At 40.7% G+C, this 121,896-nt stretch overlaps 2 protein-coding genes across 2 annotated transcripts; one reads left to right on the top strand and one right to left on the bottom strand.

Annotated features, from left to right (window-relative positions):
- Positions 1-1,741: 1,741 nt before the first annotated feature.
- Positions 1,742-115,741, top strand: syn3 (synapsin III). The gene is made up of 14 exons (XM_061029221.1): positions 1,742-1,856; positions 18,030-18,526; positions 29,526-29,583; positions 43,599-43,690; positions 57,082-57,238; positions 59,934-60,023; positions 98,273-98,335; positions 103,598-103,740; positions 104,796-104,870; positions 105,030-105,132; positions 110,731-110,862; positions 111,990-112,008; positions 112,099-112,255; positions 112,511-115,741. Exons 2-14 carry the CDS (start codon positions 18,090-18,092, stop codon positions 112,632-112,634), a joined length of 1,650 nt encoding a protein of 549 aa, XP_060885204.1. The 5' UTR covers positions 1,742-1,856; positions 18,030-18,089; the 3' UTR covers positions 112,635-115,741.
- Positions 60,120-78,523, bottom strand: LOC132956067 (metalloproteinase inhibitor 3). The gene is made up of 5 exons (XM_061029220.1): positions 78,215-78,523; positions 68,974-69,056; positions 67,109-67,220; positions 65,024-65,145; positions 60,120-63,101 (listed from the first exon to the last, which is right to left on the bottom strand). The coding sequence occupies exons 1-5, from the start codon at positions 78,342-78,344 to the stop codon at positions 62,904-62,906; spliced, it is 645 nt and encodes a 214-aa protein (XP_060885203.1). The 5' UTR covers positions 78,345-78,523; the 3' UTR covers positions 60,120-62,903.
- Positions 115,742-121,896: the final 6,155 nt, after the last annotated feature.

The raw sequence follows: 121,896 nt of genomic DNA, 5'->3' as shown, positions 1-121,896 counted from the left end.
ACACGTACTGACTCCCCTTGAGTTTCAGGATGAAGGACCAGCATCCAAATGCAGAACCCTTATGTGACGTCTTAATGAAATGTGGATACATTACTGCAGTCAAATAGAGAGTGTATCCTCTGCAGTGTTACCCTCATCTTCTCGCCTAAGTAGCTATTTTTGCCCCGCTGCTGGATGCTGATACGTCTCGCTGTGATTTGATCACAACACTTTGGGTGCAGGCGGTGTCATCAGCTTGTCTCTTTCCTTTTTTTTTTTTTAACACTGACGGGTGCATCAGCTGGGGCAATAATGCATTCAGAGCAGAAACTTGTCAAAAAAAAGAAATTCATGCTGACACCAATAAACAACCAAACTGAGCCTCAGAACTGATTGAAGCAGCTTAAACACAACTAAAATACTTGATATGTACCCCAAATCCATATATTATTCCATCAATATGACCATTATGATGAAGGTTTACTCTGCAGTGTACCACTAAATGTGCAGATATTTAATTGCCATCTGTGAATAAGCTGTTTGCCTCCAGAGGGCTTGTAGCAGGACCGCAGCTTCTCATTAAAGAGTAATTAGCTCCATCACAATCCCTGGATTTGGACATACATCCACACTGCTATTCATGAATTAATTAAATATTTCTTAATCCAGCTTTGTGCTTATGATCCTGTGGTGTGTAGTGTTGACTGGAGACTGAGGTGCCATAAAAAGGCAGAGTATATTTTCATTGTTATTCAGACATTTGGTGCCCAATGATCCTCGAAATTAAATACATGTTTTGAAATATTTTGAAATGTCCTTGCTGAAAAAAAACCCCATACCCTTTATTGTTTCAAGCAGAAGTCACTTTTAAGAATTCAGCTTTTACCAAGTATAGTAAGACTAATGATATGGGCGGCAAACTCACGGAACAGACTGGAGCATGTCAGTGGTGTCATGTCTGCAGTCTGTGGGCGTGAACACATGGATAGTGATGTTTTTACAATCTGTTACATCAGAGTTACAGCTGTGGCTTGACTTGTACTCGAGAGTGCCACCATCGAATATTTACTGGTGCTGATATCAGCCTGAAAAAGATCTCAGTCGTTTAACTGACTGAAATAAAGTACAGTAAGTACCTTCTGGTACGACTGTAACCGTGGGGAAAAAGAAAGTTGTTATGGATCAAAAACAAAATGAGGCAGCGACATGAACAGCTCAAAGGAACGGTAAAAAAAAAGACAGATGGGTGATGTTCACAGGAAGATATGACTTTGGACTCATTAACTGTATTTTAATGTGAAATGAGACATTCAAAGATGCAGCAGTTGTGTTCTTTTTCCATCACTGTGACTACAGGGAGACGCTGCAGAGGTGTAACCATGGTGTGCCTTAAGGGACAAAATAGGATGAGATTCATCACGATTTAAATACAAAATGCACTAATTTAAGACCTTAATTAATCACAATTAAATAGCCATATTTGTATTAGGCTAAACATCAGAAGGTGAGGGTAAAAAATAAAAGATAGTATATTAATTTATTATTAATTCATGAATATATTTCCCATTTGATTTTATTCCCTTAAGCTTATTTACTGATAGAACCTCAATCAATTCTCCAATGAGCCTCATGGATTTACTGCGGTAATAATGAATGCACTACACCCCTCACGTTCCCGGCATGCATTGTGGAAAGAGAGAGAGAGAGAGAGAGAGAGGAAGGGAGGAGAGAGAGAGAGATCGAGGGTGGGGGGCTTGGCTTGGAGGCTGAGGAGGACCGTGGACCAGAGCGCAGAAGAAGAAGCAGCAGCATCAGAAGAAGAAGAAGAAGAAGAAGGGTCATAATCCGACACTTGCTCATTACTGACAACCGCTCAGGTAAATTCGCTTTTTTTTTTCTTTTTTTTTCATCAGCACCACGTTTTTTTTTTTCCTCCAAGCTTTTGTCTGCGTGTTTGTTTCCGGCTGCGGGCTTTCCTTTTGGATGAATCAGGTTCTTCTTTTACGCAACAAAAGCTCATCCTTTCCGGGTTTCTTTATCATCATTACACTTGGATTCAGACGTGTTATTGAGCATCGGGCGCAGCGTTGTGCTGTGTCACTGTGGTTTGAGTGCTTTGACAGCTTGCTCCTGCTCTACAGTAGGTTTGTGTGCAGGGATTCCCTCAGCCATGTCTCTGCAGCCTCCTGTCCAGTCACTCCTCCGCTCAGCGTTTCAGGAGGAGAGAGAGAGGGAGGAGAGGGAGGGGGCTTGATATCCATTTCATGATTGTGACCCGGGGAGACGGTGGATGAGAAAGTCATTGCACCCATATGTTGAAGCAGAGTAACAGAAATGGATCGTGTCCATTCGGTTTTAACATGTGCACACTGATAAAAGAAACCTTAATAATATTATTTCTCTGAACTCTGTTTTGAAATTTAGCCTCATGATAATTGCGTTTTCTTGTTTGTCATTTTATTACCCCTCCATTACTGTGTTCAAACAGAGCAACCCATGTTGAATATTCGACACGAAACCCTACTTATATGTTGTTTTGATCATTTTTAAAGACTTTAAATAGCCAAAGACAAAAGCTATTAGAAAATACTGACATATTGCAGCATATTCTTAGTGGATATTCTTGTCAAACATTTGTCTTTTTTTCCACAGCGAATGGATTATAAACATAACTTTTCATTCTGAATGTTTTTTTTCTGTCCTTCTTACCGTTTTAATTTAAATTTTAAGCCTTTCTCCTGAAAAAATCCTGTCCATTTTGTTACTACATGCATCAAGTTGTTCGCAAGCTAATATGCTTATTTGTTTATGTGTTTGGTTCTCAGCAGGGAATTTATAGCTGTTAGTAACATTTTCTAGATTCTATTGTGTGTCAGTAAGCTAGTTAAGCTGTTTTAGCTTTAATTAAATTTGAAGCAAACTATAAAATTGTGTGTCAAAGAAGAAATTGATATCAGGCTAAAATATGTCTACAGAGGGCTCAGTAGAGGCTAGCTTATATTGACCCATGCTGCTAATTACAGGTTAGCTTTAAATGCTATGAAGCTTTGAGAGGAAGCTAGCTTAAAATGTCCTGGGTACTGAGGATAGGATAGGCTAACTTAAAATGCTATGTAATGCATAAACAGGGCAAGCTTAATTGCTTTGTAACACAAAGAGTAGCTGCAGTGCTAGTTCATGCTCGTTACCGGTGCTCGACCGATATTGTTTTTTTCAGGGCCGATACTGATACTAGTGGTGGGCGATATAACGATCTTAGATCGTGAAGGATTTTAACTTGATGACGATCTGCCAAAGCAGAGAGATCGTAGAATCGGGCTAATGTGTTTATTCTATCATGCTGCAGTTTACGCTCCTACACAGACGCGTCTCCCCCTCTTTTGCTCCGCAGCGGTGAAAACGGAAACATAACTTAAAAGTAAAGTCCGCATATCTGCATAGTTTGCACAGTTAAGTTTACATCTCGGATAGCGACACAAGAAACCTTTTAACGAGCCCGAGAGATGTTAACAGTCTGCAGAGAGACAGACAGGGCGGAGCTCAGACAGACAGTGATGAGAGATATAACCCCGGTGTTTAAAATGTTGCTGTCGGTGTTTTCTGCTCTCTCTCAGTTTTTAAAAGTTACGATCAAGCTTCTTCACCCGAAGCTCACCTGTTGTGATAACTGAATTTATAGGGATTACACTAAACGACGTTACAAAGCAGCGGGCAGATGAGAGTGAGTAACCATGGTGACTGTCTGTCTGTCAATCAACAATGTCCCGCCCCCTCTATGAATTCAACTCTTCAGTCAGTAAAACTTACTTTGATCATGTGTCACAGAATGAACACATTCTGTATTATGTTTGATTATATATAAACTAAACTAAAGTTAGTCCAATGATGTCATAAAAAACAACAAAGGCTGCAGAGCCTGTATGAAGCCACAAATGTTGGAACTCTGCAGGTCTAAATAGAACAGAAACACAAGAACTTGAAGTCTACATGTTTTTAAATGAATGAATAACTGCGTGAAACTGTTCCTGATGAACATAAAAAGAGGACACATAACTAAATCATCATTTCAAAGTGGTGAGGAAAACCTTCAAATTGTTCATAAATATTGATCAAATTGAGGGAAAGACATTTCTGTTGCTAAAGATGTTCTGGGTGAGACCTCCAGACCTCCTACAAAGATGTTTTTTAAATAGATTAAACTTGTCAGCACAGTTTTTGTGTATTTAAAAACATTATACAGGTAAATAAGTTTGGTTGAACTGGTCAGTAACTTACAAATTTGTCTAAAGATCAGTATGAAAAAAATTGTGATAAAATCGTGATCGGGATTTTGCCAAAGAAAAATCGTGATATGATATTTTTCCCATATCGCCCACCTCTAACTGATACGATTATTAGTATTTCATGAGACCGATAAAAGACATTTGGAAACTGAAAAGCATTTACAGTCTTTCTGTAACATTTTAAAATTGTGATTATATAACAAACCCCAACACAAGAATTTCTTGAGATGCTAAAGGAGACTCTCCTCCTGTTCCAGGATGCTCTCGACTCTGCATGTCAGTGGCATCCAGGCTTTAATGTTGGTTGGCTATTACTTGTGTGACAGATAGTGTTGTGGGCGGGACATTAAGGTGAGTGAAAAGAGACCCAGAGGGAATTTAACTTAATTCATTGTATCTGCGATCTGAAACGCCGAATATTGGCCACTGATAATCGGCCAGGCAGATAATCAGTTGACTACTACTTGTTACCATGAAGTACTTTAACTTGTGCTATTTAACTTAGAAACATTAATACTAGCATTGTAAAAGATACTTTAAAAACTGAGAGAAGTTGTCACTTAATTATAATACATCAGACATGTTGCCAGTATAAGAAATTACAGGTTTAGATTGTTTCTCTTTGTTAAAGTAGATGTAGAGTGGGTAGGGCTCAACAAGTGATGTCACATATTTGAGTTTACCAATAAGAATTTAGTAAAATTTGACTCATAATATCTACCTACACAGCCCTGAAGTTGTAAGTCAAACAGTCAAAACACCCCCCTGTCATTTATCCTGCAATTGAGCAAAGAACCCCCAGCTACCCGACCCTCCATAACCCATGAATGTTTTGCTTTGTATATTTTCATTTTGTTTCAGTGCCATGGTCTGCATGTGGCCTGTAACCTTTGAGTCCTCTGTCTCCTCCTGCCTCTGCTGCCACCACTGAACCCCCCCCAACCTACAGATAGAAAAGGGCACAAGCCCTGAACTATCCCACCAGACTCCTGATCCTTTAACCTTAGTCTAGATGTAAGTCCATAACTCTTCCCTCAAGATGTGTTTTCTAAACGTTCATTTTGACAGTAAGGAAATACGGACACTACATGCTCTAGAGAAAGACTTCTCATAGAAACAAGAATGTACCGCAGCTTTAAGCATTCCCCACAAATAGACAAACATACTGTAGCTTCATTTTTTAGATAAAATTGACTCAGCATACTTCACAGTGGTAACGGTGGTATGGCCGCTCTCCCCTGAATATTGACGCCAGTGACATCATACTTTCAAATAAACACCATGAAATATTTATCAGGCAATAAGCAGGCGGACACAAGTGTTCCCACCATAACCAGCTATCTATTCTGTCTCCCAACAGATGCTCCTCAGCATGAAAGGCTGGCTGCAGCCACTAATGATCTCTGTTTTTTTTCTTCTCCCTCCGGTGAAATGATAAATCGCTAAAAGACGGTGACCTTTTTGTCCCTGATCATCTTGCTCGGTGCCTCTCGGTGTGCTCCAGACTTTACGGAGGAATGCTCCACTTGGTGACTGGAGGAGACTTTGGAGACACAAGTTGTAGTAATGTGGGGGCTGGCTTGTTATGAATGGAGCTTTGAAATCAATATGCTGCTGATGCTGTTTACATGGGAAATGATTCATCAAGAGCCTGTTAGTCATAACTAAAATGTGAATGGAATGGATGGAGTATTGTAATAAGCTGGACTGAGGGGGTTGCTCTGAAGGGCTGTCAATCAAACTTTGCTTGTTAGAAAAGAATTGTTGCACTTTTGCATGAAAGTGATAAACATTTCTACTTCACTGAGCTTGTAATCTTGTCTGGATTGTTGATCTGTTGGGAAATTAAATCAGTTAATTTAAGCTCCTCCCACTAACGATCGCCTTAAACGATTACATTTAGCCCCTTCCCTTTAGATTTCACTTTTAATCTACAGGTTTCTGAAATGTTTGGAGTGAACCTGTCCAAACTGTGGAGCCTGTAAATTCAGAAAAGAATGTCTGAAGTTGCTTTTACCTCCTGTCTCATCCCCTTGTTGGCTGCGTGTCTGTATGTGTGTGTCTGTGAAGATGCTAATGTGGCATCTGCACTGAGAGGTGCGATGAGGTCACTGCGTGGTGACTCGGCCGTGACTCCTCGCCCCACCGACTCGCCGCCTCTGCTGCTGCAGACACTTTTCCCAGAGAGCTGGGACTGTTGTGCCGCCGAGCACAATCTGTCACTGCAGCCGTCAGGGGTCACGGTTCAACGATGACTTTTCCCGTTCCCACCGGGCAGTTCTGCAAAGTGCCGAAGCAGCAAGACTTTCACTTTCCATTTGAAGCTCCATTGTTTTTAATCTGTAAAAGTCGGCCTGTGGTGGAGCATCGCAGTCCTACTTGTCTCCCTATTTTCTTATTCTGTCTTCTCTGGTTACGCTCCCCTTGTTTGAAAGTGGCCTATAAAGTCACTTCAAAATAGAGCTAGCGCACTGAAAGCATTTCACAGCCTGTTTGCAATTTCAAGCCCTGAAATCGACAGCCTAAGCCTAATAGTTTCCTCACAAACTGGCATTTTACACGGTTTGCTTTTGGCTTATTTAAATAAGCAGCAGGCTTCTAAACAACCTCCCATAACAACTAAAAGACATAATTTTCTCATGACAGCAGAGGTGACAACGGGCAGGAAGTTCAAGATTTAAGCTTTGAATACCAATAACTCTTAGTAAAGAATAAATATTAAAGATGAACATGATGGTGGACTCTCACAGATTAGATTTGTCCAACAGAAAATATGGAGTGTAACCATATTGTATAGAAGGTCTTGGTTCCAAAAAATAAATCCGATGAAGTAGTGCCCTAAACTTGCATTTCAACTAATGCCCAGCAGGGGGCCTTAAATCATTTGGATTACATAGAGGCGTGTTTGAAAAGTACTCTCCTCATTTGAGTTTTAACCCTGATAATTATCATTGAATGCAGTAATGGTCTCAGTCGCTAGTTTGAGTTCTTCTTCAACACAGCATCAGGCTTGGCATAGGCACGACAAATGTACAATTACATAGTTCAATATTGCAATAAAGGATATGACTGTGATAGACTGATACGAAAAAGTCAAAATAATATAAACATATAACTCCCTATTACTCTGTTTCTGTCTTTAAATAAAATATGTTTTTTTTTAAATCGCTTAATTAGGCAGTGAATTATCCAAAAAGCATGGAAATTATACTCAGACCTCCAGTGGATCGCTGGGTGAGAAATGATTGCTTGTTTTCATAAAATGTTTGTTCATATTCATTGTGATAAATTCAGACTCCTATTATTTGTTTATTGCAAACAATAAACGCATCATACTTGGCGGCTGCTATGTGTTGCGGGAAAGCTGCTACCAAGGTAACAACCAGGAAAGAGTCACTGCAAAGCGTATCGACTAGGGGCTTGGAATCTTTGAGTGTCTCACAATTCGATTCCATTTCGATTCTTTGGGTCACAGTTTGATTCAGAATCTATTTTCGATTCAAATCGATTCTGGATCCATGGATTCAAAGTCTGTTTTTGAATCAGTACATACTTCAGGATCTACTCCATCACTTGACCAAGATGGCAACTCCTCAAATGCCAAACCTGAGGATTGATAAGTTGTCTACATTGATGTGGATTGAGGCTGTGGATCAGTGGTAGAGATGGCCGTTTCTCAACAGGAAGACCAGGGGTTCGAATCCCAGCTCCTGCTGCCACATGTCGGTGTGTCCTTGGACAAGACACTTACCAAGTAGCTCCTGCTGCTTTGCGACGTATGAATGTGTATGAATAGCAGCCTCTGCCATCAGTGTATGAATGGTTGTGAGTGTGTGGTGGGAACACGCTTTGAGTAGTCAGAACTGGACTAGAAAAGCTCTTTACAAGCTCCATTCCATTTACCATTCAAGTCTTTGGAATAAAACAACAACTTTATTTTCCTTCACATATGTTATTGTTTTATTTTTGTCCCATAATTCCCTGACCAATAACCAGCTCTGGTGTTCATTAGCCATGAATAGCTGCCCAGTAAATAACGTCACAAGCCTGGGATTCAGAGATGTATTTAACTGGACCGTAAGACCGTCTGTTCTTTTTTGTCTTTTTTTGTCTTTTATTGATCGGCGAGCTGAAGATAGACAGGAAATGTGTGGAAGAGTGAGTGGGTGTAGACTTGCGCAAAGGTCATGGCCGGGACTCGAACCGTTAGACTGACGCGTTGAGGAACGAAGGGCTCTGTATATGGGGCACCTGCTCTACCAACTGAGCTAAACCAACCTCCATCCACCCTCTTTTTTTTTTTGAAACATTTTTTTAATTTAATGATTTATTTACTGGTCTTCAGCACATCTCCAGCTACCAGTACTAATTCCATACTTTTTTCATGCGGTATCCATCCTCTTCACGCAGTAGTAGAAACACTGAGAGGATGGCAGAGTGCTCGACACAAAGATGAGTCATGAGGTTACCACCACTGTTCCCTGAAAAGTAAGAGGAGTGTGTTACTTTGTTAGGCTTCTCCTGCACCACATGTAGGATCAGAAATAAAACAAGGAGTGGGTTGCTTAGCGACTGTAGGAACACTGTAGCTCATCTGGTTGCTGTGAAATGGGTCGTTTTAACATTTACAACTTGAATTCTTTCAGGCGCAAAGTTCATTCAATGTACAAGAATTTGACATTTGAACATTGCATGACAAACAACAATCAGCAGCATTGTTAAAGTTGGTGTACAAATGAGGATTTGGTGCCCAAAATATCACTTAAATCAACCTCTATTTACAGATATGTGGAGGCTTACAGAATCTGTAGGCAGATAACACTTTTCTGGTTTTGGAAGGGTTTCTGTTTGTAGTCAGAGTAGTGTTGTCTGTAAGTGTGGAGCGCGAAAGAGGTGTGACTCATCGTCTTTAATGCAATATAGAAACCTATTGGTGTCTATCTGACGGATAATGATTGAATTAATATCCATAAGAAGATATCTTCTTGCAAGTGCAACCAACAATTTGCGATCTTACGTATGGTACCCAACTAGTGCTCGCACAATTCATCGCATTGTTATCATTATCGTGATATGAGCCTTAGCAATAAACACATTGTGAAAGTCTGAATTAATGGTGATTAATCAAAAACAACAACATTTAATGTGGTCAAGCGATGCTTTCCCACTCATCATGTGTACACTTAACCACTTCTGATGCAGTCAGATGAAGCTAAATCTAACCATCTGCTAATCTGGGATTAATGAGTGCCAATTTGTGTTTATACGCACTCTTCACTTTTGTGTATTTATCCCAATTCATATCGTTATCCCATCACTGAATAATGTCATGGCACGTTGTTTATTATTCTCATATCCTGGAGGCCTATTCTCAACAGAAACAACAAAGGAAGGTCCGACAGAAACATTAACCAAATAATGATTTCATTATTGTAAGAGCCTGGAGCCACGATGGAGTCACAAAAAGAGGTCAAGGAACTAACCAATCCAGAAAGGGCCCTAAAAGCAGAAAAAGATGGACTAGGTCATACACATTTGGATGTATTCTTTTGTACATATTTCTATATATTTTAAGACCAATTGTTAAGCTAAATGTAGGTTTGTTATCCAAATAGGGTGAAACCTCTTGGGACCATGAATACTCATTTCATAAATAAAACAGACTATTCAAGATACCTTCAGAGTCTAAAGTGTTGGTCTAAGTCTAATTTTGGCCTGATGGTCGCGCTACAGGCCAGGACAGGAAGTCACTGAAGGTATCATCATCTGGGGACCATGAATATTTGATTTTATTATTATTCCAGTGAGGTCATTATTAAGATATTTTGCTCTGGAAGTGGCAGTGTTTGGTGGACTAAAAATTTCAACGAGGAATATAATTATAAATGATGGTTCCCATGACAACAACACTTATTTGCAAGGATTCTTTCACTGTTGAAAACTCCAGGATAACGACAGCCACGAACATCCATCTGGCAGTGAGTCCCACACGTTTATTTATAATCTCCCAGAATGCCTCAGGGCAGGTTAAATGCTTCCTCCTATCACAGCTTCGGTCCTCTCTGCTATCCCCCCTCTCGGAAATTTCATTTTTGCTCACTTTGAATCCGCGCTGACCCTCTACTCTAACCGGTTACGCCCCCGGCCCCCCAGCTCAGACTGTCATGAATCATTTAAGCCGTGTTTGAGGACTCCTAGTTGACAGGCCACATATCGGGGAGACACACGCTGATCCCTTTAAGCCTGTTACGGTTAACCAGTGTTGGACCATGAGCGAGTGCATTGATGTGGGTTGTGTGAAAAGTTTTAGGGTCTAGAAAAGGAAACAAAAACTAACAATGACTGTTTGTTGTATCAATAAGTCAGCTACCCAACAATTTAAGTTTACTTTAAAGGATCAATATGTAATAACAGGAAATATGGTGATTCGTTTCAGTTAATCATGGTGTAAATACATGCCGAACCACATTTAGCACAAACGTTTTGACGTTTTTTTGCTTCTCTTTTTCGACGTCTGTAGCTGAAGAAGAGAGGTGTACAAAAACGGCTGATGAATGACAACAAAGAGCAAATCCAACATGATGAAACATGTTAAACTGTCTTACTAACCTCAACAAAACTGACGCACTAATGACAAATTGTTGGCATTTAAAGAAATATATAAACTGGCTATACATGATGGTTACACACAACACATAAAAAAATAAATAGTTTGCTCCTGACATCGTTTTTACAATGTCAATATTGGCAAAATAACTTGGCATTCAACCCTCCCTTGGTGTGGCAGGTATTTGGCTTGGAGGTCAGATATCTGTTTACAGAGATAAATAAATGGTCGTCAAATGACCTCCAATGTGAGCTGGGATGTGAAGATGGTGGATTGTGGTCAGTCTGCTTTTGTATTCCATACAGACGATTTATACTGCATGAAGAGAATCGCTGTGACGATCTCCTCGCCATATGTTCCCAGACTCGCACAAAAACTAGAAAATTACACCAACCAAACAGAACTCAAGGCAACTAAACACATGTATTGGTCATTTGACATTTTGTTAAGCAAATACCGTTGGTTTTGAAATCAAATTAAACTTTCTTGTTTGAATATAAACAGCTAAAATTAGTAGAAATACCAAAATGCCATCACACAACGTCTGTGAATCGCTGCCAACTAAAAGTTTTTCCAAGTTTTAAGTAGTGACCCCCTGTGGGCATCCCCATCGTGGCCTCCAATTTCCCACGCTTCTTAAAATAAATACACATGGCCTACATTTCTATCCACACTGAGACAGAATTTACAGGAGGCAGGTTCATGAAGGGGTTACCTGAGGAACACATCTCTAATTCAGAGGTTTTGCACAAGTACGCCTCACTTTATCGTCGCTCATCCTCGTTAAAAATCAGCAAAAACAATTGGTTTGGGAATCAGAATTGTTACTTTATCACCGCAGACACTACTCTGTGTCCTTAACCAATTAGCCGTCAGTTCTAACGCGATGTGATGTGAAAAGTCACACAACAACACTCAGGGTATGTGATAGATTCAACGGCTTCACAGTCACAATGCCACAAAGACAAAAGGGAGAAACATGTAACAATCTGAGAGCAGCAGGAAGGAGAAGCTGCGTCCTCAAAAGCTGAATCTTTGTCAGTTACAAGATTTTCTTTAGAATGTAGAATAAGTTACACACGCTGTACATCGGCATCAGGGGTCTACTCTGGTATTATTCTGCTCCTTCCCCATCATTAAGGGACAAAACCTGTGATTACTGCTGAGCCAGAGTCCTGTTTGCTGTATACAGATGAGTTCAAGGCAAGAAGGAAGGAAAAGGAACTGGAGGATTGTGCCGATCGGCCAATATCCAGTGACCATCGGTATGGGATATTTTATCGCAGATATGCGCCGATATTACCAGATTTATTGACCAATCAAATATCATTTCATTTGAGTTTGAGTGTATTAAACTAGCAGTTCTCCGTCACCAGCAGAGGGCGCTATTTGGATTACAAGAAGCATTATCACTATCCAGAGCAAGGGATGGGCAAACTTTGGTCAAAGCAAGGGCCACATTCATTTAATTCTCACTGCCAGGGGGCCAAATTGTAGTTTCCAAAAAATGATTACAGTCAATCATGTCTCAAATTTAACTCAACATATACCAGTGATCAAATATTATTATGGACATATTCTTGTTTTCATGATTTCATGGCAGATTTGTCATGTTTTCTTCATGTTTCTAATTAATTGATGTGTAAAAATTGACCTGAGGGCCACGCTGAGGATTGATGATGGCCGCCAGTTGCCCTACCCCTGCTCCACAGTGTCAAGTGGTTATGCACGTACATGAGCAGTTACTCTCCAGTTGAGTGACCATCTTGTCTTCGTTGTACGGAAAATCTTTTCCACAAGTTTCTTAAAACTGCATATCGAGGGGTAAACGAAATAAATGTGTACATTTATATCCATCTATCTCTACAGATTTCAAAGATCTAAGAAAGAAATCAGCCGATAAATCAGTTTCAGATTTTTTCACTCCCCAATATCGGTATCGGCCCAGAAAATCCTGTATCGGTCGGGCCCTAGACAGCGTCATCCTTTTTATTGGTGTTAATAGCCTCAAACAAGAAACCTTTACCACACAAGAAAATCATAAATACTTTGATAACCCATCGTGTTCCTTTTTTTTTTTTTGCATGTCCTCTATTTGTGTCTCTTTATGCTATTCACCGTTACCTCCAAAATCTCTTATCACCAATGTAAGCCCAGTGGCAGTAACAGAGAGCGAGAGTCCCGCGGTCTCCTCTGTGGTGAAGAGAGAACCAGGAGCCGAAGCCTTAAAGGATTTAATGGCTTCTGATGTGCTCCGGAGAGCACAGCGAGAAAGCCGCTTAGAGCGTTGTTGAGAAGGTGGAGAATGTGCCAGTGGTGTGAAGATAGTGATTTTCAGCAGACAGCTCCTTATCTGTCCAATGGGATCAAGCGGTTACAAAGAGGGCTGAGCTGGCAGTCAGTGGCCCTGTGACTGTAATTTCCACTGCTTGTTGTGTGCCATTATTCTGTCCGTTATCTGGCAATTTTCTGTAATTTGACTTAAGCCCTGCTAGTTTTCTCTGTTAGAGCTTTGTGATGAGGGGTGGGCACATAAGCATATTACCCAGGGAGGGAATCCCGGACTCCCTAGCTCTTCAATCCTGTAGCCGGAAGGCATATTACATCACACATTATGGTGTTATTTCTCGAGACGAGAAGCATCTGCTGTGATAAAACGCCTTCAGGCAAAACACTGAAGCCTCTGACTCAAGTTTTCAAAGTTTTCTAGTTTACTGTCAACAAATCCCATGCAGAGAATCAAAGCAACTGTTAATTAATCCTCCCCAGTTCCCTTTTTTTAATTGAATTATTAATGAATTTTGTACTGAAAGTATAGCAATACTTTTTGAAAGCTGATTATTTGTATCTTCACTCTGCAGTTACTTTAGCTTCTTTAAGCTTATTGTTTTGGTTTTGAAGTCTTGCACTGTACAGTTTTGCTTCAATCTCATTGATCTCTTCCTTTTTTCCAGTAACAGATAAGAAAAAAAATGACCTGTCCCGCAGCAAAAAGCAGACTGGAAAAAGTTAGCGACTAGCTGGTGAATGTAATGTAGCATGAGCAGCTAACGAGCTACCTATTTCCCTAAAAAGAGTTTGTGTAAACATGGGCTGCGATTAATCATAAAGTTATTACATCACAATAAAATGTTGTTGTTATAAAGTACTTCAGTGGTTTTAAAATACACTGGCCTGAATATAGTGGGCATGCGCCATGTGTGTCTTGTGTTTCCGGTAGGTTTTGATTCCATCGTATTGCGCCACACTGAAACTTATTTTAAATGTTTATGCAACAATGTAAGCTGATGTAAAGTTCGCTATCAGCACTATTGTTGCAAAGGGGTGGACATTTCCAAAAGCTGGGGAATTTTGGAAATATTACAAATCGGGAACTCCATAATATCATCAAAACTTACTTCACTTTATGTAGTCCACGGGCTAAAATGTGTGGCTTCAACCGTCTTGTGCTCTGGGCTCAAAAGTGTGGTCCAGGGTTCTAGAAATAATCTGTGCATGTGATGGAGGAATAGCATACATATTCACATGTACTTGCATGAAATCTGGTGGTTTTAGTCAAGATTATGCTAAAACATATTTTACCCAGCTATATTGAAGTTCCCTGTTGAGGGCCAACCACAAATTCAGTAAATTCCCGGTTTATTCCCGTTCATTCCCATAAATTCCCGTTAATTCCCATGAACAGTTTCCAACCTGAAAAAATTCAATCCATTGCACGAATGGTTGTCTAGAAACTCCACTAACACACACGCAGACACACACACACAGACACACACACACACACACACAGATTCCTGGATTTAAAGATAGATACTGCTACGGCATCCCCGCTGATAACACCCTCTGGCTCCTCCAGAAGTCAGGTTCTTTGATCTGACTTCAGCTACTCTCCTGCAGATGCTCAGACAGAAGCTACAGCTTTAGCTCCACATAAAAACTTCCTGATGGTAAACGTCTCACTACATTAACTTGTCGAGAGAAAACATTTGCCCCACTTCCTCTTCCTCCTGCTGCCGGCCTTTTTTGAAGACCCTCCTTCTCTTACACTACAAGAGCACGAACATCAGGCACATCCGCCTGAGCGTTGACGCCTCACTAAGAAATGCACTTTTATCTCATCCCAGCTCCATTTACCAGGAGTGCAGCCTACTTTTAATCAGGTTTAAGGGTTTCTCTCCCCCCTCCCCCCCTCCCCCTCTCTGCTAGCATGTTGGCGTCATTGCAGTGTGATAGCTAATCTGTTTGAATGTCTCTCCTCTGCCACGCTGGGTTCCTCTTGTTATATAACTGTTTTCTTTCCTCCCAGCAGCCTCAATCTGCTTCACAAAGAAATGAGCTGTGAATCATTGCTCTGCAACTTTGCATCATCACTCCTGTGACACTGTAAAAAAAAAAAAAAAAAAAAAATTGCCAGAGGTTTCTTCAACCCCCCCCCCCCCCTGTGTGGGTAACCTAATCCTATGCTAATCAGGTTAAGCGGATTCAGAATGCATCAGAAATTAAATGTATGTGCGTCAAAGTAGAACTACACAAGTGAAGATTCTTTCAATTAACTCGATTTACGATCAGAAAGCTGCTGTTTGTTGCATTTTGACACATACCTGCTTGGATTCTTTTGGCAGCACAACAAGCGTCATCGACAACATTGAAGTTGTCTCTCAATTCAGCGGGAGCGTCCTTTCAAAGGACCCAGCCGTCGTAGCCACAGAGCGCTCAGGCAGAACTGAGCTGAGAGGATCTGGTCTCCATTTAAGTCACCGACTGTCCCCGCCCTCACACTTTTATTTCTAAGCACCGCCCCTGTCGCCTAGTAACCTCAACGGCATCACTGGAACTGGCCAACACAAGCTAACATCACATACATCTATAATTTGAAGTCGAAAGGACGCTTCTTTTTCAATGTTAGTATTGGTAGATATCCAAAAGTGTGTTACACGGCTACTTGAGAGTTGGCCCTGGGAAAAGAAGGACGCCTCTGTCGCAGCTTTGGAAAATGGGACAGCCTACGACTTGCCGCTGTGATGCAATCAGCCTTAGAATGTAGCCTTCAAAGGATGCCGCTCCTGGATCGGGGCACAGATACCCAGGAACAGAACACAGAGGCAGGTAACTGGTGCAATGAATAATTTCTTCACTGTACATGAAACGAGTAGATGAGCCTCCCGGTCTGGTGGATGCCGGGGAGTGGAGCAGAGCAGAGGAAGGGAGATGAGTTGGCGGGGGGGGGGGAGCGTGAGTCCAGAGGTTCATGTGAGTGCTGATTCAGGTGGAATCCCAAAAAGTACATGAGTGGAATGGAGAGGGAGTTTGGTTGAGCACAGGTGTAAGCAAAAGAGAGCAGGTTTGACCTAATCATACACAACAGGTACGAGATTTTGCTCTAATGGTTACTTGTCTATAATCTAGCAGCATGGTCGATTTGAAGCTCTGTATTTCTTTTTTTTTAGCAGAGTGATTGGAGATGGCTTGCAGCTGCAGGAAAACCTCTGCACACCTGACCCCACTCCTGTGATCAAGCACTCACACACACACACACACACACAAACTCACACACACACACACACACACACACACACACACACACACACACACACACACACACACACACACACACACACACACACACACACACACACACGCACACACACACACACGCACACACACACGCACAGAGCGAGTGGGAGCTTAAACCGTGCATGGATGAGGCAAAGGGCATCACTTTTTAGAGTTTGCACTCCATTATCCAGAAAAAAAAAGTTGTAACAGTAACTTTCTCAGATGTCCGGCCAAAATGTTCTCCTGTAGCTTTACTATTTGTTCCAACAAACCCCTGAGAAAAATGTCTTGACCCTTTAAATGTCAGCTTCTGTTGATTTTTTTTTGATTTTTTAACAACAATACTGTGATTTAAAAAGGTTGACAAAAGCTGTTAGCGTCAACCAGTAAATTGAAGCTGGGGGCCATACATTCAGAAAGACCCCATAAAGCTTTTTTTTTGTGCAGAGTGGAACTGCAGATTTGTGTGATAATTATCTGTGGGGTTTTGAGTAATGCAGGGTACACACGACAAGTTAATCTGCTGATTTTGCGCCTCCTTTTCCTCTTTTTTTGATGGTTTGAATGATTATCTTTCCAGATGTTCCTCTGGTTTCAGGTGTGTTAAGAGCATGGCTGTCAGGGTAAACAAGTTGACACATTCATTTAAAAAAAAGAAGCTATTTTGCCCCTTAAGGCGCACCGTAGCTGAGCCACAGCACTGACCGCAGCGTTTACCTGTTGCCATAGTGATGGAAGCTAATGGTTCATTTCACTTAAAAAAAGTCCCAGACAGCTCAGTTGACAAGTCAAAAGTAATATCCACCTGGGGACATCAAACATGTCACAATTTTTACAGTTACCTTTTGCTGTTTTCAATTACTTTTCAATCTGGAAGTTCCTTATTTTCTTTCAAAATAAAACCAAATTTGTATCCAAATAGGAAGTAAAGTACCCTATGCTCAAGACAGGACAAAAATACAAAATAAAAGCATCACAAAAACTATTTTAACATGCAAAATAATGGAATTTCAGACATGTGATTAGCTATTAAAATTCTTCAATTAATGTGTGTTTTTTTTTAAAAATTAATCCCTAGTTAAGGTTGATCCAATTGCTTGTAGAAACGTTGATGCTGCACCTGTGTTTTATGTTCATGATACCACATCCTGTTGTGTGATGGGAACCCAGAGGACAGCCAAGCATGCTAACAGTGTCATTGAATGAAACGATAGCCAATGATGAAGCAGACTGACTGAAGAAGGAAGCGCATCATCTGCAGCGAATCATTTTTTTCTGATCTCTAGCTTGCGCTGTACCATGTTAAGCCCATGTTCACGCCGTCTCCAGAACTTCATGCATAACTTTTTTCTTTTTTTCTTTTAATTTTCAGTCAGATTTCCAGTTTTGTGAGTCTGGACTCGGTTGTTGTTGCAAGGAATGTGTTAGTGTGTGTGTGTGTGGGGGGGGGGGGGGGGGGGCTGTTTTAGTCTCGTTGCTGTCCACATAATATAGACACATCACTGTTCAATCATAACATTATTATCTGTCATCTGAGGTCTCTTACTGTATATTTTCTACATCTTGTCTTTAGATTAAATCCAGAACCTTTGTTTCCTGTCTAGGATATCCAGCATTCTTCCCCCTCACCTCCTCTGGCCTGACTGACCCACCAGCCCACCACCATGAACTACCTCCGCCGGCGCCTGTCAGACAGCAGCTTTGTGGCCAACCTCCCCAACGGCTACATGATGGATCTGCAGAGGCCGACCCCTCCAGGTTCATCCACCTCCTCTCCCGCCTCCCCGGCCACAGAGAGACGGCAGCCCCCGAGCCTCCCGACTCAGACCCAGAGCTCTGCCTCGGCCCCGGCCCCGGCCCCTGCCCCGGCTCCGACCGCAGCCCCGACCCCGGCCCCGGCCCCGGCCTCCTCTGGGGGCGGAGGGGGCTTCCTCAGCTCCTTCTCCAGCGTGGTGAAGAGCGCTCAGATGGCCCAGAACGTTGCTGCCGCTGCGCACGCCAAAGCAGCTGCAGCGGCTGCCGAGGGGAACAGTCAGCCACCCAAACCTGTGGTACGCAAACCCAAGATCCTGCTGGTCATCGATGATCAGCACACAGACTGGTGAGTGGCACTTTGATGGTGTTACGGTGTGGGTGGGATGAAAAAAAGATGTATTTTAAACGTGTGCTGTAGCTTTTCCCAGAAGATAAATTCACTGATGTGCACTAGAATGACTTAAAATGAGTCTCAAACAGTTGTGGTTCATTTCATAAAAGGATGCAGTTCATTGAAATTGTACCTCCAATGACTAATACACAATGGATCAGTTCAACTAACGAGCTGATTTTACTGACTGGACATTATATGACTACAATTCTGCAACATGAAGAGGAGAACTATGCCAATTTGGTAAGGTATTGTGTTTTAAAGAGTGTTGCATTGCGTACTTTATAACTTGGGAATTTATTTTCAGATCAGTATCTAGAAAATATTTTCTACTTCATTCAAAGAAGAATTTCCAGTTTTTGAGAATCAGGGATATTTCTTTACTCTGAGAGTTAGATGTAGAGATGTAACCCAAACCCATGCACTCATGCGGGACAGCATATTAACCAGCAGAGGGCACTGTCTGCTTTTGTCTTTTTCTTGTTCGATGTCAGTAGCTGAAGAAGAGAGGCTGCAGACATGGAGGAGATTTTAGATAGTACTGATGAGACAGCTTTCTGTGTGCAGCACCGGAGTACAAGACCAATTTCCCTTAGGGGACAAAGTGTGCATCATATCATATCACGTTGAATCATAATGCGTGGTATTGAATCGTGTTGTATCGTATCATATAATATCGTTATTGTATTGTGTCATGTTGAGTCTTGTCGTATCGTAGGGTTAGGGTTGCCTCACCTTCAACACTGCGTTCTTTGCTCCTGGGTTTTTCCAGGCTCTTTTGAAATGAAACACCTGCTCTGGTTCAGTAGAAAAGGATGGGACATCTGCATGTTTATGATAGACTCTTTATTGGCCTCGAGGTTCACGGGTTATACTCTGTGCTGGGATTAAAAATTGCCATGGTAACAGGCGGAGGGTCTCTTGCTCTGGAGATGACAGAAAAATAAACGAGCGTTAACGAGAAGAGACGGGATCATGATTCAGGAGCAGCACACACGTGCGTGTTAGAGGCTGATATCTGCACACTGTGGGAGAATTGATTTCATGCAGGAGAGGCGTGCAGCGGCCAGTTTATCATGTTTGTCTTCCTGAATCAATAACCCATTCTTCCATTATATGAATTGTTATTCTGTTGCCTGACATTTGCTGGTAAATCGCCCTCAGTGAAGCTGTTATTAGCTGTTTCCAGCCCTTTGAATTGATGTGCACAATTAGCCAGGATCATTTTGCACCAGAGCATCTGTTTCTGAGGCTCTCCAGGGGTGGGGAAAAGGATGAGGTCTAAAAGTGATCTCTAAATTAAAGCCCTCCCGCTGTCAGCCGCCATGATTGCTCTCCATATTCTGAAAAGCAGGGCCGCCTCTTTTCTTTAATCCGTCTGGCTGAAATCCCAAAAATGCCTGTTCATCCTGACGTCCTGGTGGTTTCTGGAGTGAGTCTGTCAAGAGATTTATCCTCCCTCTGAGGCATCGAGGCCCACTGCCACTCTCAGAGGCACCATCCTCACTCTTAAGAGAACAGCAGTATTTATTATTCACCTAAACAAACTCGGTTACATATATACAGAGAGAGAATACAGGCGGCTTTGAAAAGGTAATGGAATTTTTGGGGCTGGTTTCGATATTGGGGAGTGAAAAAATCTGATCGATATATTGGCCGATATCTTTCTTAGATCTATGTTGGATCTGTAGAGATATGGAATCATATTTGTGCCAAAAAAAATCAAACAAAACTTCTTAAATTTCAAACAAAAAACAAGACTTTGAGAGAAATGTAATCTCACTCAAGCAAAAAAAATTTACTTGCAATTAAAATATTTGTGTAATGGTGTAAATAATACACCTTTTTTACTTTTCTTATCATCCGTCCTTTTGTTTACAGTTCCCTCTTTTTCTTTCTCACTGATCAGACTTTTGCTCTCACTGTCAGCTTTCTCGTTTGCGCTGCCTGACTATTTGTTTGCGATTCTGGCACAAACCTCTCGAGTGTGGGTCCCCATTGGCTAATGAGTTTTTGAGTGACAGGTCAATGCCCCGGACGTTCCAGGAAAAGGACTGATGATAAGAAAAGTAAAAGGCTGATTATTTACACAATTAAACAAATATTTTCATTGCAAGTATTTTTTGTTTTTTGCTTGAGTGAGATTACATTTCAAAGTCTTGTTTTTTGTTTGCAATTTAAGAAGTTTTGTTTGATTTTTTTGGTACAAATATGATTCCATATAGCGATTGATAGATATAGATAAACATTTATTGTGTTGATCCCTCAAAAGCAGTTATCGAACACTTGTGGAAAAGATATACAGCATGACTTAGACAAGATGGTCGCTAAACTGGAAAGTAACTGTGCATGTACGTGCATCACCGCTTGACACTCTGGAGGGCGATAATGCTTGATATCCATATAGCGCACTCTGCTGGTGACAGCCGGAAAGATAACTGCTAGTCTAATACAACGATACTCAAATTAAATGCTGTTTGACTGGTAAATAAATCTAGTAATATCGGTGCATATCTATGATAAAAGTAGCCGATACTGATAATCACTGGATATGCTAATATCGGCCGATATTATCGGCTGGTAGATTTATCGGTCGGGCTCTAGTTAAAAGAAGGTTATATTATCCAAAGGACTCTGATTATATGCAAGCTTGAAACTGAATACAGCAATACCTGCACTGTATAATCCAATCCACTGCAACAGCTCAGATATAAATGTCACCTTTGTGTTACTGTTCAGCCTTCTTTTCAAGCTGTGACTAAAATATGTTGTTTGATTAGATTCCGTCATTTCCACGGCCGTCTAGATTATGTAATAAGATTCATAATAGTGTTATTCATTTTCTTTTAGCTCACTATTGTGACCTAGTTAAATGACGGTAGATACGTGTCTATGTGAAGGAGAAGACAAATCTAAATACAGGGTCATACAACTTGTAAACACTACAAAGATCATAAGAGCATAGTGCATTTTTATTCAGTCTTTTATTCAATATGTTCAGTCTTTAAGAAGTCAATTCATATTTGTTACTGTGAGTTTGATAAACCACATTTGATTTATAAAACTCCTATTTCAATACTTTTATTGTTTTCAAAACTTGTTTAACGTGCAAGTCAACCTGTTCCTTTTCTGGCCACTGGGGGGCACTGTAGTTCAACTTCACAGGCCTCACACAGACCTGCTCATCAGTCGTCCTCTTGCTTTGATTTCTCTGAGCAGGATTGAAGGACTTGGGCCAGCAGATGGTGATGTTTCATAGGCTCTGAGGTTTATGTGGAACAGTCCTCCTGTGTCGAACAATTAGCATTGCACCGTTTGAGCTCGCAGATGTTCTGTTATCAACAGGGTCTCTTGTGAGAGAAAGCTAAATATAAGCCAAGAACACATTATGACATAACATATCTTCACACTGAAATGTCTAATATATTCAGTAAATGAATGTTAGGCTGCAGAAAGACCAAAGCTTTAGGGTTCTGGTAAAGTGTGACAATTCAAAATTAAGGAAAGAAAATGTCAGATCAAATCTTCACATCACACCGAAGGAGACCAATACCATCCCTCAAGTGAAAAATCTAACTCGGCACAGACCAGGACCCTGCTTTTAGTTTTTCTCATCATTTTGGTTTTTATTTACAGCCTAGTTTGTGACAAGTCTGGGATGTCATCCTTCAGGTGTTCACACCTTTGCCATTCATTAAAAGGCTGATAGAAGGATGGAATCAGTTAAAACACAGCTTATGGAGGTCATTTAGTTACTTACAGTGGAGATTGTAGAGTCTGTTGGGGACTTCGGCATAAATCAATTGGGGGCACTCTAATCAGCGTTCATCACCATCATGTCTGCCAATCTCCCAACGCTTACTCTTCTTCCTCTTGTTTCTTTTTTCTCTCCTATAGATGGATAATTCCTCTTCATTTTTCTTTGTTGACTGTCATTGACAAATTTTGGTTTTCACAGTAATACTGCATGCAATGCTCAGCAGGGCAACGAGACTGAGTGCTGTCAGATCGTACCCCCTTAGGGAGGTTTCCTACTGTCGTTGCAAAATTTGCAAATTTTTTCGGCCACTGCCTTGGTTTTTGGGCCCCCCTATTGGTCTGGGGCCCCAAGCAGTTGCCTGCCTAGCATGTTGACAAGCCGCACCTCTGGTCCCTTAGACTTTAGAGTTGTAACGATTTGCATTGAAAATGGCGCTTCTCCTCGAGAGGCCTTGAGGCCATGAGTTACGTTTTCTGATGATATATCGATTGCTGATATCCATCCAAGAAACATTATCACTCCTATTAAGTAATCCTATACTGATACTATGTATGTATGTATGTACTATAGTATGATACTGTGATACTTGTACATCCAGGGGAACATTAAATAATTCTGCTTTCTTTTTGTGATGTCACTGTTCCAGAATGAATGAATAATAACAATAATAATAATAATTATAATTATAAGCTTTATTTATAAAGCACTTTTCAAAACAGGGTTACAAAGTGCTTTACAAAAATGAAAATAAAATAGAGAAATGTAAGGAGGACAAGGATTCAAAATGTGAGAGATTAAACAACAGGAGTTCCACAAATGATAGAAATAAAAAGGAAATGAAACCATTTAAACCAGTAAGGCAATCAAAGACGAAAGGGGATTAAACATTGTAAAAGAATACATTAAAAAGATTAATAGATCAAAGATTCAAACAAAGGAAACAGATTCAAACTCTGAAAAGAAAAGAGAGACCTTTAGCGTCGGTGATGTCAACCAAAGTGGTAGGCTGAGATAGTCGGTCAGTCACTGAATCAAGAACTCTTTAATACAGAAATCTTTTACATGTAGAAGAACGTACTTGTTTGATAACATTATTCTTCACACAAAAAAATGTATTAAACTTTGGAGGTGTTTCCCATTCACTTCAGTTCAGGTCCAATCCTTATTAGGAATTACATTTACAATGACATCCCAATCTGTGCAAAGAGTGACTTTAAATCTGAGACATTTCTCTTAAACTTTAAGTGTTAAAGATAAAGAAGTCAGTGAGGTCTGACTCTGAAAGGTGCAGGTAGAGCATGAAGCAGCAGCTCCTCGGTTAAAGCTTAACCCCCGAGACAAGAACAACTCGTTAAAAAAAAAAAAAAGACCAAATATTTGGCTGCTGCTTTGGCAACCTGTCTGTGTGTGATGTTAAACCTGCCTTTAAGCAGCTGAGCCCTGTTGTTGATTCACGGATCTCGAGGAAAGACGGCGTAATGTATTCTGTTTGGCTGTGTAAATCTCTGCCATGACCAGATAAAAGTTTTTATCACCCTTTACGGCCTTGTAGTGGATTCACTGCACGGCCTGGAAAGCCCCCTAGTGGTGTTTCTTGAGTCTCCCAGCAGTTACTTTTCTAAACAGATGTGCTGTTCTTTTCATGCATTTCCATCAATCAACTTTGATTTCATCTTGTGGTCACTGGTTTTACTGGGGCCACAGAAGCCAACAAAACGATTCATCAGGAGGACAAACTCTGGCAGTCCGCTGAAGCCAAAGCACAACTTTACTTTATTGCTCTGGCAAATGTCCACCAGATGAGTACAATAAACTTTATATTCACCACTACATATTCTCTCTGTATCTGGAGCAACCGTGAAACAGCCTACCACGCTCAGTCAGGGAGTCATCCAGCTACGCAGCTTTAAAGGTCACATATTTTGCAAAATCCTCTTCACCATGTTTTTCTAACACTCATGTGTCCCTATAGTCTGTCTACAAACCCCACAATGATGAGAAAAGTCCATCCTCTCCGTCTTCTGCCTGCTCCACTTTTCAGAAAATGTGTGCTCAAACAGGCCGTTCGGAGAGTTTCCCTTCATGACATCACAAAGGGCAGTAACCCCTCCCCCAGGTGGGTGACACTCCCACAGCTAGGTGTTTGTTCTGCCCTCTGAGTCTGCCTTCTCACCGTAAACAATAGGACATGGAGCGAGAAAGACCGAGACACCCGAGCCCTTCCAGAGAGGGGGCGTGGTCAGACACAGCTCATTTACATATTTAAAGGTACAGACACAGAAACAGCCTGTTCTGAGCAGGGCTGAAATAGAGGGGTTTATAGACATGGTCAAATACAGGATCAGAGTGGATTTAGAACAAAAAACTTCACAGACATGTTTTGAGGAGCTCTGAGACTTATTTAAAATTAGGATAATATGTGACAGTTAAAGGGTCATCTGAAGATGCAGCTTTGAGACCATGATTTGTGACCATGTCTAACCATAGTGGGTACAAATATAAATCTATGTTTTCTAACACTGGTTGGTGTGAATAAACAACAAAAGAAGTCTAATGTTTGTTTTTATGGCAAATTACCAAATTATTTGTCAAATAAATCATACCATGATGTCCAAGGACAATGTCCTCATTGCAAACATAGTGACTGTGGAGGCAAATAGTTTGGTTATAATCAAGGAGCACAAAGCCACTTTAGCATCAACTCTTTTACCTCTGTTTTGGGCTCCACCATCTCATCAGGGCAAATGTTTACGTTTTTTCACCAGCTAGCTCTGAACTTTGTCTGACAAGTATTGTCTGGCATGTTGTATACAGTAATCTAAAGCTATAATATGCAACACTTTAAACAATTTAGCAGATATGAAATGTTTCCTTACTAAATATATCGTTGAGTAATGACTTGAAAAAAAAAAGTGAAACATCCTGTGGGTTTGTTGTTCTCAGCTCTGTGTCCACACTGATGGGATGCCACCTGTTTCAGCTTTTTGGATGTTTCTCTCAAAGGCTCAAACATGTTTCATACATTATTTTTGAATTGATGCTCTTCCTTCTCCCAACATTAGCCCTGTCGCCGCATAGGGGAACATATTCGGCCGCCCCAACTATGTAGCGGCACAATGACGGAGTTTTGTTGCAAGAGTAAATTCAAGAAGAATCGACTGACTTTAAAAATACTTTTTTTTTAAACTAAAATATTTCACAGGAGTCAGATCCAGAACAACTTGGGGCTGAATATCGGAATGGAGACCAGTCCTACAACCAGCTACACTTGGTGAGAACAGTGAGGGTGGGGTCGGGGGAGGAGGGGAGGCGGTGTGCTTTGTTTTGGTCTGAGAGGCCGGCGCTAAAGAGCGACATCTACTGGACATCTACTCTAAACGTCACAAACGATACCTTTTAATACGATTCTTTTGCTAAAACAAAATCAAAACAAGTTGTTGGCCAGTAATGCAAAAAGCTGTGACACAACAATAGTGTTAAGGTTTAAAAGAGTGACTAGAACTGTCCTGACTTGAAGGCACTGTGAAGGTATCCCAGTGTCCGTCCATCCACCGCTCCCTGCTTTGGGGCTGAATTTCCTCTTGGGCATTCCAGCTGAGAGGCTGAGGTCTCTGGGGAAACATTGCTCTGTCCTGACAAGCCTGGCCTCCGGCAAAGACTGATGCACAATAGCAGTACACAGCACTGAGGCAAAGTCTCCGAGAGCATCACCAACACCGTGGACAATCCCTCCGTCTCTGCCTCTATGTCTCTTGCTCTTCCTCTCTCTCTCTCTCTCTGCAGGCCGACATGTAAGAGGTTTTTGCCAAGAGGCTGTCAGTCTGTTTGCACTGTGTTCTGAATGATATGAGCCTCTGATTGCTCAATTCGGCGGCTCTTTGGCAAAGTGTTTACTTCTTCATGTACCTCACAGAGTATGATGAGATCCTTCGGTTGCCCTGAGCCATATGAAGTGGGTTTTAATTTCATGTTTTGTCATGCAGGGAGCCCACACACTGCTGTAACATCTCAAAGATTAAAAAGCAGGAGAAAATCTCTTTTTTGGCATTCATCAGTCCTGGCTGTACTTCACAAACGGGGCAAAAGTTCACAAAGTGCAAAGTGCAGAACACGATGCAGACAAACACCACATGGAACAAAAACTTAACAACGATAGAGGTAGTCAATTACCGTATGATCTTGTTTATGCTTGAAGAGCATATTGAGGGGAGGGTCTTCTTAAATAATAATATAAAGAGAACATGTAAAACTGCTCTCTGTGACAATTCCCATGGACAAATTGTGTTATGATGTGTCTCCAAATATAAATTGGCTTAACTTGAGGGTCGATTAATCTTCCTTTTCTTACAGTATTCTATTAGTGGGAGCCCTGCAACCTTCATAGAAGAAAACATGAGCTAAACCAACATATGTAGAATGTAACCATCATGTAAAAACATGTTTCACCCCCAAAGAATCTCTTGAATAAATATGGCAGAATTGGCTCGACATCAGGTTTAGCACAGTGGCTACATATAGAAGCAGCGATAACTGTAAAACACACACTGGAGGGCCGGTCGGGTTTGTCCACATGCATGACTCATATGCTTTCTATTAGAAGTACACAAAAGTAGGAACATATTCTCATGGCAAAAAAAAAGGAATTTAGCTCCATGTTTTTATAGTGGGTGTGTGCACATCGGGGAGAAGCAAAGCCCAGACCTCTTTAGCGGAGCTTAATGTTTACATTCAACGTTATAAAGCAGTTGCTCAAACCAGAGGCCCGTCAATTAAATTGATCACTCGGGGTGACGACATGTTTTGCAATACTTTGCAATGCATACCAGTCATTTTTGTAGGGTGAGCCTGCAGGACGGCCTCGTGCTCCGTGGTGGTGGTGGTCCCGGGTGACAGAGGGCATTGCATGTCTAGAATGTAGGTCAGTCACGCTGAAGATTCACGGCTCCCAGAATGACAAAGAACGAGACTAGCTAAGGGACCCACAACTTTAAAGTCCAACAGCTGGGACATGTTAAGATCAAGACCCCCCCCCCCCCCCTCCCCCCCCATCCCCTCAGCAGCCATAATGAACCTTAATGAATGGACTTAATAAGGACAGATGTAGGGAGATGAACAGCAACAGATGCAGACATGAAGATGACAAGTCGAGGAGTAAAGACGCTTTTTTTTGACGAGAGGCTCCAACAAAAAATGCTGTGAAAGGAAAATGTTTGTGTTTGGGTGTGAGGAGGTCGAGGGGCACGTTAAATCCCAAACAGCCTGTCCCAGTAACTGAAAGGCCTCTAGCATGTAGCCTAGATCCTCAGCTACATGCAGCTCCAGCCTGAAGCCTAAGACAGATTGTTAACCGTCCCATGCCTGTTAGGGGTGAGAGTTCAAAGCCAAGTCTTAGAGAGCACTGGGACATAATATGACCATAACTACTTAAAAAGACGAGAATGAGCTTCTCAAGTCAAGAAGGCTCCACATCTTAAAGCATTGTGCCTGTCTCTGATGGATTACAATCTAAAGGGACAGGGTAAACTACACCTGCTGGGATGCAGCTCATCTTTCCCAAACAGAACGATACATTGACAACAAGAAATTTAAAATCAAAATTATCAGCAAAACCCTGATTTCAGAGCAGCGTTGTTTTAATGTTGTTGTGTTTTTTGCCACAGTTGCTGCAAGAAGGACCACAGTCTTCATACTGTACACATAACTGTTTGGTTATCCATGTGATAGAACCTGTAGATTGGGCGTTGTGGGTGACCCTGATCAACGATACCCATCTGAAAGTGTTCTGTGTTTTAAATAAAGCATTTAGAATAATAGCCAAAAGGTGACCAATCACAAGAGGGAATTTTTTGTCTGTGGTTTCATCCAATGGGTCGTTGAGGGAGGCAAGCCAGACACCAGTGACAATCACATTCTTATTACAGCAATTTCCAGGTGAGAACCCCTCCCGTGCCCCCAGCCAACCCCTCACCCTAAACCCTGTGGGTACCTTCTCGACAATTATCGACACAACTTCATAATAAACTGCCATTAACCACGGGAAATCATTTACACGATCTGGTTTTTCATGCAGTGTTTCAATAAAAACTTTATTATCCAATAGCAGCACCAAGGGAACCAAGCACATATCACCAACGGTTGAGTTTTACTCATAACAGTGAGCACTTCGCTCAGTTCTGTGGCATCTTCCCCTAAAGGAAGGATGCAAACTTTGGAGAACATATTTTGGCATTGAGCTATGAGACAAAATCAAGCATTGTTTAGATAGAAGTATTGATATAAATGAGCTGAGCTGTATATGTTAGCTCAAGCCTTTTATTGGAGTTTCTTGCTATCCCCCTGACTTGAAGGTGCAAACGTATTTGTTACAGTTTCAGTTACACTGTTGAAAGATCTGAGAAGAGGAAGCATGTGAAGACAATCACGCCTGACTGTAGTTAATGACTTTGAATATAAGACATGAGAAAAATACATTAGCAAAACCAGCCAATGAATGTGTTTAATTTTGCAATATGTGTTAAGGTCCAGCTTTAAACTCGTCAGTACATCAGAGTGTTTCTTTCTTAATGCTGCAGCTCTGGTTGTTATGGTAATAAGTCAGAACCCTCACCGGTTCAGAGTACAAAAACAAGCATAAGTGCTTTGGGGCTCCTGTATATGTTCATGTGATTGTCATATGGCTCCCAGACGTTAGTGTGAGCAGTCTTTATAACTACAATGGATGGCTTCTTTGATACTCTCATTTAAAGATGTCTGCAAGGGTTTAGGGTTACCTTGACCACATCAAAAAAATATAGATAAATAGCCTGAAGAAAAAATCCCCCACTGGGACCGTCCTTCCTTCCTTCAGGGAGTTCTCTTTATTCTAAGCTCTGTACTTCACTAATAACTCTTTGCCAAGAGATCCTGTGTACTAAAAGTGCTGCAAGTTCACATTCTTTAATTATGGAAAGTCTGAGTCATTGTTGTGTCCGCTTGTGAGGTATTTTAGAAGGTCTGTTGAAATTTCAGCCCTCATTCAATGAAATAAACAAAGGATATTTTAAGGATGTTTTGACTGCAAGGAGTCGCTGTCTTTTGGTGCCAGGGCGGGGAATTCACAAGTTCATGCACGTAAATGAATTAAAAGGTTTCAACTGTCTTTAAAATCATTTGTCATGCTGTTCCTTGACATTTCTGTCTTCTGGTTCTCTGCAGGGCAAAGTATTTTCGAGGGAAGAAGCTGAACGGAGAGTATGAGATCCGGGTGGAGCAGGTATGGTGGATTTTCATGACAATACTGCCTACTTATTCAATGTCAATGAGAATGGTCACAGCTGTGAACGTTAAAGCTGCTTCGATTATTCAGTCAGCACTGCATTAAATGATAATATGGACAACATTTTGTTTGTAGCTATTTCACGAGTAAAGCTTAACGAGGCAACGTGAGCTAACTCCAGCAAACAGTAGAGCGCAATGATGTTGATGCCATGCAACAGAGTTTATCAATCCAAAAAAATAACTACCAACTCCTTCACCTGGTGCTGTAAACATGTTTATTTCTGCTGTGTTAATGGGCATTTTTTAATGGGGGTGTATGTGACTTCTGGGGCTTCTGCAGTCAGCCTCAAGTGGACACTTAAGGAACTTCAGGGTTTTGCACTTAGCACTGGCTTTTTTTTTTCAACACCAGTTTGCTGGTTGGTTAAAAAAAAATCCCAAATAGCTGCAGCTGGTGCATTATTCTTGGGAGGGGGGGGGGGGTCTTAATTTGATAGCTTGATGCTAACACATAAAATAATTTGTCGTTAACAGGTTTATAGAATTAGCATCACAACTGCAGTAATTTTAACTTAAACAACAAAATGAATGTCCGTCTCCTTTGTACAGTCTTTAATCCTGCAGTTGGTGGTCTGTTGATATGATGATCAAATCAAGTGGGTGTGCCATGACACCTGTCACTCATTTACCTTGGGGAAATGAATGGAAGAGGATGCTACAGTGCGAGGGCTGTAAAACATAAGCATTAAGACATGTTGTGTGTGTTACTATTAGGCTGCTACTCTAGGCTGCTAAAAAAATTCAAACAATCTGTTGGTATTTGAAGAATAATTCTCTTGTTTATATTGAATAACAAAAGGAGGGCCAGCTGACCCAGACAAACTACTATACACAACTTAAAAATTGGAGAAAGCTGGAGTAAAGAAGTTGTATTACGGCCACACCTTCATATCCACAAAGCTTATTTGAAATTGGTTATCATTTAAAACTTAACTTTAAGTATAGTTTAAGAAGAACACTTAGACACAAGACTGAGATAACAAGAATGATGCCCGTCTCCTTATTTGAAAAATGTGACTTATAGCCCAGAGGTGATTAGCTTAGCTTAGCATTACGCTTTGAGGCAGAAACAGGAAACCGTATACAAACCCAAACACTAACAGTCTGCTTATTAGCACTTCTAAAGCTCACTATTTAAAATGTTAAAATCTCATTTGTTGAGTATCTACTAAAAATAAAGTTGAAAGACTAAAATGTCCCCCCTTAATCCCATTGTTCATGCTAAGCTAGGCTTTTCTAACCACTTAATAGCATTAGCCAAATACCTTACTGAAAGACGTGTCAATCCTCTTTTCTTTGGAAGGAAACAGACGCTTTTTTAAATAACACAGATTTCAATTTAATATATCAGTAATATGTGTATGGAACTTCATTTGAAGTATAACTGTGTTTAGACTATTGGTTCCCAACCTGGGGTCCAGACTCTCTGGGGCAGGGGTTCCCAAACCTTTTGGCCTGCTAGCCGCAAAGTAACGATGCTACAGACTTGGGGATGCTACATCCCTGGATGTGATTAAGGCATTTATCATTTTAGCATTTTTTAACATATTACTATCATTTCAGCATAAATCTCCCTTTACAAATATGTTGGTTTCTTTTGGCGATTTTTTTTTGCCTACATTTGATAGGACAGCTGAAGAGAGACAGGAAGTGTTGGGAGTAGAGAGTGGGTGAAGACAGTTGGATTGAGATGATGACTATAGCCTCCATACATGGGGCGCTCGTCATAACCGCTAGGCTATCTGCGCCCTCACAAATGTTTTTTTATTTGAACCACTTGTTTGCATATATTATCACAGCAATGGGTTAAATATACACTCTATAATTAGTTTTTTTTAAATAGTTTTTTCTTTGAAGGTTTCTCGGGACCCCCCTCTCAGTGTGTCGTGACCCTCCAGGGGGTCCCAACCCGCACTTTGGGAACCACTGCCATAGGGACTGTTTTTCTAATAGTTAATTAAATTTCCACATACTAACTATAATCATGATGAAACTCTTTCAGTAAGAATAAGTACGTGTAAACCTATTCAGGTATGATTTTCACATTAAAAATGATTAAATTGAAGTTAATATGTGACAGCAGTGGGTCACTTTTTAAAATACAAGTAAGGGGGCCTCTAAGGAAAAACGACTACTGTTGTAGATTATGTCTGATATACCTCAAATAACCGTTGGGTTATACATCTGGGAGTCATTGTTGGGACTGGATCTTTGAAATGCAGAGGTGGGGTTTTATGAGAGAAGGATAAAGGGACCACAAAGAGCTGGACCGGTGATTTTACGGCCTGTTTGCTCAACTCTCGACTGTTGTGGTCACATCCTCTTGTTGGGACAGGATGTGGCTGGAATAAGAATCTATTAAATGTAAACTTTCATTATATTTGTTCTTGTTGTGTCTCAGATATTGAACACCCATAAAAACAGGAGCGGAGTAAATGAGGGCCCTCAAACTGATGCTGAGAGGGACCACATGAGCCCACCAAAGCTCAGCTAGAGCTCCAAATGACCTACTTAGATCTCCTTTGGACCCCGACACTATTTCCCAGAAGCCCTCTGCTTTGACTACAACAAGTCACTCACTAATTGTCTTCAGCAGCCAGACTCCACACATGCTGTTTGTGCACCTCGCTGCGAGCTTCAGGACAACAGAAACCCGATCTCTGTGAGAAAAGTTAGCGACATGCTGAGATGAATCCTTTTAGAGGACGACAATAAAATCAGCACCGCACTTTTTTCCCCTTCTCTGTCTTCAATCCCTCTTCCATGTCAGGTTTTAACATCTCTATACCCAGCTAATATTTGGGGGCTGGGGGTTTTAAAACCTTGATTTTAGGTATTTCTCATTTACCTGCCTTTGTAGATATATTTTAAAGTATTTTTTAACATCTAGCTTAAAGGCTGCATCTGTTTACTTTACCTTAGGATCATCAATTCTTTAAACTATCCAGTGAACCAATCAAGCTCACCAAAACTCACTAAAATCTTCGAAGGGGGGCGCCGGGTAGCCTAGTGGTTATGTCGAGTGCCCCATGTACAGAGGAACAAAGTCCTCGCCACAGTGGTCGTTGACCATCCGACCTCGGCCCTTCACTGCCCTTACTCTCTACTCCGTACATTTCCTGTCTAGTGGCTGGTGCGCACTCCATTGGCTGAGGCTTTGGTTCTTCAGGCGGACAGCCCGGGTTTGAGTCCGACCTGTGACCCCTTTCCATCATATCTGTCCCCACTCTCTGTTGTTTTATCTCTAGATAAAGGTATAACCCCCCCCAAAAAAGTGACCTAAGCATTGATCAAGTAGTCCTTCAAAATGAAATGTGCACTCGGATGGCCTTTGCCTGACATAAGCTCGCTGTCATGTCTCATACTCATGCAGTTAAAGCTCTCTGAACCAGAGCTGACAATCCTCAAACTAATAGAACTCGCCTCTGGCTTACTCGCTGCCATATAAGGATCCAATATCTTTAGACTGCAGCACAGACTGACCACAGCATGTGATGCTGCAGTGTGGAGGCCTGATGCCAACCTGTAAGAAGTAGAAAGAAAGCGGTTTTGACTCTTCTGTCATTAAGGACGCCCCATCCAAAGCCACGACCACACGGCTAATTTGGGAGCCCATTGTTGTGGATGTTTTCCCTCTCGTTTACATGACCCGCTTTGAAGTCACATGTTGGCAGGCGTCTGTGGCCCAGTGTCCACCTGGTAACTCCTTTTGATCACCTAACAGATCCTCATGGGAGCGCTGGTGGTTCGCTCCTGGAGCTCCTGAGCGTCTGATAGTAAAAACAAAAAAGGCTGTAAATGGAATGATGAAACGTGTCCAGTCGTAGTTTATGATGCTGCCAGAAAAACATTCCAAGAAATCCTCACTTAGATCAGTAAAACAGAAAACCTTTTTTGATTCCAAATTTTTAAAAAAAAACTGCCAGAGTTGTAAAAAAGAAGTCCCACTGATGCATCACTTTGGAGCCAAATATACAAAATGTTCTCCAGCACGTGTGGAGCTTGGAGTTACTCTCACTCAGTGTCAGTTAATCCCTTGTGGTTTCTAAAAGAGGGCTAATGTGTAGTTACATCAGGTCAGTGCTCGTTTTTCATGAGTCCGTGACTCACTTAGATCACATGTATCCAGGAAAAAGAAAGAGATAAAAACCAATGAAAAATAACGTCAACAAAAATCGTCTACTTTTCAATCTGGTAAGTTTTTCTCCTTCTAACCACACTGTCATAATCCTGCGGAAAGAAAGAACAAATTAAATACAGTCATGATGGCAGCTTTGAAAGGCAGTCCTTCATTCTGCTGGACGATGTTAAAATTTAGATTTTTAGCAAATGATGTAAACCATCATCATCATCATCATCATCATCATCATCATCATCATCATCATCATCATCTAAGTTTAGTGTGTTAAAGTTAAAGCACTAAACACAAAGAACAGCTCAGGCCCAAAACCCTCAAATGCTCATTTTCTTCTTAGCTATCAATTAGGTATCCTTAAACTCTCCGTACTAAGAGAAACATGTTCTTACATGCCACGAGGAAGACAATGTTGAGCTTGCAGTTTGTTTTTTCGATTTTTGATTTTGAAATACTTTATTAATCCCTCAGGGAAACTCTGGTTTATACTCTGTTATTGAGAGATATACAGGCCTGAATTACACACATGCACAAACAGGACCTGTGAAGAGATGTCAGAGTGGGGCTGCTGCACACTGCTACGCAGAGCAGTAGGGGTTTGGTGCCTTACTCAGTTCTATATGGATTACAACAAGCATTGCTTCAAACTGTGATTCACTTACATGCACAGTTATTTTTCAGTTGAGTGACCATCATGTTTTCATTAAATGTTATAAATATCTTTTCCACAAGTGTTTGAAAACTGAATTTGAGGGATCAACATAATGCATATATCTATCTCAATCTTTCTCTAAAGATCCAAATTGATCTAAGAAAGATATCGGCCAATATATATATATATATTGGTATTGGATTTTTTCTCTCCCCTATATCGATATCGGTATGTATCGGCCCCAAAAAGCCCATATCAGTCGGGCTCTAATTGTGACAAATATGAAAACAAAGGTTTGCCGGCTGCAATGGATGTTGATCACAGACATGATCACACCCAACAAAAAGTCTGCCAAACAAACTGCCTGTTTGCTACCCACAATCCCTGCAGAGTCATAAACACAGCAATTTACACAATTGGACAAATTAGCTGGTTTAACTTGAGGAGGTCTGTTGTTTGTGAAAGAACAAGGGAGCAGTTATTCAGGGTGACTTGACCATGTGTGGTTTTGAATGCTTGGGGCAACATCTGTTTGGCAGGCACATGACCTCAGCGCTGTCCATGCTACTTTGAGCTGCAGCAATGGCAGCTCACAGGCAGTTTGGCTGGATGTTATCTGTACCCATTCTTTGGCATTTGCCATTACGCAGGGCAAGATGGGTGATTTGGCTTTTCGCCTTCTGTTTCCCTGTAACATTTAGCATCTGTCTTGGATTTCAACATTTAGTGCCTCTATAGATTATCCCACTGCTCTGCTGTACAAGGTGGTAGTGATTAGAGGCAAATACTTCTGTGTGGTGCACATGAATGGACCACTGTACTCCAGACCTCTCAATTGCATCAGTATGTGATACGACAGAGCTTATCAAGAATTACTGAAAAGTAAGACAACAAAACAGGCTTGCCCTGCAACTACAAATCAAATCAGCACCGTTTGTTCTCGCTTGACATTTATACACAAAACTGAAAAGTCTTACCTAAACACAACTCTGGCGTTTTACATAATCGCTTTCAAGACCCATTTTTCTTTGCACCTTCCTATTAACTAAGAATGCATTATAAGCTGATGTGAATGAAACAGCTACTTCTTTAGTCGGCGTTGTGTTTGTTTTAGTCGGTCAAGGTTTTCTGGAAAGAAACCAAATGGGGGAAACAGAATAAGAGACACTTGGGTACACGGAAAAACATCTATTTTTAAATGAGAGGAAGCAACATGATTAGAGGCTCAATCCGGGTAAGGACATTTTTATTATTAGCTATTCCTGTTTGCTCGACAAGGTCAGTGTAAGAAGGGACATCATAGTTATGTGTGGAGACGAAAAAAGGAACGTTCAGTAAGTTTATTTATGTAATAGATCTGTGCAAACACATCTGGGTACATCTATTTTATTTTGACTTAATTGGCTCCTTGTGAAGCATTCCTCCATAACTTTAAGTATTCAATACCTTAAACCAACACGTGCTTATATAAATGAATCCAAACCTTTCTAGATCAGAAGGTATATAAAGGCCTTGGTCCATCAACAGCCTTTTGTTTTGCACCAGCAGTGCCCACGACAATCAATTGTTTCCCTCACTGTGAATCTGACACCTACCCTGCAGGGACTGTTAAACATTAAAAATAATTTTATAGAAATCATCAACCTTGTTGCTGATGGCCTTGTTTGCTGATGTAGATCATATGGAGGCATCAGTGTTGGTTTCAGTCTGTTTTCAAAACCAGTTAAAAACTCCTCACAAGAGCTTTAAAACTCCTGTGAGGATCTTATGGTTTTAATTGATTTTGGCGCCCCCCTGTGGACAAAGCAACATTTTCTGATTCTGTACATGGCTATTTAAAAAGCATACAGTTAACCATTTTGTCTGACACCTAACCTGCGACACTGGTTTCAGGCCTTAGAAATAACTTGAAACAATTAGCCTTGTTGCTTGGTCATAAAGAGGCGTCATTATACAGTTCAGTATGTTTCATATTGTTAAAAAGTCCTCACAGGAGCTTTAAGTGAAAGTGAGCTCTCACGTTTTCTTTGCAACATTAACCTTTTGTTGTCATTTGGCCGTAGTGAAATATTTCTGCAGCGAGATATCGGGGCAGATATTTCCACATTGTTGGTAAAGTTCAGCTTCCAAACTGTCCCAGCTATTTTTTGCTGAAGACAAAATAGCCTGTTTACAATTTGACTCATGGCCACATGAAAGGCACCTCAACCACCTGAATCTAAGGACACGGGTTAGTCCAAACCTAAAAATATCCACAAAGATTCCAGATGAGCTGCTGTCAAGTGGTGTTTACTCTACTGTCCACGGGGTCACATGGCTGGGTGGTCAGGACAGAGTGCAGGCGGACAAATGAGCCTTGCTTGTAAATTGCTGTGGCCTTCTGTGGCTAATTTCACATGTGCACTTCTGAACATTTCTAGAAAATGTCATGCAGGCAGCCCCCTGAAATCTTCCTGAGTAGATTACACGTGCACCTCACACGAGAGGCTTTCCATATGGGACAGAAAAAGGAGGACTCAGGAGGTGGGACATGATGTTACAAGACGGAAACGGAAAAGGTGGATGAAGAATCCGACGCTAAGATGAACATTTTAGATTTTATATGAATGCTACGTGTAGTCTATCATATCCAACATATCAACAAGAGAGCAGAGAAAAACCTACTGGCAGACAAAAAACTTCTAAGGATAGAAATTATATAACCCTGTTCCTATTGCTTGTGGTGAATGTTACTGGATATTTCCTTACCCAGACTTAATGCTTAAAATGTAGTTGAGAGCTGGCAGGAAAAATTCCAGGTAAAGATCGAGTGGAAAATTCGCTCATTTGCGTTCAAACAAGCAGCTCACCCCAAAAATTTTGTGCAACTTTCAGGATTTTTGGGTGTCTGTGACAGCTTAATCGGCTAAATCATTGCCTTAAGCTTCTATGCTTTCTGTCAGGTATGAGATATTTGTTAATCACAATCAAACCAGCTTTCATGATTCTGTTCTCTTTAATAGGTTGACTAAAATAAGGTTCTTAATTCAGCCTGAATGCAGGTCAACAGATGAGAAGAATCAGCTCTGGAGGCAGTAGTCCCTTGTATCAGTTCCTGTTTTCCTTTCCCAGGGCAAGAAGTGCTCTAAGACAAGTGTCTGAATGTGTTACCGTGATGGTTACCATGGTGCTGTGAAAAGACCTCCTGTCCTGGCTTCTGGGCCTGTGCCCTACACCAGCCACTTCATCCATTACCGCCCAATGACAGTCCTTGTTCGCACTCCTCTTACCCTGAACCAGCCAATCAGAAACGTTGTGGAATCCTCGACCCCTTGCCAAAAAGGTTGCCCACTCTCTGGCATTATCTGGCTGCAGCAAAAGTCAACGTAGGCCCCTGTGTTTGGGATGGGATTTGTTGAGGAGATGAAATGATGAAGTATATGCGCACATGTGAGCGAATGTGTGCTAGAGCATTTCAGAGTCTGTTTTAGGGAGGAATGCGCTGCCGAGCTCACAGATGTTTCTTTCAGAGGAGGGTATCAGAAGAAGGGAGCTGAGAAAAGGAAGGGAGCCAAGTGCATGTCCTTGAGGCACATAGTGTGTGAGTGGCGCCTTGTTGTCCCCTAAATAAGATTACGGCATTTACTCGCCCCCTGCTCTTCCTCTGAGAGTGCAACACAATAAATAAAAGAGGTGGGTGTTTTTTTTTTCTTCTCTCTCTTGGCAAAAAAAAGCCCCAGTTTCGTTATGTTGGTGCATTCTTTTCTAAACCAACTCACTCCCCCATGCAGAGTTTACACAGGCTCACAGCTCTGGATGAAAGGGAATTTTATCTCCGAGAGAGTATTGCTGATAATATTTCCGTTTTATGTAGATGAAAGCCCATGTAAAGCAGGCTTAAAGACTCAAAGGATGATCACAGTATGAGAATGTGTAGATAGCGGTTGACTTAACTTGCCATGCAAATTGGCAGGGGCTGGGTTGAGTAGAGGGTCATCTGGAGGATTTGCTTCCATCCCCATACATGTTGACGGTTGTATTAGGGCCCGACCGATTAGGCGTTTTGGGGCCGATACCGATATTGGGGAGATAAAAAAAAAAAAAACAGGTACTGATATATCGGACGATATCTTTCTTGATGTATCTCCAATCTTTAGTGATAGATATAGTTAAACACATTTCCTGCATTGAGCCCTCAAATGCAGTAATCATACACTTGTGGAAAATATATGTAATCAATAAAAGATAATCACTGAAATCGAAACAAACACACAAACTTGCACATGTATGTGCAGTGATAACGCATGTTGTAATCCATTTAGCGCCCTCTGCTGGTGCCTGAGAGAGAACTGTTAGTTTAATACCATGAAACTGAATAAATCTAGTAATATTGGCCCATATCTGGGATAAAATTAGCCGATACAAATATGGCTGAAATGGTTCTGAATTCATTTCTCAAAGTCGGACTAACACACCTAGATAATGCAGTTGATGATCTATTAAGTTTTGCATGTATACACTTTAATTCGACCACTACACAATCCCCATGCCTTATTTTCTGTTGGAAGTCCAACAACATTATAGACAGTATGTATTATAACAGAAGTTACATTTTTGCCTGCCTTTGGATATCACCAAAAGCGAGAGTAATAGGGTTGAATTTAATATCATAATCTGTAGCAGCAGGCCGTCAAAACCAACGATCTTAGGAGCTCCCAGGAAAATATGTGGTTTTTAACTTACATAGGACATGAAGGTTTATAGATAGTGACATGCAGTAATTTGATGTGAGTGCACAGAGAGAGAGAGAGAGAGATAGGAGTTCAAGGTGCCAGTTCCCCCAGTAGTCTAAGCCTATATTAGCATAACTAGGAGCTGGTCTACACCAGCACCAGCTTCAACTATAAGATTTATCAAAAAGGAAAGTTTTAAGTCCATTCTTAAAGTACAGAGTGTGTCTGCCTCACAGACTCTGACTGGTAGATGATTCCAAAGCAGAGGGGCCTGATAACTGAAGGCTCTACCTCCCATAGTACATTTAGAGACTGTAGGTACCACGAGCAGGCCTGCATTCTGGGAGCGTAATGTTCTCGAAGGGTAGTATGGCACAATTATCTCTATAAGATAAGATGGTGCCTGGTCGTTAAGAGCTTTGAAAGTGAGAAGAAGGATTTGAGATTCTATTCCAGATGTTGTGGGGAACCAGTGCAGAGTTACAGCCCTTTAATCTGACTTTAAAGAGTTAAATACTGTACAGTCAGGCTTTCACTTATTTATTTATGTAGCCAGTCCAGGATTTAATCCACTGACCCTCCAGTCACGAAACCATTTTCTTTGATTAGCAGACTACCATATGCTGTTAGCAATGTGCTGTACATGTGTGCAGGGCTTCAATCCAAAATGCAATGTGTCTTTTTGAGAAGGACTTTGTGTCTGAGTGTTTGAAAAATATTTGAATAACATCCAAAATACACTAAATCTCTTGAAGATCTATTTCACAGAGTCACTTCTATCAAACAAAAAGTTGTAGCCATGCTGTAAATTAAAACATTCTGTTTTTTTTTTGGGGGGGGGGGGCGAGGGGGGGGGAGGGGGGTATTGTCATTAATTTCTTCAGGCGTAGTTAGTTTAGAATGAAACACTTTGATGTGATAAGTATCATCTTGGGTGAGAATCTCTTGCCAAAGAGGCAATGACACAGTGTTTTCTGCAGCTGAGGTGTAAAAAAAACAAAGCTGAACTTTATTGTGCCTCAGTTTGGCACAGCTACGGTCAGCTTTTCATTTGATTTAATAAACATTTGATCATTGAACACAGCATTCCCTTTATACAGTGTGAAGAGGGAATAAATGACTGAATCTGGTCCATTGCAGGCTCAGAGTACTGGCGGACAATTGAAATGCAGCCATGTTGTTTTTGTTGTGTTGGGTTTGGTAGTCAAGGCTAATTGAGTTTTTTTCTTTTTCCACACAGAGTCAGCAGGCTGCTTGTTCAGGGCCCATTACATCCTCTACATCAATGTCACTTCCCATAATCAAAAGTGATCTGAAGACTAACAAATGGCCGCCATTTTTGTCAAGGTCAACTTGCTGTTGTTTAGCAACTCTCAAGGGGCTTTCTGTGTCTGGCGTTTACAGCGATGAAGCCTTGAGGTTGGATTCTGCCAGGAAACATTAGAGATGTGATCCAGCAGTGTTGACTGAAACCAGTTTTATATACTCCACCTCCTCCTACCACCTCCCTCTGAGGAAACAGAGTGCATGTTCAAATGAAACAGGGTTTCTAGTGGAAGACCACATTTTGTTCTTTTGAGGTTTCCTTTGGGCCAAAACCACCAGGTGAGAACAGCTTCTCGGCCAACTACTGTAAAACTGAAATACCACTTTACCATGTTTCTCTAACACTATATGTGTCCCTGGCCTGTCGACAAGCCCCCCAATCATGAGAAAAGTCCATCCTCTCCGTCTTTTGTTCACTCCACTTTTCAGAAAATGTGTGCTCAGAACAGGCTGTTTGGAGATTTTCCCATTGTGACATCACAAAGGGCAGTAACCCCTCCCCCAGGTGGGTGACACTCCCACAGCTAGTTTCTTGTTCTGCCCTCTGAGTCTGCCTTCTCACCGTAAACAACAGGGCATGGTGTTAAAAAGCCCAAGCCACTCAAAGCCTTCCAGAGAGGGGGCGTGGTCAGACACAGCTCATTTACATTTAAAGGTACAGACACAGAAACAGCCTGTTCTGAGCAGGGCTGAAATAGAGGGGTTTATAGACATGATCAAATACAGGATCAGAGTGGATTTAGAACAAGACACTTCACAGACATGTTTTGAGGAGCTCTGAGACTTATTTAAACTGGTTGAAAAAGAGGATTATACGTGACCTTTAAATCTCATCTTATTAGTGATCTAGGTTCAATGTAGTGGCAATTTATAATAGTTCAACATTTCCCTATTCATGACACTTCTCTTTAAAGCATTGGATTTATGCAGGGGTAATGTGAAGCGCCCAAATAAAGCTTGTCTTGTGTCATAACTATGTCTAATATTTGTGTGTGTAAACTGGGAGTGTAAATATAGGTTACCGTATATAAGACGCTTTCAGATTTTTGGCGGTCTCAAAGAGGGAAAAATAGGTTTAAATTGTCTTTCTGCATTTTTTTTTTCAATTGCAAAGCAAACAAACATTTCCACACCCACAACGTTTCTGTACAGCCTGGTCCACATCACTCATGTATACCAGCATGTGAAGCCACCGCCTGAAAAACACAATAAATGGAGGCCAATTTTCAATTGCGTTGGGTTATGTACAGTGGCTGCACTTGCAGTCATTGTAGTGCATGACTCTGAAATCTATGGTATAATGGTCGAGCAGGAATATAGGGACAATCCCGCTTTTTTTTTAGAGAAAAAGGGAATTCAAAGTGGGTCTTATGCATCAAATTGTGTGGTATTATGTGAGTCATCCAAGTCGGCTTAAATGCTTAAATGCTTCAACTTTTGCGACCAGTGCCAGTGAGAAGAATTGCCTTTGTCTGATAATACAGAGTACACGTTGTGGTCATTGTTCACACCATTCCTTTTATCACAGTGGTGTTGAGATAACGGCTAATTGCAGCATGCTACCATGTTCTTTTGACATTGTGCAAGTCCACAACAGCACTTTAACGAAGCTCCGCTCCGCTGTCAGTATGCACGTGTACTTTTACAATGAATCTGCAACAGTATTACAACGTTGTGGGAGCGTGAGAGGAAAATGTTTTCCCACCAAATCCCTTCAGGCTGAAAGTTCATTTCAGGAAATGTTAATTTGGTAAAAAGACATTCACATCCGTATAATTTACAGCAGCAGTGACTATAACAAGTGGGCAAATCAAATTATAACTCCCTTGCCCATTTAGGAAGTCCATTCCCAGAAGTCATCTGTCCCCCCTCCTCTCTAGTATCTCTGGGAGTTTCTTTGAGCCACTCGGCCGGGCTACAGCCTTTCACAAGGCTCTCACTGTCCTGGGGGCCAAAGACTGCGGATAACTCAATTTGCCTCCTCTCACCAACTCTGCACTGTCTCTCTGACTCTTGTCTTTTTCTCTCTGCTGTCCTAATTCAGAAAGTGTGAAATGAAGTCAACCTGATAGAGTCTGTTGTCTGTTTTGCTGGTAAGGTGTACCAAACCTTTGTCAGTCCGCCTGTTAATATCGTCATCTGATGACTTTCATCTGATGACTTTCATGATTTCATGAGTCAAATGAATGCTTTTACTTTCACTTCTGAAAATGAATGTACAGTTTTTATACATTTGAAAGACCTTTCATGTAATAACTGTTAACAAACCTGACCTTTTATGGAGTGCTGTGAAACAATCCCGGAAGCCGTCTGCAATCGCCTGACAGCAAAAACATTTTTTCCGGGTCTTCCTGGTGTAGCCAGCGCTTAGCAATGGGGCATCTGTGGCTCAGTGGTGGAGTCGGTCGACACTCAACCAGAAGCTCGGGGGTCCAATCTCCAGCTCCTGCAGCCATGTGTTGATGTAACCTTACGCTAGACGCTACCCCAAGTTGCTCCTGCTGCTTCAGCGGCAGTGTATGAATGGGATTAGTTAAAACTGATGGACACTTTACAGAGCAGCCTCTATCAGTGTGTGAATGGGTAGGTGTGACCTGCGGTGTAAAAGCACATTAAGTGGTCAGGAGACTAGAAAGGTGCTATCCAAGCTCAATTCCATGTACCATTTACTTCCAGTCATGACATCCTTTTCTGTGTATTGCCATTGTTTACATTCTTACTAGCAACTTGAGAAGCGAGAATGGAGTTGGTTTTGAGAAGCAACATTTTCCTGTAAGAGCACCATCATGCAGCTGCAGCTGTGCCGTGGTGTCGTTTCTTCCCATCGCTGCAAGATTCAATGACGCTGTCAGCACTAATTCATACTAAACATTTAATGCGGAAAACAACGTTTTTGGAATTTAGGAATAATGCTTGCTCCAACTTTATAAAATAGGTTCACAATCCATGTACAATAAATGTCTATTTTTAATCCAACTCAATAATTAGCTTTGTTGGCCACCATATTGGTCTTGAATATCAGTGAATGTTTGCCTTAAGAATGATTATTGTTATTGGCCTCACCAATACCATATCAGTGGGGATACACACTTAAACCTGTCTTTTTTTTCCTTTGTGCTCCCCAGGCCGAGTTCTCAGAGATCAACCTGGCCTCCTACGTAACCTCGGGATGTATGGTGGACATGCAGGTCAACAAAGGGGGCTCCAAAGTGGTCAGGTAAGATGCTTTGAGGAGCCAGAAGGAGAGCGAGTCCACTGACGCATTTTGCCTACGTAGTTGGTTATCTGCCTCATTGAGCCTGCATAAAGGCTCCAGTTCATTCTCTCTGTAGCATTGAGCATGGATGTGTGTGTGTATATAACACGCTTTGTACTCATGGCTGTAATGTGATTATGCCATGGGGGAGCTAAAAAAAAGACATTGCCCTTTTTTAACCTTGTTGTGATGGTAAAATAAGAAGGATTCAAAGTATTAAATCTTGTATGCTATTCCTGTGTGTGTGTGCTTTTAGCTCTCATTATGTCACCTTATGTTGTTCCATATAGCAAAACAAATGTTACACAACCAAGTGTATTAGCCAGACAGCATGAGCAGAGCTCCTACAATACTGATAACTCCCTCCAGGGCAATAGCTGCAAAGCCAGCTCTTATGGTAACCAGGGAGGCGGATGGTAAGACATTAGTCAAGGTAGTCTTTGTGCTAAATCACTCACTGTGTAAAAATCTGTTTTCTATAGTCTATATCAGCTATTCTGGGCTGACAACGCTGACACTGTGAACCTGGAATAAGAAAATAAAAGATTGGGGTGCCGGTAGCCTAATGGTTAGTATGCACGCCCCATGTGCGGAGGCTGTACTCCGTCAAGCAGGCGGCCTGGGTTCAAATCCAACCTGTGGCTCCTTTCCCTCATGTCATTCCCCTCTCTCTTGCTTACCGATTTCTGATATTCATCCACTGTCCTGTCTCTAAATAGAGGCATAAAAATCCCCAAAATAAACCTTTATAATAGAAAGAAAAGATCTTGCAGAGGCGGAGGTAGCCTCTGGTCAGCAACCCTCTCCTGTAGAAGCAGCAGGACGACACGGGAAGTTGGGTATTAAAATAGACAAGGAGAGCACTGATGATCAGCTGATCAGAGTGGAAAAGATGACTTCATGCTCCTGCCTCAAAACAACACTGTGAATGCTGCAAGTGTTTTATTGAAACAGCGACAAAACAAATATTTAAAATGTAAAGATCACAGCTGTAGAGCAGCCATGAACGTTTTATTCTATTTTCACAAAGTCACATAACTATGTGAAATGTAAAGGGGTCGCTTATGGTGACACACTTGCAGCATCTTAACCTGCAGAAGTTCTTCAGAGTTCTGCATCTTTCATCTAGTCATTTTTTGTCATGTGTCCTTGGGCAAGACACATCCACAACGTTTGATTGGGATTAGTTACTTTTGATGGACTCTTTACTCAGCAGCCTCTACCATCAGTGTGTGAATGTGTAGGTGGGACCTGAGGTGTAAAAGCACTTTGAGTAGTCAGAAGACTAGAAAAGCACTATACAAGCTCAAGTCGATTTACCATTTATCTGGGGGAGGGATTATCAATCAATCAATCAATCAATCAATCAATCAATCAATCAATCAATCAATCAATCAATCCATTTTTATTTGAATAGCACCAGTTTAAAACAAATGTTATCTTGAGACACTTTACAAAAAGCTAATAAAAGACCTTACTCATTGCTATATTTCAAAGACCCAACATTAATCCATCATGAGCACTTAGCAAAATTTAGCAAAAGTTACAGTGGCAAGAAAAAACATCCTTTTAAGAGGCAGAGATCTTGGGCAAAATCAGACTCATGATGAACAGACATCTACTGAAAAAGCGGCGAGCTTGAAAAATGGGATGGGGGAGATGGGATAAGAAGCAGGAAGGAGGGGCTACTGCCCTTTGTGATGTCATGAAGGAAGACAGAGAGGATGGACTTTTCTCATCTTGGGGGGTGGGGGGGGGGGGGGGGGGTTGTAGACAGACTAGGGACACATGTTAGAGTAAGAATACATGGTAGTGTATTTTGTGACTTAATACACTACATGCTGTACCAACTATCATAGGCAGTTTTAAATAACACACAAGGTGTCAGTTCAGAAACTTAGAAGTAAGAAACATCCATTGTTGTACCTGACTGTCTCAATACACTCATGATAGTCTTCTGCTTTGTAATCTGGAGTCTCCTGAACTCCTGCAACCCTATTGGTCTGTTCTATCAGCTGTCTGATTGCTCAGCGTCCGGTCAGTGTCAGCCAAGTTCCAGCCTTCTTGTGGAATTATCAAACCAATCTGTGCTTTTGGCCTCGACTCCACACAGTTTAGATTTTCTTTTTAAAAACACAACAACTTTCTTATCTGTGAAGCATTAATAGCCTGTAAGTGCAGTGCAGTTGAAACCAGGCGGGAATAAGAACAGAGTGGGAGCAGTAATGCAGCTTCTGTGACAATGCAACACTTGGTCAGACACAGAGGTCATTGTGTGGTTGGAATTTTTATTTTTTTGGGAGGCGTGAGGGGGTTGATATTACTGTAATGACGTTCAGTGCAAATTGGCTACAGATGGTCTGACATTCATTTGCCAAATAATCGTAGTTTAGCTCGTTGTTTACGACCCTGAAGTTGACTGCAGATCATTTAACGGTTGTTCATAGCTGACAGACACAAATTCAAAGCTGCTTTGAGTCAAACACTGGACGTTTCTTTAGATAAAAGATCAACAAGTGTGAACTGATTGACATCGACCTTGCTGCAGACTGAAGCCAATGTTAGTGTATTATTTATTTAAAGCAGTTGTGAATTGTGTGTGTGTGTGTGTGTGTGTGTGTGTGTGTGTGTGTGTGTGTGTGTGTGTGTGTGTGTGTGGGTGTTTGGGGTCATCCAAGGTCACCTCACATGCTGCATTTACACTCTACTGTATATTTAAAGCAGGGTCCTGCATATCCACGTGTCCTCAGTCTGTTGTGTTCTCAGCGCCGACCTCTGACCTCTGTCCACAGGCATGCTCTCTGAACATTTCTCCTCTGCTGGCTCCAGGCAGCGGCACACTTTCTCACACTTCTGAGGTTTCACTGCGGTTTATTCAGAAAGGTTTCTCTCACATTACAAAAATGTGAATCTACAGTACTGTACTGTATAGTTAAAGGTAAATGGTAAATGGACTTGTGATTGTATAGCACTTTTCTATTCTTTTGACGACTCAACACTTAAAACCACTGAGCCACAGTAGCCTCTGTGGAAAAAAACGCTCATGCATAGTGCAAGTTGACAAAATTGATTGGAAACGACATGCAGAATATCACCATGTTGACATCACAGCAGCTGTTAGATGGATACAAGTTTTAGGACTACTCCGTTTTACACAGGCCCTCAATTTGTATATCTTCATTGGAAATTGGTCAGATCAAGCTTCTCCACCAATTTCTCCCATTTGGAACAATCTTTAAGGAATCCTTGGACGAAGATAGAGACATGCTTGGGTGATAGGCCAAGAACAGTTATAATACAAACAACGCAACCAGTTAGACAACACAAAAAAAAGAAAAACATTCAAATACTGTCATCACAACAACATTCTTACCATGCAAGAGAATACAGACAATTCTGCCAAATATCTACAGTGCAATTTTAATACAGACTACACAACAGGATAGACAAAACAGATAATACGACAACTCAAACAAAAGAACACCAAACAACCGAGTACCACACACCATACAACAGAAAAAACAGACAATATAACCAAATATAGACAACACAAAAATACAAAATACAGACAAAACAACTTATACAGACAACACAGCCAGATATAGACAATAATACCAATTACACACAATACAACCAAATACAGACACAACGCAAACAAATGCAAAAAAATAGCTACAGTAAAAGAACAACCCAACCAAATAGAAAACACAAACAAAGAGAAAACACACACAGCCTAACACGACCATATAGCTTGACATGATGCAAGGGGCCCAGCCTTCAACAAAGAACACTACAGGACTCCACACAGCTGGGAACACAGCAGGGACACACATGGAGGTGTGTTGCCATGACTGTGGCAGGCTTGTTGCTGCCCATGTGTTTCTTTATTTCTCTGATTTCTGAACATGCATATTTTTCTTTAAGTGCAATGGACTTGTGGAAGCAATCAGAATGTTTACAATGTGCTACTTTCTTTGCTGCTGTATACTAAACGTCTTGCTGTTATTCTTTGTTACTAGATAAAAGATGGAATAGAGCGTGAATGCCAGTTGGTGGTTCCAGTGCGCAACATGAAAAACTGGACTTTACATGCAATTTCCTTTCACTGTGTGCAACGTGGCACGCACTGCACTGCCTCCAGCACAGCAGAATGACACACCGCAAGATACAGTAGTTATGGCGTGTTGTGTTCTGCTGCACTGCTGTAGTCAGCCCTTTGGCTTCTTTCTTCTCGGCTGCCAAAACCTCCAGCGAGCTGCTCGGCTCCAAGTAGGAACACTGGTCTGGCTGAGAGTGGGTTTCACAGAAGCCAAAGTATGATAAGCGTCAGAGCAACGTTTCTCTCCTCCAGCATCCCCACAGAGCTGCTGGTGTGGTAATGGAACCTGTTCATTAATTAGAAGTGATTCAAGTTGAGTTTTAAACGGTGATTGATTGAGGAGTTTGTTGAGCATTTGTGGAAGTAGTTCTGGGCTGCAGCGTCAGATTCATGGCTAAAATATGGATGTATAAGAAAACTTGAGGGTGTTTGGAGGTCAGTGCAACCTATTTTCAGATTCAATTAAAAACATTTATTGCTGGTAGTGGGTCTGATTATCACTAGCTGCTCACATAATTGCCCCTTTTGGAACACTTCAAGAATAGAGAGTATGCGACAGGAAATGTTGGGAAGAGAGAATGGGGGTATGACATGCAGCAAAGGGCAGAGGTCGGATCCGAACCCACAGCTGCTGCGACAAGGACCATAGCTGCTGTACATGGGGTGCGACATAACCACTAGGCTATCGGCGTTCCCCTGAATAGTGACTTTCAATGGAACAAGCTGACATAAAGCCAAGCAGGCATGTGCTTCCTAAACTCTGAGCGTTCTTTGCTATGTACATTACCCTCACACATTCTATCATCTTTTGATTTTTCTTTTGTCATTTTGTCATAGACCTTTTGAGCATAACATATAGGTTGTTACTTAATTTGTCTGATATATGAATTTCAGTAAAACCTGAAAAAAATCAATGACAAATTCCAATCTCGTATTCAGTGTTTCACAGTATTGAAAAGTACCCACGCTTTAAAAAAAACAACTACAGATCTGTAGTCTTATTTTTTATCCAAAAAATGTCAGGGGTTGGCAAATACTCAAATACTGACATTTCTCCATGTCCAAATGCAGCTTCGACACTCAATGTCTGAAAATACTTTAGATGAACTGACTTGGTTAGTATGTATCGTATTGTATTGTATTTTATCAGATTATTTCTCAGATTTACTGAAGAAGTGTTGCATGTTATTTCTGTGGGTGTGGTTTCCAATGTTCCTTGACATATGGGATTCTTGGCTCTATAGATGGAAGGAGGGAGACTTCCTAATTACAGATTACAGATCCTTGTCTGAATTTCTCTGCTTGCCTCTTACTTAATTTTCTTTCCTGAAAGCTGCTGGTCTCAGACAGACAGGGTAACCCTCTTTCTTTCCCAATCCCCTCGGAGCTCTTTAACAAGACTGTCCTCCTTTGGTTACCTCAGGTGACGATTAACCACAAAGACCACACAGAGACAATTCACACATGCCTGAACACCCCTTGTCTTGATTCCCATGAGAGTCCATTTTAATTAGTGAAGGACCTGTCTACCCAGGGTGGCCTCAGCACCTAATACCTCAGACAGGTTCATCTTGTTACTGAGCAAATAAATCCCTCTGACGGACTGGTTGAGTTCAGACATGGCTTCAGGCTGGCTTCCTTTAGGAGTGCCGTGAATGTAATGAAAGCATACACGGGCTGTTTTCTAATACAGCCAGGAATACAAATGGTACCGCTAATTCCCTTCAACTCCTAACAAACACTAATTTCCCCTCCTGCCAGAGGTCATTTAATGCTGCATCGCTCTTCCAGCTCCTTCTCTTTGTAACATCTGCCTCCCATGGGACTCTTCTCCAAATACTCAACACAATCTCTGTTAAGAAACTAAACATTCTCTGATTCATTGTGCTAATAGATGTTAACTTACACCCTCTTCTGCTTGGATTTTAGAGCCGCTATTCAAATATATCCACAAGTCTTTGTTATGACAGTAAACAGGGAGCATCTTTATTTTCAAATGTGGCCTTCGCTGCATTTGGTGCAATTGTAGGAGATGAGTCCTGGAGTGTAATTGACGCTGGGGATGATCCAGAGCTCTGGCTGGTCCAACCAAACCAACAGCCAAGATCTGAACCACTGCCAGGCTGCTACGGTGCCACTGTAGCCACATCCACACCCAAAGGGAGTCACAGACGAAGGCCAGGGGAGACAGGGCGTCACCATACACAGAGAATGAACGGTTGAGGGCAGAGCCGAGATTAGCTTCATCACGCCATCCAGCTTTGTAGCTGAATTATTTAAAAAGCTCTAGCTGCTTTTGCATTTTTACATATTAACTTAAGTGACTTGGAACCACAAAGCCCCCAGAAAATAATCAATACTCAACTCAGTTGCCTGTCATTGAAGTATGAATGACTTGGCCCTGAACATGTTTCAGTTCTGTTTAAAATCTTACATAACAATGATGTTGCACTGTGACTTTTGCTATTTCGTCTGTGCTCGTAAACGGAAAGCATCGACTTGTCTCTCGAAGGTGCGTTTCCATCCGATGACGCAGAGGCAGTGCAGCACAATGCACCATTGTGTACGAATACTGCGCTGATCCTTGGTATGCACTGTTTGGCATTTGAGGCATTCCCGCTGACTTCTACCCCGATTATCCTTATCACTGAGAGACAGACTGATGGGAGGACGATAAGACCCTCACCAGCCTTTGAGCCAGGCACAGTGGTGTTATGAAGAATAATGTGCCCTGCAATTCACACATCCCTGTGGACCTTATTAGAAGGTCAGAGATTCTGTATGATAAATGGATCTGAAGACCAAAATGGCAGCATATTGTCTTGGCTTTGAATAGTGGTCTGCTCCAGGGATTCTGATGAAAACATCCTGTTGGCACTTTGTACTGTAAGCTGTATGATGTCCAAACACAACCGTCAAGATTACTTATCAGATATATAAAGAAAGGGGAACTTTTCTATGACTTTAAACAAGTTTACTGGCTCTTTGGGCATTACCTTTCTTACCGCCTATTGCTGGTTTGAATACATCTTTTTTTTTTTTACTATTAGGAGCACATAACAATACAGAGAATGTATCATTTAAAGACAAGTAGTGATGAAAAAATCTTAAATGATGACACCTTAGATTCAGATTGATACGTTAATATTATCTTGAATATTAGACAGAACTTTCAAATCATTACATTTGGTTAACGTCATTGCAGAGCTTCACAAGTGAAATATGTTTACAATAACAATCATGGAGGTAATTGCCTTTTGACAGTTCCTTGCTGAAACTGTTGGCTCAGCTGTCTTTCAAATCTAGAGAGAACTGTTTCATTGTCACCAGTCCAACACATGAGTCCAATTGGTTAACAGAAAGATTCAAACTTCTGGTACTAAATTCTCTTTTGTTGTCACTTCCTTGGCGGTAACATTGTTTGAGAGGGGTGAAAATATCAGGGTCTCTCAGGATATGATACTATTCATTACAATTTGCTGAGATATGGTAGGATACATGTACAATTTGATGCGATATAATAAGCGATATGTTGCTCATGATGATATCACAATGCAGTAATTATGAGATAATGAATTGCAAGACAATCATAAAATGGTACATCACCATATGTGATAAACTGATGAATACAAAATGCCTGTAAAAAAGGAAAAGTGCAGGATTAATGTATCACTGCAATCTGGTGTAAGTTTCACCTCTCATCTCTTAACTCCATGTTTCCCTTCCTTCCACCTTTAACCTGCTGTCGTCTTCTTTTATCCTACGGTCAACTACTTTGTTGGTCAAGTAACTTTTTTTTTCTTTCATATTATCTAAACTCGTGAGGTGAGTCAAATTGGCATAGAAATCTGTTAAGAGCACCCTTTTTTTAAAATCAAAATATTTATATTTTACACTAGAATTTGGATAATTGTATCACACAAGTCAGGAGGACCATATATATTGTAGAGCCGGACCGATTAATCGGCTAGTCGATAATATCGGCCGATATTAGCATATCAAGTGACTATTGGTATCGGCTACTTTGTTGCAGATATAAGCCGATATTACTAAATGTATTCACCAGTCAAAAAGCATTTCATTAAACTACACTAGCAGTTCTGGTGAAAGAGGGTGCCATATGGATTCATGGCCAATATATCTGTATGTACATTTTTTCTCTCCCTAATATCGATATCGTTGTCTGACCCAAAAATACCACGTCGATCGGGCCCTAATATATTGACGTATCAGTATTTTGTCCTCCTATTTTCCACCTCGTTTTGATGCTAAAGGGAAGCATTAAGTTGTTTATCAAAGTTTTTTTAAGAAGCCTTAAACCTAACAAATGCTTTAAAACATGCTTTACACATAGACACCCCTTGACTCACACATACAATACAAACAGTTATGCAGTACAAGATTAAAACTGAGAAAAGTATGTCTCATCTCTTTGCAAAACTTGTCCCAACTGTTAATTGCCTAATCTGACATGGACCCCTTGGAAACGCTAAAGACCACTGAAAATAACTTTATAATCATAATCAGTCTACTTCCTGATGGTCTTGTTTGCTTTTGTAGGTCATAGAGGCATCAGTATTAATTTCAGTCTGTTTCATCACCAGCTAAAAACTCCTCACAGGAGCTTTACTGTTGTTTTTCATGGCTTGATTTAACTTGACTCTAGGAATTACTTGTTTACGTGGATATTTTTTCCAGCATGTCATGCTCAATTTACGATTCAAGTGTTGCTCATGAATCCACATGGATCCACGCCCTCCTCATGTCCTGATCTATAACCCTGCTTTACCCCCATCAGTGCCTGTTATCAGCCTTTATTGCACCGCTGATAACCCCATTCAAAGGGCGCATTAGCATATCGCCCGAGAAGTGATGACTGTAGGGCCCGAGCGATTGGGATCGTAAAGCATAGATGTGCTGCTTCAGTGTTCTCCACGTCCCCCAGGGAGCCCTGCTTGGGAAGAAAAACAAAGTTAATGGGTGGCAAACCCCAGTAATGCTCTGCTGCTATAGGGCACTCGCTCCATTAACTGCAGCCCAGTGAAAGCCATCCCAGTGGGCTCAGGCTTTTCTGCATCTGGACTGTCTTTGCTAATGAGGTAGAAGAAAGGTGTTCTATATCTGGTTTTATGCATTTATTTAACACTGCATTGAGTAAACAGTTTGATGTTCAACAGTACAGCTTGTTGAAGCTGTTTTTCTATCAGTCATATTTAATATGTCACCATTAAATATACAACTGTTGTGAGAATCCCTTTTGAAGCTGTTCAATTATCCTTTGAAAGAGAAAATTAAAAAATATATTTTCTTGCTTACTGCTCTTCCAAAATATACTTCCAAGTGTTTGACATATCGTTCATAGTCAACCAAAGTATTCTCATCCAATGCTAACAACACTTTGTCACAGCCCCTCTGCATTTCATGGAGTAACAGATAGCTTGATGTCTTATGTGTGGATGTTGTGAAACTGTCTTTATTGTAAGGCTCAGGCAATTTTTGAACTCTTTTCTTTTTGTCTGATGACGATATTTCCTCTTGGAGTGAAGGCCAAGCTTTTTGGGTCTTCCAGTGTTGCTAATGGTTAGCGACAAGGGGCACCCGGCTAAGACTTCCTTTACAATGTGCTATTGTTTTACAGTTGGTAAACAACTTGTGTTGATTAGAAGCAACTTGAGTTTGGGTAGTGAGACGACATGTAGGGTGACGTCATTAGCTGATCAATGTTAGATAAGTGACTGCAGATGAGTTCCAGTTTGGCATTTCAATGCTTATCTTATGTTTTGCTGATTCTACAAGAGAAACCACAACACTTCAGATACCCCAAAAATATTAATTTTTACATTCCTGAAAACGTTGTGATGGGTATTTAACCATTTCCTTACATGTTATAGAATAATGAATATATTTATCAGGAAAATGATCAGCATATTAATGGATAAGGTTCAGTTCTACTTACTCCCATACCTGCATTCTCTTGAATGCAACACTTCCATATTCTTTTAGATTGGTATGACAGGTGTATTTTAAGTCAATGCTGTGACTAATGCAGCTTGAAACTTCAACTTCAAGTGCACCCTCTGAAGCAGAATGTTATTCTCTTTGAGCTTTGGGTGTTTTGCTGGAAACGGCACGTTTGCACAAATAATAAAAACAGGAACTTGAGTCTCACATGGACTGTTGGGGTCTGGTTTGGTTCTGGAGCTCTAATAAACAGCTTCATCCAGTATAAATAGCAGATCGTTTGGTCTGCTGCCATTGCGGCTGAGTGCAGCAGCAGCAGCAGGGAAGAACAGCTGTAGTCTCTCTGTCGCCAAGACCTGATCAGTCCTCAGTAGGCCAGCCAGTCGAGTCCCGGTCTAACATAAGCAACACGTGAAGACCCAGAGCCTCTTTAAGGACCTGGCTGTAATTTCACTCTGCATCCTGCCGCCCTTTACTTCCAGTTTGTGTTTACCTCTACATACACACACTCATGACAGGTGTGCAAAATAAATAAGAAATCTAGCAAGAGATTTGTGAAACTGCTGGTCAAATCTTAATCTTCATCAATACTTTTTATTGTCATTAATAAAGTGGAACCTACATTTTTTACACCAAAGGTGGATCAAGTCATTTAGTGTTATGGAGAAGGAGTAAGTTGTCCTGACAAACCCACAAAAAAACGACCTGCTGTCTGTGATGGTCACCACTGCTTCTATAAGTGTTTAAGTAGCTCTAAGCTCATTGGCGATCATGTCAGCTACACACCTGGATAACACGTATCGTTCACAAAATCAAAAGACTTCCGGTGCTCCTGGAGCCAGCCTTAAGTGGACACTTGAAAAACTTCAGGATTTTGCACTTCTGCATTGGTTTAATTTTTAAACACCAGAGGTTGACGCTTGGTAACAACAATAATGTTGTGCAAATCATAACATACAACCCAACTTTTTAGCAAATGATTGGTTTTAGCAAAGAGAACTCCCATGATTCCCCACTGGTCTCGACGTCATCTTACTATGTTATTGTAGTAATGATTCAGAGCCCCCCTGGCGGCGGAATCTACATATTGTTTCTTTAAATTAAGAGCACATTACTGGATAAAAGATCGAACTAGCACCGCAACTTTAGCAACTTTTTAGCAAATTATTGGTTTTAGCAAAGAGAACTCCCATGATTCCCCACTGGTCTCGACGTCATCTTACTATGTTATTGTAGTAATGATTCAGAGCCCCCCTGGCGGCGGAATCTACATATTGTTTCTTTAAATTAAGAGCACATTACTGGATAAAAGATCGAACTAGCACCGAAGATTTTAAACCTGCAGTAAATGACAAGAATCTGAAACATGCAAAGTTGCCCCATGCCTAAATCTAAACTGAAAACATTAATGTGTAAACCATGACTGCAGTCGTATTGAGTTTCCTGAGTTAATGTGAGACGTGTGAACTTTAAACGAGGCCTCCAGGTGCCTGATGGGTCGCTTGGCCCTACTCCCAGAACAATGTGTAAAGGAAGGATTAGGCTGTGTTAATTGGATGGATGGTCCAAAAAGATTAGGTGCACCAAGAAACAGTTCTTCACCCCTTCAGCCTGACACAGTCGCTGAATAAGGGCCCTGACTGTTTACACAAAGGCCAGATGCAGTGTGTTAATGTGATGACGGAGGTGACGTCTGACCTGAGAACAGTCAGGTTACAGAGGTGATTCTCGTTAAACAGACACTGGGGAAAAAAAGCTTACATGAAACAAGATAAATTGAGGGCTTTAAACTCGCAATGCACCTTTCTGTCTGGAAATCATGTTCAGAACTTTCTAATGCATTTGAATTCACACGTCATGTTTACCCTTCAGTTGTCATGAGAGTCCTTCTTCAGAGCAAGTGTCAGCTCTTCATGTTGACTGACAAGTGTTTGGATGGCGACCAGGGTTCACAAAGTTCAAAACTAAAAAGCTTGGCTGCAAAACCTTTAATTTTGCTAGTATTATTTTGTCAGAACTTCACAATTTTAATACATTAGACAAACTAAAACATCTCTGTCTTCAGAATCTGAATCAAAATCAGCTTTAGTACCAGTTATGCTTACAGTACAATAACTTTGATTAAAGTGTAGAGCTGAACAGTGTGGTTCTGGAAGTAAAGATCCCGACAATTTTCTCCATAGGGAATTTGATTATTAGCCATAATGTCATAACCATCCAATGTAGATTATACCACAAGTTTTCTGAGTGTGAAACAATGGTGTACGCTCCTGTAAAAGACACAAGTTCATGTGATATTAACCTCATTTTTAAGAAAACATGGTTTATTTCAAATCTCAGGAAAAAGAACTACACTACCCACGATCATGCGAGTGTCACAGCGATGTCTCTGATTGATGGAGCATGCTGTTACCATGGAGATGTTTTCCACCTCCAACAGCTTTGGTTGTTGGCTGCTACCTCTGAAGTTCATGGTTCAACACACTTTATATACACACACTACAATATATGACAACATTATTATTAATAAACACAACAATAAAGACAAATGTAGAAAGAAGATCTGTGTACGTTTTGAGAGAAGCTCACTAAATATCATTTGTTGAGTCTTGTTGAAATCGCAATGGATTGTGGGAAGCGTTGTTCCTTCCTTCAGTCCCTGGTGTACACAGTCCCTTTGCCAAAGTATTCGGGTAGCTGCTTGGCTTGGTTCCAGGCTTGACAATGTTGATTCTCTGAAATGTCAACGGAGGATTTGAATGGAGAAATTACTTCCAGAACCAGAACTGCTGAAAAAGTGGGCTAAAGCTGAATATGGCGACATAAGCACATAATTCCACCGATGTTTTCTACGTCAACTTGCTGCATTAAAAAAAGGCCCTGTTGATGACAATTTAGTCAAAGAACAACAGATCCATCCACAGCTATTGGTCAGTTCTGAAGGTTGGTGACTGGCCGTGTTTGGCATAGAGATGCTTTTTTAGCTTAAAGCTAACAACATTAGCTTTCTAACTTGCCAAAAAAGGAAATGCTATCTCGCTCATGTTTAGCAGTTTCCATGTGCACCTTTTTAGTAAGGCGTGCTAGCTTGCAAACATTTGCAAAATTAGCATTAATATAGGCTGGTTTAAGAGAATTTAATAAGCAAAGTACAAGTTTGATACAAATCTTGCCTTTTAAAGTTCCCCTAAACTACCTTTGATTTCCCAATCGAAGACCGTGAAAGTCTGCTAACGTAATACCAAAACCTTTCAGATACCTAACCCAAACTCCAATCTCCATCCTGCTGCAGGTCCTTCAAGCCAGACTTCGTCCTGATTCGCCAACACGCCTACAGCATGATCCCCGGCGAGGACTTCAGGAACCTTGTGATCGGCATGCATTTCGGAGGCGTCCCGAGTGTCAACTCTCTCTTCTCCATCTACAACTTTTGCAGCAAACCCTGGGTGGTAAGCAATCTTTAAATGCACTGTCTTTCTCTGCTGTAACCCACAGAACGGTGTCGGGAGGCCCTCCCTTGGCGGCTGCCTCCGACTGATTTATTTGGGCTATTATAGGGAGCTGTAACACCTGTCTCTGGAGAAGGCGGAGCGAGTGGCCTCCACCACTGCACATTATTACTCTGTAGACAGATTACAGCTTACAAGAATGCAGCGAAAGGGTGTAAATGCTGGGTTCATAATTGTAGTCTTTTGACCTAAACTATAACTTTTAAAGAGCAAGTATGTTTCACAAGAAACACAATTCCTCAGTGGTGAAAAATGCACTGCACCATATTTGAGCTCAATTATCACATATTTACAACAATGTTAGCTCTTTTATGATGTCCCTCCCCCTTTGGAAGCCAAAAACCTAACCAGGCTGCCCTCTTTCATACAGGAATCTATTTATTTTTCATCAAGTAGCTTTTGCAGAAGCTGGTGTTAAAAGCAGCCACATTGGATATAATATCAGTTTAACACATCATCATCTTTATTGGCTGACTCAGGAGCCATGTTAGAAAGCAGATAAAACACTGTTCCTTTCCCTCTGCATATAAACACAGTAGTCTTTTTAGCATTGTATTGCACCTCTTATGTTACTCCATAGTCAGAACATATATTCAGCAGCTGCCCGAACCCAGCGCTGCTAGAGGGAACAAATTGGCAAATCATCAGCCTACATGAGATCATTGATTACATTGTTACCTAACTCAACTTATCACGTTCATATATTGTGATAAGATACAATGTTACATTTCAAGATATTTTAGTATTTGGTGTGGTCTTCTCAGGTTGCAATGGAGCCAGAGCAGACCCCCAAAATTTGAATCCAACTTAAATAACTTGTGTTATTCCAACATATTTTAGCAATGTTGTAATGAGCTGTTTGGCATTTTGCATAAATATAAATTGGGCTTGAAGTCCTTTGGCTTAGTCCCAGTTTACAGGTCAACCATTTCAGCCGAGAAGAGGAACCCTTTTTGTGGCGTTTTGGCTTTACATTTACATGATGATGTTTTGGGTGCCTGAAACGCAAAGTTTTAATAATGGGTTCCACAGTGCAAGCCTTTGAAAACAGCTCATGTCCTCATGTAAACTGGCAATATGCAGTTCCTCTAAAAACTGTGACTTTTTCACTACTATGCACAGGATGAGTATGTTAGTATGCACGTTATTGTTTCAATATTAAGTCACACCAACAACTACTGGCCTGGCACTGTGCACCGTGTACTCCAGCGTTTTAGTCGTTTATGTGGGTCCGTGTTCACAGCAGTTGTCATCAATAGGTCGTTGTCTGAAACTGGAACTTTTTTGCAAATGCAAGCATAAAACAATTCCTATTTCTGTGGATAATTTTCGTCGCCTTAGGAGGAAAGTCCATGACAGTAGGGACACGTTGATCTTCAAGTCGTTTCTGCAAAGCTTCAAAGTTTTGCATCATTATCATGATGTAAAAGATTCTTTCCCCACAAAGATACAAACCAAAGAGTTCAGCATGTCTGTGAAGAATAAAGGGTGACTTCTCTTTGATCATGGTCGAGTCAATTTAATGAAAGTGCCCAACTCAAACTGTTCAACTTGTCTTTCATGTTTTCTTTCTGTTACTGGCATACATCTCAAAGTTGGATGGATGAGTAAAAAGGACTCTCTTACATCATCAACTGCAGAATGCTGGGATTTCTTAGCCAAATATAACTGTTTGGCCTATTTCCCCCACCTTAGAAGTAGTTAAGATACTTCAGCTTGTCCTCTGAGCCAACTTACCAACTAAGAGTCTTTTCAATTTATTTGGCTTATTCTGTGACTGGAAGTTGGCTGCGCTTTGATGCAGCAGTGCGGTGTTGCCTCACAGCAGGAAGGTTCCTGGATCCAGTCCCCATCAGAAAGAGCCTCTCTGTGTGGAGTTTGCATGTACTGTGGGTTCCCTCCAGGTACTCAGGGTTCTTCCCACAGTCCAAAGACATGATCGTTAGGTTATTGGTGACTCTAAATTGCCTGTAGGTGTTCATGTGAGTGTGGCTACTTGTTTGTCTCTATACGTCAGCCCTGTGATTGACTGGCCACCAGTCCAGGGTTTTGCCCAATGACAGCCCAGCTGTTTGAACATACCCCAATGACAGCCCAGCTGTCATTGGGGTATGTTCAAACACCCCCCTTCAGAAATTATCAATGAAGACTTCTGGACCACACACTAATTTTACTGAGCCAAAGGTGACATATGAAAAAAAGATATAGTAGAAGACATGAACAACATCCACTTAAGCAGAATATAGCCCAGACTACAATTCAGCTGCAATGTGAGGCTAACTCTACTGTTCTGATATGGATACAAGTTCAAACTATCATCTGAAGCAGCTACAGCAGGTACAGCAAAGAAGGTCCACCAGAAAAAGGAAGTTACATCATTTAAAACTCTTGATTTCCTTCCTGGGAAACAGTTCAGGCCTCCACTGTCAGAGTTGGGTAACTCTATACTGGATCCTTTTCACAAACTTCTCATGGAGCAAGACACCCCATAGTATCCTAATAAGATGTTCAATTGGAGATTACCCATTATGCCACTAAGTCTGGTTGGTAATGTTGTGCTATAGACACTTAAAGATTTGCCTCTCTGCTGTTTTAAATGTTGACATCTGACTGTTTTGTTTATTTCTGTTTGTAGTTTTCTCAGATGATTAAGCTGTACCACTCCCTCGGTCCAGAGAAATTCCCCCTGAATGAACAAACCTTCTATCCCAACCACTCACAGATGGTAAGTGCCTCGCAGATATTTTTCTTCATTTAAACAAACCAGAGAACAAACACATGCTCACACAACACAAACAAAATCTCCGTAGGCCTTGTGTCGCCAGTTTTTCATTAACTCTTTATTATAAAAATATAAAACACAGAAATTAAGTCAAACATTTCTATAACCCCTACAAGGAAACATCCCCCCACGAACGTCAGGAATCAGTGTTCACACACAGACTGTACACAGCTTCCTCGATTGAATTTCTCTTAAAGGATCAAACTTGACTGTTTCTGTGTTAAGCAGACAGTATATTTACACAATCAGGAACCACAGAAATAATGACACAGAGATGCCACAACTGGAGGAAAGGGCCCCTTCATCACATTTAAAAACCCTTGAAAAACTTTCCCTTGATGCTCAGTAACCTGTCTGATAGCCTCTAAAAATAAAAATATTATGCCTTATCATTTCATGTCAATTTGACAGAGCGATACTTCTAACATTTCATTGATATTCTTAGAAATAAGCTCAGACACGTGAGAATTCTGGTACCATTTCTCATGTGTGTCAATTAAATATGCAACTACAGAAGCCGAACCGCAGATGTTAGTCTTAGCTTAGCATATAAGACTGGAAACAGCTACATAGGTTTGGCTGTTGTACGTTTTTAGGTTAACTCTCTCAAAAAGTGTTTAAAAACCTGGCCAAGAATACCAAATCTACTTTTTAATGGTGTTGGTTTGAAAATAAGTTAGCTTTAGGATTCTGTTAGGCAGATTTCATTACTTGCGAGCAGAACCAGGTAAGCTAAGCTAAAGGGCTGTATGCTATAGCTTCTTAATTAGCATACAAGCTGTGTCCTAATTCATGGGTTGCATACTTTGAAGGACCAATAATCTATAGCCCTCGAGAGCGCTCACGCCAAACTGAACTGAGATGGTTTGTCTAAAGAGTTTTTGTTGTTTGCATCACCAGTGGTTCCTACCCTACCCTCATGTTACCAAACTCCGGTTGCCTAGCTACCTCGACAGCTGCACTGAGATTAGCTAACATATCCAAAGTGTCAAGGCCCCTTTAGTTTTAGTAACATTTGTACTGCTAGCTAGGACACATTTGTAGGCCCCATATTGAAGGAGCCTTCAAAATGGGACCGCTTTCCGTAACCTTAATTTGTTTTAAAAATTGTTAACTACTAACATGTGAAACATTAGCTTGTTCTATTATCTGGCCTCTACTAATTGTAATCGATTTTCATGTGTTGTTTTGTAAGTCTTTAGTCATTAGTCTTGCAAAAAAAACAAAAAAAAGGACAGCCTTCAACATGCTGCTGTGATGCAAAATGCACCCTTGGAAGGTTAATACTGCTTTGGTTAGCAGTACAGTATTGATTTAGTTTTTCATGATGAAGGAGCCGTTACCCCCTTTTGAGGCAAGTCTGTGTCTACAAATGGAATGGACTGAAGGTACGGCACTGGGAAGAGATAACAAAAAAACCCTGGATGGAACAGGTGAAGAAGAATGAATTTAGTGACAATATTGTTACTTTCATTTATATATATAATATGTCCATTTGCAATAGTTAAATACAAAAAGTTTGAATATACACTTACAAAATATCTCATTGTCTGAAACCTCTGTCTTTGCTTGATGCGTGTGAAGAGTACCAGCCAGGGGAACTAATATGACCAAGCCAATCAAAAAGTACCATAAGTACCATACCATTGGATATACTGGTCCTTCATTGTGGATGGTTGCACAGGCTGTGGTGGTTGTCTTCTGACTGGATATTATATAATATATATTTTTTGTTCTGTTTTTTGCAAACACACCACATGGTAAACGTGAATTCCATTAAACATATAAATAAAAGTATTACAGAGGTTTCAGCTGAGTTGATAGTTCATTTCTGTAGCTTATGTTATATACAGCAAAAAAATAAAATAAAATCATCTCTGCAAGAAGTGAGCTCTCCCCTGCGTTGGCACTGTAACACAGACATATTTTAAGATATTCATCAGTGCTCAATAGAGAGGGCGCCGTTTGTCATATAACTGCAAAACGAGTTACATTTGCAAACATTCAGGTAAGCAGAGATGCTAGCATTCATAGAAACGCAAACAGTATAAACCGTCAACATAATCAATGTGTACTTCACTGTAAAACAATACCATTTTCGAAAAAAAAAAAAAAAAAAAAGATTCTAGCCAGAATAAGAGGTGTAACTGTCAGGGATAAAACCTCTCATTGGCACTCGATCAGTATTGTAGAAAAGTTCCTTGCCTGTGGTCTGTTTTGCTAATGTGCCGAACTGAGGCTAACGCTAGCATGTGCAGTTCACAAGCAATAATGTGGCTCCTTTAAATCTCAAATTTACAGAGTGATAATTGTTTGTACTGTTTAAATGAAATGAATGAATGACCTTTACTTGTGAGAAGCTAAACCTGCCTTTATGTACAAAAACATAGTAATACTAGGTCAGCAATAAGCTAACTGCTGGTGGCTAATTTACCCTTATGATGCTTGATCATTTTAATTATGTACCAGTCACTGCTCGTCTTTGACTAAAGAAACACAGTGACGTTATTTCTATAATTTAGACAGTCATTCAAATATCTCTTAAGAGACTTTTAAGTTGAAGGGCTTCTTGGTACGGGAAGTCGTTATTAAAGTTCGACAGGGCAATGTGCACAACAAAAAAAAGGTATTGTTTTTCAATCAGAAGTGCTACAAAACAGGCACTGTAATGGATTTATTCTTTTCTCTTTTTAAAACCCCTTTAAAAGAGGCTGACACTCAGGCCAGTGAGCTTTAAGAGTCCTGTAATTCTCTAGAACTGAAAGGACGGGACGGATACAGGGAGGTGGCAGTGGATTTTTTTGGGGCAATGTGATTTTGGGTTCAGGGGTCAGTGGCGTTGATGGTGGTTTTATCGCGTGCGGTCATGCCCCGGTACCAGCTGCAGTAGCCTTCCTTCTGCTGGATGCAGGCGTAGTGCCGGGACTGGTAGCCGGGATAGCCGAAGTGGGACAGCATGTCCGTCCATAGGCACTCGTTCTTTGAGGTCACGAAGCAGGGCAGATAGTGGCAGGGCTTAATCTGAGGAGACAGAAGCAAAACTGGAGATGAAGCCATGAATCAAGAAACAAAACAGTATATTAGCAACAACCAGTGGGACATGTTCTATATTGTTTGCTCAATGTGTGAATCAGAGACAATTTTGGATGGAGTGAAGCTAGCTGTTTCTACACGCTATCTATCTTTAAGCTAATGTAAGCTAGCAGTCTGGTGCAACTAGCTTAATATTTAGCATACTCGTTTGAGCAAGGCACATCATTCTTCCAAGGAAAACAAATAGCCCCTAAGTATATTTCAGAAGTAAACGGCATTCACACATAAACGGCTAACCCTTTAGCAACAACAGTTAGCCAAGGGGGTGAAACGTTTTTTTTAAAAGTCAAAAGTAGAAATCTCTTAGTGAGTGATTCAAACATTACATTTTCACACAGTTTTCCCACTAGAAATCAGCGTCTACGTTCAAAAGATGCACTAGATTACACATCAAGAAGATGGAATCTCATCTTTGCGCTACCGCTTTTCAGTATTTGCTTTCAATTACTGCAGCAGATTAGCCTAAGGTGTAAAAGGGCAGCTTTTTGAATCATCAACCGTAAAGTGAGGAAGCATTCACTGGCTTTTTTTGTATGTATTTTATTTAGAATGCTTCAAGTACATCAGCCAGCATCCTGAAGTAGCGTTGATTTTGTCATTGCATATTCATATTTTATTACATTTTACTGAGCCTCTTTCATGCGTCAGACCTCCAGGTGCTCGCACAAAAACACAAGCAGCATCATGGATGAATACACCGCATGAATTGACAGGAAGAAGCACAAAGCTACTCAGAGAGGTGATGAACGGAAACGCGGCGTGTTATTTATGACAGCAAAAAGGAGTCATCAGCTACACTTCTCTGGATCTGAATGAGCCAGCAAATTCACTCAGAAAGTTAAGAGGGCACACTTTTCTTTTTTTTTTGTTGTTTTTGTTGTTCATGCATGAGGAGTCTGCCCTCCACGGTTCTGAAATGTTAGTCACAACTTCCTGGCTTGTGCAGTTTAAATGGAGTGTGGAGAATAATTCTCTAACCGGTGCAACACGCTTCCTTTCTTTCCACCGAGATAAATCATCATTAGGAGAGGAATGCGGAGGATGACGGAGTGCGTTAAATAAGTGCGATGATGTTTACGCCCGCCTGTGATCCCTGACTCTCACTCCGAAGCCTCAGCTGATCGATGGCCTTCTCTGGATGCCTCTGGGCTGCTGCCATCTTCACAGTGAAGACGGTTTACAGTCGCTGCCTGCACTGGGAACAAATAAGTCTCTCTGCTAATCCACTTATACTGATAGGGCCTGATGGTGTTAGCAGATGTCCAGGACACTGATGTACAGTAGGACGTTTACGAGCCGGGTCAGCAGCTGCACAGCGTCAGGCTACATGTTTCAGATACAGAAAACTTGGAATGAAGACTAGAGCTGATTCCAGAGCTGTTACTTAACTCGCATTGACAGTGGTGAAACTTGTTTTCTCTGAATTTCTGTCTCTGTGGAACAGCCATTATGTATTGTAGAGGAAACGGGGCTCATAATTTATCCTCAATAACAACAATATGGCACTACAGCCATTTAACCGTGAAGGTTATTGGAGTTTAACAGACCGGTTCTAGCTATGCAAGTATGTGTTGGCTAGCCAGATAGAAACTGAGCATTACCATAAATGAGCCTTAATCGGTTTGACTCACACAGGGGAGGCACTTCAGTTAGAAAGAGTTCCCTTTCTCCTTTAAACATTAATCAATATTCTACTTGACTTTACAGACACCCTGCGACATTCAGTTTTAGATGTGAAATGAAGGAGTCAGATTTAACTCCTCCTTCTCTTGAACCTCCTGCTTCATCCTCATAAAGCACATTGAATGTCCTGTTTTGACAAAAGGTTACTTTGCGATGTTTTTACTCACCCTGCAAGCGCAGCCCAGTTGGTAACGATGGTTGATGCCTTTTTTCTGGGCCAATGAGAGACGCTCCCACCGCTCATTGAAGTTGCACAGACCTGTGTAGACCTTGTCATCATAAACTCGACCTGAGGAATAAAAGAACAGATGGAACCGGTTACTAGCTTGAAAAACAATTTGAATCTAATAAGCTGTGTTTAGGATTGAAGGAGACATTTCTGGTGCTAGTTGGCAACTTGACAGCCACCTGCTGCTCCAGAGACCGTTAACATGCCATCTGACTTTAGTACAAATGTTAACACCTGATTCCAGCTGATCAGGTGGTGTGGATATGGCTTCTATCTTCTGCAGTCACAAGTCTGAACAGGTGCTAAAAGACTGATAAAACATGTGCCCTTGTATTAAAAGGGGAGCTTATACATATGTGCATTGGTGCGTTGAGCTAAATGCTAGGTAGCATGATAACGTGCTTGTAGTGATGATCTTGAAGTGCATACATTAGGGCCAGAACGTTTTCTAAAATAAGCATCTTGCATGAGACGTTTGCGATGGAAAGCTTGGCTAATTAGCGCTAATTAGGCACAGGCGAGTGAGGGGTGGGGGTGGGTGGGGGTAGTGTGTCAGGGACCTCTAACTCAACTGCGTCTTTCTGGATAAGGGAAAAGGATCCATTTGACATTTAAGGAGAAGCCATCCAATATTTGAGATCTTTTACTGTAAACTGTTAATGTCAACTAACTTGTGGGGCTAAAGCAAGAGCGAGCTGATCACCAACTGAATTTATAACCAGGGTCTGTGAAAATATTAGTGATCCCACTTTAAGACTAAAGTGGTGATATGAGAAATAATAGACAGAACTAGATTTGTAGCTTGAAAGCTTAAAAAAAACACAATCCTTGGTGGTCATTTCGTCACAGTTCGCATTGAATGGCTGGTATGAAACTTTGTAGAAATAATCGTATTCCTAATCTTTAAGGCAACAAATGCCGTTTGTAATTTGCCTAATTTCATAATCCTCTACATGTAACACAGGATAATGCAAACACACTGCTCAAGCAATCCGACCTGTTTACCTAAGGAAAGACAATCCCGCACTGAAAGCCCATATTAAACCAACACCTCTATTTCAGAATATCCAAAGGTTAACAGACATCTATTTTTAACGCTGGACCGTTTGCGGCTAACCGCCTCCTGAGACAGGTGCACCGCTGCAGCCTGTGAGCTCTCAGTATTTCATGATTTGTCACCATATGTCTCCGTTGCTGTGTTGTCACCATACGGGAATTTGACAGCTCACAAATATGTGTTTCTTCGACCCCCCTGAACCTCCCTGCTCGGGCCTGCATCCCCGCGCTGGGATTACTGGAGTCACTCTCCGGCTTATTACATAGTGTTGAGTGTGTGACATGCTCCTTAAATACTGATCAGGCCTGGAGCACCCGACGCTTGATCAAAGGAGAGCCAAGCAGCTCCTTTCACAGGCCATGGTGTGTTTTAAGTGCACGTAATGCAGTCTCGATCATATGGAGGACTTAATATAGACGCCCTGAGAACACTGAAGACGTCAGTGATGTCACTCGCACCCTGACTGGGTAAACAAAACCGGTCGCTGCCTGGCAACGCGTGCTCATTCACATGAACTGTGGAGTGTAGTTACAGTATTTACAGGTCGGGGACTTAGCGACAGTTATATGCGCCAAGCACAGCAGGGTCCAAAGTAAACTGCACCTCTATTTGGAAATAGCAACTCATAAAAAGCTTTGGCTGGAAAACACCAGTCGCTTCCTGCTAGCTGTTAATTACCACTTGAGAGAGGGAGAAAACGGCTGCTTCTGGCCTGAGAAGTTGAGAGGAAAAAGTGCAGAAGTTTATTGAAAAAAGGGTCCCTACTTTGCATGCCTGCACTGTTGCTAGTTGTAGTTTATAAATAGTAGGAAAGTTTGTGTCACAGGACAAATGAGGAAGTCCTTGGAGAGGAGAGGAGTGAGAGGGGATTTTAGGCCAATCAAACTCGCTCTGAAGTGTTTGTGGGCACAAGTCGCTCATATGTAAGTGAACCTTGTTAAAGACAAAGTCAGACAGTGAGCTTACCTGTGATCAGATACTGGTACTTGTTGATTTCAAACTTGACGCCACACAGACTCTCTGAGGCGTCTGTGTAAATGTGCTGCACGTGCTGGACCTTGTCGAATCCTTTGTACATCTGCAAGACATGAAGAAAAAACAAAATCTGGAGTTACAACCTGAGTGAAAAGGTGCAATGCTGTACTCCTCCACCTGACACTACAAACCCTGACCCCACCTCCTCTCGTAAATAATCGGGAAAGAAAACAGTCCTCCTGCTTTATCAGATGACATTCCTGAAGGACTGCTTCGTGGGAGAAGCAGTATTTGGCACTGCCCTTAACTAAATCATAGTTAACATAATTATGTTGTGTAATACGCTTTCACTTTGATGCTGCTTTGGCAAAAGGTCATTACTGAACCGCGGTGGACCTCAGCTCCTTCTGTTTAGCTCAGGCATGCAGAGCGCACAGCGTTTGCCCTGAGAACTGTTTTCTTCAGAGTAATTTATTTGTCTGGGAACAACAGGAAATCCCTGTTTAGACGTGAAGCTCCCAGAAAAGCAGAACAAACTGTGACTTAAGCCTGAAACTGCGGAGGTTTGGGAAAGCAAAAGGCATTTGTCTCATAGGATTTGTTGAAATTTGGAGGGAATTGTATTCTCCGACAGCTCACAAGGAAACCCACTGTTTGCCGTATGAGCCAGCAGACTGTAATACAAATACATAACACCAAGAGGTGCAAAGGTCACCTCTAATTCCTGGGGATAATCCTTACAGTGATGATGTGTGCGCTTCACTAATAAGAGGCCACTTAATGCTTTTATACAAACTGGGATTGTACTGATGCAGTGCATGACTCTATTGAGATGTTTACACTCTGAGGGTGAAGTTTGGTTGAGCTGAAATGCCTTTAAGCCCACTAATCCTCCGGCCTGGCTCCTGTGTGAGCAGCAGGCCCATGTCAGCATCTGTCAGAAATATGCAGCGTTATATAAGAATATAGAGGAAGTGAAGAAGAGGCTTTCATGATAAGTATCCCAAACCGTTTCTCGGCTATCAAACAGCAGCTGAGGGGGCGGAGGAGCAGTCCTGTAGCTAAAGAGGTTCCTGCAAGTGTATGACATTTCATCACTGGGAGATAAAGAGTTAGATAAGAGTTAAGAAATCCATTTAAGTGATTATTTTTCCCTGGAGTCAAACACTGAATTAAATGGCCCAGTGGTAACAAAATCATGGGTTACATACACAGCTACATGTTTAATGTCAAACTAAACTTGCAATAAGGTTGTCAAAATGTTCAATACTTTATGATACTGTTTTTTGATTTCACCATTTATTTTTCAAAAGAGAGAGCGGCTGAGGTTAATTCAAGGTCCTTTTGGCCTTCCATAAAGATACAAAAGTTACGTTTAACAGACAGAACTGAAGAGGTGACCGCACTGTCTGAACTTCATAAAAACATTGGCAGTGTATTGGTACCATGGCAACAAAAGTAGAAGTCCCAAGCAACGTTTTGGTAGCAAAAGTAGTGTATTGTCGTTTAAAATGCTGGTAACTTCACAACCCACATGAAATTCACAAGCATGGTTCATTCCACCAATAATAAAGATGTATTGAGTTAAATGATGGGGCGCCGGTGGCCTCGTGGTTAGTTTGCACGTCCCCTGTAGATAGTCTACCTCAAAGTTGATTGCCTTGGTTTGAATCTGAACTTTGGCTCCTTTCCTGCATGTCATTCCCCACTATCTCTCTCCCCCTTATTTCCAACTCTATCCACAGTATAGATAGAGTTGGAAAGACTGGTATCAATCCACTCATTGAATTCTAAGCAGAAAGAAGTTTAAAGTGATTTGGTGTTTGGTTGAGCAGCGCTAAGATTTACGTTCATACCTTCATTTGCTTGACTGTGTAGCGCATCGTTCCAAAGGGCCCATCTCTCAGGAGCTTCTTGCCGACCACTTTTGCTCGAATCACTGTGAAGAGAAGAGACAGTGTGGTCAATGACTTTGAAAAACAATCAGATCAAACTGTCACATTCCTTCTTCTTAAGTATTACCCTGAGCTTTCCTCTCCAATCCTTCAAATAACACACTGCCCCGGCCAGTAGGAGGCATTAGGAAAGCCATTATAAATACCATTTTAGGACTAGGTTGGCACCAAGGTTAATCCGTTTATCCGATTTTCTGCATTGCTGCGGTTTGCCAAGGGAGGCCAATGCAAAAAAGAGAAGAAGAAAAAAACACTAGAGGGACATTTGAGTTTGGTAGAGGAGTAAGTGGAAAAGAGGCCTCGTGCAAGTAATAAGGCTTCATCCTCATTGCTTTTGATTCAGACTGAGGGCTGCTAATACCAAGATAAACCTTGTAGCATTTACAGGAAATGTCACTCCCACTTCTAGGAACTTAAAGACGTAAATTTGACTCCTATAAGCTTTTTCCTTATTAAAAAAAAACATCAGAAAGAAGTCATTTGCAGTGTATGTTTCTCCTCTGAACAGGTTTCCTTCTATATCAGAATCAGGGCTTAAAAAGATCTTATCAGTTCGGGGGACCCTCATGTAAACGTCTACAAAGTGAAAACAATCGTCGCTGACTTTGATTTGTTTGCTTTCACTCGTGTTGGGAGTAGGGAAGCTTATGGTGGAAGGCCAGTGGAGCCTGCATAAGCAGTCAGTCCTCTGTGAAGTTCACCTGCTGCCCACATTCGACCGGCCGCAGACACAACTAACACAGGCTATGTTTGTTATCTTCTCCTGCTGGAATTTCCTTTACACATTCTTTTGGGTCTCACATTCCCCAGAGAGGTAAAAAGAAGAAAAAGTCTGAGGCATGTGGCATCTTCTGTTTGGTCTCTATTTGTCGAGCTGTCCTCCTTCCAGGCAAATGGTATAAAAATAAAAGTCAGGAAGCAGTTACATCACGCCCACCCAAAAGTGGTGACCACAAACTTATTCTGGACATGAAGACCCCAATGTGAACCAAGGCTTTATATAAATAACCTGGAAAAGATTATTTTAGGCTAGTATGAACGAATCAAAGGAAACTGAGTTCTCCAACAGTTCACCAATAGAAAGACAGCGTATTGAGTTTCAAACAGTTCATATTAAGTTGGTATCTTTAAGGAGTGTTTCTAATGGCCAGTGGTAGAATTTGAATCAAAGAAAACAGTCAATGACAAAAGGAAGAGTAGTGGTTGGAAGAATTCTTACACCTTTGAGAGGCTGTACTTTGGTGCTAAATATGTGAATATGCCAATTATAAGCAAGTTATGGTAACCATGGTAAGCATTTTATCTTAGCATGTCGGCATTCAAGCATTGGCTAATTGGCATTAAACACAAAGTCCAGTTGGTGCTGAGAGGCTTTGGTGTTAAATGCTAAGATACGCATGCTAACACACTAGCCACAATGTACAAACAACAAAGCAACCATTGGCAACCAACTGTCACTTAACACAAAGTCGAGTTGACGTTGGGCATCAAACAACGTGAAAGTTGGACGTGATGAGCACTAGGTGTAAAGTCAGAACATCACCTTCAACCTCATAGTGGCCTTAGATAAAAGTTAGGGTTCACTAAAGTCTTAAGTAATTATCTTCTTGTTAGAAGGGATTGTTGTCCTGATTTTAAAGCATCAATTCTTTATAAAAGATATTTTTGTCTGGACCAAAGCTGCCAACTGACATTGTTGGAGTTTTCTTGGCTAATCTGGTTGTTGCACTAAAATATCTGATGTTCCATCGATATCAAATCCATAAATACCGACATGCATTCAATATGCTGGACTACAGAACTTCAAAAAGAAAAGTCTTTAAAACAGAGTAAGGTTACATGCAAAGAACATTGCTGAGTGTTTTTCACCTGCCAGCATTGTGTTATATTACTTATAAACAGCTTCACAAGAAATCAAACAGTCACGACAAATGTCACTTCAGACCTTTTAGTGCTCCGTATGTCTTGACTCCCTGCCTGCCCTCGCTTTGTGACCTCTCACAATAGATTTCAAACATTAAATCCATTAATCTGTCAACTCTTTTCATAGAAACTAAAGAATGCCATTGCCTAATGGTTTCTGCTAAATGTACCAAGCGCTTTTTGACAGACGTCGGCTGCTGCAATTACAGAGGAACTTGGCTCAATTACAGAAGAATGTGCAGATTGAACAGGATACTTCTGCTACAGTTATATACACTGCCAGCTAATCGAAAGTGTCACCCCAAAACCTAGTTTCTGACCTCATAACCAACCCTCAGACCCCGGCTAAAATATAGCTGATTATACCGAAGTACACCTAGATAGGACCTCTCTTGTTGGAAGGCGGCCACTAATTGGCCAGCGATGGTGCCATCGCCCAACGGAATGTGTGAAGGGTCTCAGCTGCTCCGGAGACAGAGGGTTTGAGTCATACTCCCGACTGCGACCCCTTGACCTTCCCTCCATTCAGCAGTCATATTTATGTTTCAGTGCAGGGCTGCCTGGTCACGTCAAAAAGTCTACATTACAAGTGTTTATTTAACCCAGTTTCATAATGTGATCTCACATCACACTGGTTTGACTGAAACTATGAGCATATTGTGTGGATAAAAGTCTGTTTATCCTCCACCCTTAAACTCCTTTCTTATATACTGACACCTACACTTGAACCCCATGTACACATATATACAACCTCACAAGGATATTCAACCATTTCCGGTTTTCTTAGGTTTTTCTAACAGGTTAGATTACATTTTGGTAAGTAGTGTTACTCAGAATTTTGCAGTTATTCTCAATATGAAGTCAGCTGGAGCCATTGTGCATGTTTTTATGTTTTGACATGCGTTCAGCTTACACTGACATGAGACTTTAATATTGTAAAAGCTTACAGTAGTTACGTATGCAATCTGTCCGATCACATCATTTAGTATTTGGATGATCCATGGAGCTCTAAGTTCTATCAAATCAAAAAGTAAACGCTAGTTAATTTAAGATAGCTAAACATGACTAATCAGAACATGAACGTTAGTTAAACTGGCTTACAACACTTTATATAACGTATCTGAACACATTTTTGGGAAATAATTTGGAATTAAACATGGGAGGCAGCAACAGGTTAACCCACTGGGCGACATGATCTAATTTATTACTCAATAGAACAAAATATTTACGTTGAAATATCTGTCAGCAAATCTCTACTCTTATGTAAGAGTCTCTCTCTTCTTACTTTGTTAAAGATGAGGAATTACAGCCCAGTACTGTGACGCACGAGCACTCATCTTCTGCAGAGGATCTGACATACATTTTCAAGAGTGGGAGGCTTGTGGTGATAAGAGCAGTAACCAGGGTCTGACAGAAAAGAAGTGAATCCATTTTTCACTCTGTATCTCTCGCCTTAAGCAGGGGGATTACACAAGCATGAATGCAAGCGCTAAATCGTAAAGGTGAGCATGTAATTTAGTGAAACATTTATTTCAGCCTACGTACGGTGTGGCAAACTGCAGACATGACGGGAACGAGGTTACCCATTTGTGCGCGAGTGTGTGTTTATATGTGTGAGGACGAGAGAGAGAGAGAGAGAGCGAGAGAGAGCAAGGCACGAGGTGCATGACGCTGATTTTAGTATGCAGAAAGTGGTCCAAGTGTGAGGAGGCGAGTGGGAGGAAGAGGAATTCTCAGGACGACACACTACCACGCTCAAAAATAAACACTGAAACTGTATCCGCTGAAACGCTGGAGCATACAGCCTGCAACGTCCACTCACTGCTGGCAAAAAGACGGCCAATCAAGTACTTTGACTACTAACTCAAGGAGAATAAAACTCTTTTACAATAAGTCATGGTTGATTACAGGGAAATGTTCTAGATCTGACAACACTAGATTAACATTGTAGTGTAAGAGTCAAAGTACAGGAGAGTCCTAAAGGCAGCGTACTGACCCATTACTACCAGTTACACAAACGTCCAAATAGAGTTAGCTTCTTTTCATACAAGACCAGAAGACTGGAATTATGTTGCATGTCTTAGATGAAATGTTGCATTGTCTCCTCAAGTTGAGAGAATTGTGAACCCATGTGGGACTTTGAGTAATCACATTATTAATCCAGAGCAAAGAAAAGGGGCACAAGTGATGGGAGATGTAATGTTTCTTGACTTGAGATGTTGTATTTCATCTTCATTGCTTTGTTTTTAAAGAAAAATGTTTTCCTCTTTCATCAAGGCGACGAATGTCTTTTCCACAAGATGTTTCTGTTGGCTTGATGCATGGGAATCTCTAACCCAACTGGTCATTGAAATTATAATACCAGGCTCACCGACCTCAAAAACACCAGTTGTCTCGGCCAAAATTGATGTCTCCGTAAGCTTCCTTCACAGTACAGCCCCGTCTCCAAATTAGTGAGTATCTCTGAGTGTGCCTTAAAAGAGTCACAACCAACTCTTGAAGCCTTGGCAGTTGGCCTAGCGTTATCTGTGTGCCTGCTTTCCATATCTCTTCTCTCACTTTGTCATTCACCAACTTGCTGTGGCTCTTTTTGCTGATTGCCTCTCATCGTTTCCTTTAGACTTTTGGTTTGAATTACATACATTGTTCACCTTTTATTTCTTGGTCAATGAAGGGCAAATGACTCTTAAGTTCCCTTATAAAGCGGATGTGATGATAAATAGAGGACTGGTCTGTGGGCCAATAGTTATATTTTATGCTATGCTAGCATCCATGGCCCCTATTGCGGGCCTCCTGTTTAAAACAGAGAACCCCTAAGAGGCTGTGTTGTCATTACAGAAGGGAGGGCCGGATTGGACATTTGATACGCCTGGCTCAGGGGACAAACATCCCAGGCTTGTTCGGAATCTACAACGTTTGACATCTCATTGTGTTTTAGCTCTCTTTTGGGAATACTATGGATATTTGATCCGAGCTTACATAACAATCCTCTACACAGGGATTCTGGCTCGCTCAGGTTGTCATCTGTCACCTGTTGGAGGAGGCTAGGACTGATGAAAAGGGAGTGATTTAACTCAACACTACATAGCTCGTTAGCAGATTGATGACTCCTCTTTACCCAACAAAGCACCCACAGCAGAGCGGGATCCCTTTCTCTCAATGGCCTGATCCTCTATCCCAAAACGAGCATACGCATCACGCTAATCCTCAGCGACTGACCTGGTTCACGCTGGAATCATGTAAAGGTTTGCTCCTGTCACCCAGAGCGCTTGGGAACCAGCGTCCTAGCGGAGCGATATTAAATCTCAGGGTCAAAGTTTACTGCCGGGCCTCTAATCTTACCTTCGGCGAGGTTTGGGAAAACAAGCGCTGCTCATTACCCCTGGTGAATGAGCTGCTTTAACCAGAGCTTCGTAACAGCAGCCAACTGGGTCTGAGTGAGAGAAAGCAGCCAGGTCATTGCTTGGTGCCCAGGTATGTGAGCAAAGAGAACTAACAAGATGCCTTTCTAACCTGGTCAGAACCGAGACAAGCCGCTCAAAGGCACTGTGGAGGATTTCCCACTTGTTGTTCTCCAAATATGAGATGCAAAAATTCCGTTTATTGAGTAGGTATTGCCAAGAAAGTTGCAATCTAGCCAAATGCAATCTAGATCCTTACAACATACCAGACACTAAAAAGACTTAACCAGATACTCTCACAGAACCGTCATGCTTTATATTTCAACTTCAATTCATCAAATTAAAAAGACAGCCTCTAACAACCCAATTTCCAACGTTTAAAACCTAATTGTGATTCATCCTGTGGAGTGCCTGCGGGTGATTATGGGTCAGGGCCATGAAAACAAGAGCAAAACCCCTTTGAACTCAACTACAAGTCTTACTTCGGGAAGATTCAAGCCTGTTGCCTTTGATGTCAACGGTGAGAATTACAGGGTTTCTCCCTCGTGGCCATTTCAACCCCCATGCTTTCTTTTTGTTTTTCCGAGCCTATGTGCATAAAGTAGGCTCGTAGACAGGAGTAGAAGAGCTGGCTTTAGTTTGAGGTGATAGAAATGGACATACAATAAAAGAATGAATCCGATTTGGAATATCACATCAGGTTAAGAGATCTCTAAACTGATGCACTGCAATCTTGAATTCTTTGCTTCTTTCACGAATTTGGACGACCAAAGATGTTTGCTTAAATCATCACCTGTAGATGTAACCTGAAGTTAACTCTGTAAATGAAAAAGTTGCATAAAAGCATCAACTGGATTGTTTTAAACCATTCAGACTTCCCACACACATCCTTAAAGTTTGGACTTGATTAACTTTGATTGAGGAAGCCAAGGGAAAAGTGCAGTTTCATCATGATTCTAACTTTTAACATGCAGAACAAGTCATTTTGAGACAGATTAATAAATGCAGCCGTCTTTGACTCTTGTACTCTGCATTGATCTGCTGTTTCACAAGCGTTTCCCCTCGATGGATGGAGCAATATCAGAGGGACTGCGAGTATTCTAAGCACACGTCGAGTTAAGCTGGGACCTTGGAAATGGGATTTGTGGGGCTCACCACTGATCACTGCGCCCATTGAAGTCAGTCCCACATTCTACAAATGCAAGTCTCAGCGGGTGCCAACACCACGAGCTATCTGAAGATCTGAAGGACTGTGAAAGGCATCGCATGAGTGTTTGCGGAGGCGGTATTTTCAATCACTCCAACCGGGTCACTTGGCTGAAGACGCTCCCACAGGCCTGGTGGTCAAAGTTCAACGAAAACGCAAATATCTGTGCCCTATTTCTAAGACTTCCTTTTATTTTAAGTTGGGGTCCTCAGAAAGCTAGTAGACCAAACCCGCGCCTCCTCCCTCTCTACGACTCTACAAAGGATTCACCAGAGCATCGGCGTGAATTCCCGCCTACGTCGGAACTAAAAGAAGTGACTGACGCCTACAAGAAATACACTGGTTGTGTTCTCCAAATTTGGGCAACGATGCCAAATATTCTTGGCTGAAGGATGAGGAGCATTTGGAAAAGGAAAGCCTTGTAGTGCACGATGATGTAGTAAGTAGGACACTGCCAACGAAGGACCATTTTAAAGGCACATTATGTTCTTAAAGTGAAATAGCCGACACTACTGAAACAATCGAAAGGAACAAGTACAAATGTAAATGATTAGTAATACCTAAATGGTTTGGATGTCTTAAATCTTAGACTGAAATTAGTTGCTTTATTTTATTCGCGCCATGTTTATCTTGTTGCAGTGGACTCGTTCAAAATTGCAAACCAAAATAGGAGATCAGATCGGAACAGAAACAGTCTCAGCGGATGGGAAGAGTGAAGGGACATGACGGTTCAAACTGTTTTTGTGTCATTAGTTCCAATGACATCATAAATAACCGAATAGTTTAAAAAAAGCTTGATGCTAGAATAAAAAAAGATTGAAACCTATCTGATGACTGTAATATTGACTTTTAAAACAGCCAACAGCCAGTTAGCTTAGCATAAAGAATGTACCCAGGGGGGAAACAGTTAGCCTGGCTCTGTCCAACCAGCACATGCAGCAGCTTTCCTTTTCAGGATGTGATTTCTATTCAGTTTGATTCGCACAAAAACCAAAGTGTAAAGATGTTTTCTTTTTTTAGGGGATTATGACATAACTTACTGTGACTTACTAGAGTCTCCTGTGGTTGCCTAGCAATCTCACCGATAAAACAAGACTCCAGACTGATGAGTGTTTCAGTAAAAATAACTATTCTAAAAGGTCGATTTACTGGAGGGTTTAGCCTTATTTAGCCTAAGCTACATACATAACTTGCATCGGTGGACACTAGAAATGTGTTATACAAGTGCAGTCAGTTTAGCATACAGCATATTTACCTTAAAACCATACAGGAGTATTCATTTAGTTTTGTAAAAACACAGTGTTATGCATAAGGATAAGACATTTTGGACATTTTGCAGGTGTTCCATATTTTTCATTCAGTTGTAAAAAAAAGAAATTATTAAGACTTTGGTCATCTCTCCTTATCAGCCTTAACAGCTGACCAGTTGTAAGAGCAACATTATTAAAAGTCACATATGAGTGTGTAAAAGGGGCGTTCCTGCAGAAACTAGGACTTCCCTTGCAACGTATTTCCCGACACAAGGCTTTAGAGCGAACACATGGCTGCAGTGTGTGTGTATGTTTGTGTGTGTGTGTGTGTGTGTGTGTGCTCAGGCAAACTGAGAGATTATTGTGCATTTATGTGTCAGGGTTTTAGAGAGCCTCATGATGGATTCACGTTTTTGGGTCAAATGAAAATGAAGCATAACGTCGTCAGTACCAGTACAGACTGTTGTGATCGTGAATTCAAATAGGTGATGGTAAATTTCATGTTATCAGGCAGGGAAACCCAAGTCTGTCACAACTCTCCTGTCCCATCAGAAACACTTAAGCCCCCCCCCCCCCCCCAAACTCCCCAAAAACACCCTCTCTCCCTACAGGGCAGATCAGATAATCCCACAGCCTTAACCAGTGTTATCTAAAAACAGAGGACAGGTTGGAGTGGAATTCCATCGTAAGCCAAATGCTGAGTTAATATTTTTCTGGGAAGTCAGAGAAAGCATAACCAGGCAGTAAAACAAGCTTTGTAAGCCCCCCTTCAATGTCCAAATGTTTGTGAAGCTGAGGCTGGGCATATCCTATCTGAGGTACAACAGGGTGGCTGACTGACAGAAATACCAGACTGAGCAGATAAATAAGCAACAAAAACACACCTGTAGCTCAAAACAAGACTGAGGGAATAGATCATGATTCCAGAATATATAAATCACAGTCACTTTGGGGGATGAATAAAAGGAAATATTTGATACCTTTAATCTCTTTTTCATTGATTGACAAAAACATATGGTTGTACACGAGAATACATTTAAATTTAGTTAAAAATTGAAAACTTAGCTCACAAATAAATGCTTAGAAAATCCATCTACATCCATTATCACCTTTTAACTTTATGCAAGGATAAAGTAGTAGACCTGGTGTAAATATTGGGTTGATATGTGTCCCTTAATCGTAAATGCAACTTGTTGTGTTTACACTTAACTGAAGGAAGCTTTACTAAACGACACGCATGAATTAATAATTAATAGGAGGTCGGTCCATTCTTCTGTTTTGATTGACAGGCTGTACAATATCTTCATGCTTGGAAAAAACGCGGTATAGCTGTAAACAGGTCCATAAAATCCGTCACTTACCGATGTCGGAGTTGCAGAAGGCGTCTTGCGGGTGCGTCAGAGCGCACGAGCAGCCCTCTGTCAGCTGGTGAACGTGCAGACTGCTGAAGACAAACAGCAGGCTGATCAGGTGCTGGTACACTGACTGCATTTCTCCAAACTTTTCCCGCTTCTCTCTGCTGCTGGAATAAACTGTATGAAGTCCGTGCTGGATTCGCTGCTGTAGTTGTAGCAGAAGGCTGTGTGTGTGTGTGTGTGTGTGTGTAATGTCCACTTCTCTGCTCTGCTTGTTGTCTCGCTGCTGCTTCTCTCCTGATCCCGGAGCGGCGCGCAGCCCTTCATATAGCACGCCCCATCGCTACCTCTGCAGCTCGCGGGCGGGGCGGCCAATCAGCGGCCGATGATGCCATTACGAATTACAGACATGATGACATACCTTAACTTAAACCTGCGTCTTCTTTTTTTTTATTTCTTTAAAGATTAGTCCCACAGTTTGAGTTTAGGATTACACAAAGATTTAATAAAGGAAAGTTTGATCCAAAACTGCCTGATTATTTGTTCTTATTAAAACAATAATACATTTATTTATAACGCACTTTTACATTTAAACAAATCTCAAAACGATACATGTATTTAAAAAAATGGGCATAAAATAGTTAAGAACAAGAAGCATAGTTGATTTAGATTTTTTTTTATATTCAGAAAACAATTAAAAACACACAATAAGGCTGGTTAATACATTGTAATTTTCTACAGGTATATATTTTTTAAACTGATTTCATGCTGAAGTGTTGATAAAACATATAATAATTATATCATAAAAAGTGCATAGGGATTTATTATGGGATATATTCAAGAAAAAGAAGATTTACTGTAATTAATTCCCAAGGGGGAATTCAATGTTTTCCCTCTGTTGTTGGACAGGACACACACACCTAAAGGCTGAAATACACCAACACACACACACATGCACAAACAGGATCCTATGGTCATGAACAACTGGAGAGATATCAGAGTGACGGGGGCTGCACATGAAAGAGCGATGTGCAGTAAGGCACCAAGGCTGCGCTCAGGGAAGTGAACTGGCACCTCTCCGGCTACCAGCCCTACTTCCAGAACTCGGTCTGTAACGGGACTTGAACCAGTGACCATCCAGTTCCCAGCCCTGAACTCAGCATAATACTTAACTTTGTCTTGAGTGTCCCTCCATATCATAGTTAGAATCATTTTTTTATTTTACAACTGCAACGTACTGATTCATTAATTCATTTCTTGAATTTCTTTAATCATTTCAGATCCAGTTAATTTACAAACTTGGAAACATGTCTTAGAAATAAAGTTACGCAAGATTGTCTGTTTCCATTTTGTAAAGAGCATTATCTTCTTTGCCCACTTCTCACCTAGTCTCACTTGAAGAGTCTCACTTAGTCATGCTGCCCACCCTCCTGACGCCCCCTTGTTAGTATTAGTAATACTTACACTGTATTGAATACAGTTTGCAGCCAGATTCCAAGTGTGAAGATTAAACAAGGCTTCAGTTTTTCTTTTACGTTTCCTGACATGATTTCAGTTCTACCTGTGGCTGCTTCTGTGGACATGCAGACCTCACTCACAGACTAATTTGGTGCCTTTCATTTTAAAATGAATTGGCTCAAGCACCACCAGTCACATTAGACAATTAAACACCCTTCTCTTCCTCCTGGCTGTTTTTTTTTTTGTGGTTCGGACTGGAGCAGCGTTATCTCTTTTGGATAGAGGCTTATCTGCTGAGACTGAGGGAGCTCTATTAAGAGTTGACGCTTCTCAAAGTTATATAAGCAAGCCCGTAATAATCAGGTCTGGGAACTCTGACCCTTTATGCGCCTTCATTAATAGTTATCTCGGTTTAAAGAGCCCCCAAGGCCAGAATACACTTTATTTTGTACGGAGCATGGTGCTGATAAGCTTGTGTTAAAAGTTTTTAAAGTGAGTTTGATTTAAAAGAAATACTTGTTAAAGTGACTGAAGTCAGTTATTGTAGGCCTCATGAGACAATTCTCCCTTGCTTTGCAGACTGAACAAACAGGATATATTGTTTTTGACTAGAATAATACACAGGAAATGTCATGAATGGTTTCCATTCAACCTTCACCCATGACTCAGACTTACAGCCAGAATTCATCATCCACACTCTTTTTGTCCTTTCATTTTTACCCTGGACATGCTTTTGTTTTATCGGTGGTGCGTTCAGGGACAGAACTGTTCATCAACACACATTTGGTTTCACTCCAAATTAAAGTGATAACAGAACATTAAACATATGCGGAAATTCAGCATCATCACCAAGCAGGTCCTTTCTTACGGCCTTGGCTGCATGTCCAGAGCAGGTTGGATGACTCTAACAGCTTTAGTGGAAACACAGCAGCTGCTCGACCGTCGTTAACCATTGATAATGCCTGGTCAGATATTATTTCAGCCTCAAATCTAAAGTCTGAACCAGCAGATTAGTTAGACATTAGATTGGCATGAGTAACAGGTGGATTTACATCCTTTTTTTCCCCCCAAATATGGGGATGAAAACAGGTTCAGACCCACTGGAAGAAGAGTGAATCACTCACTGGGCACCATAACTTATGACTTCACTCATACATTAAGAGGTGAAACAGTCTAACATTCCTAACATATATCCCTCAGATAACAGCTTGAACCCGGCCAAGAGAAGGAAACAGACCAAATTAGGGATGATGTTATTGCATCTATATCTTTAAAAGTCCGTCCTTAAATACTCATGAATGAAATTAAAGGAAATTTGATCAAAAAAACATCTTAACCCTTAATTCATTTATGCAACTGAAATGCTTTGAATGATTTTGGGGTTAGCTTGTACACTGCTTTCCTCTCTGTGTGATTAGTTTGGGTCCAACAGCTACGTGTTAGCTTTCCAAAACTGAAGTTGCTAGAGATATTGGGACGCTGTTGGCCTCTAACCATTAGAGGACATTATCAGCACCTTGATACTCCAAAGTTGTCTTCTTTTAGTTGTGCCTCCATTCTTAGTTTGGGTGATGATTTTAGTCAGCTACTTGTTAGCTTGCCAAAGAAGCTAGGGGTGTTTGGAAACCATAACAGAAAAATACAACACCTGGATAGGATACTTTATACTTCTTTTATTTTCATTTTGAGTGATTTTAGCTGGGTTTCTAACAAAAGCCAAACAACATAAGTAAGGTTACAGTTGGGAATCAGTAAAAACATTTTATAAGATTTGAAGGCCAATGAATGTGTATCTTCATGTATGTAGGGCAGCATTGTTTGCCATTACATTTTTTGCTGAGGTTTTATGTTTTCACATCCAAAACTGTCTATGGCTGCTTTATATCTCCATCCAAAATTGCACAGGAAGTTGTTCAAAGGCATTTCTGATTGAGCTCATGGCAGTGTAATATTGAGGAATTGGATACTTGCTGCTGACTGTAATTTCATTTCTACCAAATCAACTTCAGAGTGCTAACAATCTTAAAATCTAACTGTACATCACAGGGTCATATATTCTACCATATCTCTGATCTAAAGATCACCTCAAGTAGAACATATCGCAGTCAGTTCTTCAGAATAAAAGGTGAATGGCTTCTGTCATGAGCTGCTATTTTTTACCGACATACATCATGGCAAAATAAACCACAAGCCAGAGTGCTATATATCAATGTCATGATTTTGGACACTATTCCTTGATTTTTCTCCATGACTGGTTTTAGATTTTTCACTAGCTCTATAGCATTGTATATGATCAAGAGGATGAACTTACACATGTGTTTTATATCTGTCTGTTTAAATGATCCCTAATCTGGACTGGAAGCATGAAGGTCAAACTCTTCCCTGTGTGCATTTCAACAGACCTTCTAGAAAAAACAGCAAAAAGGCAAATTGGAAAGTGGCGTCAGATAAAGACAAAACTAGAGTGCACTTTGTAAAAGTATATGAAGCTTGATTTCCCTTAAGTAGTGAACAGTTGAAGAGGGAAAGCTGCTCACCATATGTGTGTGGGATCAATGTGTCTTCTTGGCTTCCAGCTGTCCACACAGAATAGTTTAGACTGTAATAAGAGAAATGAAGCCCTCCTCCATATACCTCAGCCCAACAACAAGGTCCCTAGGTTTGAACATTGTAGCTATACCAATCAAAGCCCGGGCCACTTCTGTGAAAAATTGTTTGCTCTACTTTAACTTTCCAGTCATCAATAAATGACTCCAGTCAGAAATGGGACAAGATTAAACAGAAGAGTGTCCAGAATATTCTTGTTATGTGGGTCTCTCACAGCTTGTCACCATGATTTTGATCCACGCAACCAAAGCAAAATCAAGGAAACTTGGGACCCTCTGGAGAAGATGTCATCAAACTAGGCCAACACATACTGTAAGCATAAAGCAGAGCAAAGTGCATTTCATCTGAAAAAGTCCAATTATAGTAAAAGGCCTGTTTAGAGGCTGGCTGGCCGCGGGGGGAGCAAACAACAGCATTGTGTTCCGGAGGTCTTTAAAGCCTGCGTGGTTCTCAGTTGACAAAAGGGAACAGAGCGGTGACTCAGAGGAAATACCTTTCATCCGACTGACAAGCCGCTAAAGAGTCACAGGAAGAGGCGAAACTTGAAAAGATAGCACCGCCGGGAGGAACGGTCGGCGAGGGAGAGCGCCCAGCCCTGACTCACATGGCCCTGTTGCACAGCCCACATGCCATTCTAGTTAACTGGGACAGACAGGTCGACCCTAACTCTGCAGCTCTGCGCTGTGAGGACAACCGGTAGTGGAAGTCAAGTCAAAGGAGGAAAAAAGTAATTGGATGTTTCCGAGTTGCAAAGAGTGTTGACCTCAGTTCTTAGGTCGGGAGGGGATATTTGGATCTTGTGGTTTGGGGTGGATCTTTGTCCAGATTTATGGGTGTCTGACTTGTCAGAGAAGAAACACCTGTTGTCCACTGAAAGCAAAACTGACTACTACTATGAATGTGATTTGGACATATCCTTTATAGGTAATTATTTGGTGTTGGTTTCACCTCTTATCATGGATTATCCTTCAACTTCTTTTCACTGCTGTCCAGCGTTATCCCAGGTGTTCTTCTTCTTCTATACCGCTGTCAGCTTCTTCTTTGTTCTTGAAGTACTAATGCTGTGAGTCCAATTGGCAGGGAAATCTGTTCAGAGCCATGTTTTTAAATATTAAACTATGTAATAAGGGTATCACACAAGTCCGGATAAAGATATTGCTCTGATATCTGGCCATTTAGCTGCTTAATGCTTCTCTATGTTCACAAGCTAGTGTCTGTCTGCTGTTTGATTTTGCACAGTGGTTTATGTGGTGGAACAGTGGATGTTATCTGAGCTGTCTAATGCTACCTTCAGTAAACTTTGATGTCATTTTGCATTTGTATGCCCTGCTTTCCCAACATGCCAATGGACTCAGAAAATAGTATAAGCCCATTTACGTAAGGCATTCTTCCTCGATGACAGCAAGTAGTTTAACCAACAAAAACCTAATTTGAGCAGAATGGACACAACTGCCCTAAGAAGTCATTTGCGTGACCTGACATTAGATACCCTTGGCCTTTATTGCTGCTTATATCTTGACAATGGAGGTGAAATTATTGGAAATGAATCCAAAGATGTCAGAAAGCTATCAGTAGAGTGAGCTATTGGTTGTTGAGTGACATGACTCCTCTAGGAAGTGATATCAGGTTCTGGTAGCACATTGGTTAGCCGTCAAGCCTTTACACTCCACTAAACATTTCAACAGATGTTCGCCAGTTTCCTTCTCCAGCACGTCTGTCATCTGATGTGGAGTTAAGACATCAGAGAAGGAAACACAAACACAGCCCTGACCCATGATCCTGCTCACAATGGGACTCCCCGAGCTTTAAAATATGATGAACGGTCAGTAACTTCCTACTCAAGTGGGCCAAATGAAACCACAGCACTCACTGCTCAGACGCAGGGTCCCCTTCTGCATTCTACTGTACATATTTGGTGTGAGTGTGGTCAGGAAACCCCACAAAATGACTAGGTTGTATTACAGCATGGGGCCAGGCCTAACCATAAACACCAGAATATGACAGCATGGAAATAGCATTCAGAATTCCTTAAGAATGAGGGAATGCCTAAACTGATTTTGATGCTGAGCACAGTAAAAAACAGTTAAAGATTTTAACTTGAGATTAGTGTAGTGTCCTCATCAACTTTTCATGAGCAAATGCAGCTGTTTAAAGCTAGTGTAAGGAATTTATTCTTTCTAAGCTATTTATGAAATATTTGTGAAATTGTTAAATTGTATTTCCTAAAGAACAAACCAGTAGCTGAGGCTTGCAATTATATGTCTCTAATGATTTCCCTTCATATCAAATGACTGGGTGACTCACTTGCCAATGGACCTGCCTTCCATCTACCTGAGCACATTCTGCCCCTGCTCTAGTTTCTATAAACCGTTTTCAATAAGCTAAAACTCACATTAAAGCTTGTTGAGCTAGCCAAAACACATTTATGCATTTTGAGGGAGTGGCCTCTTTAATTATGCTTTTGGACTCTTTCAACATTTAGCGTACTCTTACATGTTCTGCAAAGTTTCCTACCTGAGCATTAAAAAGCTAGGACGGCTCACACACAAAGTTAGCAACTAGCTAAAGCTAGTTTGTTCTGTTGGGGGACTGGCTTTGGCAATTTTGGGATTGGATATTTTCAACAGCTTGTTCTCTGAAGTTGCCTACACCAGCTTAAGCCAAAAGCTCTGATAAACCAACTGACTTAAGACAGACAACATTAGCAACTAGCTGACAGTTATAGAGGACAATTTTCAGCTAATCTGAGGTTAACAAAAAAAAGAGCTAAAATCAGATTGATTTGGACTTACACGTGTCAAGTGGACAGACCAGTCTTGTGTTTTGTCTACTGCCTCTAGTGGTGTATACTAACAGCGCTTACGTGATTCGAATGTTTTGTTATTGTTTTTTGAATCAATGAATATTCCTTAACTACCTGATTTTGGCTGGCAAAATGTATTTTTGTGCTCATAGACAAGTTTTCAGCCTTTCCTGCATCTAACCTACTGTGTTGGGATACCAACATGCTAGCTAGTCCCACTCTCACAGCTAACATAAGAAACCTATGTGGTCTATTAACTGTTGTTTAAACATGGTTTAGTAGAACTATATCGCTATACCCAACACTCATAACCAAAACAATAAGAAAGGAAACTCATATTTCTTTTATTGGTCACACAATGCAGTCATGGGCTGTAAGAAACATTGAAGTCGAAGGCACAATCTGTTTCTCAGATAACCACTTGCACTATTTTAAGAGACGAGTACAAACCGAGAGGTGTGTTTACCCATACGTCTCCTCCATAAACTATTCCTTCTTAGTAGCGCAGTGTGCCCCATTAATCTGCCTCGTGTGGAGTTCTTTTGCGAGATAAAGTAAATCATTCCAGTGGGGTTTTTTCTGCTCAGAAAACTGTAAAAAAAAACAAAAAAAAACAAAAAAAAAAAACCAACGTTTCCGAGAAACCAAAGCCGCAAAGGGAAGGTGTGTGTGGGAGGAGGAGAGGAAAAGTTAATTTTAAGCAAGATAGTCAAGGGAGAACCAGTGACTCACCAGCAGGTCAAAGGTCATGGGTGTTAAGGGCCCACAGGGTGCTGACGTCACACAATGGTAGGGGTTAGGGACTCAGGCAGGGTTAAATTTAGAAATGACATCACACTGTCAGGTTACCCCAGTCTGTTTTTTTCTCTCTTTCCAAAACAATTGAAGCGCTATGTTATCTCCTCATAATGTTTTGCAGGAAGTGGAACCGATTAATAAGTCACTGATGAATCATCTGCCCTTCACTTAAAGAACAGCTATTATTTTAGGAATAGTGTCGTCTCAGTGTCTCTGTGGGAAGTGGAAAATGCACCAGAGGATTATTAATCATGAAACATATCGACAAAAGCTAAAAGAGTTTTGGACATTCATCAGGTGGTAAGTGAATACTAACTGTAAGTGGCTCTTTGTTTTGTAGATACATGAATAGGCCACACAAATCATCAGTGAAGACTTTATAATGTTTTGCCAATGTTGTCTTTACACACTTACCTACAGCTCACAATGCTGCATCCAACAGACTAAAAGTATATTAAAGCAGCCCTAGATGTTTCGACCCATTTGACTTATGACCCTCTTAAATGACTTTACATCTCGGAAATACATGACATGGCCTTAGGCCAAACACAACATTATGTGGTTTCTTTTAATTTCCATGATTACAGGCTGGCAGAACGGATACATGGGGGTACGATAAAGCCTTTGTAACACATGATTAGTGTTGTTTAACAGTTGTAGTTTGGTTGGGTTTGGAGACACCAAAACTACCTGGCTTGGTTTTGAAAGAAGATTGTGGTTTTGATTAATGTGCGTCATTTTGCCAGTAGAGGTGCAGTTTCGCATCTTGTGTTGCATTAAAGGAAGGTAACACTGTCTGGCTCTACACTTCCTGTTGCTACAGTACATGGCGTTTCATTACGTTTTATTAAAGTTAAGTTTCTTTATTTTTCTCCCCAAAAAAGTTTTAGTTTATTCTATATTTCTTAGACACCAAGAAAGTTTGATAATTTGATCGCCTTAACCTGTAAGAAACATTTGTCTTTATTGTCGCACACAGCTTGGGAAAATCAACCAATCTCAGTGGAGTCGTATTAGGTTCTTCTCCATTATTTGTTTAAGCATTGACAAACAGTTGTAGGCTGTTTTTCCTTATGAAGCTCTTATGTTAGATGGCTCAGTTTTTCTGTGGCTAGTAAGGATCCGTCCCCTGATTAAACCAGAGGGTGTAGGCTTTATTGACCAGCGTTAACCACGATTTGCTGGACAAACCACAGCAGGAGGCAAGTCATCCTACATTTATTTTTACAACTGGAATCCCCCATTAATAAGACAGGAGACTAAACAAACATTTATCCACAGCTAGGAGACAAAGTCACATAACGTAACTGTTATTCGAGCTGTTACGAAATTCATAATGCTGTTTAGATAGCTTCCAAATACAAGAGCCTTTGTTCAGCTTGTAGAGGGGATCTCTCCCTGCTATCTGAGTCACATAACAAACACTTGACCCTCTGTTTGCTTTGTTCCCCTGTTTCTCCTGAAATTGTTCATTTCATTTAGAAAAAGGTTCAAACCCTTGTAGAACAAATATAATATCGGTTTTATCTCACCCGCAGTCGTGGTTAAAGCATGTTAACATATCTCTAGAGCTGGGGGGCCGAGATAATAATGAACAACTTCCTGAGAAGTTGCTCTTAATAAATATGATGAAAACTGGAAAAGCTTCCAACTTTTACATTGATCTTACATTCTTTAACCTACTGTCGGATGAACTGATTGTTGCTATGGAAGAATTTCGAAATAATCCAAATGGAGACATCCAATCAAACAAAACTACCCATGTAAGCGTGTGGAACTTTTTTCTACAGCTAAGGTCTGAGGTTTAAAACCTTTTTTCCCCTACAGCATGTTCATTTATATTAGATTATAATGAACACACTGTATCTGTTCCCTTCAGATATTGCACAACTTCTCCTTTTATTCATAAAAAACCCCCCAAAAAACATGGATGTCATCAACCAATCACTGCTGGTTATCACCAAAGGTTAAAATTGTTAAGGGGCTGTACAGCCTGATTGTAATCTAGAGCTGTTTATGACGACAAAATACATCACAGACTTTGGTTTGATATTGCAGTAATTCACGACATGGTACCACCCATTCCTGCTACTTGCACAGCTGGTTTGAATACAGTCTAGGTCTGCCACATCCAGCTGTTCCAAAACATCTTCCACCTTGATGTTTCTACTTCCTCCTCCCTTTGTACCGGTTCTTAATTGAAAACAGTGGCGGTGCTGACATGTGGGCTGAGTACATGGTATGCACGCTGCAGAAGCCAGCCTTTCCTTCCTCCTCTGTCAAAATATTGCTGACACACCATGAACCCTTTCATTCACTGTGCCTTATCAGCAGCAAAGAGCAGGAAACATGTATTAATATGTCCTAAAGTTACTGTCATGTTGTGGGGGTTTGAGGGAGTGTGCCATCGTTATCTATTTCAGCCATGACTTGTTTGAGTTGAAAGATCCAGAATGCAGATTCTGTATTTGACCTTTTTGCAAATTGAACATTGCAATGTCTTCTTCTAAATTGTAGAGAAGGGACTCCCTCTGAAACTCTTCCTACTGTAAAGTTCAAGGACATCTGTTTTAATCTTATAATCATGCAATAATGATAACAAAAATAAACAACAGTAAACTGCAGAAGTCAAAAATAGTCATTTAAAAAGTGTCAAATACTGCAGCCCCTCAAGTGGCAGTGTAATGGCCTAAAACTCCAGTCTAATTTTTTCAGAGAGCAGCTGATGGTCAGCTTTAGCTTCATCTGACTGCATCAAAACGGCATGAAGACATGGCCATTATTCAAAGTCCAATAACTCTATACACTCTAACACTATACACTATTCACACTCTGGTCGGATCTTCGTCCTATGTGGCAACTTCTGGCTTCAGTAAACCAATTCGGTCGTGGCCAAAATCCCAAACTCAACAGTCTAATTGATTTATCTATCACTTCATTTTTGGTGTTTTGGAATAAAACATTTCTGGAGAGACTAAATGAATGCAGAGGAACTGCTTGTCAACAGGCAAGGCAGGCAACTGCTTGGGGCCCCAGGCCAGTAAGGGGCCCCAGAGGGCTGAAAATATTGAAACCACAGCAGTGGCTCAAAATGTGCAATTTTTGCAATGACCGTAGGAAACCTCCCCAAGAGGGGCCCCATCTGACAGCAATCACTCTCATTGCGCAGCTAAGCATCACATGCATTATTCCAGTGAAAAACAAAGTTTGTCAAAGTCAGCGAAGAAAAATGAGTAGGAGTTATGTGTCTATTATAATCTAGAACATAAAGGTGATTGGAGGGCCCCTTGTAACTTTTGGCCTTGGGCCCCAACAGACTACAATCGCCACTGAATGAATGAGTTCACTGTTAAAACATTTGAACTGTTCAACTTCATAACCATAGTCAATTGCTGCTTCTGAAAACAAACGTGGGATTTAACTCCATTTTCTCGACATTATTGCATGGGACAGTGGCAAACCACAGCTTGACAGCCGATAGTGTAACAGTAATTAAAGCAACACAATCCAATCCAGACTGCGGCATCTGCTTTGTATCCTGAACATTACAGTTCAGCTGTTTATTTAAAGCATCCAGCTTCCTTAGTTCAATGTTTTTTTTTTGTGGAAACAGGATATAAAGCCGGGACATGATGCAGGAAGAGATTGTTCAGGGGAAGAGTGTACAGTATATTTGTTTTCTTGGAACCCACGTGTAACGGAAAGGCAACTGAGTTGTTGTACGTCAGCTCAGAGGCTTTAATGCAGCGCAAGAACTGTCAGCAACTTGTGACTGTGACTTCTGTCCTCCCTGTGAGTGACAGATATGATTAGAGAGAAAAAGAGAATTGGAATCTAACCTCAAAGGTAAACTGTCTGCTTGTTTGTGTACTATTTTCTGTCTTCATCGTCCTTACTAGAAGTTTGGAATTTGGATAATTGTTTTCCCCAATATCACTGAGCGGAAAGGACTGAGCTACTGATTCCATTCAGTCAACAGGGAACCAAGACTGCGCACAGTCACTTCATTTCTGCTCAGTCTTTTCCAAGACCTAATACTGTTAGAGCCTCTGGAAAATGGGAAAGCAACATCACTTTTCCTCTTAGACCGAGAGGAATGTGGCACAGCGTTGATGGTTTTTGCAGGACTGGCTCGCCCGAGGCCTGTCTGCCCTTTTTTTCGTCTGAAGCAGGGATGCTGGTTCGTGAATTGATTAGCGCTAATAAGGCCTGTTCAGGTCCCTATTTTAGCACGACCGCAGAGAAGCTAGACTGAAAAATATTTTTTGTAGTACAGTCTGGACATGTACTCAACACTGACTTTCAAACAAATCTGTGTTTATTTTAAATGAATGGACTGGACTGAAGTAGTCTACTCCATTCTGTTATTAAATGATATCGGTTAACCATCTGTAATATTAACCACATGAAAGATCACTGAAATATTACTCTCTCATAAGACCAGTTTCTGTCCATATATCATGAATAAATGAGCACAGTTTGTCCCACATCTATTTACATAGAAACCTGTCTGTCTGGTGAACCTGTTTGGACTGGGCTTTATCCTCCAGTTAAATCAATATGACCAGATGTTTGCTGTTGGAACATAATTAAATCCATTTGAATGTCAATATGTCTTGGATTATGGCTCAGTGGTAGGGTCGGTTATCTCTTATCTGGAAGGTTGTGGGTTTGATCCATAGACTGTATATTAAGAATGATATGAGCATAAACCCCACCACCTCCCACCGAGTGAATCCATAACATTTAGAGCCTCAAATGACTTGCAACTTCTGCTGTGATGATTTGACAATGACTTATAAGGTCTTGAGTCATAGGTAAAATGACAGATGTATGGAACGGCATGTTACTGTACTGACCATTTCTTCCTCTCCCAAAAACCTTGCAAGTTGTGATGACAAAGCAGGTGGCTTGACCACTAAAAGATGCAACCAACCATCTCTGTCCCTTCTCCATCGGCCCCTCAGAGTTGACAGAAAGCGCCCACCCTGGAAACATTCCCTAGGAGTGGTGTTTTCCAGACAGCTGTATACCTAATGGAAATACACTAGAACAGACCTTAATGGAAGCCAGATGAGCTTAAATTCCACAACAATAATTACTAAGCCCCATTAGATGGCTTTACTGTATACGTTTAAGCACAATGGGTATGACTATTACTTAGAGTTTGGAGCAGATGTTAGCCCAGAGGGGTTACCATGACAACTCGTAAAAGTCTGTTGTGGGCACGTATCCAGGAACTACCGTATGTGTCACACTTATGTCACTCTTGGTTTTGGAACAAGCGTTAAATTTGTTTTGAGGGTTTGCAGTCTGGTGAATTAGGCCTGCTGCTATTTTGTTTACTTGAGTAAGGAAGAGCCACATGTTATCCCCAAAACAAACCATGAAGATTGATTTTAAATATATATTCTATTTCTTCTTTTTTAACCAATTATTGCTTTATAAAGTTGTCATTTTTGCTATTTTTAATACCAATTAGTGGCCCCTTTTTGAAATAATTTGTTGATATGCCACATATTTAAAACAGAGTGGAAGCCTTTTCTGTCAGGTGTAAGATTTCAGTCAGTAACTTAACTTGGACTTGCATGATAAACATTATTGGTCAGGTTAGGCTAACTTAATCCACAGGCAGGGTTTGAAGTGGGCAGGCTGTCATTGGTCCCACTGTGGTCAGACACTTGAAAAAGATTCTGGGCCGGGGTACCCTACTCATGTTGTCTGCCCAAACCATTGCGTCTCATGTTCTTTCCTTGATGTGGCACAATCGTATGGCCATAATAAACAATAAGAGATCCTAAATGCAGGATGGATGCACCATGTGTGTCTTGGATAATGCTTGTGCCCCCAAAGAATGATCCGGCTCCTTTGATTCAGCAACCAAAGTACAACCAATGCACGTTTCTTTATCTTTATATTGGATAGCTGAAAGTGACCCATTTGTCTTTGTTTTCACCCTTTAACCATGTCAATTGGTTTAATGTTGTTTTCACTAACTACATGATAAATAAACAAAATGTGTATTGTCTAAACCTAAAAGACTAATTTGTATGTAAAAGTTAGTTTGGTTCACTTTGTCTGAAATGGAAGTTTCATGGTTTGCCACACTGGTATTGTCACTAGAATAATATCACCGACAGGTTAATCCATCTTTCTGTCTGCATCTCCCTCTTTCCCACTTTCCAAGACCAACACAGTCCCAGCAGATGGCTGTTCAACATGAGACTGGTTCTCTTAAAGACAGTTTTTTCTTGCCACTGTTACTTTGCTAAATGTTGTTTCAGGGTCGGGTCAGTACGCTTGGTACTTCAACAGAAGGGTAGCAAAAAGTAGGATGGTATGGATCGGTTATTTTGGTACTGTTTCCAAATTTTGACAGTGGAAACACCAATAATTGCATAAATCTACCAAAATGAACAGGACCGCTTTTTGGACTCACCTTATCTCTGCTGATGTGGTACATGGCAGGCAGAAAAAGTTTGTTTATCACAGCATTGTTCTAAGAACAGCTGATGCTGAGTACTATACTGTATTATGATGACCACAATCAATCAATCAAGCTTTTGAAACGCAAGCAAGCGAAGGGTTTACCTTACCAAACAGTATCAAACTGGACGGCTTGGTGGAAACAGGGCTTTGGTGACTAGTTGATGAAAATAGTGGAGCATCTAAAGAGCTTTATGTTTTTACAAATAGGTGGAAACTGTATGTATGGACCGTATTACTTGGTGTTCAGAACCCTGAGTCAATAAAGTTGAAAATGTTGCTAATGTTGTTAGTTTTAATCTTAGATTTTATTCAAAGCTGTTGCTCAAGGTTGTGCTTTGGCCCAAGTCGCAACTAAATCACTTCAAAATGTTTTCAAGCCACAGTTATCACAATGTAAATCTTTTAAAATGTTGTTGAATAAGAGATGATTAAGCATTTAAAGCAACAAGACAAAAATCCTTGTTTATCCCACTTGGTCTTGTCAGGTAAACAGTTTATTGATGTTAGAGTTTAAGCTTAATGTCAGAGAGTCAGAGTCACAGAGTTTCAGTTAAGAGGCCATTTCATTGCATTTAATCTGCAATCAAATACAATGTTTAATGTCATTAATGTAAAAAGGTCATTAAATGATAGCAGGTAAGCAAGTGTTTTGCAATTCTCTTGCTCTGCACATAATTTTGGTTTCAATTTTGAACATTGAGTTCTGGAAACTTCCAGCCCCATGTGTCTGAATGTTTTTGGGATTGGAATGTCACATGGAGGTGTTTTGAAGCCAGGGAAGCCTGATTCACCTCAGACAGACATTAGCGACAGTTCTTCGTGACTCACTTACAACAAGCTTTCCATATACAGCCAGAGGGAGGGGATACATGTGTGAGTGGATGGGCTTCCCTGAAGTATTTCCATCATGTGCCAAGCCTGGTCGTCTGGCACGTTTACTGTAAAAGAACTGAGCCTCTGTGTTACGAAACAAAACCTAGACTGGTGAAATCACCCACCGTATAATTAGCTTTTCTAAAACGTGACCTCTTACCATCTTTACCACACTGGATGCCTTAAACAGATTTCTGCCGGGAACAAAAGGCGGTGTAGACACTTGCTGCTGGGATGAAACATAAAAATGAAGTTTGAAACGAAAATGTCCACATCTGAGAACTCTCTGGCACTAATGACCATCAAGGCTTTTTTAAGGACGGAAACTTTTTTTGTTAAACATTCTCGTAAATAATATCAATCACTGAAGGCTCCTACAATTAAATAGTCCCCCTCATGTCTGAAGGAAAGTCTTAGTGAAGTCATAGTTTGCACCACGGATACAGAAAGTTTTCTAACTTACTGTAAATTACAAAAGAACAATAAACAAACCAAAAGTAATTAGTGATATATATTACAGACTCCATATACAAGTCACAGAAAGATTAACAGAGAATAGTACAACTACTTTTTAACTTTTGGAAACATAAAAACAGAGCATGTGGAATAAATTCAAGGCCAAACAACAATACTTAAACACCCTCACATATAACAAATCATGCTAATGAAACAGCTAATCACAAATCCATGCCGCTATCAGTCGGCTGTCTTAGCCTGTTAGCTTAGTTCGCTCTCCTCTGTCAAAGTACAAGTTGTTCCATGAAAAAGAAATAACCTTAAGAAGGCTTTAGACAAGACTCAATGTTAATACTAGTCTACATTATCTTTAAAAGCTGTGTGAACTTCAAATACCAAGCTAACTAGTTTGCTAACTCACAACTAGCTAGTTTGCTAACTCAGTGAGCCGTAATATCCTATTCATGAGTCTTCTGAAATTTGTTGCTGATTTTTACTTTTGACCACTGTTTTCTGTTTAACTGTCCTACAAAAGCAAAATCATACTTGAGGTTGCGATGTTGAAATGGATATCCGCACAGCTATGACCGAATCCCAGCATTAATGATATTCAGTACAACATCACTCCCTCTTGTGTGATCTTAAATATGTCTTATACTCTTTAAAATGCTCCATCATTTTTGTAATCCAAACTCAAAATGCCCAATCATTCCTAATGAGACATTGTGTGACAGAATTTATAAGACAGCTTTGAAAAAAATCTAAAATCTGGAAAAAAAAAAAAGAAAGTAAAAGTATTTTTTTTAAAAACGGATACACTCTTGAGATCTTTTCACTGCCATCCCAAGTACATGCATTGTTGACTAAAAAGTTACTTTAGATTATAAAATGTTTAAAATGAGCAGAAAGGGAACACATTGAAAATTATATTAATATTAATTCATTAATATTATAAGTATTCAGGCAATTAAAAAATGTAATCTCTGCAAGTAGCCCCAACCAAACTAAGCTACTGGAACATCATATTTCTGAATTCTTTGCCACTATCTGGGTTTGAGCTCACTCTTTAACAGACAGAACACACACGCTGACAATCTGGCTCAAGTGGTGTTAAAATAACATCATGGCCGAAGTAAACGTTCTTGAACTGCTGCAATCAGATGTCAATGTTCTCATTCCCTGATATTGTAATATCATTTGTGTTTTTGTGGTCTCTGAGTTCATCTGAAAACAACAGTGAGCACACGTCTCCCGTCTGACGCTCCGGTTTCATCAGGGGGCAGAGGATGTGGTCGTCTCCCCCCAATATGTTCAGTGTCTGCCGTCATTGCCACACTGATGGGAAAGAGTGGAAGGAACATGTCCAGACAGAGTGGGTGGTTAAAGACCCTTCTACCCAAAACACTCCAGCAGACTTAACAGACGTGCAAACTGTGATTCTGCCCTCCTCTTCGCACACACTCGCTAGAACCTCAAGCAGTTTATCATTCCTCATGTGACGCACACATGTAACTGCTGTAGAGGCGTTGAACTTCTGACTCCTCCTAGGCGTTGGTTTCTTATACCTTTGAAGCACTTTTTGTTGACTAAATTAAGTTTTGAGAAATTTATGAAATAAATTTCAGGACATTTTGAACTGTAAATGTTTCTATTCTTTAAAGGAAGAATATGCAATTTTTCACACTTAAATGTAGCAGAAATCAAGTATATCCTCTGACACCTGAGTCCCGCTGTCTGTGATGCTTTCCGAGCCGTATCTACTGTACATGCAGTGTGAAGATACGAGCAAAATTAAGAGCGCTAGCATTAGCATGCTAACACAACAATGCAGCTCGAGTTGTTTTGGTTTCATGCTGGTGCTCAAGGGCGACATCTACTGGATCAAAAAGTGGCATATTCTTCCTTTAAATTGGTAGTTCCCTTTAAATGATTGCAGACCCTTCACATTCAATGTCAACATTTTGTTTACAGCCTCCAATTTTTGTATCTTTTGATATATTAATCATATCATATTAACTGACTGTGACTTGAATATATCACATCTTTGTCTTAAAAACTGCCTTTGTTTGGGACGCAGATGGCTAGTGGAATTATGTTGCACCCCATAGTCCTCACCCCGGGTTCAAGTCCGGCCAGTGGCCCCTTTCTTGAATGTCATTCCTCACCCTCTCTTTCCACTGTTTCCTACTATATCCACTGTCCTATCAAATAAAAGCAAAAAGCATACATAAATAAATAGATACCCATTGTTTGTCTTTTGGGCTGCATGGTGGTGCAGTGGTTAGCGCTCTTGCCTCACAGTGAGAAGTTTCCTGGTTCAAATACCCGTTGGACAGGTGCCTTTCTGTCTGGAGATGCATGTGCATGTGTGGGTTCTCTCCGGGTACTCCGGCTTCCTCCTACAGTCCAAAGACATGCTGGTTAGGTTAACTGGTGACTCTAAATTTGCCCTTAGGTGTGAATGTGAGTGTGGCTGGTTGTCTGTCTCAGCCCTGTGATTGATTGGTGAACAGTTCAGGGTGTACCCCGCCACTCGTCCAATAACAGTAGGGATCGACTTCACCCCCACGACCCCCAACAGGAAAAGCAGTATAGATAATGGATGGATGTATGTTAAGAACCATCATGAAGTCCTCTCTCTGAAGCTGAAATGCCAAAGTTGTGTGTCCTTTCTATGTTAAAATTAAACGTATATTTTAGTTGATAATGGCACTTGAGTGTTGACCATACCATAGTGCTGTAACTTTAAACTTTTCAGGTTTCACTGTTTCATTTGATACCACTGTACCAGAGTAAGGAGTAAGATAAAAGTGTTGCCATCTGAGCTTGTATTTATTCCAACTCATTAACTACTTTATAACAAAACTGATTTGCACCAGTTGTGATATTTAAATAGTTCCATTGTCCAGTTTTCTTCAAGTCAGCATTATCTTTGCTTGACAAAATGCTTCATACAGTTACATCACTTGAACATGTATTACAAAGTGAACCTTCCCCTCCCTCCTTCCTCTGTCCACTGGCACGCGTGAAGTGATAATGGAGACAATTAGAGAACACTTTATCTTGGCAGCATATCGGCCAAGCCTGTGCTGTCAAAACCTGTCAGCAGAAGCAAGAGCTCACACCCTCGAGCTCTCGCTTAAACAAGCTGATAGCAACATTAGGATGTGTAGTCCTGTCAGCTGACGGGAGGGTTGGCATGAAGTTATAACAGCTGTTTAGGCGTTGTCTTCCTACTCACAGGTCTCAACTTCACGCACCTGCTGGCTTTTTGCCTCTGGTTGAAACATGTTGCTTCATGTTAATAATTAAGACTATTATACTTACCATCAATGCTTCTTCTCATTGAACCTTTTTATGTGATTTATCATCGCAAGGCAGCTTCCCTCTGATTTGTGTGTGCCATGGGCCTCTTTAAATAACCTTGAACCCTAAATGCTGTTGAAACTGAAAAAGTCCCTCTTGGATTACGTCTCATTTACAGTCATATCAGTGGATTTAACAAGGGGTGTGTATAACCCACAGGGACGTTTGAAGTAATCCGTTGATGTTTCACCCACTTCACTTCAACAAACTATGAGAAATAACAGGTTTTTACTGTACAAACCCATCCCAATGAGGTGTGGTCTTCTACACAGCTTCCCAGAACCAAGTGTGTAACAAACCAACATTCTTCTGTCTCCAGCTCGCGGCTCCTCAAACTGGGCAGCTTTAAGTTCAGCAGGACGGCATGAAAAGCCACTTCAGGGTTCTGCACACTCAATGTACACAATTCAAACTGGAAATAGTTTTCCGCTTTTGGATTTCCTCTCAATGCGGTGTTTACCACACGTATGTCTTTCTGTATATTTAGAAGACAAAGTAAGTCCTGAATGTCTCCACTCACTGTGACATCCTTTTCCAAACACCAGCAATTCCTGAGCTTCCAATGTTGATACTTCAAATCTTCACGTTTAAGCAAGTTTAAAGAATATTTGAATCCCTATTTGTTGGCACCATTTATTTAAAGCTACAATCAGTACTTTTATTTTGAAAATATTTGTATTCTGAACAATGTCTATTACCACACAGAGAGAATAAGCACCAGATCTTGCAGTTATCCTCAGGATAATGGAGCGTTTTGGAATTTTTGTGCTTATTGTTTTTGATTTATGGCACAGAACATCACGGTTTTGGACTCGCTCACCTGACAGTTTTCCTTGTAACTCTTAAAAACCAACTGTGTCCAACTGTACAAAGACAAAAATGTGGAATTTAGTATCAGCTGCTTTGTAGCTAGATGTTTCAGTCAGTACTTGGTCCCGAGGTTAAGGTGGCAGGAAAATGTCCAAATCAAAGAATGTTTTTTCTCTTTTTCTGCCCAAGTCAAGGATTAGCATTTAGCTAACCTGGTTGCTAACATACCATTTTAAAAGTGCAATGTCAGTGTTGTGCGTAAAGAGGTACTTACTGTAAGGGACATAACATGACTTTTCGTTTGATCTGCCCTCTTCACAAAGTTAAAAAGTGCTTAAAAAATTGGACGAAAATGAATGTGATTATTATATCAGTTTAATATTCCGATGTTTTTCTGTCTGCAGGTTACAACCCCTACCTACCCTGTTGTGGTCAAAATGGGGCACGCCTACGCTGGAATGGGAAAGGTGAGTTCCTTAAAACATGCAGACTACAACACACACATACATTTTAACTTGTATTTTTGATTGACACAAAAGTTTAAATCCCCTGAATTAAAAAAAACCCTTTAACTTTAAGGTGCAACCGTTATGAAATGGCAGCAAAGCTTGGACTTATTCCATGATTCTGATTCAATTTTCTTATTTAGAACTAAAGCAATATGATCAGGAAAAGAACTTTAAATCAAGAAGATTCCTTAACATGTCACATGTCAGAAATCCTAACTCACCATTTAAAGAGGCTACATCACACTGACTTTTTCAGACTCGGCTCAGATAACGGGCACACACTCTGATTTGTCTGGCTTCCAGTCATGCATACAGTCAAGTGTGATGCTATCACGACAGCTTTGACTGAACGTGAGGTTCAAACATGAGACAAGAGATCAAAAACCAAAACTTGTCTGATCTAGTTTGTACAAATCTGTGATGTCTGAACCTGATCTTTAGAATCCCTTGTGGTGTCCAGATCACAGTTACTAATCTTGGTGTAAAATGTGTTCCTGGTTTACTCTCACTGAGTCTGATTGTCTGATAGAGCACACAGACAGACAAACAACTGATTCAGTCTGGGTACAGCACACTTGTGGTTTCACTTTTTAAGTTTTCTTACACAACAGTCTTGCTGAGTCACAATTTCAGGCAAACTAACACAATACCTACATGTGAATAACTTAAGTCTGCTCTGTGTGTGAACAGTGTGGAGTATTTGTTTCCATATAGATTCATTATTTTCTTTTAAAGCCATGATGCTCAACACTAAATTCACAATTTGTCTCCCACCCGTCTCTCTTTCTGCCTCCAGTTATATTGGATTCACAAGCGGAGACCCAGCCTATATGTCTTTGGCCCTCGTCTGTCTGGATGGGCTTGGTTTCCTGTTCGGGAGCCAGACATGCTATAGAATTTCCCATAAGCCTTTAAGGGAACTTGGCAGGCCCCTGTAGAGCAGGACCTCGTTTAACCCCTCAGACCTCACAGAGCTATGAGAGCGACAAGAACATGTGGGATCATGGCTGTTTTGTTTGCTCTTGCCAGAAACTGGTTTAGCTTGGAAATACCATGCATTCAAACACTGCCTATATTTTTTCATTTCCTCAATCTTTATTTACACTGCATTAACACAAGTTAACTCGTTAAATTTAAAGGAAGAACATGCAACATTTGACACATAAAAAGCAGAAATCAAGTCTATCCTCTGTAAATGTCTCTCTGAGTTGACAATGAGTGAGAAGCTCGAGTCCCACCAGCTGTACTGTTGTCGGAGCGTGTTTACATCCTGTTTACATGGATGGGACATAGCTTACTTGCTGCTTATTTGGATTTCAAGTAAGAATTTTTAGATCACAGTCATTCTGGGTCAATTTAGGTTTAGTTTAATGCTGGTGCTCATGAACCTTTTAAAATAAAAATTTAAATCAGAAGTGGTAAAACTCAGACGGTTACAGCCATAAGGGGTCTTGCAGTTTATGGTAGCAGCTAATGGTAGCTAATGTTAGTTTATCCAGGCAAACTTTAAAACATGTTGCCACATTTCTTCTGACAAAGTCAAAGGATCGTAGCCATGTTTGTAGTAATCTTACAGCTAAATTACATTTATGTTTTCAAGGGAAGATTTGATAGATTTTTTTATTTGGAACATATTATGGTGCGTTCTATTTGATCTCAGAAGTCGTAAATTATGAGTTACTGGTCTGATACATCATCACGAACGCTCCCCTGAAGTTTAAATTCTGACTTGGAAACTCTGAGAACCTTCAGTAGCCTGAGCTAAAATCCAAGATGGCTGCTAGGTGAATCAACAGTAATGTTTTAGCTGTAACTACAGTGTTTAATTAGCAACTTAACCCTCTTTTTGTGTAATTAAATCAATCATTCCTCCATGTTGCTTTTCCAACTTGCAACTGGAACCCAGTTAACCTGGGTGTGGCCTCATTCCCAGCTCTGTGATACAAGTTCTGAGGTAAATGGAGCGCACCATAAGATCAAACCCTGAAGTAATGTACAGAGTGATGAGGTAATTGAAAGGGCTAATTTATGCTAACTGTACCAACCAGCAGCTTGAAAGGCTATGTGTAATACATGGCTCTACCTTATTGGCCTGTCATTTTACTGACATAACAGTAGCAGTGTTTTGTTTACACAGTTACACACTTGCTAGCAATTATGTCATTTAGCCTGGACTCGACCAGTATGGCACGACTGTTTCCACCAGGCGCTGCTCTTCATCTCTCTGCCAGTCTCTCACCTTCTCTGGCTTACCTTTTTACTTTCTCCTTGCATCATTGCAGTTTGTTTAGTTTCTCAGAGGACTTGCGTAATTCTCTGGAGCTTCGCGTGCTTACAGCACAGAGCTGGAGCTGCCACTAGCTATCAGGTTGTTCCTTTGGAGCTATGATGTGAGCTGTGACTCACTTCCCTCCATTCAGTTGGTTTTTAGTCGTTTCAACTTCTGCCCGTTCACTTTGAGCAGGCCAGGATCAGAGCTCAGCCTCAGTGCCTGGTCACTCAAAGTCTGAAAGAAGTCCCCTGAATGCACACGTTTATAATGAACACACACTCAAACCTTTATGTAAACTATATTAAAATCTAAATTAACCCCTTCAATTCTGCCCCTAAATGAATTAATTTAATATTTCAGAGTTTAGACCATGGACAGTTCAAAAAGTTGGACGACACAACGGCTCTATAAGTGCAGCCAATTTATTTAGAGCTCACCCTTACTGACTGGCTGTAGAACAAAAAGCCTTCTCCATGTTGACAGATGGGACATGGGATACAAATCTAAATACACACCCAAAGAATTCACAAACAAAGTTTTTGTCTTTATAGTTCATTCTTATCATACTGATTCATGCTCAAGTGGATGGTAGATTATGACTGGCAGATCATAACGAGCACTAACACAGGAGTCACTGAACTTTCAATAACTGTGAGTGTCTGATCCAAACGGACACAAAAATCTGTTCTGCTGTAGACTGTGCCGATCTGAGGGATCTTTGCCGTTTAATTGGTGTTTTAAATATGTGTTTTGGTTAGCGGCGGGGGCAGGACATCAATTCAGCGGTAGAGTACACTGCAAAGCTCCGGCTCTAAATGAAGTCGCCAGCCCAATAAATCAGCGCCCATTGCAAGGGATACTTTAGCTTCAATCTTTGATCCAATGAGAGGAGATGGAGACACTTTGTTCACCTTAATATGTAGTCAGTGACTAAAACAAGAAGCTGTTGTAAAGGTTCAACATTATGTCAGGGGCTGGTCTCTGATGACAGTCTACCAGATAGTGTTCTTTATTACTTATATACTTGTCTTTAATTCTAACAGACGTAATTCTAAAATTCAAGCTCTCTACATCTGACAGATACCAAAACAGCTTGAACATATTTGTCTGCCTCATGAGCTCATTTAAGAAGCTAATGGATTTATTTGCAGTAAAACTGTTTTTAATGTGGGTTCCAACAAGCGTTTCCATTTTATTACCAATCAAACTAACAACTCTGTTTACGGGACCACATGAACCATCAAAGTTTGCATGCCTTTCTTTAAAACACTTGAACCTCCTTTTATTGTTTTGGTGCAATTCTCACTCTTGAATTTGTTCTCATGTGGATTTTTGTGAGAGTTGCGTCATTTTTAAAAGCTCTTTGGGATTTCTTTGATGCACCCACACTTTTTTTTTGGGGGGGGGGGGGTGTTAGGATTTGTTTGTGTGTGAAAGTGCATTTTACTTTAGGCCTTTAGGACAGCATTTTCAAAAAGAACCTCACAAACTGTCTTATTTCTTTATTTACTTTCCACTCTTTATACCATATTAATCAGTATATCAGCATAAAAGTAAACCCTTTATGTCCAACCAACAGTGAGCTACTACCTCAAATCTTTTTGACATTTTGCAAATTGAAAATTGTAATCTACTCACACAATAACCAAGCTCATGTGTGAATCATCGAAATTACGTACAATTTTGATGACAAGCCTCATGGATGAAAGTGCTATCTGTTAGCATCTGAGGCTAAATGAATGTACCAAGTTCACAACCCACATACTCAGCTCTGCTGCTCATCCCACAAATGCATGTTCCTCACAAATGTGGCACCATTTAAAAGGGAAATAAACAGGCTTCCAACGGTATAAGATTTATTGCCAAGAAGAATTGTTAAATAAAATAAATAATCTACCAAACACACATTTCCTTACTTTTTGTGTGAGGTTTAGTTTGAGTTAGGCGTCTAGGCTCCAACCTCCTTACAGTTTGAGGGATGATATCTTAAACCCCCCAGTCGGAGCCTACAGGTGGATGCTTGGGGTGGTGGTGGGTCTGAGCAATGAGGCATATCAAGTATGAAATCAGTGCAGCTCCAGTTGACTGCCTGAACTAGCTTGTATGTGTCAGCTCTTGAAATCCAATTACTAAAACTAATACTTCTAGAAGAGTCACAGAGAGGGACATTTTGAAACCCCAAAGTACAAAACATGGCTTCCTGCTTTGTCTCTTGTTTGATGGCACCTCACTTCCTCCACCCTACTTCCGTGATGAGGAGCAGTGAGAGAAGATGGTGATGAGTGAGTGAACCTCTGGACTGAATCATTTTGTGTCTGAGATACTGAGCACTGACAGTTTGCCATACATTTAAAATACTGATTAATGACTTTGTCTGCAAGATCCTACATTTCCCATGACCTGCTGTAATACACCGCATGAATGTGCATCAATGTAGTGAATTCCGACGAAGAAACCACATATGGAAAAATGATCCATACATCAGAATAGAGCTGTTAAATGACAGGTGATCCCTGGGAAATGTAGTAAGGCAGCCAATGAGAGCCTGGGTAGTGTAGATAGAAATGTGTGAGGGTCTTAAAGACCTACTGAAGTGCAATGAGTTCTTTCCTTCCTATGTTTCAATGTCACACCTCATCATTCCCTAATTATTGAAAAGTTATAGCGGAAAATACCTTTGGGTACTTTGTGACAGCCATGTTTTGTGTCCCATTGCGTCATTTCCCCCTCAGTCTGTGTCTACAGTCTAATCACCTGATGGCAGTGAGGTGACGTAGTTCAAAGCCACCCCTGGCAATGTTTCCATTCAGCGACCCTTCATTATCCTGTAGTGTAGAAGTGTGAAGTTCTTGTGGGATTGAAAAAAAAAAAAAAAAAGTGGCCACCACCAGCTTTGACTGCGTGCTTTGTAATTAGCTTCTCGCTAACGGATGGTGTCTCTCCCACAGATCAAAGTTGAAAACCAACAGGACTTCCAGGACATCACCAGTGTGGTGGCCCTGGCTGGGACCTACGCCACCACCGAGCCCTTCGTCCAGTCCAAGTACGACATCCGCATCCAGAAGATCGGCAACAACTACAAGGCATACATGTAAGATTTTTAGCACCAACAGATCATACATTTGACATCAGGTTCCTTAACTTCAACCAATTTGATTTTGGGACAGTTTTTTTTCTTCAGTTTTGACCAGTAGATGTCACCCTTGAGCACCAGCATGAAGCCAAAACAAACTGCTGTTTGGCCACACCTCCACCATGCTGAAGCCTCCACTCATCACCAGCAACCCCCCTCCCCTTGCGTTCGCACAAAGGAGTTATCAAATGGAACGCACCAAAATTAAGTACCATTTAACGCAAGCAGCGGAAGAAATTGGCTGGAGCTGCACTTGCCTGTGGCCTGCATTGTTGTGTTAGCAGGCTAACGTTAGCGCTCTTTAGTTAGCTCATAGCTTTTCTCTAGTCCTTGACTGAAACAGCTTATAAACTGAAGGGGAGGAGCCGGCCGTCCCGTCCATGTAAACATGATGTAAACACGGCTCAGACAACAACACAGCCAGCGGGACTCAAGCTTCTCACTCATTGTAGACAGTCATGACGCAGAGAGACGTTTACAGAGGACATACTCGATTTCTGCTGTATTTATGTGTAAAATGTCACACATTCTTCCTTTAAAGCAACTCTAGAATTCTCTGGATATAACAAGATTGGTACTTTCCATATTTCTGAGATGTCTGCAACCTTGAAGAGTCATGGTCTTTATTTCCTCCCTCAGACACTCACACCCATTTAGAAGAAAGAGACCTTGTCATAAATTCATCCAAGCATAAAACAACAAAGAACATGAGTCAACACCCTTTTGCCTTTCAAGTCTTTGTATATTAACAACTACTTGACCAAAAGCCTAAATCAGACCAGACCAGTCGAGTCTTATCTCATCTTGTTTTTCCCCGTGGACTTACAATGAGAGCGTGTCTTTAAACGGCTCTGACACAAACGTTATGTAGGTGTGGAAAGTAATAATCATCTCTGATCAACTGATGATTGCTAGTCCTGTGAGATTTTCCATTCAGCTAAGCAGTAATAGCTGTGAGTGACTAACTCTAAGTGGAGCCAATGAAGTGGTTGATGTTTTTCTTTGATTTGCAGGAGAACATCCATCTCCGGAAACTGGAAGGCAAACACAGGCTCTGCCATGTTGGAACAGATCGCCATGACAGACAGGTGAGCTGACTCAGAGAAGGGCCTTTTTTTTAAACAGTAAATAGTTTTAGTTTTTGGTTACTTTAAGACATGTAAGGTCCAACTGCAATTACAAAATCTCCAGAAATGTTTGCGTTTAAAGTTATTTGTTTATCAGTTATTTGTGTCACCGTGTTCCAGATATCGGATGTGGGTGGACTCCTGCTCTGAGATGTTTGGTGGCTTGGATATCTGTGCAGTGAAGGCCGTCCACGGAAAAGACGGCAACGACTATATCATCGAGGTCAGTTTGTCTTCAGAATAACTCCCAACTTGTTTCTGAGATCGCAAAGTAGAAAAAACAACAACAGTGCTTCAGGGATAAAGGGTTATAACTTGCTACCTTGACAAAATGTTGAACCAGTATCAACAGAAATTTGGTATTTTAGGGCTCTCGGATAGCCTAGTGGTTATGAATATCACCTCATGTACGGAGGTTAAAGTCCTCAGTGCTGCAGCAGTGGGTTTGTATCCGAGCTCGGCCTTTTGCTGCATGAAATCCACCACTCTCTCCACTGCACATTTCCTGTCTAACTTCGGCTACCCTATCCAGTAAAGGCACAAATGGCCCAAAAATGGTTGATCGATAGACTGAAAATATGCCTGATTCAAATAATTTTCTAAATTTTTCAACAATCTATAAGCACTAGACCCCCATCAATCATCAGTGTATAATTTATTTTTAAGATCTTACCATTCTTTTCATCCAGTATATCTTTGCCTTGGATTCATTCTCCATCTCTGCTGATAATATTTTCGTATCAGACTTGGTGGTCCCTGATGTCCAGAGCCTTGAGAGAATGATTAGCCTGTAGACCAAACACAGGCAGGAGAATGAAAACAACATCAGCATTCAGGCGTTGACTCACTGTGTCTGTCAACACAGCCTGTTTATTTCAAGTCAGCAGGTAGAGTTTCTGTGCTCAAAGTAAAGTTTGACTTTTTATGCAGTTTGTAGTTTGTAGACGGACAAAAAAGGGTGTTGCATAACCTGACACAAGCAATTTGGACGAGGTTTTCCTCAGATATTTGATCAAGTTTGGGGGTTCTATTCAGCGATGCAATATTCATGTTGGCAACAGTTTAGGTTGGGTTTTAAATTCAAGCAGGAGCACCAATGCTGGAAGACGACGTGCACAATGAAACAATGTGTGAAATGAACTTTGAGCCACTGATAAACTGGCCATGTGTAAAGTGAAAGGTGTCACTCTTAGTTATTAATCCACAGAGAAAAAACACGTTGTCCCAAAGTTACCCATGCCCTCATAGAGTGTTCTCCCCTTTTCTAACTTTTTGGGGGTGAAAAGCTTTGCTATTTTGTTCAGTCTCCAATCTATAAACACTGTTTCTAAACACAGAAGAAAATCAAATAGTAGTTGAGGATTTTTGGAAGGCCACTGAGGTGGCCAATCAGATTTCAAGGGCGGCCCTGGCCACCCCCGCCACCCCTGACTCTGCCCCTGGACATCCACTCAAAACGTTTCAAAAATCCACTTTTAAATGCTCAAGTAGATTATATACTGTTGTATGAGGGTTTTTGCAAAACAGAATAATTTGAAACTTGAGAGGCTGTGGACAAAGCAGGTTGAGAGAACTTAGAGCCAAAGCTTTCCAAAGTCCTCACACAGCAGTGACATCATACACCCTATAAGAAGATGACATACGTGATCACTCTATTTTCAGAGCAATGAAAAAATAAATAGTTGCGTCATTGCTTATCAGTCTTGAGACTCCTATGACTTCAAATCTAAGGAAACAGGCCCGTCAGGAACCTCTTATGTGCATACATTTAGATCCAGAACATGACATCACATTTTTCCTTATCAATATACTGCCTGAGGTCAGCAGTGTCAAAATAAACCTCTTTTTTAACTATCTCAGGAAATACCTACAAGGTCCCCAGAGATGAGTAGTCTCAGAACAAACTGGTGACACAATCGAGTAACGATGTTCTCTGACAAGCAACTCTTCCTCCTCCTCGTCTGCTCTCTCTCTTCTCTCTCTCTCTCTCTCTCTCTCTCTCTCTCTCTCACTCTCTCTCTCGCCAACCCTTCAGCATGATAGAATTTAATTAACCATGACAAGGAAGAGCTGTGGGTGCATCACAGTGGGAATCTGTTTTTTTGTTCCAGACAAGGACGTCAGACATGACACCTCTCTGTAATGAAAAGTAATGAGCTGCTCAGAGGCACTTAGAGTAATTAACACTTTACTGCAGCTGGCGTTAAACTTCAGCTTTGTCTCAATTCACTGAGGATGTGCACAAATAATAGCGTGACAGGATATCCTACAACAATACAACACATTGTAGAATAGCTTCATGGCAAATGTTATGAAAGTAATAAACAACAAGACAATATGATTTCTCTGACATGATGATGTCAAGACCTGCTTATGGTCTGGCTGGATATTAGCTTCGAAGTCTGTCAAAATAGCAAACATAGGCTAGCAATCAACTTGAGTCAACAACCAGCAGGCCAAGTCTAGAAACCCACTGAAGAAGCTTCAGGCTTGGCAGAACGTACCAGGTCTAGTAACTGACATGCCAAAGAAAGCAAATCACTGAATACTCTATAACTTGGCTTAACATTGGCTAACTTGGTTTGTTATTTGCACGTGGATGCTAGAGACCTTTAGCTAACCAATGTTACATTCTGCCAGATGGGTACTGTGCATGTTCAACTTTTACCAAAGATGAAGAAGATGTGAGATGTCTCCCTAATTAGCTAATTATTTTAATGACTAGCTATCAATCAAGACGTTTCTATGAATCAATGGGTTATTGATTAATACGCCAATGAACCAAGTTTAGTGTCTTTGGTATAGTCTGACCACACATATATTATCCCATGCATGAATTTGATAGTATGACAAAACCTTTGGTCATTGTCTGGGCAATAGTTTAATGTATGCAAATAATAACTGGAAGCTGGAAGCCTTGGAAGCAAATATCCAGCTATAAAAAAAAGTAGAAGTAATATCCATAAAACATAAAAATCATGACTCAGTGACATGCGATATTATTTACCTGCTCTATTTAAACAGTGCAGATATAGACAGAGAGATGATGGGAGATACATAAGAGTTTAAGGATACAGTGGATTTAGTAAGATCAACTTAGATAAACTATCCCTGGCTCCTGTTGGCTGCTATATCTCAAACCTAGTTGTTTTCCCAGGAAAACATCATCTTCTTCCAATCCCTGCACCACGACTGCTCTATAATCATGATTTGAGCACATTTCACACGTTTTGCACTGTAATCTTGCACATGCAGCGGAGTAAATTGTCTAAACAAAGCACAGCACAATAACATTTCAGACCAACACCACTGGGTTCCAGTGGCAGCTCCAGTCTCCTGCTCGGTGACTTTCTATCCTAGTAAATCAGCAGGGTGGATCCCGGCTCTGCCTGCCACCACAAAACGTTTGAAGTGGGTTCCTGGTGGTCGCTTGCCAGGCCTCTGCTCAAGTCCCCTGTGGTAATGACTCAACTGGCCAAAACACCGTACCACGCCCCATCTCACCGCCAAATCCTCGCCAGGACGCTGGGTACACACAGACATGGAAGAACAGTATGAACCCAAGTGTTTGGATCTAAAAGTTCTGAAAAACAAAGAAAAACATGTGAGAAACACTGGAACATGAAAACACAGCTTGGATATAAAATGTTTTCAATACTTTGGGTTCTCTGGATTCATAACATACAACAATGCATGAAAAAATCTGGACCAATTCAGGGTTATACGTTCGGTTAATAGCTTGTACGCATGTCCACATGAAACATAATGTTTAGAGAGGATTTATGATCAGGAAGAGAAATTATTGAGGCTTGACAAGGACTGCTTTTTAAGAAATCTGTCACTTTTTATTGGATGTGACTTTTATGTACTCTGCAGAGTGTATATAAATAAAATCATATCATGTCACAAACAAAATTAGGACTTTCATAGAGTATGAAACCGTTCATAGTAAAACATACTGTATATTAAGGAATTATTATAGACCTTCAATTGTTTGTGGATTACATCATTTACATCACATTCATGATCATCTATAAGACAATAACACCTAATTTAAGATAACATTTTCTTAATTATAGCTAAGCTAGCAAGCGTAACAACTGAGCTAAAGAGATGGTAGATTTAGCTGTAGCTAGAAATGTACCACAATTGTGTCTGCTGTACATCCTGGTACATTTCTTAAACAGAAGAGACTCATGACAAACCTGCCAGACTATGTCATATTCATACAATACCAATTAGGCCACCTTCCTCTGGGGCTGGGACTCTACAGATAGATCGATCAGACAGTTAGATAAAAGACAAGATGCATCTACTGGATGGGTGGGTTTTTTTTTTTGTGAGTAACTAACCAATGAAAAAAGCATTCCACTCTTATTCCACCTTAGTTTGTTCGACTATTAGGTGCATCTTTCAGTACTATCACAATATTGTTGTCAACGGGAAAGAGGCTTCATATCTTCTAGAAAATTTGTATAACCATGTTTATATTTTTTGAAGAGCAGTTTTGTGGGTGTGGGCAGTGTAACCTCACCAAGAAAAGGTCCCTGGCTCTGAAAAGACTTTGTGTGCATCAGTTGTGTCTTGTGAAGCATCAAAGGGGAAACAACTTTGATGAAAACACCACAAAACTCTGAGTGTTTCTCTTCCAAAATGTGCTTTGGTAGTATCACTTCTGTGGGATAAAAGTATATACAATTGAAGTTAAGTGATGCCTCTAATAAAAACAGCTTCAAACAGAGTAGAGGGATGACAGGTTTAGTGAAAGGAACTTCTGCAGTTGTTTTTTTTTTTTTTAAATGGAATCTCTGTGTCTGCAGCACATGTTACTGCACACCGTGTGCATGAGGATCAGCACATGCAGACTTACCCCGTGCTGTGTTTACAGCCTGTGGCCGGGGTGCGGTGCAGCAGTCTCATCCACCACACCGGGCATCTGCATCCAAACCAGCAGTCCAAGCAGCCACACTTCCATGCTCGTGTTTGTTTTGGTCCTCAGGGAGGAGAACGTCAGGTCCCACAGCTCCTTGTTGCTCTGCGGGTCTGCAGTGCACGTGTGTGTGCATGTGAGCTCAAGTGGTGGGAACGTGTTTTTTTTTTTTTTCTTTCTTTGAGGTTAATTAATTGAGTATTGCAATGGATGTGGCCTGTGCCTTTCCGAGTCATTCACTGGGCAACATAATATATACAAGTGGAGTCACATTGTACATGCTGCTCAATGGAAATCCTAATCTTGGGTTCTTTTCGAGCTCAGAGGAAGGCTCCATGGCTGAACATGGACACTTATATATCAGTGTATTTCTTTAGTTTGCTTCATGGGATTTACATCAGAGAGGGCTGAGGGGCTAATGCCCAACATTAGAGAGAAGTTCCATCCTGTCCTGCCCTGTTTTATTTTTCAATTTGCATCCTTTTTGCAGGATCTCAAACTGCTGAACGTCCCACACAGCAGTTGTTGCAGCTCTATAGAGTAGATGAAGCAGATCAGATCTAGAACAAGAGGCTTTGTGAGGGTTCTAAAGTGCATGTGAACAAACTCAAATGTCACGCTCAGTGCATAAATAGTCTTTATGGCCATCATCCAGTGTTGTATAGCTTATATCCCCTGAGATCTGTAAAATGACTCATCATGCTGGCAATACACCAAACAGTCCATTATGTCTGACATCATTTTTCTGGATGCTTCTGAACTCCATCATAACAAATGCAATGCTGCCATCTAGAGGACTAAAGGGAGAGGTTCAGTTCCCTTGTTTTGGTTGTGTTTGCAGAAAGAGTCACAGAGGAATCTGATTGGCCGTTTTATTTTCTGTCTGTTTAGGTGATGGACAGCTCCATGCCTCTGATTGGTGAACACGTGGAGGAGGATAAACAGCTGATCACGGAGCTCATCATCAACAAGATGGCCCAGGTGCTGCTGGGAGTTTCCACACCTCAGCCTTCCTCTGTCAAGGTACTGAAAACACACATACTCCAGCTCAAATTCAAACCACTGCTTTTAGTGTTCCTACTGATGTAACAAAATGGAAATGCTTCTAGACATGATGTGTCATCGTTAACGTAACGTTGTAGCAGCTGTTGCTGACATTATTGTTACTATAAAGATATCTTCTTGAATTGTGTTGTTTATAATTGTACTTCTGATTAAGATTAAGAAATAGAAAGCCTTTATTGTCGTTATACAACTTCACACAATCAACAAACAACTTCCATTCAAGTAAGATGTGCAACGTGTGTGTAGAAAATATCTACAGCAGATCATGTAGATTGAACAGTAAAAAAGTAACTTGCCATAAGTAAAGAATATAAATAAATCTGAAATGTAAATATTGCACATATAAGAAATGGATGTACTCTGTAGTAGAAAAATATGATTAGAACAGTATATGCATGTTCAAGTACAAGTGTATATCATACTCAGAAAACTAGTTGGGGTATTGTCAAGGGTGATTCTAGAGTCTGGTGGGGCTCTAGGCAAAATTAAATGGGGGGGCCCTCCAAACAGCGTTCATCACCATCATGTCTGCCCGTGTCCCGACGCTTACTCCTCTTCCTCTTCCTGTTTCTTTTTCTTCTCTCCTATAGACGTGTAATTCTTCTTTATTTTTATTTTTTATTGACTTTCATCCACAAAATTTTGGTTTTCACAGCAATCATGCATGCAACGCTCAGCAGGGCAACGAGAGTGGGTGCTGTCAGGCGGGGCCCCGTTAGGGAGGTTTCCTACTGTCATGGCAAAATTTGCACATTTTGGGCCACTGCTTTTGGTTGAAGTTTGTGAGCCCTCAGGGGCCCCCTACTGGCCAGGGGCCCCCAAGCAGTTGCCTGCCTTGCCTGTTGATAAGCAGTGCCTCTGGGTATTTTGTAGCTTTAATGGCCAAGTAGAAGTAGAAGTTAATCTTCAATGTGACTACGTTTAGACCCTGTATACAGTAACAACTATTATAAGTACTTTTGCAAATGTTTCTGCTAATAATATCCAACTGTAAGAATTACTTGTACAGCTTTCACCAGCAATCAAACATATCTGTGTTTGTCTTAGAATGACTCAATAATGACTTTCTCTCTCTTCATCCACAGACCACACAGCCCAGACGAGGTAGGAGTCCCTGTTTTTTTTTTCAAACAGAGAACTAGCTGTTTGAGTGCAATGGCTAATCTTACATGTCATTATAAATACCTCCTGCAGGGGGACACCGCTCTGCTTCAGCCTCTCCATCCCAGTCAGCCCAGGGTTCCCCTCAGCGAGCCCGGTCAGCCAGCACCTCACCCAGCCAGGCCTTCCAGCCGGGCCCCATCCCTGCCTCCTCCGGGCCTGGAGCTCAGAAACAGTCTCCACAGCTGAAGTAATTTGTGCTGGATTACCACTGATGGCGCCCCATTTGGGTCCTTTATGATACAATTATTCAGCGAAATATTTTTAAATAAATATGAAAGTTTTGAGTGTTTCATTTTCCTTCTTGTCAGGGATGAGTCAACCATAACGCTGGAGAATGTGTCCTATAAAAGTTATATGCCGCGATCAATGGCGGCTTCTCTTTGCTTCTTACCTCTTAACTCTTCATGTTCTAAAGTAGACTTCTGTTCGTTTTACTGTACAGCAAATCCCAGTCCCTGACCAACACCTTCACGGAGACGTTACGAGGAAACGTGACCGACGACGAGGCCAAAGCCGAAACCATCCGCAGCCTCCGACAGTCCTTCGCGAGCCTCTTCTCCGACTAAACATCCCCCAGCCCTCACTCTTCCCAGAAGCTTCCTCTTTCTGTCAGGTCGGAAGAAACAAAAATAAACCCTGACTGGTTAATCTGTAATGGAGTCTCTCCCTCCTCAAGCCTCAGCTTCCTGTTCTCCTCTCCTCCTTCGTTCTCACTGTTTGTGAAGTTTAAAACTTGGTGCAACCCGCTGTCCTCACATCTGTCAGTTATTTATCACAAGAAAGGCCAATAGAATTTAGGGGTTCTTCAACGAAAGTCACCTGTTAAACCTGTAGATGTTCACAGGTGTAACTGGTGATTTCATGCTAGTACTGTAGGATATAGAGCTGCAATGATTGATTGATTAAAAAGAAAATCAATGAAGAAGGGTTTTCGATAAACAATGAACAATCCAAAAATGTGTACTGAAAAATGTCAGATTTACTTGTTTTAATTTCAATTGGAGCCAGAAAAGGCAATTTGCAGACTTGACTTCGGGCTCTAAAACTAAAGCCGTTTTCACATATGCACTCCTGAAAATATCTAGATAACTTCAGGAGGACTGCTCCAGATATAATAAGCTATAATGAGAATATTTGCCTTTATATCAATCCTAGTCCAACGGAATGACAAAATAAACAAAAGAGCGTCGAACATCATACTGATGAACAGAAAACTTAATGCAGCAGGTTAATTCGTAGTGGTCGCATGTATACACTCAATGCACCGTGCAGCAGTCACAGAATATAAAAGTCACTCCCCCCCTCTTATTGGCTCGAGGTAAATTCTCCGGAGAATATCCTGCTGCGTTCTCACATCAGCTCACTCGGACTTGCTGCAGAAAAACATACTAGGGATCTGGCAGGAGAAACTCCGGGTGAGGTCCGAGCAACAAATTTGGCTGTTTGCGTTCACACATAAAAATAGAAATATCCTCAGTTTTTCAGGAGATTTCTGCTGGTGTGAAAGCCCTATAAGTAACAATTGTCTGTGATTCACAAACTGAAATTTTCACAAAATTTATCGGCAGGCTAATCAAGAACAAAAATCATTTTGTTGCAGCCCTAGAAGGACGTCTGTGACGATGCAAAACCAAACCAAATCTCATTCAAACGTTTGTCCATTTCATTTGTACACCTTTTGATTGTCATGTCCCATTTCTGCTGGTGTCAGGTTATGAATGGGGATAGAAACATGTTAAGCACTACGTGAGCCCCCTGTCTGTACCACCCAGTATCCTTTGCGCTTTTCTAAAACAGCCTGGTAGAAGTCCTAGTTGAGTTCTGTGTACGATTTTTCAAGCCCCCTTTGATGCCGTATTGTGTCCTAAAAAACGTGTGAATGCTTCCTACACTTTAGATCAGGGCTGATGGCAGCTTGGCCTTTCTCGTGTTAAATAGTGACAGTGAGTAATCGTAGTCATAGTCTAGCTCATAGTGCTCGATATATAGTCACTACTCTGCATTCTGATGGTTCAACCAGTGTTCATTATTGGGTAATGTCTGATTTATTTAGAAACAACTTTATTTATCGGGTTAAAATTCTTTAGATTATTTTAACGGACGCACAGCTACCAAACTGTTTTCAGATGTCATCGGCAATATCGGATATAAAACTGTTCCTTCTTGCTCACGAGAAATGTTCAGACTCCCCCTTCTCTCGGTTCACCAGCGATTTTAAACATCTTGCCAGCAGCCACATTCCTCCCACATCCATGTGCTGTCGTCACTTATTGGCTTATGTAGTGACTCCTCTATATGACATTACCAAAGTGCTTTTTAATTAAACAACAAACAAAAAAAAACATTGAAATAAAAAATCCACCCTGCACTGGGTCAATAAAAAAAATAAATCACACAGCAATGCAACCTGAGCTTGTGATTTCAGAAGGTGCAAATGCTGTACTGGCTTACAGCTGTTGTCTTCCATCACAGGCCAGATCTTCCCCTTACTCTTCTTTTTCTGAATCTTTTTTGAGCTTTGTGAATAGCACCATGGTGTGTTTTCTGTAGGGGGTTTGTTTCATAACTACTACTGTAACGTGTTCAGGGGCAAACAGTGAGGATGTCATATTATGAGACTTAGTGTGCTTAACTTTCTACGGAGACTGGGAAAAAATGGCTTATATCTTATATTATTCACCTTTATTCCATCAAACCACACCAATTCTAGCTGAGACTGTAGAAAATACAATATCATCCTTTTTAGTTTTTGTTGTTTATGCGAAATCTGCAGAGGTAGTAAAGCAGACGTATTCAAATTTAATCCTGCCTTGGAACTGCATAATGTCTAAACTACTCTATAAACACAACTATAACCATTTTTACACTTTATTGAATGAGTGATCTAGTTTATCATTTCATAGAAGCTTACCAAGCAAGGACAAGATATACAGTGCATGCAGAAAGTATTAACAGTGCTTCACTTTTTCTACATTTTGTTATTTTACAGCCTTATTCCAAAATGGATGAATTAATTTTTTCCCTCAAAATTTCTACACACAATATCCCATAATGGCAAATTGAAATAGACATTTTTGCAACTGTACATAAGTATTCACAGCCTTTGCCATGACACTCAACATTTCCGGATGCACTGTATAGTGTCACTATTAGAAAAAAGTGTTTTGAGAAATGATAAGGCACCACAAGGATCCACAAAGTAAAAAGTTAATTTACTGCAAGATTTTGTCGCATCAAGCTCACAGGAAAGGATTGACTGTATATTTTTCTTTTCATGCTGCGCACAATCACAATCAAATATCTGTATTGGTTTTTTTTTGTTGTAAAATTTAGGCATTGTCTTGTTCTTGGCTAACCTGTGCTGCAAGCTCAACGAGTCCAGATATCTTTGTTTTCATTAAGATCGATCTTTAAAGTTTATGTTCCCTCCTTTGTTGTCATGTCATTTAAATACCTGCTAGCAGTATGCAGAATTTTAAACAGCCCTACTGCAATTCCCAAACTTCTCATTCTCTTTGAATATATTAATAATGATAATTAAAATACTAATGGGATAGTAAAAATAGCAATTATGAGGCCCGATTTTAAGATGAGATTCATTCAATTGCATGAAGCTGTGTAGTGGTGTGTGTGGAGTTGTGTATGTGTGTTAAGTTGTGAATTTGAAGACTGTGTGAAAGGTCTATTTTTGGTCCTTTGCCTTCCAGTCTTGCTGACAGAAACACCAAATGAATAAATAAATAAATAAATAGATGTTTGGAAACTGGCACTAAAACGGTAAATTACCTTTAAAATATCCACACTCCAGTTCTCATTAACAACAATGATACTAGCAAGGACTGCAGTTATACTTCCACAAACAGATGCTTTAGATAGAATAAAATATTGGATGGTTACATTATTCGTTAGTGGTTAGAACCACTGTAGCACACTTCTAAGTCTACAAAATTGTCTGTTAGCTAAGCCCCACCTTCTGTTGCTACAAACAAGTTTACAAAAATCATGTTCACAGTTGGTGTTTGAGATGACACTGTATTCTGTCTTGATTTCATTGATGCAGGAACAAAGCTTTTTTCATTTTAATTAAGTTTATCTTCTGAAATACCAACTATTGCTTACAGACTGAATCAGTTGTAGCTAGCTAGCTAATCAAGCTAACATTAGCTCCGCGGTTGAAAACAGCAGCTCAACCTGACTTCTTAGTGTCCAAATGGCTCTGGTTTTAAACAGGAACAGAGCCTCAAATATTCACTGGATGGCAGCATATCTTAAATTGTGCAAAAATGTTTTAAGCTAAAGCCACAAAGTGTCGAGCAAAAAGTTAGCATTCTAGCTAGTTGTGGATCCCTGTGGAAGACAAAAATATAATGTAGCCTATCGTAGGAAGGACATTTCTGTTTTTAGAAATAGAAATAGAAATAGAAGGCTATTGTTTTGTTTGTTTGTATTAAAAGTAAGCTATGTTGCTGTATGTCATCCACGACTACATTTGAAGGCGTTGTTAAGAGACTGTGTCATGTTGAAAATGACTTTAGGTAGATGTGTAACCAATGGGTTTCCCATCTGAAATACTTTATTTGCTAACATGGCTTGGGTTACTTGACACTAAACCTTATGAAATCTTATTTAGAGTTGAATAAAGTGGCTAACCTTAGCCAAAACGTTGTAGCCTAACGAGCTACAGACAGTGAATGTGTTTGCTCACAATAAATGTATTATTTTAGTTTTATTTATTTATTTTTTGCATTACCTTCATCCAACAATTAATGTCGTCTGTGACCATCTTCACCCCGCTTTATCCCTGGAAGTAGCCTACCAGAGGTTTAGGTAACCAGTTTATATGCTAGTTATTCGTACATGCTAATGTTAGCAGCTTGCATCAGAGCAGATGAAACATTATTTTATCTCATTCATTTGTAGTGATTGGTGATGTACTTGAAATGGCTAATGAGAAAGACGAAACGTTCTTAACTCAGTATGAGGAGTATAAATCTGACAGCCCAATGAAGAAGGCTTTTGGACTTATACATCCCAAGCTTAGCAGCAATGCTAGCTACTGTTGATGAACTATGATTGAAAAAATGCTGTTCAAGGAATGTGTTCAGAAAATGGACAAAGGACTTGCTCACCTTCCAAGATCGTATTCACTTTACTAGCTTTGTTTATTGACCTTTAAATTTGGCAACACTGTGATTATTTGCTTGCAGTTCCAACAAACTAATCAGTATAATTATTATTTTTCACAAGGTTGTTTGTTAAAGCAAAATTCTCATCATCAGTTAGCTGAGATAATGCAGTAATTTGTCATTTCACCACCTTTGTCACTGTGTCAAAATGGACCAAATTAGTGTTTCATTGTGAGAGCCCTTGACGGAAAAAAATCATATTGTTTCATCGTTATTGTATATAATCTTGACGCATAGTATTATATAATACAGCAGTATGATAAGCCATAACAAAACCATGAGGATTTTCTATCCCTTATGTGCCACGCAATAATGGCTGTGACGTCAAACGACATATTAACGTAGATCACTGTGTTCTCTAATGACTTAAGGAGGCCTGTCCTGCCCTGTAGATGCACACAGCAGTTACTGTTTTCCACTTTGAGTTCAAATACATAGAAAATCATATACAGTTTATGAAACTTATTTTTTTTTAATCACATTTGGGTTTAAAATGCAGTATAGGATTCAGTTGCCATGTATATAACAATCTAATGGGTCAGATTCTAATAAATGACCAGATGTCAGATTAGTTTAATTTCTCATCACTGTTGGTTTCTCTTGTTTTATAAATAAAGAGTCTCATTTAGCCACAATTGCTTAACACACATCTGAAACTTTTAATCTGACGTAATGAGAACTGAACTGCAAGTTATCTACCTCAAGTTCAGCAGTTCTCTGCGGAAACTGATCACAGAGCGGTAGTAATGGCAGAGATTACTTGCACTGAGCAGTTTTTTTCAGTTCATGTTAAGAACAGAAGAGGGGAGGGTAAGTGGCTCCCTCAGGCTAAAGAGATTAGTTTGTTTGAAACACGGATGTAGAGCGTCTGTGACATCAACGTGTGGAGGATTGGAGTCTAGATATCCTGCAGCATCCACAGATAGGCAACCAGATGGAAACTGTGTGTGCCTTGTATGCAACATATGCCTTTTGTAAGCCTCAGTATCCTCTTGGTGGTACTCCACTGAGATCTTTTTTTAACACTCTGAACAGCCTCAGAAAGGCCTCACTCTGGATGGTTTGTGGATGCTCAATGTGCTTCCTGAATATATTGCAAGTCAGTAAAAAAAACACCACTAGAGGCATGAAAAGCTAAAATGGTAATAAGCCACAGATGAAGCCACCAAAAACTTCCCCTATTTCAGTGGTGGGACCTCGACCGTACCGCGCTGGGTCCTTGCTAGGACTGTGCACGGTCCTTGACTGTGATGTGGTCCCCCGCGGTGACTAAGTCGAGGGTGTAGTCAACGCGGGCGGACTTGTAACGCCCCTATGTGCCACTTGTGGAAACTAGTTGCAACAGTTAATTTATCCACCAGGAGGAGCAGTGATTATGGAAGCTAAAGTGACTTGCTCCTTTTTTTTGTTGCTAATTTTGGTTGTGTACTTCGACAATATCTACTTTATATACTCTTATTTTATTACCCAAGTTGTGCTACTGTGTTGGAAATATACTCCTCGACTTACTTAGGTGTTGGATGAAGCTTATGCCATCAAATACTGATTTGTTAGGTTAACCTGTTAGTAGCCAGGTGTTAAATCTTACCTTACCATCAATTAAAATTTGCTAGCTTAGATTTTAGTTTTTATACCTTTTTTTCACAGCTAAAACACAATGTAGCTGTCACTTGTTTCCTGTGTTGCACACCGAACCTATATGGGTACTTGAAAGCAGCAGGAAAAAAAAGTGTATAGAAAAAGGGGGTGGGCTTTTGGGGCCTGCGGCTTGTTTACGGCCCCCGGTCCCTCTTGCAGGTTCATCCGGCCCTGGTATGCAAGTTTGAGTTGATGTTTTTTGGTGTTAGCATGTAGAGGAAATTCTTTTTTTAGCCATCAAGAAGATAATAAGGCTTGGAGAAGGGTATCTTTATGGTCTTTCCTTTGACAGCTGATTCAGCCTATCACAGACTCCGCTCCGCTCAGGCATCTTCATCCAAAACTCCTACTTTCCAAACATATCCTTAAAAACCAGTTGTTGATGTCACAGATGCTGCATTCCCGTATTCTTACAATATGCAGAGTTTCACAAAAGTTTGAGAGAAGGCCTTGCGTCACATAAGCCATCTTTTCTTTTATCAAGGGATTTCAGCTTAACATGAGATATTATTTGAGAAAAGGCAATACTTGCTATGTTTAACATTTTTCTTTCTTTCAGTCATGACATAGTTGGGTCAGAGACTCAACAATAGGTGTGTTGAACTGATAGCTTAACACTGTTCTGAATATGCAGCTACAGAGACTTGCCATTAAGTTTAGCTAATACTGCAAGGAAAAATAAAAGTCCACTTCAAATGTGCCGTTTGTAAACGAGAGATTAATGTCATTGCACGGATTTATTTGCCAATTGTTCAGTCCACTGTGTCCCCTCCTCTCTGCTGAATGGTGGATGGTATTGTATGGTATCTTAAGTGTATTAACGTTCTGTATATTGGTGTAAATGTGGCATGAAAAAAACCAACCCCTCCTGTGTGCCTCAGGTGTGTAAATTTGATCGTTATGTGATCTTAATGTCTGGCTGCTTCTTTGTGAGAAGTGTGATGCATCTCATGTGTTTCTGTACTTTACTAGATTTAGGATTATTTTGATTTCTGTACTTTTCTCTTTTGTCTGAAAATCAACATTTCTGTTATTAAAGGTAACTTTTACTAAACCTTTAGTCGTGCATTCCTGTTTCCATCAGTCATCAGAAGAGCTCCACATGAGAGGATTTGAATGTTGTTCTCCATTTATGGTCTCTGCATCAAAAATCCTAGCTATTCAAAAATTCATGTTTGAAACACGCAGCTCTCAGATTTATGTGCTGATAATCCCTAAATCCCTTGATTTTGGATTCTTACTTTATTGTATTCCTCTTGGAATGAAGGTGTTAAAAGCTGACTGGCAACACGAGGCCGCGGAGAGGGGGAGCTGCTGGAGTCCAGAGCTGCCTTTTATCCGCTGCCCACTTAATGTCAAGCTTTCAAATCAACTGTGTGAGGCATTTATGTTACCGAGGTAATGAAACACATTCAGTCATGAATATGTCACCGCTCACTTTCAAACAATGGCATCATGGCTCAGGTATTTTTGAGAATACCTCATGACTGAATGTGCTTCTCAGAATTTAAACATTGACAAACCAAAATATTTTATAGGCCACTGCTTAAAGTAAAAAAAAAAAGATTACATGACCAACATGGTACCTTATGTACAGCCAACCTACATCCTCATGCAGTGGTGATTCTACAGTCTGTTGGAGCTCTAGGAAAAAATCAATTGGGGGGGTCCTCTTACCAGCATTCATCACCATTATTTCTGCCAGTGTCCCGACGCTTACACCTCTACCTCTTTTTCCTGTTTCTTTTTCCTCTTTTATAGATGGATAATTCTACTCACTCTTTCTTTGTTGACTTTCATCAAAAACATTTGGTTTTCACACCAATAATGGGTGCGACACTTAAGTGGGCAATGAGAGTGAGTGTTGTCAGACGGGGCCCCCTTAGGGAGGTTTTTTTATACTTTCAATGCATAATTTTGACATTTTGGTGCCACTGCTTCAGTTTAAGTTTGTGAGCCCTCAGGGGCCCTCTACTGGTCTGGGGCCCCAAGCAGTTGCCTGCCTTGTCGGTTGACAAGCGGCGCGTCTGTCCTCAGGTGCCAGTCAGTTGCAGGAACATACAATGAACAAATAAATAAACCGTGGCACACTGAAAAATACTTTACTTTCACTTTATTGTGAGCGAACACGTTGTAGCTGTGAAGCTTCCCCAGGTTCGTCCTGCATAATCACATGGGCACACACGGGTGTGTAAATAAATATGATCACATGACCAATCATCACAATATTGATTACTCCGGGTCATAGCCTCAAACGAGAGCTGTAGCATATATCATGATGCACGCTATAGCTATAGGTGAAACAATAAAGTGACAATAAAGTAATATTCAGTGTGCCATTGTTTGTTTGTTTTTTTAATACGTTTGGGGGCGAATTCATTGAAATAAAATATTTATTCCTTTAAAACAAAACAAAAAAATAATAAAAAAAAAATTAAAAAAAAACTACAAATGTTCAATATTCAAATGTTCACATTTCTTCTGGCCAGGAGCTGAGCACGTGTCTCTTAATCTGTTAATCATTCATTCATTATTGGTGTTTGTTTGTCTGATTAATTTCAAACGTGGGCGTTCATTTGAAAAACAAATTGATTGGAATCTTTAATTACCTGTAAATCCAATCTCCTTTAGTGTCATTTTTGTGACTTGAATTATCTTCCGCCAACTCAAGTGGATTGCAGACAACCTGGTCATGAGTGTAGCTGTCGCAGGAAATCTCGTTTCTCTGTACGGGTTTTTGTTGTAATTACAGAGAGCATGTTCTATTTTGAAATATGTTCAACATCTATGGTGTGTCACTGACACCTACTGGTCGAATTGTGTGTTGCGCTGATTGGTCAGCATGCGGTGTTCACATGTTTAATTGAGGAAATTAAATGTGCTGCCAGGAGATATTGCAAACAGTAGGACACAAGTGAAGGAGACTCATTTAAAAAGGCTGTAAAGACTCAACATTTCTGGTAAGAGGGCGCACACGGTATGTGTTTGTATTGTAATTTGTTAC

Source organism: Labrus mixtus, chromosome 22, assembly GCF_963584025.1.
Source record: "Labrus mixtus chromosome 22, fLabMix1.1, whole genome shotgun sequence".
NCBI lineage: Eukaryota > Metazoa > Chordata > Actinopteri > Labriformes > Labridae > Labrus > Labrus mixtus.
The sequence above is the reverse complement of the archived record's forward strand: the minus strand, read 5'-3'. Positions and strand labels throughout refer to the sequence as shown.

Excerpts from the sequence above, each read along its gene's own strand:
- syn3 (XM_061029221.1), top strand. The coding sequence starts at position 18,090 with ATGAACTACCTCCGCCGGCGCCTGTCAGACAGCAGCTTTGTGGCCAAC. Across the intron at positions 18,527-29,525 it reads GATGATCAGCACACAGACTG|GGCAAAGTATTTTCGAGGGA; the intron begins GTGAGTGGCACT and ends GGTTCTCTGCAG. Across the intron at positions 112,256-112,510 it reads AAACAGTCTCCACAGCTGAA|CAAATCCCAGTCCCTGACCA; the intron begins GTAATTTGTGCT and ends TTTACTGTACAG.
- LOC132956067 (XM_061029220.1), bottom strand. The coding sequence starts at position 78,344 with ATGCAGTCAGTGTACCAGCACCTGATCAGCCTGCTGTTTGTCTTCAGC. Across the intron at positions 69,057-78,214 it reads CTTCTGCAACTCCGACATCG|TGATTCGAGCAAAAGTGGTC; the intron begins GTAAGTGACGGA and ends TTCTCTTCACAG. Across the intron at positions 65,146-67,108 it reads GTACCAGTATCTGATCACAG|GTCGAGTTTATGATGACAAG; the intron begins GTAAGCTCACTG and ends TTTATTCCTCAG.